Genomic DNA, 144179 nt, shown 5'->3' with positions numbered 1-144179 from the left:
CAGGTATTTGCCTGGAGGAGAAGTGAGAAACCACGGAGAAACATTTCTAGAATGGCTGAGGAGGAAATCGAACACCTCTCTACTCCGTTGACCCCCAGAGGCTTAGCGGACCCGATTCCAGCCCTCGTACCACTTTTTAAATTTCATGGCAGAGCCGAGAATCGAACCTGGGCCTCCGGGGGTAGCAACTTATCACACTAACCACACTAACCACACTAACCATTTATTTATTTATTTATTTATTTATTTATTTATTTATTTATTACCGAGCTCGATAATAATAGTATCCAATAGTATCCAATATTCGGGAGATAGTGGGTTCGAACCCCACTGTCGGCAGCCCTTAAGATGGTTTTCCGTTATTTCCCCTTTTTAAACCAGGAAAATGCAGGGGCCGTACCTTAACTAAGGACACGACCACTTCTTTCCCATTCCACTCCGAGCCCTTTCCTGCCCCATCGTCGCCATAAGACCCATCTGTGTCAGTGCGACGTAAAGCAAATTGTAAAAAAAAAAATATATTATTTAATGTATTTGAAATGAAAATTCACAGCCTGGTTCCTGTCATTCGACCGGGTCAGGATTATTTATTTATTTATTTATTTATTTATTTATTTATTTATTTATTTATTTATTTATTTATTTATTTATTTATTTATTTCCTAAAGTATTTGCTGTTCAGTTTACCCGCACTGTGCTTTTCCTTCCCAGATTCATGTTTTGAGAAGATATATATTCTGACTTATAAACTCTCAAGTTTCCCACATACCGTTAAGGCGTTAAGTCTATATAGTGTTTGAAAGTGCTCAAATACGTCAGCCTCGTGTCAGTAGATTTCTGGCACGTAAAAGAACTCCTGCGGGACTAAATTCCGGGATCTCGGCGTCTTCGAAAACTGTAAAAGTAGTTAGTGGGACGTAAAGCAAATAACATTATTATTAGTCTATATAGTGTGACACTGTAGTTAATCGGTTAAACATTTTTACAATCAGAATGCTTACCAGCAGGGTAGGCCTACTGTTGCTATACATTTTCCAATCACCACATTGCGTGCCAAAATTATGGGTCTGATGGTGATTCGTCCGTCAGACAAAAACGTTAAGCCTTGAGCATACCCCTTGGTTATATTCGACCTCATTACCATCATCATCTCACACACCCAGACTCGGCGGTCACCTATAGGCGTCAAATAGAAATACCTCCACCAGGAGAGTGTAACATGTCCTCGGACACTCCCGACACTAAAAGCCATACGCTAAATAAATCTTCCCCACAACGAAGCACTCTTCTTCCTTTTGCCCGAGTCACACGACTTTCGTTTAAAACTCTTCCAATATAGATAATACAAAAAAGTCCTCCATGCACAACGCTGGCTTCCAATTTCGTCCAAGTAACTCGCGTATGGCCAAGCGAATCCGTATATATTACCTTCCTGGAACGACGGCTTAAGTAAGTAAATTTTAACTTCATAAAATCATTCATGAATAAAAAATGAACACTGGGTAACTTAATAGCATTATGATATAGAGCGCCTGATAAGGGAATAAAATCCCGCTATGAGATACTAATGCAGCTGGCCATGCTTGAGAAGTGGCACCGTTCATATATCTGAGCTTCTATTACCAGAGCTGACTGCGCCTTCTCTAACTGTGGCCTCTCCACCGTCCAGCGCAAAGAGTGTGATAAACTTTAAGCCCTTCAAATTGCATTGATGCAGGCTTCACTTCCATAAAACGAAATCAAATTGAAAACAGCGATACATTTTCTTCTTACAAAAAGCCGCTCATCTCAACTGCAGGTCAGTGGATCAGTCGGCTTTCGGATTCCAAAACTGGGGATTCAAACCCGGTAGAGATAGCCGGATTTTTAAAAAGGTCGGAAAAAGTACTTTCGACACTCCATGTCGTACGATGAAATGAAATGGCGTATGGATTTTAGTTCTGGGAGTGTCCGAGGACATGTTCGGCTCGCCAGGTGCAGGTTTTTGATCTGACTCCCGTAGGCGACCTGCGCGTCGTGATGAAGATGTAATGATGAAGAAGAGGACACACACCCAGCCCCCGTGCCAGCGAAATTAACCAATGTTGGTTAAAACTCATGACCGTGGCGGGAATCAAACCCAGGATCCCTGTAACCAAAGGCCAGCACGCTAACCATTTAGCCATGGAGCCGGACATGTCGTACGATAACATCATGTGAAAGATCTCTGGTTATATATTTGGTGTTTACCAACCAAACCAAACCCCATGGCACTACAGCCCTTGAAGGGCCTTCACCTACCAAACGGCCGCTGCTCAGCCCGAAGGCCTGCAGATTACGAGGTGTCGTGTGGCCAGCACGACGAATCCCCTCGGCCGTTATTCTTGGCTTTCTAGACCGGGGCCGCTATCTCACCGTCAGATAGCTCCTCAGTTCTAATCACATAGGCTCAGTGAACCTCGAACCAGCCCTCAGGTCCAGGTAAAAATCCCGAACATGGCCGGAAATCGAACCCGGGGCCTCCGGGTAAGAGGCAGGCACGCTACCCCAACACCACGGGGCCGGCTATATTTGGTGTTTACTCGACAAAATTAATTAAAACACAAGCATGCAGTAGATCTGGTTCACTCTGACATTTGGAAGAATAAAACGGAACACCGAAATTCCTATTGAAGCAGCCTCGATGTCTTCAAATTGAAATGCTTGCACACGATAGCTGAACCCATAATATTAAAATTCACTCATCCCAAGGAAAAAACAGATGTCATGTTTCTATTCTTTTAACTTTCGCAGTAACCTACTTAGGTTTTCAATCATTTGACACAAACAAAATCAGTAATTTTGTCATAATATTGAAGAAATAGCCAAATTTTGCTTCCAGATTATTGAAGAATAAAAGTCACTCTCCGGTAAGAAGCAGATATATTGTGTTATCTTGTTAATATTCCGAATATTGTTGTTAAAAGTGGCTTCAAACAGATAAGTCAGTTTGTCTTATGTGTAATACACTGACTGAGCAAATGTCATGGGATAGCGGAGCACTGATGCGCAGGTGTGTTGTCTGCGCACCACACGCCCTTGTGCCAGCGGCAGTTGTATAGGAGACCTTGTGAGCAGTGACTGTGCATGTGACAGGCGTAACATGGAACGTCGTCGTGAGCTGACACCGTTCGAACGGGGTATGGTGGTTCGGTACCCGACGGATGGAAAGTCCGTTTTCGGAAGTGGTGCGGGAATTCGGATTCACACGATCAACCGTGTTCAGGGTGTATCGTGAATGGTTGAATGCGGGTGCCACCGTCCACAACAGACGAACGACCGGCCGTCCAGCCACCCTCGATGAACGTGACCGGCGACATCTGAGATGGATTGTCAATAGTGACAGACGGGCAACCGTGCAACAAATCACGGCGCAATTCAACACAGGCCGTGCTAGATACGTCTCCCAGTGGACAATCCGTAGGAACGTGGGTTCTATGGGGTATGGGAGCCGGCGCCGCACACGGGTGCCACTGTTAACCCAACGTCATCGGGCACAACGACGCGTATTTGTCGCCAGTCACCAGGGATGGACACTGAAACAATGGCGTTACCTGATATGGTCGGACAAATCACGATTTCAACTGCGCCATGCCGACGGGAGGCACCGTGTATAGCGCAGACCACATGAAGCGATGGATCCCGCCTGCCTCGAAGGTGTGGTCCAGGGCGCTGGTGTGTCTGTTATGGTCTGGGGTGCATTTTGCTGGTATGGAATGAGCCCCCTAGTTGTTCTGGAAGAGACTTTGAATGGTACGCGGTATGTCGAGCTGCTCGGAGATCATCTCCACCCATTTTTGGCCTTCCAGCGCCCAGACGGTTCTGCGGTGTTTCAAGATGATAACGCGCCATCACATCGCCCAGGAATGGTTCCAGGAACATGCAGCGGAGGTCCAACGACTGCCATGGCCACCCAGGAGCTCCGATATGAACCCTATCGAGCATATCTGGGATGTCCTGGAACGCAGACTCCGTGCCATTGATCCTGCACCCACGAAGAGACCAGCATTGGCGGCCGCTCTGCAAACGATTTGGTGTCAGCTGCGTCCAGAGGACTAACAGGGACTTGTCGACTCTCTTCCACGGCGTCTCACTGCAGTTCGCAAGGCCAGAGGAGGCCCCACACGCTATTAGGTGACTATCCCATGACATTTGCTAAGTCAGTGTATATTTTCTGTGGTTATTGTGGACGTGAACATTATTATCTTGTAAATGAATTATTGACAGTGAATTTACATAGCTGCTTCTGTTAAAGAGAACGATTAAATCTTATTAGATAACAATACACAAATCTGAAATACACGCTTTCGTTTTAGTGGTCCGCATTAGAAAATTATGCATGGTCAATGTAGGACAAGTCAGTTTCATTCACGATCCAAAGCAGATACTTTGTTCATGTTGGAATTAAACAAAATCCAATCGAAACCATTATTTAAAAAGCTGTTTCATGTAACGAAGAATAGTTTGACAACATTCAGTGAATCAATGATTTCGTAATGTTTGAAAAAAAATGCTTCCCCTGAGAACTTTAATTCTTCGACTTATCTTGTTATACACTGGGACAGAGCCTCTCAAACTTCAAAAATCTCACGCGTGCAAAACGAGGCGCAGAGGTTATGTGCACCGAGCATCGGTCCTACTCGGCTCGGTTCGGACCAGCGTTCTGTCTCGGGGCGACTCGGCTAAGCACGGCTCAACTCGGCTCGGATGGCGGAGCGCTGCAGAGCAAGTGACGAAGGGGGAAGTAGGTGGAGCGAGCGAGACGCGTACGGAAAGGGAGAGACAGCGCTATTGCTCAAATACGAGGAGTGAGGGTTCTGCACTCTGGTCAACCTAGCCAAGTTGTCTTCTGCACCTTGCGCCGTGCAATCCACCGGCACATGCACCTTGAGAGGCCCTGCTCTGGGATGAGTGAATTATAATAATAATAATAATAATAATAATAATAATAATAATAATAATAATAATAATAATAATAATAATTGTACCGGGCGGTACACCTCCACGCCGCTTATTTAAAATTTGCGCCAGTTGAAACTCCTCTGCTGGAGGAAGTCTGAACCTTATCTACGGTATTAATTTTCTACTTTCTCAGAAGATGTCACTACCTGGAAATTTTGGAGTTTTTGAACTGTGTCATTTTCGACGTATTTTTGTTTTGCTTGTAGTAAGAAGTGTGAACTTTCTCTTCTAGAGGACACTACTGAAGATCAACAATAGTGCACCCTAGTGCGGAGTGAAAGAACTGGTTCTTTTTTTGGAGAAAATTTAACTTCAAAAGTTTGTTCTTTGCTAAATTTCTTTCAGTCATTGTTTAAGTTGGCAATATTAACCCTTTCTTTCCCCTTGTTTTGTATTTAGCCAATCCCGAATTTCTTGAATTAATTTTCCACTAATTATGTGTTTCTTCATATTGTGTAGGGGTTTTCTTGGTTAGCCAATAAAGTTTTTGTGGGAGGGTGTTCTCATTCCCCTAACGCCTCGAACTTTCCGCGAGAGTATATAAACTGCTGATTTTAGGGTCTCCGGGCCACTTCTGTTCCATCTTTTCGTGTGTAAAGTACATAGCAGGGGGCGGGAAGCGCCTCTTTCTTCGGCGGCAGTCAACAACCAGGTAATGGCCGATTAATTACTTCTTTTCTTGCTTGCTCAGCAGTTTAACTCTCGGGGCGGGTCCGAAGTTTTTCCATTATGTAACCTTCCTTAAAATGTAAAGAAACTTGTATCTATTCTATCTTTTAAACTACATATTGGGATAGAGAGTGCTTAACCCTCTCGAGCTCCCACTCATATTGTTTTGAGGTGAACTTATTTTCTCAACCTATTCTTCCTTAACATTATGTAAATTTGTTTCTTTTCTAAAGTCACCTCCGTAGTATGGGATTAGCCCTTGCATCAGTGGCCTAGAGCCAAATCAGGTTTTGAAACAAATACATTAGGAGTGCAGATCGCCTCCTCTCAAATTGTTATTTTAGAGGTCATGTAATTACCCTTTTTTTTCATTTAATAGACCTCAGTAGGTTGGGTATGTTACCCCTGTGTCTATGTCCTGAGAGGACAACTTGAAGGTGGAGTTTGGTGTGGCCTTTGAGAGGCTTAAAGTTTGAGAGCGTGTGGCTCTTTCTTGAAAATTAAGTGTTGTATGCCTCGAGGAGGCTTTTCTGTGTAATTTGGAGCAAGTGCTCTTGAACATGAATGGGGTTTTCTGCTCCTCTGGTAAAACTTATTTTGGAGTAAAGTTGGGCTAATTGCCCTAGAAGTGTGAATTCGGGGCTCGAAGCCCAAATACTGTAAATACTGTAATTGCACCTTTTGTTGCCTTGCTACTCTGTACCTGCCGTAATTGTTATTTCTTAATTTTGAAAAGAAAATATAACCTTGTTAAATTTTAAATTAATTTTACTTTCGTAGCTTGAGACCTGTTCACCACCCCGCACCTTCTTTCACGCATAACTACCACAAAACACGGTAACAATAATAATAATAATAATAATAACGATTATAATTATATTATAATAATTATAATAATAATAATAATAATAATAATAACGATTATAATTATATTATAATAATTATAATCGTTATTATTATTATTATTATTATTAGTAGTAGTAGTAGTAGTAGTAGTAGTAGTAGTAGTAGTAGTAGTATCATCATCATCCTCATCATCATCATCATCATCATCTCACATGTGAACTCTGCATTGGCATTGCTGCACCTTGATTCGATTTCACTTACCATCCTGGGAAATACGTACAACCGACTGATAAGAAGGAGAAAAATGCAAATCCACTACCTGCTTCCAGTCATTCAAACGGGTCAGGAATTGAATGAATGAAGCCCCGTCTGGGTGCAAGGATAGGAATTGTGCCGGCTGTCAAAGCCTGTCGCCTGATTAATAAATGACACATGAAATTAAATTATTTTGGAGAGTGTTGCTGGAATGAAATATGACAGGGAAAATCCGAGTACTCAGAGAAAAACCTGCCCGCCTCCGCTTTGTCCAGTACAAATATCACATGGAGTGACCGGAATTGGAATCACGGAACGCAGCGGTGAGAGGCCGGCACGCTGCCGCCTGAGCCACGGAGGCTCTACGATAAGAAGAAGAAAATAGTTTTATGCTTTACGCCCCTTTAACTCTAATTGGTCATACAATAACGCCGGAATACTACTATGTTTTTGCTGTAAAAGTGTCATTTACCGTGCTAATAGATCTACAAATCATCCATTCTATTTCCCGTAACGGCGTTGGGATCCGATCCTGTAAATTTGAGCACAAGAGACGAGTGCCTCTTCATATAGCTATACAATCGGACCTACGTAAAACTGTACATCGGATCGCTTGTGGCACAAGATTAATAGTCCCGCTACCTACAATGTGGGATCTTAGCATTTGCGTGCAATGAGCGTGAAAGACATCTACAACCAAACGAAACCAAACTCTACGGCGCAACAGCCAAGAAGGGCCTTCGCCTACCAAGCGGCCGCTGCTCAGCCCGAAGGTGTGCAGATTACGAGGCACGACGAATCCTTTCTTGGCTTTCTAGAACGGTACCGCTCTCTCACCGTCAGATAGCTCCTCAATTATAATTCCACAGGCTGAGTGCGCCTCGAATCCGCTCTGAGATCGAGGTAAATAAATCCCTGACCTATCCGGGAATCGAGCCTGAAACCTCCAGATAAGGGGGGCCGCCTAAATCCGGTATTTGTAACTAGCTCTGTAGCCTTGCAGAGTTCTATATCCCTTATCCTTAAATCATTAGAAACTTAGTCTAACCACCGTCGTCTAGATCTCCCTCTACTTTTCTTACCCTCCACGACCGAGTTCATTAATGTCCTAGGTAACCTATCCTCCTCCATTCGCTTCACATGACCCCAACTACCAAAGTCGGTTTAGGCGTATAATTTCGTCAGTCGATTTCATTCATAACTTGGCCTTATCTCCTTATTCCGGGTGCTCTCCTGCCATCCCATTGGTCCCATTTGTTTTTAACAGCTATCATTATCGCTACTCTGAATAAATATCTCAATAATTATAACAATAATAATAGGACCTGTTGGTTTAATGTTCAGCGTACTGGCCTTCGATTCAGAAGGCCCTGGGTTAGATTCCCGGTTAGACCGTGGATTTTAACTGTGTATCGTTAATTTATTTGCTTCAGGGACTGAGTATTTGTGTTCGCCTTAATACACTTCTCTTCATCAACACACAACACTATCATCTTTAGCACTGCCAACAATGCAGTTCGAATCCGTAACCCGTATTGACATATTTCTGTATGGTTTGTGTGATACGCCGAAATCGAATTCCTTCATTCAACTGTCTGAAGAGAAACGCAGCGTTCAGAGGAAACTTGTGCCATCATTCTTATCCCCTGCTCCGTTTTATGGATCCTGTGCAGCTAACAGGCCCTATGCGGAGACGACTGGATATCCACTGGAAGGTCGATACTGGGTTAAATACCTTACCGCCACAGAATATCGACCTTGATCTTTACAGTCGAGAAGCAAATGCCTCACACACCAGAATTCCGGGGCAAAGAGATAAATTAGTAAGCTACTTGTTGGCCTTTCTTTCTAGCGGCAGATTTTTTTTTCTTTTTTTTTTCTTTTTTTTTTTTTTTTGCTATTTGCTATTTGCTTTACGTCGCACCGACACAGATATGTCTTATGGCGACGATGGGATAGGAAAGGCCCAGGAAGTGGAAGGAAGCGGCCGTGGCCTTAATTAAAGTACAGCCTCGGCATTTGCCTGGTGTGAAAATGGGAAACCACGGAAAACCATCTTCAGGGCTGCCGACAGTGGGGCTCGAACCCACTATCTCCCGATTACTGGATACTGGCCACACTTAAGCGATTGCAGCTATCAAGCTCGGTCGGAAGATTTTTTAAATTCTTTATTTTTCTTAAGTTGACAATAACACTCGAGGAGAATAGGGAGGACTGTCTCACCGTAGAAGATTTCCCTTGGTAAACGGACTTGAAATTAGTATTCACGACCCGTTGGGAAGATTATTAAACTAAATAATTACATAATGATCTATCAAGTATTTGTTTGATGACAAGGTATACGAACTCCCCATTTTCAGGGCTGACTACTTGCCATCAGACTGGAAAGGTTGCACGTCTGGATAACAGAAAATAAAGCATAAGGTAAACACATCAGATGGGCTTTCTTAACGACATCATGTTGGTGAAGGAAAGTCTACATGAGACCACAGTAGTGCAGCGTTTGAACACCTGCTGTGAAGGTACCCCATTTGAACAAACCGCCAACCCTTCGCCATTCGTTGTAGCGTTCGCGGGTAGTCGTAATGTTAAACTGTGTGTAATATTCTTGTCACCTTATTTTAATTCAAAGTTTGTTTTCGTCCTTCTCTCTTAGCATCTAGGATACGTCTGCTCAATAACGCACGAGATTCATTTGATAGTTCAGTAGATTCACATCAAGGTTGCCGAAATTCGAAACCCAAGCAATACATGTAACATACTCGAGATGGAAAGTAATTTTCATTCAATTTTGATTCCACGTTATACTGTAGGTCCCCTGGCTTATGACCACAATTATGTAAAACCACAGGTTTATTTGCTTGCTTGCAGGTTCTTGACGTTCTTAAATTGGAACTTTTAATATCCTTTCTTGTAAGATCAGTGATTATATGTGTAATGTGCGACACAGTTCGCACCCGCGACCCCACAGGTGTGGGAAAAGCGGTATAAAAAGAAGAGAAGAGTGATTATATGTGTAAATGCAAATGTGTGGATCTAGGATTACGTATTCATTATTCAACACACAATTTTAAAATGGCCACGTCACTAGAAAAAATAAATACAATTTAAAGAAAACAGATTCCGATATCATCATACCTATATCACACCACTACAAAAAGTGTTTAAAAATCTTCTTCTTCTTCTTCTTCTTCTTCTTCTTCTTCTTCTTCTTCTTCTTCTTCTTCTTCTTCTTAAGATGTCCTTTCCAAACGGAGGTAGACGATCCACACGGCCAGCTCTGATCTTGACATTGCAGCCATACCATGCGAATTTATTAGAATACCCCTCAGGATCTTTAATGCAGTGGTTTCCCGTTGCCTTCTGCATCCTAATGCCGTTGACCAAACTGGTTCCTCCGCCTTTGGGAACAATTTCTTGTCCCCAGGACAATAGAGTGCCCTTACCCATACCCGTTCATCCACTCTCAAAGAGACTGTTGGCACTTGGTATATGGGATCTCCTTATACCGGGAGATAATCGGTCCCTTCATTCGTTAGCCGCCTGCATATAAAATATTATTTTTATATGCAGTCGTTGCCCCTTCTCTACCGCGAGGAGGTGAATGTCAGGATTTCACCGTCAATGAAACAAGGGCCAAATGGCATGTCCTTGTTTCTCTGGTTCTTTAGAGAGGTCATAAAATGGACGAAAACTGAGCTATATCTCGATCACCTTGGAAAACACGTAACAATCAAAACTTTTACACCATTAGAGTGACACTTAGCAGTTTTAACCAATCTACACCTTGGTATAATTAATTGACATTATGCTTTGAAATATAACCACGTAGCCCAATGCATTGGGCACAAAGCCCATTATTCACCATATAGCCTATATATTAGGCACTGTATATTAAATTCCATCCGCCTCTGTAGTGTAGTGGTTAGTGTGATTAGCTGCCACCCCTGGTAGCCCGGAATCGATTCCCGACTCTGCCACGAAATTTGAAAAGTGGTACGAGGACTGGAACGGGGTCCACTCAGCCTCGGGAGGTCACCTTAGTAGAGGAGAGTTCGAAGTGGTTTTCCATGGTTTCCCACTTCTTCTCCAAGCAACCGCCGGGATGGTAGTTAATTTAAGACCACTGTCGCTTCCTTCCCTCTTCCTTGCCTATCTCTTCCAATTCCCCATGCCCAACAAGGCACCTGTTCAGCATAGCAGCTGAGGCCACCTGGGCGAAGTGCTGGTCCTCCTTCCCAGTTGTATCCCCGACCAAATGTTTCACGCTCCAGGACACTGCCCTTGAGATGGTAGATGTGGGAGACCTCATTGAGTCCGGGGGTAAAATCAACCCTGAGGGTAAATGGATTAAAGAAATAAATAAAAACATTAAATTCTTTTATTACATCAAGTTACTCAAAAACGGCTTAAAATATCAAAATATTTTTACAATAGGCCAAGTCATTACAATCTTATTACGTAGAAGAAGCACATTCTGAGAATGAAGTGAGTGACTCCACAGTCGATTTCCGTTACTGCTATATGAGTGAGAAAGAATAACATAGACCTGTGCCATTCCAGCAGATTCAACAGGTAAGAGTCCGGCTCCATGTCCAGATAGCCTACTGATCTTTGGTTCAGATGGTCCCGGGTTCGATTCCGGAATGGGACGGGGATTTTAACCTTCATTGGTTAATATCGATGGCTCGAGGGCTAGGTGTGTGTGCCGTCTTCATCATTAGAATTCATCATTGGTAAATCCATTCTCATAGACGCGCAGGTCGCCTATATGGTGTCAACTCGAAAGATCTGCACTAGATCTCTTCGGCGGCCGCACGCCATATATTATTATTATTATTATTATTATTATTATTATTATTATTATTATTATTATTATTATTATTATTATTATTATAACAAGTCAGTCTTCTCAGAAGATGCATTGTATTACAACATTTAGTGCAAATAAATAAATTTCAGGGGGGCCCCTTTTCTCGAAATGGGAAAGATCGTGGCGTTAGCAGGAATGAATATCGAACTGTCCATTCGCATTAGCCACTCTTAGGGTCGTTACACACGGCATGGTCCTGATATTCAAAAAGTTGTACTGCTAGCGTAATGGGGACGTACTGGCAACCTGGAAACTTCGGCCGCGTGACTAAGGCAAGCTGCCACTTCTTGAATATCACGGCCTAGATGCCACTGGCCGTGCCGTGTGAAACGATCCTTTTGATGTCGGGGTTCTACACTCGGAACTCTGACTGGTGCAGCTTGACGAGTAACCTTGTAGGGTGTATAAACACTTCCAGGTACATAGGTGAGTCCAGGTATAAACGAGGCCGATCATCAACATCTTCTTCCGCCTCTGAGGGAGAAGTAAATTTATGTTTATAGGACATTATTAGAATATAAATGAGAAAAGAGAATCTGATACTTCAGAATAAACACTCTTCTCCTTCCCTCGGTTTTGCATACTATTCAGGAGCACCTGATCAGATTGCAGTGGTAAAAGGTAGCCTGAGGAACGGACAGACATTCTTCACTTAAATGCATAGAAATGGCCATAAATCAGTGATAATAATAATAATAATAATAATAATAATAATAATAATAATAATAATAATAATAATAATAATAATATATATATATAATATATATTATTATTATTATTATTATTATTATTATTATTATTATTATTATTATTATTATTATTATTATTATTATTATTATAGTTATTTTCTTTACGTCCCACTAACTACTTTTACGGTTTTCGGAGACGTTGAGGCGCCGGAATTTTGTCCCACAGGAGTTCTTTAACGTGTCATTACATCCACCAAAACGAGGCTGGCGTATCTGAGCTCCTTCAAATCGGTACCACCGGAGTGAGGAGCCAGGGAACCTGGAACCTGCCAAGGGGTCCAAGGGGTCAGAAGGCCAGAGCCGGCGTTCCTTTCTTTTTTTTTTTTTTTGTTGTTAAAATTTTGTTCTCTATAGAGATTATGGATTCCTTTGTATTTACTTTGTTTTATATTTGTGCAATTTTATTATCACTGAAAAGTCAAACCTCATGGCACAATAGCCCCGAAGGGCCATGGCCTACCAAGCGACCGCTGCTCAGCCCGAAGGCCTGCAGATTATGAAGTGTCGTGTGGTCAGCACGACGAATCCTCTCGGCCGTTATTCTTGGCTTCCTAGACCGGGGCCGCCATCTCACCGTCAGATAGCTCCTCAATTGTAATCACGTAGGCTGAGTGGACCTCGAACCAGCCCTGAGACCCAGGTAAAAATCTCAGATCTGGCCGGGAATGCAACCCGGGTCCTCGGGGTAAGAAGCATGCACGCTACCTGTTATTATCAGCGCTTACTTATTTTTTTAGTTATTCGTTAAATAGTCAAAATAATTACAACTCGAACTCCAGATAAGTTCTGGAGCTCTCGTTATATTGCTACAGGAAAGGTTGCACCTTCCTTTCTGACGTGCTTGTTTTCGCAGACAAATTTTCAGCCGACTTGTTTCAGAAAGTGCATGGAAGGGGCGATAAATAATATCACAGAATATCATAAACAGTAATCAGAAGTTTTAACCAAGATACCCTATTTTAAGGGCTTCGTATTGAACACTCCTTGCGATATAACACTTTTAGGACATCCATATCGAAGCGATTCGATTAAGGGACAGTGGTTTAGCCACCTAACTCCCAATTCGAGTATCTCGAATGCGAATCCCGGTAATTTCGGGTGGGATTTTCCACAGATCCAGATCGTGGTTAAGGAAAGACCAACCGGTCTTAAGGCCTAAACTGAGTCTGGGTGGAATATCCACTACTTTTTTAGCTTTCACGACCACATCGTTCTTGAAATAGACGGTCAGGTTATTAGGCCGTATCGATTATATATAGTTAAGTACCTGCTAAAGAGTGTTAAGTACAGAAAACAAATGGTCAACCAACTTCCATGGAAACTCAACCCACAACCATAAGCTGAAAGTCTATTTCAAGTATAATAAAAAATGTTTATAGAAACTTATTTTAACTTATTCTTTCTTTCTTTCTTTCTTTCTTTCTCTTTTCTCATTTGCCCTCCAGGGTTGGTATTTCCCTCGAACTCAGCGAGGGAGCCCAACTCTACCACCTCTCGGTCAGTGTCCTGCAGCGTGAGATTTTGTGTCAGAGGGATACAGCTAGGCAGGAGAACCAGTACCTCGCCCAGGCGGTCCCACCTGCTATGCTGAACTGGAGCCTTGTCGGAGGAGGGAAGATTGGGAGGGATAGACAAGGAAGCGGCCGTGGCCGTAATTTAGGTACCATCCTGGTATTTGCCTGGAGGAGAAGTGAGAAACCACGGAAAACAACTTGGAGGATGGCTGAGATGAGAATCAAACCCTCTTCTATTCAGTTAACCTCCCGAGGCAAAGTGGACCCCGTTTCAGCCCCCGCAGAGCCGGGAATCGAACCCGGGCCTCCAGGGGTGGCAACTAATCACACTAACCACTACACTACAGAGGCGGGCATTTTACTTATTGTTGTTGGTTTTCTTACAATTTGGTTTACGTCATACTGACACAGATTGGTCTTATGGCGATGATGGGATAGGAAAGAGCTAGGAGTGGGAAGGAAGCGGCCGTGGCCTTAATTAAGGTACAGCCACAGTATTTGCATGATGGGAAAATGGGATACCACGGAAAACCATCTTCAGGGATGCCAACAGTGGGATTCGAACCCACTATCTCCCGAATGCAAGCTTCACAGCTGCACGCCTCTAATCGTACGGCCGTCTCGCTCGGTGGGAAGGAAGTGACCGTGGCCTTACAAAAGGTAGCTACAGACCCAGCATTTTCCTTGTGTGAAAATGCTTCCGAATGCAAGCTCGCAGCTACGAGTGCTGAATAACGCGGCCAATAAGGTCGACCCAAACACTATTCACCTAGGCCTTCTGATGATACCGAAAATAATTTTATAATGATTAAATATGATTACCTTTCCGTTTTACTAAGGGTAACTTACCTTCATGTAAAGGACTTAAAGATATGAGTTATTTGACTTCCAGTACAGCCTGTATTACAAATAAATGGGGAACTTTTTCTAATTTACGCATTGGCATGTTTTAACAAGTATTTTCTTGGGAACGGTACAAAATTAAATCCCTCAAGTACGGTATGTCACATCAGCTGCATCACACTTGGCGATAATATTATATAATATTACTATGGTTTGTAGTCTCCGAAATAAAATAAAGAAATACAGAGTTGGCCGACGTAAACCAGCATCACACTTTGATACCTAAGGGTAAAATGCAGTAGACGCATCAACTTGTTATCTACCAGCAGAAAAATACACCGACATAGCGCACGTTCGGTAGTTGACAAGTTTTTTATTAAAATAGAAGTGTAGAATATTAACTAGGCCCATGGGTTTAAGATTTCGAGGTTGATGTCCGATAAATACACCACTGTCTCAATGTTACACTCAATACTTTCAGTAAAAAAATTACTCGATATGGCAATATCGTTGAAGAAATGACTCAATTGCTACCTGCCTTCATTTAAATAATTACAAATATGCATAAATCTTGAATAACCTATAGTTAGCATAAAATAGGGTGGCATGGAGAGCTGCATCAAACTAGTATATGGTCTGATGAACCAAACAACAACATAAGTACTTAATCTTATTCTAAATGAAAGATAGTATGTAGATGCGTGTTCTCGTCCCGAGGGGTGCACAACTATTCAGGCACACCCCGAATGGAGAGGAGCTCCATATACCATTTTAACCACATACCAGCCTTCCTGTCATTCTTAAATCTCTGGCAGTAGTGGGAATCGAACCCAAGCCTCTGAGGACGGTAATTAATAACGATAAACGTTATGCTACGGTGGCAGATTAAATGAACGATGAAATTCGATTACAATAAACAGCACTCAGTTGTGATTATGTTCATGTAACTGATGGGCAAATTATTGAACAAACTGAATGGCAGCAAAAAATTATGACAATAAAATAAAATTTCGCATCTACCTTCCACGTTGACGGCTGATAAATATTCATCACTGCCTTAAAACTATACTCAATGAATGTCAGAACCCAATTTACTAATACAATAGTACTCCCGATATAGTAATACTGTTAAACAAACTACTCACATGATACCAGCCTTCATTTAAATAACTGTTGATAAATCTTGAATAGGCCTACCCCATCGAAAATGTTTAATCGTTATTTTCTAATTAGATGACGAAATTTTATAACATTAAACAGCACTCAACTTTGATTTTGTTTATGTAGCTGATGAGCAAATTATGGAACTACTGGGGCATAGAAAAATAACTAAATATAAGAATAAAAGATTTGCACCAACCTGGAATACATTGTTTATATTTCCATGCTAAATCGAATCAAGAAAATGATAGCATTCGTTAACGCACACAACTACAACCACACTTGCCACATTACGTTAACCACTTGACTAGATGAAACACGTGGCGCGAGTTTCGTTGAATTGAACCACGTGCGTCGAGGGTAAAGCGCGCGCACGACTAACGACTAACCTCTCGCCGAGAAAGCTCAGAGGCTACTGCAGGCGGCAGGCAAGGCCATCTGGATACATCCCCAAAGAGCAAGCGGGCCGACCCGCCCTACAATACGCGCGCACTCGGCCGCGTCCGGACCTGATCGGAAATACTACCAGTTCCTTTCATGTTCTTAACACTTGTGTTTTCTTTCAAACTATGAGTTAAAGTTCATTTGATAAGATTTTACTTATATGACACCCTCTCACTCTCTGTTTAGCTCAACGACTGATATCGTAGACGAGTCAATGTGATTACAGCAGCAGATGACAAACAGATCATATCATGGGTAGAAGGGAATATAAATCTATCTTGGCTCTGTCCTCCAAGTGCAGGGTAAAGATAATTCTCCACTCTCTACAGAGTTTAAGAGAGGAAATAAGCAATAAGAAAACTGAATATTGATAGAGAATATGTTCAATTAAATTGACGGAGTAATCTGCTGATAACGGAGGAACTTTTCCTGCTTTGCCCAGCTCAAATTTCGTGTACTCTGGTTTAAAATTGAACAATGAACGTAGCGATCATACACAGACATCAAATATCCAGACTTATACTTGGAAATATGATCTCCGACCATAGCCACGCACTCTGTTAACTGTTCGAAGTCAGTATATCCTATCTATGGGTCTCCTGTATGAGTAGATCCGTTGGATGCTTCCAGAATTAAAGCAAAATATACAGAAATCATTGTGTGAGGTATTGATCAGTATTGGTATTGATATTATTATATTTATATCACAATATTTTGTATGATCACCGCGTTAACGAACTGGATGCGTTGAGAGGGCAAGCCAAGAAACATTTTATGAATTGCTACTCAATAAAAACCATCGCTGTATTATTAGTTATACAAAATTGTGCAAGACAACACTGTTTCTAACACACGCTGAAAATACGATGTCGATTCATTAAATTGTGCTGGGATGAATAGCTCAGGCAGTAGAGCGCTGCGCGCTGGCCTTTTGAGCTCAAGTTGCCGGATTCGATCCCGGCTCAGTCCGGTAGTATTTAAAGGTGCTCAAGTACGCCAGCCTTGAATCACTAGATTTACTGGCACGTAAGGAAACTCCTGCGAGAGGGTTGTCTTATGTGTTTCGAGTGAATATTTGCCTACTTAAGATACCGAGTTAACTATGTCCGGCTACTTGGCTGAATGGTCAGCGTACTGATCTTCTCTTCAGAAAGTGTCATGATCGATGACTAATTCGTTTGGCTCGGGGACTGAGTGTTTGTATTCGTCTTAATACTATTTTCTTCATCTACAAGACACCACAGCGCACTACTGACTGCCATACAGTATGAGCATACGTAGGACTGGCGTTACGAACGGCATTCGGCTGAAAATTAGGCCAAATTCATACCAATTGCTGACTCCAGTAAACTGGGAAAAGGCCAGAAAGAAGTAGAAGAAGATTATTCTGTTTTTTTCTCTTTTTTGTTTAATCCCTTTACCGTCCAGGGTTGGTTTTACTTCAGAATCAGCGACGGATCCCACCTCTACCGTCTCAAGTGCAGTGTCCTGGAATGTGAGACATTTGGTCGACTGTAAAACTGAGGAGTAGGATCAGTACCTCACCCAGCCTGAACAGGAGCCTTGTGGAGGATGGGCAGATTGGAAGGATAGGTAAGAAAGAGGGAAAGAAGCAGCCGTGGCTTTACGTTAGGTACCATCTCGGCATTTGCCTGGAGAAGAAGTGGGGAAACCACAGCGAACCACTTCGAGGACGGCTGAGGTAAGAATCGAACCGTCTCTACTCAGCTGGCCTCCCCAGGTTGAGTGAACCGCGTCCCACTTTTCAAGATTCATGGCAGAGCCCGAATCGAACCCGGGCCTCCGGGAGTGGCAGCTAATTACACTAACCACTACACCACAGAGGCTGATGATACTGAATTATTCTTTTTTAAAGAAATTCAGTATTTCTTTTTGCAGTTCTGTTGCACCAGCAAGGTTGAAAAGTGAGGATAGATATTTTCTGGGAAATATATTCCTTCAGTGGCTTAGATGTCTATAGGTAGGGAAGACACTCAGAGACTCAGTCCTGTGTATGCTAATGGGTATAAATTGATCTCGTAAACAAGGCATGGGTGGACTCTAGGAGAGGTGAAGTTGATAACATTTACTTACTAAACTTGTTTCGGACGTTGCTACGGTTGTTTACACCGAGAGAATGACGTCATGCTCTGCCTTCTACTATGTCGAGGGGTGTGCAAAACTAATTTGTCCATTATAACTAAGCATTCAGGAATCAGCAACACCGGGCGAGTTGGCCGTGCGGTTAGGAGCGCGCAGCTGTGAGCTCGCATCCGGGAGATAGTGGGTTCAAAACCCCTCGGCAGCTCTGAAGATGGTTTTCCAAGGCTTCCCATTTTCACACCAGGCAAATGCTGGGGCTGTACCTTAATTAAGGCCACGGCCGCTTCTTTCCCATTCCCAGGCCTTTCCTATCCCATCGTCACCATAAGACCTGTGTCGGTGCGACGTAAAGCAAATAGCAAAAAAAAAAAAAAAAAAAAAGAATCAGCATCAAAAATGAATATTTTATCATTTTTATACTTACTAATAATACAGTAACAGAGTGCTGCATTTGCGACAATGCCACCTCTTATGACAGACAGAGTATTCCGTGGACGTATTCAACCGCCCCCCACTCACAGGGAATTGTTCCCTATCGGTTTTACGTCATATAATAATAGATGTATTATTCTGCACACAAATTAGCTCTGACTATAAACTGAAGATCTATTCAAAAGCGCTGACTGTTAGACGATCAGTGAACAACTGTGCAACAACTGGGATTTTTGAAAAGATTCTCAACAACATATGCACAGCATTCATCATTATCATAACAAACATAAGTACATGTCTTCTAACGAATATTTTTTCTACTTGTTCGCACTAACACATCGGAGGTTTTCAGCGACCGATAAATGTGAAACGGCTAGGATTGGGAAGGTATTGCCGTGGCCTTAATTAAGGTACAATCTCAGCATTTGCCTGGTGTGAAATGGGGATATTACGGAGGACCATCTTCAGAGCTGCTGACGATTGGATTCGAACAAACTATCTCCCGAATGCAAGCTCACAGCTGGGCGCTCTTAACCGCACGGTCAATTCGCTCGATTAATTACTGCCTCCTGGCCATGGGTGCGTACTGCAAGGCGCAAGTTATTCGTAAATCTACTGTATAATAACGTTTACCTTAACCCCAATTGTATCATAAATTATGGATATGTAGCTGAAAATTACATCGCATCTTCAATTTAGATAATAATGTTATTTGCTTTACGTCCCACTAATTACTTTTACAGTCTTCGGATACGCCGAGGTGCCGGAATTTAGTCCCGTAGGAGTTCTTCTACGTGCCAGTAAATCTACCGACACGGGGCTGTCGTATTTGAGCACCTTCAAATACCACCGGACTGAGCCAGGATCGAACCTGCCAAGTTGGGGTTAGAAGGCCAGCGCCTTAACCGTCTGAGCCACTCAGCCCGGCTTTCAATTTAGATAATACTCGTATTTGTCAAATTTGTGCGCACGATGTCAACACTCTTCTGCACCTGCACATGTCACAAAATACTTGGGGTAGGGAAGTGTGTGTGTGGGGGGGGGAATGTAAACAGGCCCTCCTTCTTCTTCTTCTTCTTCTTCTTCTTCTTCTGTTTACCCTCCAGGGTCGGCTTTACCCTCGGACTCAGCGAACGATCCCACCTCTACCACCCCAAGGGCAGTGCCCTGGAGCTTCAGACTCTGGGTCGGGGGATACAACTGGGGAGGACGACCAGTACCTCGCCCAGGCGGCCTCGCCTGCTATTTTAGGAAATTTAGCGCCATATAGAATGACATCCAATGTCTGGCTATATAAATACGGCCCAAGGTGGGACACATTCTACGGTTTAATAGGCGTATTTTGATGTTTAATAGGCGCATAATTATCCCACCTATTGCATACCATTAATGCAAAGATAGGGGCGTGTTGTGTTGTGTATTAGGCAAGGCATACTTGTGCGGCTTCCAGGAGTGGGCACGATTATTTTGGTAACCCATGTCTGCTTCTGACATTTCCACGCGAGGCCCAGTTCATTATAGTTGAATAAGTGATACCTTGATGTCAATATTAAATCGTTTTATGAATGAGAACACAGTCATGGTCCAATGATATGGGCAGAGCCATGACATTCGCGTAAGCAGGGGCGTATCCAAAATTCAAGGGGATTAGTTCGAATCCCGGGAAACTATAAAATGAATTTCCCATAAGTGAGGTTTGAAGTGAATAGTGGCTTTTTCTTAGTGCATATCTATTCACGGATATCAGCCAGTGGTGCGTGTTTCTTCACCAAACAACCTGCTATTAGGAAATATATTTTACGTTAGTATAACCGTGGATGAGAAGAGGTAACCTCACGCCTACTTTTCTTTTTCGAGTGGCAGTAGGTTGATTTCATGGGTTCAGTTTGAGATTCTGATGACTTTGTGTGTTTGGAGGACCTCAATGCTGAGGGCATGGGTTGATTTACTGGCACTATACCACATGTGTTGGTATTTAAAATCGAGCCCGATTTTAGAATTACAGGTCAACCGGCAACTGTATTAACTGAATTTGAGGGCTAATATTATAATCATTTTCGGAAATTTCCCGTTGCCTTCTTATATAAATTTCATGAACCTTAATGATGTTAGGCGGTTAGGCAGCTTCAATGATAGCCGTTTTTGAGGCTTAATTTGCAATGATGATTAAAGTAAAGATTATTTGAAGCTGGAAAAACGTAAAGTTTGGATAGAGGAATCCTTTCTTTCAAAATAAATAATAATTATATATTGTTGTGGTTTGTTGATGCCGACGTTAGCGAGGGGGGTCCTATCATCTCAAAGGATAGCGACATGGATAGTGAAGCCATGCGGGCTTTGATGGAGGAGATTAGGGAGATGAAGAATAGCGTGAAGGACGATTTAAAGGCGAATCGGGAGGAAATGAAGGACGATATTAAGACACTTGAAAATAGGATGGAAGAGAACATGGCGCAGATTAGGGACAGCGTGAAGGACGATATTAAGACGCTTGAAAATAAGATGGAGGAGAATAGTGCGCAGATCAGGGACAGCGTGAAGGACGATATTAAGACGCTTGAGAATGAATGCAAGCAGGGGCGTGCGGAGGTCAGAGACCAATTGGAGAACTTTGACGGTAAATTAACACATTTTGAGGTTAAATTGGAAGAAAACCGAACCGAGACTAGTAAGATGATTGAGGAGAAATGCAGTAGTCTAATGAACAAAATTCAGGAGGTTCAACAACAATGCGAAAAGGGGGCTAAGGAACTAAGCGATAAAATAGACGCGGTTTCTCAGCTCAATGCCGTTGTTGAAATAAAGGTCGAGGGAATAGTTGAGCGGCTTGATCAGGTTGAGACCAGTATCGAGAGAGACATAACTCGCGTGAATGGCGAAATCGTGGATGTTAAAGAGGAAATCGATCGGCTGAATGGTGAGATGGAACAGGTCAGGTCCAAAGCGAATGACCGCGACATGAAGATCGAAGAGATAGTGGAGCAGGTCAAGGACAACCAGATAAATATCAGGATCGTTGAAGAAAGGACGGAGAAAGCCTTGGCGGTAATTGAGGCCCTAGACGAAAAGATTACGTCAGTATCGCAAGCAGCGCAGTCCGATACGAAACTAACTTTTGCCAGGTTACGGAAGGAAGTGTCAGGACAAATAGTAGGAGAGACTGCTAAACAGATCCACGAATGGAGCGAAGAGAAAGGCTCGAAAATGATGGTGAAATTGGAGATCCACGAAGAACAAATTAACGCGCTTCGCGAAGAAATAGAGGGAATGAAGAAATTAGACATTCAGGATGAACCACATTTCAAAATGGAGAATATGGAAGACGAAATGAAACTTGAGGACGGAGCAGAAAGGAAGAGATCGTCAAGCCGATACAAGAGACGACAACGCAACAAGCAGCGTCGAGTTAAGTATGGATGGCTTCCCAGTCAAACAGGGACATGTTTAAGAAGAAGACGTCGGGATACCAGAGGTTCGAAGCTACAGCATGTGAACTGGAGAGACGAGATGAGAGATGGACGAGTTCTGAAACCCAAACGCTACGTAGAGCAATTGAAACGTAAGCGAGGAAGCAAGAAGGGCCAGCCCTTGGCAATATTACAAGTAACAAGAAGAAGTGGAAGTCTTGAGTTCGTAGCACATGGGGACTCAAGCCGGAAGAACCTGAAGGTAATCGACGAGATCACACAGGATCCAGGAGGACGTTCTGTGGCTTAACGAAGGCAGACATAACCTATCGGCGGTCATCTTATGTATGTAAATATTTGTAAATATTATCATCCAGGCGCAGCAGATGAATTACATTAATTACCCGAACGTGACAAGATCCAAGAAGAAGTGAACAACGCAGAAGAACTTGGGGCAACGGACGAAGAAGAGGCTGAGGATGACGGAGAAGAAGATCGACGTGACGTGTCAGATGAAGAGTCGGGACCAAATGAGGAAGCCGAAGAAGTCAATTATTTGGAGAATTTGTTTTCACAGAGAGATCTTGGGGATGAAGAATGTCCAGAATGTCAGTACCTGGAGAACTACAGAGAAGCATTGCGTCAGATAGCATATTATTTGGAAAGAGAGAACCAGGAACTTCGCCAGAAAGCAAAGGTTTGGAAACAGTTGTGAATCGATATTGCCAATTGAATATTTAGCGACGAAATGTGTCCAGTGCCTGTACCCATTTCTTCTCGGGGAGAGGGGAATATGAACCCGACAGGGGAATGATCCAAGGACCTTAGGTTGATATCGATATCCGTAATTACGCACGCAATGCTATTAAAGGGAAAGAACGCTGAAAATGATTAATATTCATATCATTAATAGAGGTCATACCGGAACTAATTAATATTCATACCATTGAGATAGATAAATTGTGTATTTTAAAATTATTTTGCGAGATTTCTTTGTCTGCGACTTATTGCGCAGTATTATCCTTTGTGTAGCGGGGGCCCCGCAGATGAAGCCAAGCCAACTTAGACCCGGGAGGGGTTACGAATGGGGATTCCCTGTGACATCACTCGAGAGAAGACATCCCTCCTCAAGGCTCACAGAATGAGGGGAAACTAACTTTTTCGAAACGGAATGTAGGAGCCATCTTGGAATCGGACTGGCCAACTTAATTACCTACGAGGTAGAAAATTAATAAAACTCGAATTAGGGGATCATCTCCCGATTTAAAAGGGATAAATGTTACTGGGACATTTATTTAGAGTGTTTAATGTCCTCTTCCGTGATAACTTTCAGCAGAAGAAAGAATACTGTGTTGTTTCTGCGTGGAAAAGTACTGGGGCCATCTGGTTAGTCTCATGACACGTCCTCGACGGAGGGAATTCACCCCGTGTGGTAGGGGAAGCAGAACATATTTTAATTAATTTAAAGAGATTCACCGAAGGATAATTGAGTGGTTATGTCTCAATCGCACCAACTAGATACTGGTCACCGACCATCCGCACTATTTTACCTCGAGTACGCCGGGAATAGGCGCTACACAAATTAGTGGAAGGGGTATCGCTCCCTAGTAAAAACTACTGCAGAAAGGGAGAAGAGTCAGTCGGGATTTGTGGCTTACGGACGGCGAAGCTTCGTGCCGTCGAGCTTCCAGCGATCTTTTGTTTGAGTGAATTTCAATTTAATTTACAAGTGAAATCGCGTACTGTGCGTAAATATTGCAGAGATTGGATAGACGTGATGCTAGTGTCTAAACTTTAAAGATCAGGGACGTGTCGCGAACATTAAATATAATTTGTAATAATATTATTATTATTATTACTACGGCGCTACTGTGTCGAGTAGTAACAAAGGTACGCGGAATCCGATACTGAATCGTGGATTGCGGAGTGAGGTCCGATATCGTGGCTGGACGTTCACACTGAATGTAACTACACAAATCTTGGAATAAATAGTGACGTGTTGTGTGCCTCAGGAATACTGCCAGCGGTTTCGTCAACTTAGAACAATGGACTCCCGGTTGGAAAGAAGAATGGTGCCTCCAGTAACTGCTTTGGTGCCTATGGATCAGCACTAAACCAGCCATGGACTCCCTGAGCTGACAACGGGTCATCGAGATGGAGATGAGTATAAATCATAATTAATATGACGAAATCAGATTGGGCGGGGAACAGTTATCATTACCTGACGCTATAATGTTAAAGATTGTAACTTCAGTAATGTAGATGTGCTACCATGATACACGTAGCTTCTATTTACTTTATTTAGTTAGTAACACGTCTGAGCAATCAATTGTAAATAAAGGGGTAATACGATGAGTTTGCATGCAGTAGTAGATTGACTTAATCATTTTATTTGGGGAAACTTGTAATTATTGATGCGTCAGGAGACTAATTGTTAGTAATTCAGAGTAATTCAAGTTAGGTTGTAGTTAGTCCAGTGATGATAATGCATGGCTGGTAAATAGTGTAATTTTATTCCGTGAGCACCCAGAACTACGAGATGTGACTTCGGAACTGACACCCAGGCCTCCACTGACATATATTTAGATAGGAAGTGTACGATTTTAATTGGCAGGCTTATCACAATTTAAGTGCAAATTGAGGAATATTTAATTCATAATTGTATTACCGCGTGATGATTTATCAGAAACCACGATTTAGATATGGATTAATTACACCGTTATTACGAGGAAGTTAATTATGATCATGCAGTATGGTCTAATTTCCAGGTAAGTCGTGTAGGGAGATGGTGTAATGATGAACCCAATAATAATAATAATAATAATAATAATAATAATAATAATAATAATAATAATAATAATAATAATAATAATAATAATAATAAATTGTAGTTATGGTAATCATGCAAGTATTGGTATCATAGAAACCGGTGTCGCGTCGCGGGATCATGATATTGTAAACGAATGTGTGTGTTGAATTGAAGTGAAGTATTGAGAGCCGATGTAATTTTGTTTAATGAACAATGAAGTTCAGTTTATTAGTGAACGATCCCCGAGATGGGGTGTTTTGTTAAGAAAGGGCGTTATGCCTGTGAAGGCCGAGGCCACTGACCACCCGCCGTGCAAAGGGGCTGGGGCAGTTGACCTAGTGAGGAGAAGTGTTGTTTTTTTTGTATGCTCTTTCGCTCGTGTAAGGGGGAGCCTTGAGTTGAAGAGAATGAGGGCGGAAGAATCGCCCAATAATGAAATATTCGACACGCCAGAATGATGTAGTCGCTAATGAATGACACGGCGATTGTTACCAGCACTTGTCAGCTTACTGTCATTACACACTTGAGTATAATCTAGCTTAGGGTTTTCAGAGTCCCACTTCCATCCCAAGGGGTGTTAGTTCAGTTCCCGACAGCGGCATTGGTACCCCAATGCTCAACCGAAGGCTGGATGTCTCACGTGTTTACTGTATATAATTTGTGTTCTTTAAGGGTTTATGTATCTTGTTGTGATTATAATTGAGTTGCCGATGGTGTTGACCATCGGGGTGGTGAATTGTATACAAGTGAGGGTCGGTTCAAACCCGGGCGTTTGTTCCACATTTTTATGAGTTCGTTCTTGGCATTTCGTTGGGGAATAGTTGTGTGTTTAGTATAGGGATTGCTCAGATTCGTTGCATGCATGTTAATCCTATTGATCAATGATGTCACATAGCCTCAGTGTCTATGATAAGTGTTTTCCCGTTCGAATCTCGTCATAATGGATCGCTCTGCGATAGATAATACTCGGATCCATCACATACGACTAAAAGTCGATAACAAACAACAACAATTGATAATAATCCATGTAATTCATTTGTATATAAATGCGTCATTACCATCATCATCATTAAGGCCTAATAAACCACTTGTATTAACCTAAACTTTAACCCGAATGTGTTCTCATTGTAATTAGGTATGATCCGTCTCCTACCCTGTATGCCTTTAAGCTTAGTCTTGTTAAGCGCCTATTTGTTTTATTCCAACCCGTTAACGCCCTGTAGATATCATGCCGGAGCAATTAGGCGTAGGGACGGGTGCAATAATGTTATTTGCTTTACGTCCCACTAATTACTTTTACAGTCTTCGGATACGCCGAGGTGCCGGAATTTAGTCCCGTAGGAGTTCTTCTACGTGCCAGTAAATCTACCGACACGGGGCTGTCGTATTTGAGCACCTTCAAATACCACCGGACTGAGCCAGGATCGAACCTGCCAAGTTGGGGTTAGAAGGCCAGCGCCTTAACCGTCTGAGCCACTCAGCCCGGCTTTCAATTTAGATAATACTCGTATTTGTCAAATTTGTGCGCACGATGTCAACACTCTTCTGCACCTGCACATGTCACAAAATACTTGGGGTAGGGAAGTGTGTGTGTGGGGGGGGGAATGTAAACAGGCCCTCCTTCTTCTTCTTCTTCTTCTTCTTCTTCTTCTGTTTACCCTCCAGGGTCGGCTTTACCCTCGGACTCAGCGAACGATCCACCTCTATCACCCCAAGGGCAGTGCCCTGGAGCTTCAGACTCTGGGTCGGGGGATACAACTGGGGAGGACGACCAGTACCTCGCCCAGGCGGCCTCGCCTGCTATGCTGAACAGGGGCCTTGTGGTGGGGATGGGAAGATTGGAAGGGATAGACAAGGAAGAGGGAAGGAAGCTGCCGTGACCTTAAGTGAGGTACTATCCCGGCATTTGCCTGGAGGAGAAGTGGGAAACCACGGAAAACCACTTCCAGGATGGCTGAGGTGGGAATCGAACCCACCTCTACTCAGTTGACCTCCCGAGACTGAGTGGATCCCGTTCCAGCCTTCGTACCACTTTTCAAATTTCGTGGCAGAGCCGGGAATCGAACCCGGTCCTCCGGGGCTGGCAGCTAATCACACTAGCCACTACATCACAGAGGTGGTCAAACAGGCCACACAAGGGAATATGTTATTGCCCATGCATGTCCTGAACCATTCTCATGAGACTGAAGTAGACTAAAATTAAGTGCTGATGTGAAGAACTTCATTGCATTTCATCGTGTTCCAGAATCACGTATGTTTAAATACCATCACTCATAAAGTTTTCAAGAGAGGAAGTTCACATTTTGTCTCATTTAATATTTATTGCATTGCGTGTACGGTGATTTTAACAATATTGGTTTTATATCTTCAAACTGCTGACCTACTGCAGCAGCGATGAGACTGCCACTAGCAAATGTAGTATTATCCAAGTTGGAGAAAATAGTAATCGTGCGCCCTTGGCTACCGACTGCAGGTATTTTGATTTGACGCTATTTAGCTTTTTATATATAAATTTCGTTATTCTACCAAATGACTAAAAAACCAGAACATTGCTGAGCACCTTAAGTCTGAGTTTTGATTAATTCTGTCGAGTAAACATCAAATAAGTCACCAGAGATCATTTACATAAAGGCATCGTACGACATAGAGGGCTGAACTGATTGCTTCCCGTCCTTCAAATATCCCTCACCATCGAACCACATATGAAATATGTAAGACAACGAGATCGATAGCTGCAGTCGCTTAAGTGCGGTCAGTTACCTGTAATCGGGAGATAGTGGGTTCGAATCCCACTGTCGGCAGCCCTGAAGATGTTTTTCCGTGATTTCCCATTTTCACACCAGGCAAATGCTGGGGTTGTACCTTACTTAAGGCCACGGTCGCTTCCATCCCACTCCCAGACCTTTCCTGTTCCATCGTCGCCGTAAGACCTGTCTGTGTACCGTGAATAATAAATGAATCATCAAACGTTAGCGTTTTAAAAATTATGGCAATAAAAGAGATTGTTTTTATCACATTTAAAGTTAGAAATATAAGATATTCCAGTCCATCTCTAGTGGTTCCAGTAATCACCATCAGAGTTGATTCAGATTTTCTCAGTATTACATGGAATGTTGTAAACCTGTCGAGGGGTCAACCTTCGAGGCAGTAAAAACGTACTCGGTTCACCTGGAATAATGTGGGTTCGATTCCCCGTCACGAAGTAAATTTAGAAACGAAAATAATTTATATTTCTGGAAAGTCACATCATCCTGACGTTCACTCGGCCTACACCAGACATGAATACCAGGTTAGTTCCTGCGGGCAGGGTTGTCCAAGCATAAAGCTATTCCGAGGTATTTCTTTAAAAGATGGCTGCTACCTGCTCCGAAATGATCTCGATTATACTTCAGTTTGGAGCCAGAATAATCAACTAAAATTCAATATATCGAAATGCGTGTAGATGTAACTAGAAAGTAGACCAGAATTACCTTTTTATACATGGTTGCATGGCTGAATGGTTAGCGTGCTGGCCTTTGGTCACAGGGGTCCCGGGTTCGATTCCCGGCAGAGTCGGGAATTTTAAGCATCATTGGTTAATTTCCCTGGCACGGGAGCTGGGTGTATGTGTTGTCTTCAACATCATTTCATCCTCATTTCGACGCGCAGGTCGCCTACGGGAATCAAATCAAAAGACCTACACTTGGCAAGCCGAACCCGTCCTGGGATCTCCCGGCATTAAAAGCCATCTCCTTTTTTATGGGATTTGAACACGTTGCAGGAAGCTAATAAAGTTAACAATCACGGGTGCTATTTGACACGAGTCTTAATTTCACTGTTTATATCTACAGCGTAACAAACGAGACTTACTGGTTGCTAGAATTCGTTATGTGGAGTTTAAAATGCTGTAATAAAACCAAGGGAGTAATGATACTTTAGAGTTTACACTACATGGAAGAGAAAAAATGGATTGTGGAGATGTACTGTACTATGGAACTCCAAGCGTAAAAAGGTACAACATATTAACTGAAAAAGTTCAGAAACATTTTGTCAGATTATTATGTTACAAATTTACTGACGGTTACACTAAATGATGCCGGAAGAAAAGTAATCGTATGGCCTCGGCTACCGTGTGCAGGCATTTTAATCTAATGCCATCTGGTCGTCAACTTCGACGTTCCCCTTTACTCTAGGCCTGATAGATGGCAGAGTAAACAAATTCTCTCTTGGGGACTATGGCTGAGTTTTAATACCAAATGTGACACCAGCGATTGTTTACATGGCGACATTTTAAGACATGGAGTGTCCAATAAACTTCTTTCCATCTTTCAAAAGCTCGACTATCTCTGCAGGGCTTCAACCCGCTATCTTGGGATCCGGTGGCCAACACTCTGCCACTGATCCATGGAGGGAGCATATGGACTCGTATTTACAATTATTAGAAAATTTACAGTAAATATTGATCGTTTGGAAAATCGTTGAGAAAATACTAAATTTATCTACAAAATCATTAACCGTAGTTGTATTCAAACTTTACGGTTGGCGAGCCCCCAAAACCTTCGTACCCACGAAATATGAGTATATTGCCATTATACCAGAAATAACAAATGATTGTTGCTGGATATCAAATAATATTAACTACTAGCAAATGTACCCGTGCTTCGCTACGGTATTCTACATTGTATTCGAATATCGAAGTAAATACTGTACATACAGTAAATAAGATTGTTTTAAAATGGCATGTCTCTTAGCGTTATCCGAGAAACAACGTAGGGAGGTTCCCAATACGGTGTTTCCAATGTAAAGTGCTTGTTACGGATTTGTGATGATAACGGCAGGTTCACTTGTCTACTGCCATTCACAATCGAGTTGGAAAGTTTTCATTATAATTGCAGATGGTTGTTGTTATTATTACCCCTTAAACGCGTAGCTGTGCGAACACTTCGCCAAAATAGTCAATGTACAGGCACACAGTCGCTAGGATTTTACTTATATAGATAGATAAGGAATCTGCTCCACGTACAACACCTTTTGGTATATGTCTGCTGGACTTACCCCGCAAAACCGACCATTCATGATATCTCCCTTATTAATCTTTCTGTTGAAAAAATACACATGAAAAAGAGTTTTAGAAATGGATTTCCAACAAATTTGGTCGATTTCCAGTCAGGTTGGTCATATACTGTATATATTGTGGAAGAGTAAATTCACCATTTCTGTTCCCTACAAACCGCCAGTCCATTCCAGGAACAGGAAATGTTATTGACCTTTAAAATCTACCTTTGGAAAGGTGGATGCTAAATATAAAGTTTGGTTCAAATATCTTCAATAGTTTTCAAGTTGTAAGAAATACGCTCAACACGCGCCCGTTCTTAAGTTAAGTCCGGTTAATGACATCTCCCTTATAAATCCTCTTACCGAAATGATGCACATGAGAAAAAAAGTTTAAAAATTAACTTCCATTAAGGCAGGTAGATTTCTATTAAGTTTGGTTGTGTATATTTTGTGGGAGTGCAAAATCACGGTTTCGGTTTCGTATAAACCCCCAGTCATTTCATGGATTTAGAAACAATATTTGCCCTGAAACCTATTCAAGGACAGGTGGATTCTAAATATGAATTTTGGTGGAAATATATCCAGTCGTTTCCAAGTTATAGACAAACAGACAAACAGAAAAACAGACACCAAAGTTAAAATTATGCAGATGGTCAGTATTACACCTGAAACGGATAACTGTACATAAATGTCGCCAAAATAAATGTACAGACACACTCTAGAAGTGCAGACCTTTATTTCGAGAATTACTGCTTTGAAACTCTGCGACATATCTGCAAACGGACCTCACCATCAGACGCCTCTTTAAGTGTTCTACATGGTTGGTCCCATGACATTTTCTCGTATCTCCTATATTTATGGGTTAGATTGAGTTAGAATCTTTGGGTGTGAAATTTTGTACAGTTTTCGCATACTACTTTATATTTGTGATACTCATGTGACAGATAGAATCATAAAATTTGGCTATCACATTGCCACTGGTCATGCCAATGTGCGTGCCGAATGTCATGATTCTATCTTTCCTATAAGTGTGCCAAATTGATGTTAACATGTACTTGTGAAAGTACAAAATTAACTTGAAATCGAGAAATACAGCTCTATTTAACGTATAAGGAATAGAAATACGATAAAAAATCATAGGACCAAAGTTATAGATCTCTCCAAAATGAAACGCGATTGTGCTTTCTGATTTTTATAAGACTTACAGATTAGCCACCAATTATCCCGAAACGAAGGTGTGCACCGTCGTTAAAATTGGATCCATATTTCGATATTTTCCGGGGCCGAAAGTTATACATTTGCATAGCTCAGAATATTTCCTCAAAGGAAAGAGTGTCAATCTTTCGGGATTAGCACTCGCATACATACGGTGTAATTAAGGAAGAAAATAATTCAGTAAAGAAAGTTGAAATTAATAGAAAATTGATTAAAACTGAGGACAGCCGGATGACGACAAATATGTAAATACCAAGTGAATGTATTGGAAAATCAAATGCCCATCAATAAATTACGCTGGTATGAGTTATGGATATAAGAAAGAGGTAACAGAGGAAAAATTTAGGCGCAGGCATTCTTAGGTACGCAGATAAGAAGATGACTAATGGTGTTATTACTTAAGCTATTCGAGGACGGTTATAAACTCCAACGATATTCCGCCAATATCCCGCAGAATGGCCGATTGACGCCCTCCTTCTACCCAAGAAACAACCATGAATTTAAAGGTATGATGAGGAAAATGGTAATGCGTTACTTCCCTGCTGGCAAGCAGTCAGAGACGTTGCCATGGTAACCTGTACGTTCGTTGTCGGTCTGTCGGTCACACACGCAGACGATGATACCTGCAGAAAACAGTAAATTTCTCCGTCATTTGAATAGTAAGGTAAATTATGAAGATAACGAAATTTGTTTATAATGAAGAGACGTTTCACATACGGTCCACGGAGTTTACAGGAAATCAATAGTATAAGAGAAAATGGAAGAAAACCGTTCTGGTTTTCCTATAAACCCCCGTCTAATGAAAGATTTTAAAATAAAATGCATATAGAAGCCTTCCTCGGGGTGTGTATACTCCAAATATGAAGTTTTGTTGAAATCTATCCAGCCGTTTTGCCGTGATGGTGGAACAAACAAACAAACAAACAAACAAACACGAAAAGTAAAAACCACCGATTCGGTCTTGAGTTGACCTAAAACGGATAAATATCTGAAAAATTGGCAAAACAAACGAAATTACAGACAGCAGACTCCCTACAACTTTATTTATAAGATAACCATCATCATCTGCAGCTTATCCGGCTTGCTGAGGGTCCCTGCACGCACTCAGGCGTGAAAAAGTTGTGGCCGGGGACTTACGGCCACATGCCTTTCCTGGCACCATGGCGTTTTCAACTGAAAAGGAAAATTCCACTCCAGCAACAGCAGGAATCAAACCACGGTCGCTGGGATGACAGGCAAGCAGCTAAAGCACTACACCACTCTTTTCTCCAATAACAATGTATTTAATATATACAACCTGTGACAATAAAGTTCAGTGAATAGTCATGTATTATCAACATAGATGAACCATGCACGACAGTGACCTCACTGCCCTTCGAAATAGTCCGCTCCCATAACTATGCACTGTCCTGGACGCTTTGCAAGAAGGCTTCCTTTGGGATGGTGTTCAAAGCCTCGTCACGTTTCATTGGATGTCAGGAATATCGTCAAATCTCTTTCCTTTCAAAGAGAGATTGAGTCGTTGGAATAGGAAGAAGTCTGGAGGTTTGAGATCTGGCGAGTATTGGGGATGTTTAAGTTGCAGCACCCCCTGTTTTGCCATGAACTGTTTGCCGATATTGGTTGTGTGTGGGCGAGCGTAGTCATGGACAAAAACCATGAACCTTGTTGTGCGCACTGAGATCGTACCCTGCGTAGACGTTTCATGGAACGATTCAAAATTTAAAATTTTACATTGATCTTTTGGTCGTTCATGTTCCTGTTCGCAGTTCAGAACCAACGCACTAAACACCCACTGTGTCAAACAGGTCTTACACACGGCACACACACGATGCTCAACTGAACAACGTTGGAAGCAGGTGGTCAAAACGCAGGTGCAGCGTTGCGTGTCGCCAGTGTTGCCGGATCGACCATTCTGACTTCATTCACCGAACTTTATTGTCACAGGTTGTACTTCGTCGCTGGGCAACGGAAACCTCGTAACTCCTTCGGAGTAAAGTTTACAGAAGAAGCCCAAAACTGAGCGAGCAGCAAAGGGTGGAGAACTATTTCTGGCATTTTCATTGCTTAATGATAGCCCAATTATTCGACCATTGGAGCCTTCTATTCCCTTTTCAGGCAACTCGACAAGCCTTCACAAGACAGATGGAGAAACATGGATTCCTCGTGAGTGGAGTTACGAGGTTTTCAATGTCTGACAACGATATATAGGCTATACAAGTACCTATTATTAATGTAACAATTACTATTGTGCTATATACATTGATACTAAAAATGAAGTGTATGAGTGGATTTTGAAACAGAAATTTAAAACGAGCAATGCAGCATAAGTAAGCATTTTTAAGTACCCAGTCAATGGGAGGTACAAAGTGACACAGATTTTCGAACGAATAGCTCGGAAAGGGGACAGCGTGCAAAATTGAAAATGAGCGGCCACAACTTATTTATGAACTAAACCAAACCAAACCCCATGGCACTACAGCCCTTGAAGGGCCTTGGCCTACCGAGCTACCGCTGCTCAGCCCGAAGACATGCAGTTTACGAGGTGTCGTGTGGTCAGCACGACGAATCCTCTCGGCCGTTATTCTTGGCTTTCTAGACCGGGGCCGCTATCTCACCGTCAGATAGCTCCTCAATTCTAATCACGTAGGCTGAGTGGACCTCGAACCAGCCCTCAGGTCCAGGTAAAAATCCCTGACCTGGCCGGGAATCGAACCCGGGGCCTCCGGGTAAGAGGCAGGCACGCTACCCCTACACCACGGGGCTGGCTATTTATGAACTACTCACTGGAAACAGTTAGAAGATACGACAAATGTGCGTATTCCTAGAGACGACTCCGCATACCGCTCGTGGTTCGCGTATCATACTTTAAAAACCACTGGCCTAGATAATCCGTACTTTTTGTCTTTACTAAACTTCTGTGTACCTCGCCTAAATTTATGAACATGGACTGTATTCAGAACTGAAATGGCACTAACTATCTCCCATAAACATCCACCGCTACATACTGTGTAACAATACCAATAAAGCTGCTCTACAACATAGAAATCTAAACTTCACATTATCAATTATTTATCGTATAGGTAATTTTGCTGACACACTGAATATGTAACAATACTGTGACAAACCAAACCAAACCCCACGACGCTTAACGCCCTTGAAAGGGCCTTGGCCTGTCCAGCGACCACTGCTCAGTCCGAAGTCCTGCAGATTACGAGGGGCCGTGTGGTCAACACGACGCATCCTCTCGCCCATTATTCTGGGCTTTCGAGACTGGGGCCGCCATCTCACCGTCAGATAGCTCCTCAGTTCTAATCACGTAGGCTCAGTGGACCTCGAACCAGCCCTCAGTCGAGAGAAAAATCCCTGACCTGGTCGGGAATCGAACCTGGGGCCTCCGAGAATACTGCAACAAAAAGTAAAAACATAATAAATAATAATTTTGTTGATTTAAGTCCCACTAATTACTTTTACGGTTTTCAGCAAATTCAAAGCACACTACTATTATCGAAATGAATAGTTTAATGTGTAATTGTTACAAAATAGCTTAGACTAGCGTAAGTTGTTTCTATGCTATAGTATGCTGCAGCCAGAAGAGAGAACTGTACAAGTCCCAGATAACATTTCGACCGTTCAAAATGTTCTTCTTGCATCTGATGCTCCACCTCCCCACGTCTGGAAGAGATAACTCCAATAACTCCAATGAATTTGCGAGACGTAGTTTTACATTTTAAAACAATCACTCCATACGGCCAATCGTAATTCAATGAATGAAAATATATTTACTTACTCCTCTCTTAAACACACCTTCACACTGATCCAACTAACCTCAATATTCATTGCAATTCAACTCGTGGTGGAACCATGATACCGCATCTGACCACTACCTTGAAATACAGATTTTTAATATTATTTTTTTAGACTAACCTCAATGTTTATTACAAATTGAATCTCGTGTGAGGAAATATAGGAAATATAGGAAAGAATAGTGTTAGTGTAGCGTCCAGATCCTTGGCTCAATGGTCACCATACTGGCCTTCCGTTCAGAGGGCTTCGGGTTCGATTCCCGGACCAGAGATTTCAACAGTACTCGGTTAATTTCTACGGTTCGGGAACTAGGTACTTGTGTTTTTCCAAACACATCTCTCTTCGCATTCATGTATCACATTACCAACCACTACAGATAAATACAATTGTGAATTAATCCTTCCAGATAGGGTTGATACCAGGAAGGGCATCTGGCCGTAAAACAGGGCCAGATCAACAAGGGTGACACAGTTCGCAACCACGACGCCACCAGTATGAAAAGTGGTCGAAGAATTTTAGTTCAGCTTATTAATACGATTTTAAAAACAAATCATACGAAGCGGTTTTTTTTTTTCACTCATTTAAATATTTCTTAGCACATATTTCTTTTACAATTTAATACCCTTTATTGAACAATATGTATGAACGAATCGAACCATTACAACAACTCATTGTGCGATCATAACAGCCATGTTTTTTCAACATCGTGCTGGCTGTCATTTCGTAATTATTATTTGGAAAAGAATACCTACTTGAAACCAGAATCGTCGGAACTGTTCCAGTTAAAGAACTTTTCCCATCTGTAATGAGCAAACAAGCCGTGGACGAGATTTCTTTTGGTACTTGCTTTACGGCGCACCGACACAGGTAGGTCTTATGGCGACGATGGGATAGGAAAGGTCTAGGACTGGGAAGGAAGCGGCCGGGGCCTTATTTAAGGTACAGTCCCAGCATTTTCCTGGTGTGAAAATGGGAAATCACGGAAAACCATCTACAGGACTGCCGACAGTGGGGTTTGAACCCACTATCTCCCGGATGCAAGCTCATAGCTGCGCGCCCCTAACCGCACGGCCAACTCGCCTGGTGGACGAGATGTAAGGAAAGCGTGTAGATCCGCTCTTTCATCGGGAGGTGGCATTATGGTTTCACTTTTAAAATAGTACTATTGATTTTGAGGTGGCGATTCTTGTCTGCAGGGACGGAAAGAGAATATTTATCCCTTTAGTACGATGTGAAAGCTACAGTAGAACAAATAACGGCACATGAGTTACACTTATTGTGCTCGGGAATGTGTCTATATGGTGCATCTTAATTTGGACGCGCAGGTCGCCTACGGGAGTGAAATAGAAAGACCTGCACCTGGCGAGCCGAACCCGTCCTGGGATATCCCGGCACTGAAAGCCATACGACATTTCATCTTAATTTGGTAAATTTGAAGTCCAATGGTGGTTTTTCTCTTCTACCTAACTACTGCATTTTACATCGGCTCTAATCTGCTTGTCATATTCATACCTTGGTCTACCCCTACCGTTCCAACCCCCTACACTTCCCTCAAAAACCAACTGATCAAGTCCTGCGTGTCTTAAGATGTGTCCTACCATTCTATCTCTTCTACTGGTCAAATTTAGCCAAATATATCTCCTCTCACCAATTATATTCTGTATCTCTTCATTCGTGATTCGATGTATCCATCTCACCTTCAGCATTCTTCTGTAAGTCCGGCTCCATGGTTAGCGTGCTGGCCTTTGGTCACAGGAGTCCCGGGTTCGATTCCCGGCAGAGTCGGGAATTTTGACCATTATTGGTTAATTTCTCTGACACGGGGACTGGGTGTATGTGCCGTCTTCATCATAATTTCATCCTCATCACGACACGCAGGTCGCCTACGGGAGTCAAATCGAAAGACCGTCACCAGGCTCTTCCGGAGGCCACCCGCCATTATTATTATTACTATTATTATTATTATTATTATTATTATTATTATTATTATTATTATTATTATTCTGTAACACCACATTTCAAAAGCTTCTAATCTATTTCTTTCTAAGCTAGTAATCGTCCATGTTTCATATCCATGCAATGCCACGCTCAAAACAAAAGTCCTCAAAAACATCTTTCTAATTCCTATATCGATGTTTGAAGTGGGCAAATTTCCCTTCTTAAGAAAAGCCTTCTTTGTTTGTACTGGACTGCATTTTATGTCCTGCTTACTTCTGCCATCGTTACTTATTTTACTACCCAAATAACAATACTCATCTACTTTCTTTAAGACTTCATTTCCTAATCTAAATTTTCCTGCATCACCTGACTTCATTTGACTGCACTCCATTACTTTTGTTTCGGAGTTATTTATTTGCATCTTGTACTCCTTATCCAATACTCCGTCCATACCACTCAGCAATTTCTCTAGATCTTCTGCAGTCACAGATAAAATAACAATATCATCGGCAAAACTGAGGGTTTTTATTTCCTCTCCTTGGATTGTGATTTCCTTTCCAAATTCCTCTTTGATTTCCTGTACTGCCTGTTCTATACAAACACTGAAAAGAGGGGGGACAAACTGTAGGCTTGATTCACTCCTTTCTGGATTGCTGCTCCTTTTTTTCAAAGAACACGATTCTTATCACTGCAGACTGATTATTATACAATCGTAGACAATTCTTCGTTCTCGGTATCTGATCCCGATCATCTTCAGAATCTCAAAAGCTTGGTCCAATCAATCTTATCGATTTTTTTCTAAATCTGCAAACGCCATGTACGTGGGCTTGTCCTTCTTAATTCGATACTCTAAGATCAGACGTAAAGTCAGGATTGCTTCGTGTGTTCCTACATTTCTTCTGAAGCCAAATTGATCTTCTCCCAATTCAGTTTCAACTTGTATTTCCATGATAAGGTATTTGTTTACAAACTCTTCAAATTGTTTCCTTGGGTAATAATACTCTCAGTTCTTTGTACTGAAAATTTGAAGGGATTTTCAGGTTCAGTTTCATTGTTTATAAAGACAAACTGTGAATCTCGTACTCTGCAGCTGTTTCAAACGACAACGATGTTTATTTCACTCGTCTAAAGAGAGAAATAATGAGGCAAAATTAAATGAAAGCTAACAAGGAGCCAATTACGCTCTCTGAGAATATAAACATTTTCACAGTTTGATGACACCGCTCTCTTGTGAATTTTACGGCCTGTGTACTGAAACATTTCTAGAGGACGTTGAGCCTATTTCGTTTTCCAAGAATGTCATTGGGAGCTTCAAACGCTACTGTAGGCGATATTCAACACTCCTGTAAATACGCTATAGCAAATTATTTCCCTTTCAGAAGACGTGTATACTGTGTAGGTTGAAGCATGAATATCCCTTGGCAGATTTGCAGTTTCATTGCTATGAAGCTTCGTATATTTGATCATAATACAAAATGTGTTACAACTCCCAACAGCCATGGGATAATTACCAGGTTTTGAGTCACATTATGAGAATGAAAACTAAAACATGAAGGGAAATTAAGTTAGTTATTTGAAAATAATAGATATAATAATAACAATTGTCGCCGAGAGTAGGAAATGGAACGAAACGGCAGGGCCTAGGATCACGGAAAAATAGTTACTACAAGAGAAAATGTAAATGTTGAATGTATTTTCTAAAGATCTTATTTTACTCTTCGTTTCCTTCTTTTTAAACAATAAAAATAACAGTAGGAATAAAATCAGTAGCCTGTGAGTAATAAAGAGGTAATAACGATAAATAATGATATTACAGAGTCAGCTCTCAGCTTCATTAACAACTGGGGAGAACTAGCCCCAAACTCCCAGGCTCAGTAGCCTATGCAAAGCAAATACATATCTTTGGTATCATTAGGCACAATTTCACGACCTGGGAGAGCTCCAGATTTAATAAACATTGTTTAATTTACAATCCACAGGGAGAACGAACCCGCCATCTTCAAGACCCCAAGTGTCTAGTACCATAACAGAGACACCTTCATAACTCTTTCCCAGAGAGGAAAAGAAACCTTAAAAGCTTACAAGCTTTTACATAGTGACACGTGCTGCTCCTATCCCACGGGCAAGCAACTCGGATCAGATGGATCCAGAAAAAAAACAGGAGCAGGAGTTCATACTACTAGCCCTCTAGAAAATTAAATATACAGTTCAATGCAAAATAGACCAATGACAACTAGAAGGCTATGCTGAACCCACTCAAGGAATCTAATGACATGATCAAAATAAAATCTAATAGGGCAAAAGACCCAGTGACACAGGGAATAAGCCATAGTACTATGTGACTAAGAGAGGGAAGGAAAATGATCGAAAAGCAAGAAGAAAAATTTTAAATTTAGAAATCATCTTAGTCACACTAAACCAAAATTAACAAGGGAAATGAGGGTTCACTCTCGTGCTTTCTTATGGTATTTCATCCACTCGGGCGTTACATCTCCTTGAAAACTCAGAAAATATTTATTTTAAAAAATTATGTTAAGTTAAAAAATCCTAGATTTATAGTGAATAAACGCAGAACAACCCTAACCGTTACATGCTATAGGGCAAATACTGGTATCTTCCCGTCGCCACTCGCAAGTAATTTCACATGTTAGGATAAGTAAGGCGTCTGCCTTAAATGTTGCACAAGCTTGCCTGTTGACTTACGGAGGGAGACCCTCATACGTTGATGCACCAAGCAATATAGATGCCGAGCGCCCAAGATCGGCCCTATTTACAATGGCAAGCTGGGCAGTGACTGGTTAATTCAAATGTGTGAGTTCAGTAGGGGCAACTCCAGAACTGTAAACAAGGTGTACCAACTCCTAAACATCACGGTGCAATTCTCCTACAAAGAGAGTTCATTCCAATCCCCTATGTGCCACACCAAACCAAAAATGTAACATCTGTCAACAGGGTTCAAAATTACGCGGTGTTCTTAAAGTTCAGCTTGTCTCCACAAGATTTCACCATACTTAGATGTTCAAGGTGTGCCTAACATCAGGGAAAGGCCTTACAGCTGTCACAATAATTAATAAAAAGAAAAAGAAAAAGAAAAGTCGTACGGTCTCTGTTACTGTATGCAGATATTTTTAATTTTTAATTTGATTCCGTTTAGGCCGGCTACTTATCAATTTCGACGTTCTGTTTAACTCTAACACATGGCATAGAAACCAGAATACTACTGGCCAATCTACCGAGCTGCAGTCGCTTAAGTGGCCAGCATCCAGTGTTAGGGAGAGAGTGGGTTCGAACCACACTGCTGGTAGCCCTGAAGATGGTTTTCTGTGGTTTCCCATTTTTACACCAGGAAAATACCTTAAATAAGGCCACAGGCACTTCCTTCCCACTTCTAGCCCTTTCCTGTCCCATCGTCGCCGTAAGACCTATCTGTGTCGGTGTGACGTAAAGCAAGTAGTTAAAAAATGGCCAACCTTCGGCTGTGTTTCAATTCGTTTTGTCAGATAAACATCTGATATGTCACCAGAGATCTTTTATATGCAGAAAACCGGAGACTAACTGATCCACTGAAGGAGCAATAATAAGAAGAAGAGGAATAAGAAGAATACCGATCATAGTGGCTCAAGTGAAAGAAGCTCTGGCCTTCTGACCCCAGCGGTATTTGAAAATGCTGAAAATAATACGCCCGCTTCTTTTCGATAGATTTACCGGCACGTAAAAGAAATCCTGTAGGACGAAATTCCGGCACCTTGGCATCTCCTGCAACCATAAAAGTAGTTAGTGGAACTTAAAGCGATATCTTGTTATTATTTATTAACATAATGTTATGTGTTTGATGTCTGTTTAGTTGCTGTAGAACGTACGGGACACTTACAGAACAGAATTTTGTCCTGAAACTTCAAACCTTATCATCATGGGGTCTTTTCTTTCTTTTCCCTTTACTATCCACTTTTTCACTTCAATCTTATGTTCGTTGGAAAACTGATGCGCATTCGTTACGATAACAATACCAATTACTGCTATAGCAAGCAATGTGAATGGGCATTTCAGCTGCAAAGATATTATTATGTCCAAATTTTCCGCGGTAGACAGCTTAATTGAATAAGTAGACACTTTATTGTATAGTACTTCAGTTTTGTTTCTGTGTTACGAGTACATAGGATAGAAGCTTGAATTAAATTCTGTTCCAGCATAATTAAATTTTAGAGAGTCGTTTTCAACTTAAGGTCAAACAGGAATTAATGAAGATACAAGCGTGAGTTTACTGCCGGCCATTCCCCTTGAATATCTAAGCAACATTATTATCTGAAAATATATTGTAATTGTGTTGAAAAATTAAATACGTATATCGCGCGGATTTTATCACATTTCGATGATTAACTGTCGTTAATTTGATATGAATGCCTTTTGATTTGAGAATCAGCTCATTCCGTTTAATTCGACTTAGAGTGAGTGAAAGACATTGATCTTTGAGGACTATCTGGCGGTAGTTTAACAGCTCCGGTAAACCAATCAAATTGAGGATTAGAAAGATAAATGACGATGACACTGGACAGCGCCATTTTGAGTCATAATGAAAGAGTACGTTCTTTCGATGTGACATTCATGTTTTTTTTTAATGACTTCCACTAGGATTTTAACTGAGGTGTTTAGCGGGAAAATTAAATCTTACCACTTTCCTTTGGTGGGTATGTGACAATTCCGGCGGAAATATTATACCAGGTGGCCCTCCAGCCCCGTACTTTCTACGTATACGTGTCCGTATACAGTAACGATTAGGGCTCGGATGTTTAGGAAAAGTCATATTTTTTCTTTGTCTCCATTTTCTTTCCTGATTGGATTTTGGTGCAAATCAGGGAATTATTGTCACAATTAAGTGACTTTCATTTGTCATATAAATGCATATTTTGGCAATTTTTTGTCATAAGGTCATATTTTGAGTTATTTTCGTAGAAACGTCATATTTAGGTCATATATCGGCGGTTTGGCGACAGCTGTAGCTGTGCAAAATTATCGTCAACTTTCCGAATGAGAACTAGTATTCACAAAACTGCTTTTCCGTATCAAATCTGTAGTTAATACAAGTGGAATACTCTGCCTGTTCTATCTGGATTGCACAGGAATTGTTTTCAAACAGTCTGTCAAACTCTGGCATACTGTATATCAAGTCGAACTTTGGAATTATATCGATTACAATTACTTGTTTAGAAGCTGCTAGCTTAGATATAAATTCATGCAAGTATTGAAATGTTGAGAAGTGTTGAACTTTCAGCACAACAATCACATGGAATAGTTGGCGTCAGTGTAAAACGGACTTCAAAACGTGCTTAATCGAAGTGACAGTTTTCACTGTGTGTGCAAGATAAATGATGTTCTTAGATGAGAAGATTCCAGTTCATTTCAAGATGAGTGCATACTCGATAGCAGTGATGTAATATTATTTAAATATGCATCAATAACGTCTTGTGATGTAGAAAGGAGCTTATCTTCTTACAAGAATGTGTTAAGTGATAATCAGAGATCTTTCGCGCCTGACCGGGCGAATTGGCCGTGCGCGTAGAGGCGCGCGGCTGTGAGCTTGCATCCGGGAGATAGTAGGTTCGAATCCCACTATCGGCAGCCCTGAAGATGGTTTTCCGTGGTTTCCCATTTTCACACCAGGCAAATGCTGGGGCTGTACCTTAATTAAGGCCACGGCCGCTTCCTTCCAACTCCTAGGCCTTTCCTATCCCATCGTTGCCATAAGACCTATCTGTGTCGGTGCGACGTAAAGCCCCCCTTTCATGCCTGATGCTTTGAAGATGAATCTTGCCTTACATACACTCAATACCACCCGCGGGGAAGAATGAAAAACTTATGTGAGTTTGCATTATTTGCCCTGCCGCCCTATCATAATGTATCGAAAAACATCTACTTAATTCGTTTCGTGGTGTTCAATTTAAACTTTAACACATTTGAGTATTATTAATGTAATCTGGGCTTAAACGTTCCAAAATATTTTTTTTAAAAAATAGATTGATTTCTAGTGTTCTCATATTTCAAACCACCAATGAAGGATGCAAACATGTTTTGACCTTTAAAATGGAATGTGATCTGATATCTTAGCGAACTTAGTACTTTATAGGTATGTATTCACAAATGTTTGATAAGTGAATCGGGCACAATAGACAGTGAATAACTGCTAAACATGTATATTCAGATTTTCGTTCGTTCGTAATCTGTTTACCCTCCAGGGTCGGTTTTTCCCTCGGACTCAGCGAGGGATCCCACCTCTACCGCCTCAAGGGCAGTGTCCTGGAGATTCAGACTTTGGATCGGGGATACAACTGGGGAGAATGACCAGTAACTCGCCCAGGCGGCCCCACCTGCTATGCTGAACAGGGGCCTAGTGGAGGGATGGGAAGATTGGATGGGACAGGCAAGGAAGAGGGAAGGAAGCGGCCGTGGCCTTCAGTTAGGTACCATCCCGGCATTTGCCTGGAGGAGAAGTGGGAAACCACGGAAAACCACTTCCAGGATGGCTGAGGTGGGAATCGAACCCACCTCTACTCAGTTGACCTCCCGAGGCTGAGTGGACCCCGTTCCAGTCCTCGTACCACTTTTCAAATTTCGTGGCAGAGCCGGGAATCGAACCCGGACCTCGTGGGGTGGCAGCTAATCACGCTAACCACTACACCACAGAGGCGGACCTCAGATTTTTTTTTTATTTTTTATTTTTTTCTATTTACGTCGCACTGACACAGACAGGTCTTATGGCGACGATGGGATAGGAAAGGCCTAGGAATGGGAAGGAAGCGGCCGTGGCCTTAATTAAGGTACAGCCCCAGCATTTGTCTGGTGTGAAAATGGGAAACCATGGAAAACCATTTTCAGGGCTGCCGACAGTGGGGTTCAAACCTACTATCTCCCGATTATTCAGAAAATTAAAATGAAAGTAAGAATAAAGAATTTATTTAATAAATATGTATCAAAAGAATTGCCATTTCGATTTATAACTTATTTTAAAATGGCCATATTTAGATTAATCCTTTTTCGGGTCATATTTTGTCATTTTTCAGTCATATTTTGTCACTTTTGAGGTCATATTTGCTTGCTTATTTAGGCTATTTTTAGGTCTTAAACATGCGAGCTCTAGTAATGATGAATGGGTTACCTAATCACTGATTTACAAAGGAGCGCAACAACATCCTATATTTCGGATGTGAAACAAATAGCAGTCATTTCACTACACACGTTCTGTAACAGGGTGCATTTTTAAATACACCGAAGATGCAGAAAATAAAGTTAAATCATTAATTTATATACGTACAGACATTCCACTCTACCAAAGAATTGTTTGTATGTGGTATGTGCCTTGATCGACCCATTAGCTCTTAATACGCGTATAGAAAGCGGGCGGCTATTTGGAAACTCCTACTCATAACATCTGCCAACGGCCGTAGCCGTGTTGAAACACCGGATCCCGTGAGATCTTCGAAGTTAAGCAACATTGGGCGTGGTCAGGAGTTGGATGGGTTGCCACGCGCTGGTAGTTGGGGATAAGGGAATGGAGGAGCGGAAAGGAACTGGCCACCCTTGCCTTAGGGCAGAATAACCCTTACCTTACTCATAAATTCTGCGAGCTTCGGCTGCATTCCGATAACATTCTGTCTGTGTATTTGCTGTTGCTGAACACACCAGCCATTGTCAATATCTAGCCGTATATTTCCGTTATAAAATATGTAACTCAATATACATGCATTAGTATTTTGTGTTGATAACGGAATTTTGAAGTCGGAAATTGAAAATGAAATGGCGTATGGCTTTTATTAGTGCCGGGAGTGTCCGAGGACATGTTCGGCTTGCCAGGTGCAGGTCTTTTGATTTGGGTCCCGTAGGCGACCTGCGCATCGTGATGAGGATGAAATGATGATGAACACAACACACACATCCACCCCCCGTGCCAGCGAAATTAACGATGATGGTTAAAATTCCCGATCCTGCCGTGAATCGAACCCGGGACCCCTGTGACCAAAGGCCAGCACGCTAACCATTTAGCAATGGAGCCGGACAGTTGGAAATTAAATTAATAATAATATAAAAGACGTGCCTTTTAGGCTGAATTCATTTCTCATTCCATTTACCATCTTCCATCAAGATATTGATATTCCATGAATATCTTGCTCCTGTGCCAAATACCAGCCTGTTACTCCGCGTTCGAAAACGCAAGGGGGTGCGTTAGACGGGTAGCGCTGAAGACTAATGCAGTGCGCGGCCGTCCGATTGTTCTCTCTTCATATTCTGACGTAAATAACCTGCAAGCAGCAATACCCCAGCGAAAAACAGTTATTAGGTATCCCATTCATTAGTGCGTGTGGGACACTTATAAGTAGAAAGTACGGCCTTGGCGGACTACCTGTACAATTGACTCAAGAAACCTCGGTGTCCAAGTTACAAATACAGTTGTGAGTTGACCATTTAGGTCGATCCAAAACCCCTAGATAACGAATCTTTATGTATGTACCTAACGATCTTAATTTCTATATCAATCTTAAATTAAGTAGCTTATATCACAACACAGCCCATATTAAAATCTAATTCCAACTCCTGCAGTTCGGTGAGGGAGCTTATAAATTGCCGTCTTACGAACTCACTTAAAAGTTTCTCATCTAATCATGTATTTTCGTTATAAAATATGTAACTTAATATGCATGCATTAGTATTTTGTGTTTATAACGGAATTTTGAAGCTGGAAATTAAATTAATAATAATATAAAAGACGTGCCTTTAAGGCTGAATTACTTCATTCCTTATTCCATTAACATTGATGAGAAATGGTATCTTTGGCTTTCATTGCTGTTGCTGGTAGGTTCAACAGAATTCAATACGCATAATAATAATAATAATAATAATAATAATAATAATAATAATAATAATAATAATAATAATAATAATAATAATATGCTGTAATCCGACTGGTTAGCCCAGTGTGGGGCGAAAAGCTGGTAATTCTGACTGAGAAAATCCAGAGAGCTTGAGCAGGGCTCCATATGTAATATTAGCAACTGATGAAATTAAATTATGGTTCAATTTTGCGATTACTTGTATATAAAATCCAAAGCAGGTAGTTACAGTAAGTAGAAGTATGTATTCCCTAGCCCACTGTCACTTCATGTACTTCAAATGAGACTTCCAGTGTACAAGCCGCAAGCGTTTGAGGAGGTGTGGCAATCCAACTGATTAGTCCAATGCGGCAAAACGCCGGTAATTGAGTAATTGTAAAAACCTAAGGAACGTGAGTATTTAAATAATAATAATAATAATAATAATAATAATAATAATAATAATAATAATAATAACAACATCACAGCAAAAGGAATTTTAGGTCATGTATAAGTGGAGCGGGGGACTGTGCAGATGCACTACCACTACTAGGGAGCGTCGTGGAAAGGCGTGCCAGTCCAACTGACGAGCCCAATTGTAGGCTGTGGACGAAACTGTGCACATGAATACGGTGTTATAACCAAAAACTGGTCCTATTGCTGTGATTTATTGTTTATCTCTGGCCAAGAAAACCTTAATGGTGATTACTGTTTTAAGAGGAAGTACAACTGGACGACCACTCTCTATTAACACAAATCAGATGGGAACAAAGACAAGAGGTGCGAAACTTCGAAAAATGAAGGTACCAGCAAAAGAGAGGAAAAGACCATGAAGGGCATGAAAATGAAAGTCTCCTTAGGCCCCGGAAACTTAATACTGTCGGGGTCATAAAAGAACAAGTGTGGCCAATGGAGCTCGAATAGGATAAATGAAGGTGAGGAGCATGGCACAAGTAAGTTATGTGGAAGGAATGCCAGACCCAGCTAAGGGAACCATGGTCGTCAATCCACGATCCAAAGCTCCCGCCTCTTTTGACGGGCAGGGCATACCGTGGGTGTATTCTGCAGTCCCCACTCGCAAGGAGTTGAGAAAACTTTAATTTGCACACTAAGTCCATGCGAAGGACAATGTTTTGATAATGGAGAATAATTTATTTACCGGGCGTGTTGGCCGTGTCGTTTGGGGCGAGCAGCTGTGAGCTTGCATCCGAGAGATAGTGGATTCGAACACTACTGTTGGCGGCCCTACAGCGAACTTTCCGCGGTTTCCCATTTTCACACCAGAAAAATGCTGGAGCAGTACCTTAATTAAGACCACGGGCGCTTCCTTCCCACTGCTATCCCACCGTCGCCGTAAGACCCAGATGTGTCGAAGCGACGCAAAAGAAATTCTAACGGGCTAACAATCCTTATTTTCTACCTAGGTGGGACGGTGCAAAATCCTGCCACTGTTAGGCAGTGTCTTAGAAAGACGTGCCTGTGCAACTGAACAGCCCAATGAAACGCTGTATTAACAGACGGCCTAATAACCCAAAACTGGTTCTACTGTTGTGAATTTTTGATCTGTGTACGTGAATAACGTTACTAATTTAACACCCGTTCAATATCTATACATTTTAACAGACGGCAGGATGTCGGAATTTTGTCATACTGGAAGCCAATGACTGGAGTTGTGGCAATTAAACATTCTCAAGTGCTTCAGCCTGGATCAAACCTTCTACCTTGTTAGCAAAAGGTCAAGGATTAACCAACTATGTCACTATGTTAAGTTGACAATTTCAGGCTCCAATCATCGTGCATCAGCTATCATAAACCTTTAAGTATCAATTTCTTTTTACTTTTTTTTGTTAGTGGTTTTACGTCGCACCGACACAGAGAGGTTTTATGGCGACGATAAGTATCAAATTATGAACCAATATGATATTCATTCTCACTTAATCTGAACTAAGATCCTCAAGGGTACATCTAGTTTCTAGAGTGCACTGTCAACATAATTGCGGACACATCTACTTCTTTATCATTTATTTCCCTGTTTCACCTAAGCTTTCCAGGAATATTTATATTTTGATATTCACTAAAAATGAAATAAAGAGTATTGAAAAACAGATGACTTTAAGGAACAACAAAAACTGCTACAGCATAGAGCTTCACAATACTGAAGTTAAATCAACTCATCACTGTATTTTATAAAATATTTCCTCATTGTAAGGATGAGAAAGAGAAATACTGTATATCCAAGGAATCCATCACAAAATAATTGGTCGGAACGTACTTCCTTGCTCAAGTTCATGGTATTGGGTATTATGTTCTTATGCAGCATACTCACAAGTTAATGGAGTCATTATGAAGTAATATACTGATCCTTAAAACATAAATTTCATAAGCTATACTATGAAAAATGACAAATTATATGATACCTTTTACTTCAAATAATGCATTATACATCACTTCAAGTTACTATTTTGAGGTGTCAGGCTCCATGGATGAGTCGTCAGTGTCTTGGGCTTACTGGGGATCTTAATCCTGAACTGTTAATTCCATTGGCTCGTGATGCTCCCAACATTCCTGCAAATTCAGACACTATCCTCCACAACACAAACAAGCTATTTACCATAAACGGCAGACACCACCTTCATAAGCATGTGAAACTTACAAGGGCAGCAGTAGGCTAGCAATAGACATAAGAAATTAATCTATTACTGAGGTACCTACTGAAAAATGTTTGCTTGAGTACTTTGTCTTACTTTAAAGTAAGCGCTTAAATACGTTCAAAACAGTAAGTGCATTTCTTTTGAATAAAGATAAAAATGGCAGTCAATTGTAAATAAAATGTTAACGTGGATTGTTTGAAATACGTATTTTCAATGTTCCCTGCCTATTTATTTTATCACTTGTTCAAGGATCAGGACTCCTAAATCTGAGTTTAAAGTGCTGACGGATTGAAAAGTACTAGTTCCTTTGAATGTCGAGTATTCTCCCTGGGATAAAAAAATAAGTGACATCTGTTCTCACTGTAATTAATAATAATAATAATAATAATAATAATAATAATAATAATAATAATAATAATAATAATAATAATAATAATGCCGGGCTGAGTGGCTCAGACGGTTAAGGCGCTGGCCTTCTGATCCCAACTTGGCAGGTTCGATCCTGGCTCAGTCCGGTGGTATTTGGAGGTGCTCAAATACGTCAGCCTCGTGTCGGTAGATTTGCTGGCACGTAAAAGAACTCCTGCTGGACTAAATTCCGGCACCTCGGCGTCTCCAAAAACCGTAAAAGAGTAGTTAGTGGGACGTAAAACAAATAACATTATAACATTATTTATTAATAATAATACCGAGCTTGATAGCTGCAGCCGCTTAAGTGCGGCCAGTGTGCAGTATTCGGGAGATAGCGGGTTCGAACTCCACTCTCGGCAGCCCTGAAGATGGTTTTCTGTGGTTTCCCATTTTCACACCAGGCAAATGCTGGGGCTGTAGCTTAATTAAGGCCATGGGCACTTCCTTCCCACTCCTAGCCCCTTCCTGTCCCATCGTTGCCATAAGACCTATCTGTGTCAGTGCGACGTAAAGCAACTTGCAAAATAATAATAATAATAATAATAATAATAATAATAATAATAATAATAATAATAACAGTACATGTACTGATAGTCCCCCTATGGTCTGAAAGTTGTTTTTATCCAAATTACTCTAAACTATTAATCGCACTCTCCCCTCCAAAATGCCAGTGGACATCTTGCCTAATATACTGATCAATGAAATGCCTCGATAGTTGTTGCAGTCCTTCCTGTTCCCTTGTTCATAGATAGGTGCATACTGGTTTCATCCATTCAGAACGTACCTTACTGATATTCCATGCTAATTATTCAGCCACTTCATCCCTCTCTTTTCACTATATTTCGTCATGGCAGGTCTAATTTTAACTCTCCCGGCTCGTTTATGAAAATGGAGTTTATTAACCATCTTTTCAACTACCTTACTGGCATCATTGTCCTCCTCCCCATGAGTTCGGTTGTTCGCGGCGTCAACAGAAATATTTCCTTTTCAGGTCGAGAAGATTTACAAAATATTCCTTCCAGTGATTTCTTGGGATCTATTATGGGTTCGCCTGGTTTACCGAAAGCACTATTCATTTCCTCCCTCCCTCCCTTTCTATGATTCTTTGTTACTGTTCAGATAGGTTTCCCTGTCTCTTGACCAATACTTTCCTAATTATTACCGAAACAGTGTTTAGTTTCGCTTTGCTTTTTCATCTATGTACAATTCGCGGTCTGTATATGTCCTTGTTTGGAGCCATTTATGATATGCCTTATTTTCACATTTAGAAGCTGGCCGCTCTTCATCATTCTATCAAGATTTTCGTTTATCCCTACCTTTGCACACAGTGGTTCCTTGGCATTTCCTTGCTATTTGAACTAGAGCGCGTTCGCAGACTAATTTCAATTTCTCTATCCTAGGCCTAGATATACTTTGTTCATTAGTGAAATGCTGGAATATCCACACATTACTAACAAATTTCAGTCGGTTGTGATATAGTCTATTATGGATCTGCCCCCTACCCTCCCATGTGCTGTGGTAAATAGCTTGATGAATATATCCGTAACTGCTAACCCCATTCAAGCATAGAAGTAGACTACAGTAAACGCTTCCCATTCATATTAGATCCGAATCTTCCCCATATTTACCAATCACTTTTTCATATCCTTCAGTTTTGTTTCCAACTCTTGCATTGATATCGCCTATTTGCACTATCCTATCCTTCCCGTTCACTGTTACTGCGATGCTGCTCAGTGTTTCACAAAACTTGTCAACTTCATCCTCATTTACACCCTACATGTTTAATACACTGATACAATTCTCGTTCTAATTCCTCCATCTGCTAAATCTACCCACATCATTCGCTCATTTACGTTCCCTACAGAAACTATGTTGCGTGCAATAGTATTCCTGATGAACAATCCTAACCCATACTCTCCTCTTCCCTTGTTAACATCTATTAAGAACACCTTATAATCTCCTACCTTTTCCTCGTTATCTTCCGTTATGCGAATATACACACATCCAGACGTATCCTCTCTACTGACTCAGCCAGCTCTCTTTTCTTTTCTCCATAAGCTCCATTAATATTGATAGCTTTCCATCGAATTCCATTTCGTTAACTAAGTTGTTTTCAAAAAGTCCTTCGCCTGTCAAATGGATGTGGGTCTCAGTTACTCCCATAGGCCCCAGACATGCTTTAAAATATCCTGACCTCGGGAAATTCTGTGAACCAGGATAACCAGGATGTTAACCTACTTACACATAGTTCCAGTGAAATTCTCTCCTCTAACGGATTAGGAACCACCGGTGGGCTGAATAGCCCTAGCCACCTGGGGATAAATATGTCCGAGGTGCCCCCTCCTACTCCATAACAACTGGTATCTCGCCTCTCAGAACCACCTGTTTTTTATAACCCATAACAAATTCGCCTCCTGTGTATTGTTGCTGTAATCGTAGGCGGTCTGTATTGTTTAAAATCCGTTTAATTTATAATAGACCGGTTGAGTTGACCGTGGGGTTTGGGGTGTGCAGCTCTGGGAGATAGTGGGTTTGAGCCGCACTGTTGGCAACTCTGAAAATAGTTTCCCGTATTTTTCCATTTTACGCCGGGTCTGGAGCTGTATCTTAATTAAGGCCACGACCGCTTCCTTCATACTCCTAGGCCTTTCCTATCCCATCGTCTCCATGAGACTTATCTGTGTCCATGCGACGTAAAGTAAATTGTAAAAAATAAAAACATAAACCACCTAACAGTACTAATAGATGCCGAGGTATCGGCTTTTTTCTCTCTCACGGGAGTGTTGAGCGTGCCATAAGCTATCAACACGGAGTTTCCACATTCAAACACCCTCAGATACTATTGATCTCTTGAAAACGGTACAGTGACAAATCCACAATGCCACCGAGATTGGAACCGCCAATGATTTATGTCTTTAATTCACATTGCAAAGCCATTTACGTTCCCACCAAGGCCGCCCTTGCTTCAGATGTTAAGCAATTTATTTATTTATTTATTTATTTATTTATTTATTTATTTATTTATTTATTTATTATTTATTTATTTATTTATTTATTTATTTATTTATTTATTTATTTATTTATTTATTTACTTATTTATTTATTTTAGCTGAGTGAACCTTAGGGCTATGTGAATCTCTACAAGTGGAAATCTCGTTTTTAAATGTCTCAGTGCCTACTGTTATTTCTTGTTGGTTGCAGTACTTTTGCATCTGTCTCTTAGCAGAGGCCAGAACAAACTGTAGCTTCCACCGAAGTCCCAGTCTCATCCATGGCTGTGACAATATGGAAGCTGCTGGGGTATGGGTGGTGCTGAGTAATGACATTCGGAGCACGACTAGTGCTTCTTCTTGTTATAAAAGGTGTTGCTCATAGGGTTAGTCGTGCTGCAATAGCACTTTTTGTCGCAGTGAGGAAAGCAATGGCAAACTACTTCGCTCCTCATCTTGCCAAGTTCGCCTCATTTTGGCGCCACTCTTTGTTACTCTTTGCCCGTAACCGCACAACCTTTAGTGATGCTATTTGAGGATCCATCCAACCTCTAGGATGATGACCTAACATAACAGACAAATTCCCTGACTGGGAATGAACACAAGGCCATCCGAGTGACCCGAGCATTCCTTCATCGCCTCGACTAGGCAGCCCCTTATGCCTTCTACTACAATAGGAAAAGGAAAAGTACTTACATGGAAAGAAATGGCGTATGGCTTTTAGTACTGGGAGATCCCAGGACAGGTTTGGCTCGCCAGGTGCAGGTCTTTTGATTTGACTCCCTTAGGCGACCTGCGCGTCGTGATGGGGATGCAATGATGATGAAGACAACACATACACCCAGCCCCCGTACCAGGGAAATTAACCAATGATGGTTAAAATTCCCGACCCTGCCGGGAACCGAACCCGGGACCCCTGTGACCAAAGGCCAGCACGCTAACCATTTAGCCGTGGATCCGAACAGTAGATAGTATGGTAGTGAACTGCATATTCGAAGAGGTATTAAAAATATGATTCATGTTGAAAACATTTCTTAGCAGACAAAGTAGTGGTCCCCATACTACGAAAAACGTAAAATTAATCAATTTCCTCAATTGTGCCGAAAGTTGAAGGGCTAAAGAGCCCGGAAAGGTTTTAAATTATGAGTCTTCGATATCTCTAGCAAACTAAAAAACAAATTTCGAAAATCACTTCCGGCCTAAATGCAGTTTCATAAACTAAAATCGCTTGTTTCCTTACTAGTTTTCTTTTTTATTCAAATTCTAGCCAAATCAACTTATTTACATAATTATTTCTGTAATGTGTTCCTTGGTTTAATACCCTCAGGCTTTTATGATTTTCTGGAAAAGTCCACACCGAATGTAGTTATAAGGGCGTAAGTGAAACTCTGCGTTGACTCACATTAGCGCTCATAGTGGTGTGTAAGCGAAACTCTGTATTGACTCACATTAGCGCTCATAGTGGTTCTTAAGTGAAACAATTCATTGACTCACATTAGCGCTCGTAGTGCTACAAAAAGGCAAACTGCTAATCTTATCGACCGGATAACGATGATTAAGAAAAGGATTGTAATTTGTAGAAATAAATAAATATATTTTCATACTTTATTAAATTTTACCCTGCATTCATCTAAAATTCGTAGCTCATATCCCTAGAATGAATTCAATATTGAGTTGCTTGCCTGAATGGTCAGCGTAATGGCTTTCGGTTTAGGAGGCCTCGGGTTCGATTCCAAACCGGACCAGGGATTTTACCACGTAAAGTTAATTCCTCTAGCTCAGGGGCTGGGTGATCATCTTAAAACACATCTGCATACAATAAATCACACTATCAGCAACCACAGAAATGCACAGTAGTGACTAGATCTTTTCATGTAGGGTTGGCGTCAGGATGGGCATCCGGCCGTAAAACTGAACTTAATCCACAATAGTGATAACCCCAGATAATTGCAAGAATGGTTAGTAAAGAATAAGAATGATGATTATTATAATGATCGTGATGATGATGCTTGTTGTTTAAAGGGACCTGACATATATCTAGGTAGGTAATCAGTCCCTTTATAAGAAGTCCCTTCAATGACTGTAGACGCGAGGATGTAGTTATTTTGTCCACGAGGAAAAATATTATGAACAAGTAACAGCTCGGGGTTTTCTTACTTTAACACCTGAAATGTGGCCTACCGGGCGAGTTGGCCGTGCGGTTAGAGGCGCGTGGTTGTGAGCTTGCACCCGGGAGATAGTGGGTTCGAATCCCACTGTCGGCAGTCCTGAAGATGGTTTTCCGTGGTTTCCCTTTTTCACACCAGGCAAATGCTGGGGCTGTACCTTAATTAAGGCCACGGCCGCTTCCTTCCAACTCCTAGGCATTTCCTATCCCATCGTCGCCATAAGACCTATCTGTGTCGGTGCGACGTAAAACCACTATTTAAAAAAAAAGAAACGTGGCCTATCTCAATCAGGATCCAAACCGGTATGTTGGGAACAACAGGACAACGACTATTTAGCTGTGCCATTCTGGTCGTAGGTTGGAAACAAAGAAAGATAATGGATCAATGTTATTTATTTAACTCCTCTGCATTTGCTATAGACTTAGGAGACGTCACATTACCGCGATCTGCCATGGTAAAGTGTGTTTTAACGTATCAGTAAGTCTATAAACTGGTGCCTGTTACGTTTAGAAACTACACTACACTACACTACACTAAACTACCGTACGCAGCCAGTTTGAAGGATAAACGAGGAAATACATTATTAAGACGTAAGCTGGACCTAATTCACGCATCAGTTTTCCTAAATACCTTCCATCACGCCCTCTAGTGACGGAGAATAATGATGTATCGATAACCATGCATGCTACTATGTACACCATTAGAGTTAATTAGGAAACCAATACCGTGCTATTCGATCTTGGCGTGAGCCACGACGGCCATAAACGAATGTCCTTGTGTATCGCATCATCAACGATTTCCCCGTCCGGCTCCATGGCTAAATGGTTAGAGTGCTGGCCTTTGGCCACAGGGGTCTCGGGTTCGATTCCCGGCAGGGTCGGGGATTTTAACCATAATTGGTTAATTCCGCTGGCACTGGGGCTGGGTGTATGTGTTGTCTTCATCATCATTTCATCCTCATTACGACGCGCGGGTCTCCTACGGGCTTCAAATCAAAAGACTTGCACCTGGCGAGCCGAACTTGCCCTTGGTCACTCCCGGCACTAAAAGCCATACGCCATTTCATTTCAACGATTTCCCCTTCTCTCCGTGGCTCAGACGGATGCACGCCACCCTCTCGCGGCTGGGTTCCGTGGTTCAAATCCCGGTCACTCCACGTGAGATTTGCGCTGGATAAAGCGGAGGCTGGACATGAATCTCTTCGGGTACTCCGGATTTCCATGTCATCTTTCATTCCAGCGATACTCTCCAATATCATTCCATTCCATCTGTCAGGCATTAATCATTGCCCTAGAGGAGTGCTATAGGCTTCGGCAGCAGGCACAATTCCTATCCTCGCCGCTAGATGGGGCTTCATTCGCACCATTGCTGACCCGATCAAACGACTGGAAAAAGGCTGTGAATTTTCATTTTCAGTCAATAAATGCAGCGAAATTACCCTAGAAAAATTCCGAGGGAAACTCTTTTAATAATATCTCCTTCAAATACAGATTATAAGTTTTGTTTCGCTGAGGGCGTTATAGCGAATTGAGATGACCATTGACTTCTCTAAAATACAACTGTTGTTCGAATACATATGGGATACATGAAATGAAAGGTCATATCCCTATGGTTTGGATACAGTTTACCAACTCTCCCATATTACAAGGGAACTCCCATGTTCCTTTAATACAGTAGCTTTTATTTCTCTTATTTCAGATTAGGTGCTAATAATATTGGCGCGTGGCCTCCGAAGAGGCCTCGCACAGTTTTTCGAGGTGACGCGTCGGTGAGGCTGGGGCCCTATCTATAATGAATTCTAATGATGAAAACCGCACGCACACCCAGCCCCCGAACAATTGGAATTTACCAATGAAGGTTAAAATCCCGGCCCGACCGGGAATCGAACCCGAGATCTCCTTCGACATTTATGATCTAGTGAACTCCACTAAGAAAAAGTTTCCGAAGGCAGATGTTGTAATTAGTATTATACTAAGGATACCAGATGTATCATGGAAGAAGATTGGCCAATTGATCGAAGAGCTTCAGTGGGTGGCTGAAAGTAGTTTGTAGACGGCAACAGTTGGATCTACGACAGGGACTTCAACAGGGATGAACTTCACCTGAACCCGCGAGGAGTGGCGAGACTAGGTGAACTCTTTTTGAGGGTTACCGAGTCCTTTTCCACCCAAACGGATGACGGCGTAGAACGGGCAGCCGAATGATGATCCACGACAGGAGCAGATTCGATAAGTTTCTTAGATTGTTGCAGGTAAAGTATTGGTAATAAAATCACAAAATTCGAAAACAGTTGATACGAGTGACCCTGATAGAACTGTGGGAACGGAAAGTAGATTATCGGATAATATACCGAATATAATTCAGAATTATTCAGATCAAAATTTCTAACGTTTAGACGGGATAGAGGGTCGAAAGGAGGAGGAATTTTCATTTGCGTTAGGCCAGAGCTAAGCAGTACGTTAAGATGTGTTCTCTATGACTGCGAAATAATTCAGGTGAAGGTAAATAATGCACCCAATAAACCTAATATAGTTAGGTTCAAGCACGATCACTCGTCTTTCAGAATTGACATGTGCAAATATAAGCTACGGGAAAAGAATTACAATTGCAGATCTAAATCTACCGTCAATAAACTGGGCTGGGTCAGCTAGTGGGGGAGGGGGTTATTGCAGGAGGCAGTTAACTTATTAGTGAGGAATAATGGCTTTTCCCAAGTCGTTACAAGGAACACACGTAAACGAGCACCCTTAGATATATTTCTAGTCAGACCGGAGGACATAGTTATATCTTGTGACGTAATTCAGGAGATTAGTGACCACAGCGCAGTGGTACTCGATCTCTCTTCGGAAACTTATAATACGAGGCATGTGGGAATTTCGAAGACTATTTGGTGTTATACGAGAGGAGACTCCGTAGATTTTCAAAATTTTTTGAGGTTGTGCGATACTAACCGGTAGAAGGAGGGCAACGGGGTGGACAACATTTTGGAGCACTTCACAACCATTTTACATACTGGACAGAATACATTCCCAAAACGATAATTAGAGTAATTCAGATCTACCGTACTACACCGCGACTATTACGAAGCTTAAACGTAAGACTAGGAGAGTGTTCAACAGAAGAAATAATAACGATGCGTGCAAAGCGGAGTATAGAAGTTTGGTGAAGCTATTGCTAATAGAAAAGAAAGTGACTGAAGGGAGATATCTTGACAATATCCTAAACGAAAATATAAATTCCTGGATCCCTTTTTTAATATCTATGTACGAAGATTGAATGGAGAGAACAAGTCAGTTCCTTCTCTTTGTACAGGAGGGGATTTACTGGTGACAACAGATATAGATAAAGCGGAAGCATTAAGTAAGCACTACGGCGACGCAATTATTCAGGAACAATTTTCCGAAAAATAATATCGATTTACATATTAAAGCTTCATTATTTCGTAAAAGTCTTTCTAAACTCAGAAGGAGTAAATCTTGTGGGCCAGATTCTATTTCCGGAGAGACACTTAAACTCGGGGGTGAAGCGATCCTACCATATTTAATAAGAATCTTTAATATATCTCTGAACAATACAAAGGTTCCAGAAGATTTGAAATCGGCCATTGTAGTTGCTATTCACAAAGGGGGTGTCAAGGGCGACTTGAATAACCACAGATCGGTTTGACGTCAATCGTATGCAAACAAATGGAGCAATTAATAGTAGATTATTTGATGTTAAAATGGGACTCTTCTCGAAGGGTATTTAAGAGATATCGGATAAACTCGACAGTGGATCAAGGACTGATGCAATAGAAAGTGATTTTGCTAAGGCACATGACATACACAATTTCATACACATGACATCCTCCTTAACAAGTTAGCGCGTACGGGCATTGACATCAGAATTGTGAAATGGATACGAGAACTCAATGGAAGAACTCAGAGGGTGCACGTGGGAGAAACGCTATCTTCTCCAATCAGCGTTACGTCTGGTGTGGCTCAGAGTAGCGTTAATGGGACAATTCTTTCCACACTTTTCATAAACGATATGCCTGATTCGATAAAATCTGAAGTGCGCCTTTTTGCCGATGATTACGTCATATACCGGGAGATAAAGACAGAGGAGGACGAACTACTGCTTCAGCAGGATTTAGATACGACCGAAAAGTGGGTGCATGAAAATTGAATGAAAATGCGCCGCGGAGAAAGCAAGAAATTGTGTTTCAGGAAAAAGAAAATGACAGGAAAGAGGAATTACGAAATTGGAGGGGAAAGTGTTGTTGAAGTTGATAGTTTAATAGTACATATATCACACCCTCGCTCTATATTTAAAAGTGAGAAATATTGTCAGTATTCGATTTATTATTATTATCTCATTTGTACATTTATTCTTAATATCTTATGCTAGAAGGTATCCATATGTGGTATGAGTAATTTGTTTAGTACAACGGTTGAGAAAACGTTGCTATTCCTAACTTGGAAAATTTGAATGAGTCGTGTGTATAGCCCAGAATCTGACAAGGTGGACTTGTTGTTGTAGTCGGAAGTTCCGATGACTCATGTGAAACACCCCAGAGTCTGTTGATCTTGTGAATGTCTTGTGACAAGGGAGATATTCAGGGCGTGGTCTTGACAAGAGGATCTACTCGTGATTGGCTGGCCAGGATCAATCTCGACGTATCTTGTGAGAGGAAGGTGAAGGCTAACGTCTATATAGGTATGTGTTCAAACTTCGGTGGAACAGACGATACTGGAACACGGGAATGAACTTTTAAACACACTGGAATGGACTGGACTGGACTGGACTGGACTTCAAACGTTTCGGGAACGTCGCTGTTATTATGTTTGTGGAACGTGGTTGACCTACAAACTGTGGAGTGCTTAGACACTGGGTATTGTATCACTTGTGGCGGCTTCGTATTGATATGTTGGTGAAATCAGTGAGGTGCTATATCTCAGACGTTCCAGAATTTACGTTTTAGAATGACAAGCGTGTGTTGCTCAAGTGAATGTACCTTTAAACCAAGTACTAGATGTACTAGTCAGTGTACACAGTATTATAAAGGTACAGTATCTGTGTGATATAATAAGTGCCAATTATGAGAATCTACAAGTCATGTTGATATAAATAAAGTGAAGGGTACTTATCTCCATATATGTGCATTGTTCAACAGACCAAATGCAATTGCTGGCTTGGTTCTCGCTTTCTTCTTCCTACTGTTTTCATTATTGTTGTTGTTGTAAATGTGGAGTCTTCCAGCAATATTTTGTGTGTGTATTATATTTACATTTTGGTGTGTTGATGAGGTGCTCATGCAAGGAATTTATTGAGAATATAGTTCGTTATTTTAGAATCATTGGAGTTATTGATGAACCTAGGCTCAGTTCCTACCTATTTAGCCGTTTTCAGAAGGTTACCTAGGGCCTGAAGCAGATGTACTAGTACCCAGCTTTACGTACACGCCTGGGAGAGAAAGATTTACCATACTGTACCAAAATTCGAGGGATCCATTCTGGTGAACTCTGCGCCCATACTACTGATATTTCGATTAATTATTTTTATTAATTTAATTTATTCAGTTATTTATTCATATTTGATTATTTTAAGCATTCGTTGCTATGGTTAATTATTATTATTTACATAAATTACAATAGTTGTAAGTACTTAAGTGTTTCTATTAGAAAAGAATTAGACTGGTCAGAGCAAGTAGAAAATGTAGTTAAGAAATCTTGGAGATCGTTACACTTTATTACGCTGAATCTCATGAAAGCTAATTCTGGTGCCAAAAGTAAAGCTTTTAAATGCTTGGGAAGACCGATTCTCCAAAATGGATCTGCGTGCAGGGGTCCGTACAGGGTGGGTTTAATAAATTCCGTAGAAAAAAATTCAAAGAAAAACTATGCGTTTCGTAACCGGGAATGGGAGGAATGCCGTTAATTGGGAAAGTCTTGAATCTAGAAGAACTAGAGCTCACCTATGTGGTCTTTATAAGAGCTATACTGGAAGGGCTGCCTGGAGTAGTATTTGGAATAGGTTGGAACCTCCCTCAAACTTATTCAGAAATGTTCAAAAGCATAAAATTAGGGCCAGAAACCAGCATACGGACGTGGGCAAGTTTTCCTTCGTAAACAGGACCATAAGAGATTGGAATAAATTACCTGCAGCAGTCTTTGATAGATTCCCCTCCGGTATCAAGTCATTTAAGAAGACCATTAGAGCTAGTGTAAAGTGAAAAGTAAATGTAAATTACGGACACTTAATTTGTGATTTTCTTCTCGGTTTAGATTGTGAACCTAATAGTTTTCCTTGTGGCATTCTCTTTCCAGGGAATTGCTTGTTGTACTCGTGTAGTAGTAGTAGTAGTAGTTGTTGTTGTTGTTGTTGTTACCCATGTTTCAACTTTATTATCACTTGTAATGTTAAGCTTGTAGTAAGTTCAACCTATAGTACTGTAAGCTGTTGTGTTAAGCACCGGGAAATACTTAAGTTGTGTTTGAATTTGTATATGTTGATAATGGATTTAGAATTTTAAAATTAAACTAGTAATATTTCTTCTAATATTATCTTTCCAGGGATTTACTCTTTGTACTCTTGTTGTTGTTGTTGTTCTTGAAGGGTAATTATATTTTTAACTTTACTTTATTATCATTGTAATGTTAAGCTAGTAGTAAGCTCAACCTATAGTATTGTAAGCCATAGTGTTAAGTACTGGAAATAATTAAGTTGTGTATGAAATTGTATATGATAATGCTGGATTTAGAATGTTAAACTAGTAGTATTTCTTGTAATATTTTCTTTACATGGAATTGCTTGTTGTACTTTTTTTGTTGTTGTTGGTAATTATGTTACTTTATTATTACACGACTGTAAGTGACCATTGCCACCGGGATATTTTCCATTTGCGATGTATTTGTTAATAATAATAATAATAATAATAATAATAATAATAATAATAATAAAGGCCAGCACGCTAACCATTTAGCCATGGAGCCAGACAGATTAGGTGCTGAATCCGTCGTTAACGGAACTACGACTTATAATGGGCATGATTACATTTCTGTCGACGCCTCATATTGCTGTTGAGATTCCGCGACACGTAGGTGGACAGCCTCTCCCAGTCAGTGGCTTGTCGTGACGTACCCGTTTCCTGGCTCGCTCTGGCCCTGAGCAGTGTCATTTTTTGTTTGTTTTACGTATGATCTCTTCCTTCTGGTAAAAGTATCAAGTATTAGGTTAACTTTATACAAGCACAGAGATGTACAAAACATTTGAAACGTTGACGGTATGATTGCCATAGCAACTCTCCATGCATTTAGGTGTCGGCTCTTCGACTTCAACTTTCACGTGATTGCTACTATATTTCCCTTATTTTTCACTGTATCAACATAGTATAGAACAGAAAGAAGTTTATGAATCTATATATATATAAAATAAGAGTTTTGTCTGTACATTGCTCAGAATTTGAAAAGAATGGTATTTCTGTATCGATCATGTCCACAGCAACAAGAAAATGCAGTTTGTACTTTTCCGTAATGTCTGTCTGTCTATCTGTCTGTCTGTCTGTCTGTCTGTCTGTCTGTCTGTACACGCATCACGAGAAAACGGCTGAAGATATTTTAATAAAAATCGGTATGTAAAGTCGGGGCGTGAGCCGCTACAATCTAGGCTATAAATCATTTTATTCACGCTGAGTGAAATGGTAGTTTAGGGGAAGGACTAAAATTATTTCTCAAATATTTATATTATTAGTGGTCATATCGATAAATACTACATAACTAAAGTTATATAGAATTTAATTTCCGATCATTTACGTCTTATGCCTTTTTACCGTACTGGCTATGATGACACAGATATTCATGAATTTGGATTTTTGTTCCTAAGTCCAGATCAACGTCGAGCCCCGAGAAAATGGGTGAACAGAATTTAATGAAAATCAGTATATTGAGTCGGGGAGTAAGAAGCTCCAGTTTAAGCTATAAACAATGGTATTCACCCTGAGTGAAATTGTATCTTAGGGGAAGGCACCTAAAATTTCATTTTTAAATACCTATGTTCCTAGTCCTATAGAAAAGTTCTACATAACAGAAGTTAAAGCAAATGCAATTTCTGATCATTTATGTTTTATTCAGTTTTACCGTACCGACTATGATAAGAGTGGTATTTCAGAACCGGAAGACAATTAATGTGAAGGCCTACAATATCGAAAGCGAGTAACATTGATCAACAGTAAAAAAATGAAATGAAATGGCGTATGGCTTTTAGTGCCGGGAGTGTCCGAAGACAAGTTCGGCTCGCCAAGTGCAGGTCTTTCTATTCGACACCCGTAGGTGACCTGCGCGTCGTGATGAGGATGAAATGATGATGAAGACAGCACATACACCCAGCCCCCGTGCCATTGGAATTAACCAATTAAGGTTAAAATCCTCGACCCGGCCGGGAATCGAACCCGGGACCCTCTGAACCGAAGGCCAGTACGCTGACCGTTCAGCCAACGAGTCGGACGATCAACAGTAACATTACACTGACCGTTGTTTGTTGTAATATTCTTTGTCCACCGCCGTCTCGATCCTTTTATACTGCCTGCTCTATACAATTAGTTTAACACAGGAAGGCGCGACTACCAACAGTTCTCCAAATCGCCGTAAGAGTGCAGCAGTAGACGCACAATCTTCGATGTCAGTGTGGGTGTAGCACTGTATTATTGGTGCATGAATGTGTGTGAAAACCTGAGTTATTTTGTATAATGAGTAAACGTGTCTGGTCACTTTCGTTCGTACAAGATATATTTTGAATAGAACTGTGAAATGAATTAATCACGTTATGCTTACAGATGTTTCAAAAGTGATTTTAAGGTGTTGGTACTTGTTTCTTTCCGTTCGTGCAAGGTATATTTTTCGTAGAACTGAAACTTCAGATTCTTTCCCCGAAATATTCAACTGTTGTATACCATGTTGCCAATCTCAGCAAGGTTGTTCGCAGCCAGAAAATATACGACTCCATGAAATACAGTCTAGAATAGAATTGAGAGAAAAGCGGCTGTCGGCTTTATCTAGGCAAGGACCTAATGAAGGAAGTAATTGGATATCCTCAGATTACTCTCGCATCTGTGCCTTTACACCTTATTTCAGAATTTGATGGAGCCTCCGCGGCTCAGGCGGTAGACGCCGGCCTCTCACCGCTGCGTTCTGTGGTTCAAATACCGGTCATTCCATGTGAGATTTGTGCTGGACAAAGCGGAGGCGGGACAGGTTTTTCTCCGGATACTCCGATTTTCCCTGTGATATTTAATTCCAGAAACACTCTTGAATATAATTTCCTTTCATCTGTCATTCATTAATCATTGCCCCGGGGGGGGGGGGTGCGACAGGCTTCGCCAACCGGCACAATTCCTATCCTCCCTGCTAGATGGGGGCTTCATTCATTCCTTCCTGGCCCGGTCGAATGACTGGAAAGAGGCTGCGGATTTTTTTTCCAGAAGGTGATTAAAGCCGTGGAGGACAGTGGATTCCTTGCGATAAAAATTGTGACGGACGATCACTAAACGCCTTCATGTTTAGAAATTTTGGACAACCTCAGATATCCAGACGATAATATTCCAATCAAACTAGAAACAGGAAATCAAATCCTAGCTTGCGGGTACTAGGTTCGTGTTGTTGAAGAGAGGATGGTGTGTGGCATTTGTGTCAGCAACATCTCACTGCCTAGAGCTTCGACACCTCTAAATGGAACTGATTATACATCAGGACAGAGGAGGAGTTCGATACCCAAAACCTAGTTTTGTTGCTCTTGTGAAGCATCTCCAGGAGTTCGTTTAAACTGATGTGTCCTATTGTCGAAGTCCTTCAAGCGCATGAGCGTAATACGAGGACTTGCGACGTCTTCCCTTTCAGAATACCGGGCGAGTTGGCCGTGCGGTTAGGAGCGCGCAGCTATGAGCTTGCATCCGGGAGATAGTGGGTTCGAACCCCACGGTTTGCAGCCCTGAAGTTGGTTTTCCGTGGTTTCCCATTTTCACACCAGGCAAATTCTGGGCTGTACCTTAATTAAGACCACGGCCGCTTCCTTCCCATTCCTAGGCATTTACTATCCCATCATTGCCATAAGACCCATCTGTATCGGTGCGACGTAAAACAAATATTAAAAATCTTTCAGAATGTGTTTTGTTACAGTGTGAGGTCAAAGAACATCAGCAAAATGTTAGTGATATTATCCTAACCAAGTTCGTAAGACCTCTATTATTTGATATTGCGTTGGCAAGAACACAAAAAGTACGGTACCACTCCAAGCCTTCGTCCAGGAAAATCTTTAAATTGTGCAGGTAATATTGCCGATATTTAATATTACTGATGTATTTTACGAGCTTCAGTGAACATATGACCATACTGCATAGTGTTTTGTAGGCTGTCGTCATTAGAATAAGTTTAGACCATTGTGCGTCTATGTCTGCCATCTAGCGGAGAAATTTTAGCAGGCAGTATAGGAGGATCGAGACGGCGGTGTCTTTGTCTCTTATGCTGACATTCAACTCCGATAGATGGAATTACTGCTGCGTACCGAGTATAACAGCCCAACTGAATATTGGCGGGAAATAACTGAGGAGTTAGATAACTTTCTTCTTTAGCATGCCATTCCTCTGGTTCATACATTTTCTGATACTGCTGGTACGTAACACACTGGTTCATTATGGTATTCCAGCTATCCGATACCTACTTCGACGCGCTGTTTTGAATGACCAGTGTGCGCACTTAAGTCAGAGGCTCAGTTAGTAGTAGTAATATGAACTGGTCTAGAATTACAATTTAGGCCTATTCCAAATTATAGTACCACAATTCACTAAATAACTCAAAATTCAACCCTGAAAAGAGCCGTTTCTTAAGAAAAGCTTCTTCCTCTTCACTTTTATTAAATCTACATTCATTTTATTTCAAATTAGCAACGAAGATGTGGTTTCTTCTCTGGCTTGGAGGAAAAATTGCCTCCACGTCAGATAGTTCTTTCCCCCGCCAGTGTGGTGAATTGAGATTTTCCGACTCATCGGGTACTCCCAGGAAACAGATAAGTAAACGGGCATAGTTTTTGCCCTGGGACTATCTACTATTCGAACCCCTCCCCCCCCCCCCCTTCCTCGCCAAAAAAAAGACGAAGATTGTTCACGGATGTCTGCGTCTTGGTCATTCCAGCTCTGTGGCTTTGGGCTGTTAGTTCTGTAGCGTAGTACTGTTCGTTAAAAGTGAGAAAATGTGTGGGTTTTTATTTGATCGAGTATTTCATATGAAAGCATTGCTTTTAATCGCGCCATTCCTACTGACGTCATTTTAATGACCCATGTTCATTTCATTTGGGAAAACCACTAAGAGAGTCTTTCTGAGAATCTATAAAGGCAGGCGGAGAGTGAGTGTCTGCCATTATAATGAAAACTCCCCAACCTGATTGTGACTGATGGTAGGCAAGCTGGCCTACCATTACAATGAAAATTCCCTAACCCAGTCTTCATATGAGAAAGGACGTTGGTGACTTCCCCGTCGTGTTTCTAGGGCAACGTTAAGAGCTATGCAACTTAATACAATCTTGCTCACACCATTTACACTACCTAATCTAGAATTCTGTATAGCCTACAGTTTTGAATTCCGTAGCAAGCACGGGTACATCAGCTAGTATTATTATAAATAATGTTTGCCTCTGTGGTGTAGTGGTTAGTGTGGTTAGCTGCCACCCCCGGAGGCCCGGGTTCGATTTCTGGCTCTGCCACGAAATATGAAAAGTGGTGCGAAGGCAGGAACGGGTTCCACTCAGCCTCGGGAGGTCAACTGATTAGAGGTTAGTTCGATTCCCTCCTCAGCCATCCTCGAAGTGGTTTTCCGTGGTTTCCCATTTCTTCTCCAGGCAAATGCCGGGATGGTCCATAACTTAAGGCCACGGCCGCCTCCTTCCCTCTTCCTTGTCTATCCCTTCCAATCCTCCCATCCCCCTACAAGGCCCCTGTTCAGCGTAGCATGTGAGCCACCTGGTCCTCATTCCCAGTTATATCCCCCGACCCAAAATCTCATGCTCTACGACACTCCCCTTGAGGGGGTAAGGTGGAATTCCGAGGGAAAAACCAACCCTGGAGGGTAAACGGTTTAAGAATGAACTTATAAATAAATATCGTCATGAGCAATTTTCATGCGAGTGCTGGTGGTGGTGGTTATTGTTTTAAGGGGAACTACAATTTTCAATCAAAACCGACCTTAAGAGACATAGACCAAGTTTTATTAAGAGAAAGCATATACTACTGCTTTGTTCGGGTGAAAAATAATTCGGCTTCCTCAAATCACTATTGACATATGCCGGTCTCTCCTACGTCGTTATCTTTTATATTAACCTATAAATTCCATAATTACGCTAGTGTTGATATGTTATCTGTCTAATGTTAAACTCTCTTGTAACGTCGTGAGAATGTTGTCCATGAAATAGATATTCCAACGGAGGAAGCGATCGCTTCATGATAAATCACTCCACCGTTCTCTCAGAGGATAATACCTGTCTTGTAGTACAGATTTATACTCGTATTGTAACAACGGAGAGAAGGAACATGATGATAAATATGACATCATGAGCTTTAATAGCGTGTAACACTTTCTAAAATGTGAACAATACATACTTATCTCTCTTAATAAAGTAATGAGAGAGAATGCCTGTCGAAGGGCATGAAACGTGCCGCTATCACTCCGGGCACCTTGATCTGCTGAGGGAGATGGTTTATAGCTTTATAGGGAGATAAACTTCAAAGAATCTCGGTGTAGAATGCTATGGTTTACACTTTAAAGCTGAAGAGGTCAAATTCGGGACGACAGTGAGCTAATTTGAAACTCACTGGAATAAGCCAGGTTGAACTTCCTTTCGTTTCCGAGTTTGTTATAAAAATTTATTCATAATTTGAGATGTGGTGGCGATTGTTGTTTAAAGAGGATCTTGGCAACCATCCTCTATAAAACACTAATCTGAGAAAAAATTGGAAGGGATTTGACACTTCGAAAGATAAAGGTATCGGCCAAAGAAAGACAAGGACCACGAAGGGCGTGAAAATGGAAGAATCCCTAGGCTTCAGAAGAGGACAAGAGTTAACCAGTAGAGGTCGAATAGGATAGATGAAAGTGAGGAGCTTGGCACAAGTAATTGGAAGCAATTCCAGGACTCAGATGAGGGCCCCGTGGTCGCCAACCCAAGCTCCCAAGTTAAGAACCCCTTGGGAACCTTTTAGTCGCCTCTTACGAAAGGCAGGGGATACCAAGTATGTTATTCTATCATCCCCACCCAAAGCGGGATCATCATTTGAGACCCTTACATAGCTAATAAAGGAATTCTCCACATCAGGGTGTTATAACCCTCCTGATATACTAACGGTTGCGTTCAATGTTCATTGTCGATCATCATCATCGTCATCATCATCATCATCATAAGGATCTTAAAACACGCGCAAGAACGAAGTTCCTTTTGTTATTGTACCGGGCGGTACACCTCCACGCCGCTAATTTAAAATGTGCGCCAGTTGAAACTCCTCTGCTGGAGGAAGTCTGAACTTTATTGACGGTATTAATTTTCAAGTTTCTCAGAAGATGTCACTACGTGGAAAGTTTGGAGTTTTTGAACTGTGCCACTTTTGATGTATTTTTGTTTTACCGGTAGTAAGAAGTGTGAACTTTCTCTTCTAGAGGACACTACTGAAAAACTACAATGGTGCACCCTGGTGCGATGTGAAAGAACTATTTTTGGAGAAATTTTTATTTCAAAAGTTTGTTTCTTGTTAATTTTTTTTTCTGTTATTGTTTAAGTTGGCTGTATACCCCTCTCTTTCCCCTTGTTTTGTATTTAGCCAATCCCGAATTTCGTTAATTAATTTCTGACCAATCTGATGTATCTTCCCCCAACTTGAATATGCTGCTTATCCCTAACCAATAAAGTGATTGCGGGCGGGTGTTTTCTTCCCTGAAACGCCTCGAACTTTCCGCGAGAGTATATAAACTGCTGATTTTTGGGTCTCTGGGCCACTTCTGTACCATCTTTCAGTGTGTAAAGTACATAGCAGGGGGCGGGAAAGCGCCTCTTTCTTCGGCAGCGGTCAACAACAAGGTAATGGCCGATTAATAACTTCCTTCTTTGCTAGCTCAGCAGTTTAACTCTCGGGGCGGGTCCGAAGTTTTTGCATAATGTAACTTTCCTTAAAATGTAAAGACCCTTGGTATCTATTCTATCTTTAAACTGCATATCGGGATAGAGAGTGCTTAACCCTCTCGAACTCCCACTCATATTGTTTTGAGGTGAACTTATTTTTTCTCAACCTATTCTTCTTTAACGTAATGTAAATTGTTTCTTTCTTAAGTCACCTCTTTAGTATGGGATTAGCCCTTGTATTAACGGCCTAGTGCCAAGTAGGTTTTAAACAAAGTGTATTAGGAGCGCAAGTTCGCCTCCTCTCAAATTGTTATTTTAGAGGTCATGTAATTAATCTTTTTCTCACTTAATAGACCTCAGTAGGTCGGGTATTTTACCCCTGTGTCTATGTCCTGAGAGGACAACTTGAAGGTGGAGTTTGGTGTGGCCTTTGAGAGGCTTAAAGTTTGAGAGCGAGTGGCTCTTTCTTGAAAATTGAGTGTTGTATGCCTCGAAGAGGCTTTTCTGTGTAATTTGGAGCAAGTGCTCCTGAGCATGAATGGGGTTTTCTGCCCCTCTGTTAAAACTTATTTTGGAGTAAGGTTGGGCTGATTGCCCAAGAATTGTGAAGCCGGGGCGCGAAGCCCAAATCCGGTAAATATTGTAACTACATTTTGTTGACTTGCTACTCTGTACCTGCCATGCTTGTTATTTCTTTATTTTGAAAAGAAAATACAACCTTGTTAATTTTACATGAACTCTAATTTCGTAGCTTGAGACCCGTTCACACCCGCACCTTCTTTCACCTCTAACTACCGCAAAAACACGGTAGCAGTTATTTTAAGGGATAACGCAATACGTTCATCAACACGCAGAAGAGTTCAGACCATTTGAAAGGTGGAGGTATCAGCTAATGCTACAGATACGAGCAGTGAAAGGCATACAAATGAAGTTCAAAGATCTACTACTATAGAGGTTGAATGAAAACAAAAGTTGGTGAAGAAAGGTGGAATAAAAAATATGAAAGAACGAGCTTGGCCCGAGAAAAGGGAAGTATTTCCAGGTACAATGAAGTCCTGAGGTTTACACTCCACGTACGCAAGGAATAACCGTGAGAGAAGCACATAATTTTCTAATTTATTGTGCGACACAGTGACTCAGAGAGCTGTTATGGTCACGATGGTACAGGACAGGGCTAGGAGTGGGAAGGAAGCAACCGTGACTTTAATTAAGACACGGCTCAAATGAGGAAATGCGGAAAATCATCTTTAGGGCTGTCGACAGTGGGGTTCGAACCTGTCTCCCGAATGCAAGCTAACAGCTATATGGCCCGATCATTTATTATTATAATCACTTAACATCACCAAGAAACACTTGTATTCTCGGGATCTTAACTCTTCATGGAAACGAAAATATTCTCAAAGAATAGTTTTGGTTCCTCCTAAAAAATGTTCACATACAAAAGCTCTTCTCAACATGTAAATGAATAAGTATTAACATTTCATTATTTCGTTTATATACGTATAATAAACGTTGCTTCTCTCTCTAATTTTAACAAATCTTTTGATTACACGGCATCACATATCTTTAACGTCTTTAATCATCACTGTTTCACGAATGTCACTAACTGTACTCAACTAAAGTAGACCTTAACATTTTTCTTCCTGGAGGAGTACACAAGTGACAGAGAAAACACAATCAGAAAGATATTTTATGTACATATATCTACTTTTTATAGAATCCAGCAACCTAATTCGAACTCAAAACATAATTTCATTACTTGTTATATTTTAGATGCTGGATAGCTGTGTAGCTTCGGGGTGTAAAATCAGTTACGACAGCACAAAAAATGAAGGATATGGGCAATGTTTTACATACATACATTATCATTATAGACCGTTATGCCTTTCAGCGTTAAGTCTGCAAGCTTCTGTAAATTTACTAAATGTCGCTACTATCCTCTATTTGCAACTAATGTTGTGGCCTCATTTATTTATAAGTCTCTTATCTTTAAATCGTTAGAAACTGAGTCTAACCAACGTTGTCTTGGTCTCCCTCTACTTCTCTTACCCTCCATAACTGAGTCCACTATTCTTCTAAGTAACCTATCCTCCTCCATTCGCCTCACATGACCCCACCACCGAAGCCGGTTTATGCGTACAGCTTCACCGAATTCATTCGTAAATTAATCTTTATCTCCTCATTCCGAGTTCCCTCTTGCCATCGTTCAAACCTGTTTATACCAGCAATCATTCTCGCTACCTTCATATCTATTACTTCTAATTTATGAATAAGATATCCTGAGTCCACCCAGCTTTTGCTCACGTAAAGCAAAGTTGATTTGAAAACAGACCGATGTAAAGATAATTTGGTCCGGGAGCTGACTTCCTTCTTACAGAATAATCTTGATCGCATCTGTAAGCTCACTGCATTAGCGTTATTGCATCTTTGAATCTCACTTACTATATTACCATCCTGGGAGAACACACATCCTAAATACTTTAAATTACGTACCTGCTGCAGCTTTGTATTACCAATCTCGCATTCAGTTCTCTCAGATTTCCTACCTACTGCCATCAATTTAGTCTTCGAAAGGCTAATTTTCATACCATACACATTGCACCTATTTTCAAGTTGCAAGATATTAGACTGCAGGCTTTCGGAACAATCTGCCATTAAGACCAAGTCGTCAGCATAGGCCAGACTGCTTACTACATTTCCACCTAATTGAATCCCTCCATGCCAATTTATACCTTTTCAACAGATGATCCATGTAAACTACGAACAACAAAGGCGATATACTACAGCCTTGTCTAACGCCTGTAAGTACCCTGAACCTTGAACTCATTTTACCATCAATTCTCACTGCATCCCAATTGTCAACATAAATGCCTTTGATTGATTTTAATAATCTACCCTTAATCCCATAGTCCCCCAGTATGGTGAACATCTTTTCCCTCCGTACCCTGTCGTATGCTTTCTCTAGATCTACGAAACAAACGCAACTGCCTATTCCTCTCGTAGCATTTTTCAGTTACCTGGTGCTTACTGAAAATATGATACTGACAGCTTCTCTGTGGTCTGAAGCCACATTGGTTTTCATCCAACTTCCTCTCAACCACTGATCACACCCTCCCTTCAAAGATGCCAGTGAGTACTTTGCCCGGTACACTAATCAATGAGATACCTCGATAGTTGTTGCAATCCTTCCTGTTCCCTTGCTTGTGGATAGGTGTAATTACTGCTTTTGTCCAATCTAAAGGTACCTTACCAACACTCCACGCTAATTTTACTACTCTATGAAGCCATGTTATCCCTGCCTTCCCACTATACTTCACCATTTCAGGACTAATTTCATCTATTCCTGTTGTTTCATGACAATGGAGTTTATTTACCATCCTTTCCACTTCCTCAAGCGTAATTTCACCAACATCAGTTTACTCCTCCCCATGAGCTCCGTTGTTCGCGACACCACCATGAAGATTTCCTTTTACGTTGAGAAGATTTTAAAAATATTCCCTCCACCTCTCCAGCGATTCCCTGGGATCTATTATGAGTTCACCTGAATGACCCGAAACACTGTTCATTTCCTTTCCCCTCCCTTCTTAAGATTCTTCATTACTGTCTACAAAGGTTTTCCTGTTGCTTGGCATAGCCTTTCCAGGTTATTACCAAAATCTTCCCACGACTTCTTTTTGGATTCAGCAACTATTTGTTTCGCTCTGTTTCTTTCATCAATGTACAATTCCCTGTCTGCATCAGCCCTTGTTTGGAGCTATTTCTGATAAGCCTTCTTTTTACATTTACAAGCTGCTCTCACTTCATCATTCCACCAAGATGTTCGCTTTTTCCTATCTTTATACACAGTTGTTCCTAGGCATTCCCTTGCTGCTGCTGCTGCCGCTACTACAGCATCCCGGTATGACACCCATCCTCTTTCTATATCCTGAACCTGCTTACTGTCCACTACTAATTATATCCATGTACTTCTGCCTAATTTCCTCGTCCTGGAGATTTTCTATCCTTATTCGTTTACAGACAGATTTCACTTTATCTTATGCATAGAGACTCTTAGTTCACTACAGATCAGATAGTAGTCGGTTTCATTGAAAAATCCCCGAAAACCCGTGTATTCCTAACAGATTTCCTGAATTCGAAGTCGGTTAATATATAGTCTATTATGGATGTACCCCTAGCCTCCCATGTGTAGTGGTGATTAGCCTTATGCTTGAAGAATGTATTCGTAACTGCTAAACCCATAATAGCACAAAAGTCCAGCAAACGCTTCCCATTCCCATTAGCTTCCACATCTTCCCCACATTTACAAATCACCCTTTCGTATCCTTCAGTTCTATATCCAACTCTCGCATTGAAATCGCCCATTAGCATTATCCTATCCTTGCTGTTGACCCTGACCACGATGTCACTCAATGCTTCATAAAACTTGACAATTTCATCTTCATCTGAACCCTCACATGGTGAATACACTGAGACAATTCTCGTCTTAATTCCTCCAACTGCCAAACCTACCCACATCATTCGCTCGTTTATGTGCCTAACACAAACTATGTTGCGTGCAATAGTATTCCTGATGAACAGCCCTATCCCAGACTCTCCCTATCCCTTTTCAACACCCGTTAAGTACACTTTATAAACTCCTAGCTCTTTCCCTTTATCTCCCCTTACCCGAATATCACTTACTCCTAGCACATCCAGATGCATCCTCTTTGCTGACTCAGCCAGTTCTACTTTCTTCCGTAAGCCCCATTAATATTGATAACTCCCCCAACGAATTTCATTTCGTTCGCCAAACATATTCCAAAAAACGAGGGAATTGATAACTCCCCATCGAATTTCATTTCGTTCGCCAAACTTATATTCCAAAAAACGAGGGAATTGATAACTCCCCATCGAATTTCATTTCGTTCGCCAAACTTATATTCCAAAAAACGAGGAAATTGAGACTTCGAAAAATTCCAAGAGAAAAATGAACACCGGGCGAGTTGGTCGTGCGCGTAGAGGCGCGCGGCTGTGAGCTTGCATCCGGGAGATAGTAGGTTCGAATCCCACTATCGGCAGCCCTGAAAATGGTTTTCCGTGGTTTCCCATTTTCACACCAGGCAAATGCTGGGGCTGTGCCTTAATTAAGGCCACGGCCGCTTCCTTCCAACTCCTAGGCCTTTCCTATCCCATCGTCGCCATAAGACCTATCTGTGTCGGTGCGACGTAAAGCCCCTAGCAAAAAAAAAAAAGAAAAATGAACACTATTTGAAAGTTCATTTTTCTATATTAAGCACTTTCATCAACACGATTTAGAGCTCATGGAGTTGTTTCGAGAATTATGCATGAAGTGAAATAAAATGAGGATCAAATAACAGACATTTGTAACATGTTAACAGATAATTTTAGCCTAAGGTAAAACTGTAAGTTGATTGGTTAATTCATGTACCTGAGGGTTCTATTTAGTTTTAAATGTGCTAGATATTTCTAATTTACCAACAGTCCAATGCACAGTAATTTGTAGACTGATATAAGTCTATCGTTAAAATGTGTATCCAAATCATAGTTGTACGATTCCCTAATAATAAATCCTTCCTTTACAACAACAAAGTAGTGCGCTGGGGCCAGGTAAAGAGGCTTATTATTGAAAAGATTCCTGGGGAAAGTATGTGTAAATTTCATTTCTTAGTTAATCAATTTCAGCTACTTTTTGTTAGAAAACAAAATATCTTATGTCTACAATTCTGAATGCATTCCTGATTTACAGAGTTGGTCAAGTTCTACAGTGGCCTTCGAGTATAAATTATACTCACTCTATCATAGATATGGTATCTACAGAAATATTATCATCATCAGGCACTAAACCAGACGACGACTCTCATTCTGAACATTTTAAGGTATATTTTTAAAGATGTGTATGATATGGTGAGACAAGTTAATCTCCAAATTCATATCAAGTATGTTTTTGAAAAATCCGTAATAATTGGCTAAATGTCAGAATGATGGAAATAATTTCTAACTCTACCACTTAAGACTCCGATGCAGAACTAGAAGCAAGGTTTTCTGAAGTAATACATTTGTACAAGAAAGAATGCAGCATGTTCATTAAATCTGTCCCGAAATCATCTAATAAAACCGTACCCTTCAACTTTAACGTTTTGTAGTACTAAACATCTTCAGTGATACAACTGCTATGTTAAGCTTCCTAGGTACTGAATCAGGTACTGCCTACTTCATAAACCGCATATTGAAATGGTGGATAATTGTGAATATGAAGAGACCCTTGACTTGAGGGACAGTTTTTCAGCACATTTTAAAAGCATTGCAGATGAGAGGCATATATTTTTAGGAAAGTGTCTTGTTTGTCTGAAAAACTGTAATAAATGAAAATCTTCTGGTAAAGAGTCCGGCTCCATGGCTAAATAGTTAGCATTCTGGCCTTTGGTCACAGGGGTCCCGGGTTCGATTCCCGGCAGGGTCGGGAATTTTAACCATCATTGGTTAATTTCTCTGGCACGGGGACTGTGTGTATGTGTCGTACTCATCATTACTTCATCCTCATCATGACGCGCAGGTCGCCTACGGCGTCAAATCGAAAGACCTGCACCTGGTGAGCCGAACATGTCTTCGGACACTCCCGACACTAAAAGCCATACGCCAATTCATTTTTTTCTGGTAAAGAGTACTTCGACTAAGGACACCTCATATGTCTTACGATACTGTACAAAGGTTATTGTGGAAGTAACAAATATTCATTGAATTATTTGAATGTGCAACATAAGTTTATTCTCCCTGGAAAGTTATTCTTCTTCTTTATCTCTTTACCCTCCAGGGTAGGTTTTTCCCTCGGACTCAGCGAGGGATCCTACCTCTACAGCCTCAAGGGCAGTGTCCTTCAGACTCTGGTTCGGCGGATACAACTGGGGAGGAGGACCAATACCTCGCCCAGGCTGCCTCACCTTCTAAGCTGAACAGGGGGCTTACGGGGGGTGGGAAGATTGGATGGGGTAGACAAGGAAGAGGGAAGGAAGCGGCCGTGGCTTTAAGTTAGGTAGCATCCCGGCATTTGCCTGGAGAGGAAGTGGGGAAACTACGGAAAACCACTTCCAGGATGGCTGAGGTGGGAATCGAAACCACCTCTACTCAGTTGACCTCCCGAGGCTGAGTGGACCCCGTTCCAGCCCTCGTACCACTTTTCAAATTTCGTTGCAGAGCTAGGAATCGAACCCGGGCCCCCGGGGGTGGCAGCTAATCACACTAACCACTACACCACAGAGACAGACCCCAGGAAAGTTCCAAGCCGATAATTAGAATCACGCATTGGCTATTGCTGGCAATTGGCAGATGGAAACTACAATATGTGTCAGACAGGCACTTGAAGCTGAACAAAATACGACGAAAAAGTATTTTACAGTCGCATTCAGCTAGATATCGCAATATCATGTGTACCAATGTTCATATTCTGAAATATGTTGCAGAAGATAGTGAGAATTCTACTGAATAACATGTTTTTAATCAATTCTCTAATATTGGAACAGGGGATTCCTTAGAATTCACTGTAATTGATAAATCAAGACTATACAGCGTGATTCAGCAATCCCTTCCAAAATCGTTTGCTGCACTTCACCGGGCGAGTTGGTCGTGCGGTCAGGAGCGCGCGGCTGTGAGCTTGCGTCCGGGAGATAGTAGGTTCGAATCCCACTGTCGGCGGCCCTGAAGGTGGTTTTCTGTGGTTTCTCATTTTCAAACCAGGCAAATACTGGGGCTGTACCTTAATTAAAGCCACGGCCGCGTCCTTCCAACTCCTAGGCCTTTCCTCTCCCATCGTCGCCATAAGACTTATGTGTGTCAGTGCGACGTAAAGCCAATAGCAAAAAATTAAACACAAAATAAACTAACGTGCACATGGTTGTAGGGCTGCAATTCCGCTGTATGGTACTAATGTTCAGTGAGCACATTTTGCACACGATTCTGAGACCCAGAGAAATAGTCGGTGTAACGTAAAGCCAATACGGTAGCAAAAAATATATATATATATATTTCGTGGACGTTTGTAATTCCTTCTTGTTTAATTTTATGATAAATACTAGCTGTAGTACCCGGCGTTGCCAGGATAGTTTCTGAATATTTACCTTTAAGATTTGCATTACCAGTTAGTTATGTGTGATGTAATTTTTTATAGAATTCCTTTTTGACTTGCAGATTGATATGTTATGATCTATTATGTAGTTTTAAAATTATTTAGATGTGTTTGATTTCGAGTTTTAGATTATTTAATTTTCGAGTAAAACTTCGTCCTTATGGAAGCTTGAATCGACTGGGAAGTATTTGATCCTGTCAAAAATTAATAAGTGATAACTATATGTATTTAGCCGTCGCACTATAGATACGATGTACAGAATTTCAACTGTCAATGAGACTGTCCCCCTCCCGCCCTCCACCACTAACAGATATAAAATCTGGATTGTCGCCATTCATCTCAGTGACCCAGAAAACTGTAGATTCGACACTGTTTTCGATTATTTTTATATCTCACTCCCCCTCACCCACACCCCAAAGGGGGCTGAACATGAATTTAAAAAAATTCGGAGTGTCACTAATTATTTCAGCTACCACGAAAACTATGGATTCGATAATATTCTAGATTATTTTTATACCACCCTCCTCACCCCCTGCCCATAAGGGTGCTAGGGGTGTCTTACCCTCACGCGGTTTGTCTCCTGATACTAATTGATAAGTGTACCAAGTTTGGTGAAATTGCTCCAGTGGTTTAGGAGGAGATGTGTCATTTACACACCCACACACCCACACACCCACGCACACACATACATCAATGTTTATATATAGTAAGAAGAAGAAGATAATATTTTTATATGTAGTTTTTCGATTAATTTTATATCTCACCCCCTTCGCTCCCCACTTGGACTTGCAAAAAATCTGGAGTAATACTATTCATCTCAGAGACCCTGAAATCTATGGATTCGAAACTGTTTTTAATTATTTCTATATCTCACCCCTCCCCCTTTGCTCCCCACCTAAAAGGCGGCTGGACTTTAAAACATTCTAGAGTATTACTTTTCAACTCAGCGACCCTTAAAACTATGAATTCGACACTATTCTCGATTATTATTGTAACTACACCCCCCTTGACCCACTCCCTTAAGGGCGCTAGGGATGGCTTACCCCCCACAGTGATCGTCTCCCGATAGTAAGTAATACGTGTACCAAGTTTGGTTGAAATTGCTCCAGTGGTTTAGGAGGAGATGTGTCATTTACACACACACTTCCATTTCTATATATAGTAAGATTTTTATACTCGTACTTCACCCCCTTTCCATCCCCACCCAAAGGAGTCCTATGAGTGCCTTACACAACAGTATATTTTTTCCAGATATTAAGTCTTATTTGTACCAATTTTGGTTGGCAGCTATGCCCAAACGTACATACATAATCTCACTGCTCTAGAATCCTGGAGCTGACGTTGCCATGGTTACGGCAGTTCATTTCTTTATCCGATTCCTAGAGCAGGGGTAGTGTGGTGCCAATATCTCCGTAACGGTTGGTTTTAGGGCCTTAAAACATGGTTTTCGGGCCGCTAGGGCTTACCGAGTTTTGTTCTTTGCGTCAAGAATATTAAATTGAGCTTTGTCTCGTCCTTATACGACAAATTCGATATTTTGCCTATAATAGTATAAAACCGTTGTGGTTTTCCTGTAAAACCCCCGTCTTTTCAAAGATTTTAAAATGATATGCATATCGAAACCTTCCCCGGGGTGAGTATACTCTAAATATGAAGTTTGGTTGAGATCTATCCAGCCGTTTCGACGTGATGGTGGAACAAACAAACAAACAAACAAACAGACAAACAGACACGAACAACTTTATTTATAAGAAGATTATCTGTTGTCAACAACATACACATTAAACAGTCCATGGCCGGTGAGTGGCTGCGCGACCTGGCTGCCCTGTGTAATAAGGCCCTTAGATCCTCGCGTGACAGCTCCATGTTGCCCAACGACAGATGCTTCCGCTAGCAGAGCACTATAACCACCATCAGCTAGAATCGCGCGGGTTCACCTCGCTGTTTGCAACTGGCGCGGTTTACGCGACAAATAGTCCAGTCAAGTTAAACCTGAAAAGGGGGTCGTGCTTGCAAAAGGTCCGATCGTTCTGAATTTTGTATATGTTGTTAGGACCTAAACCAATATTTAAAAACCAGATATGCAATTTCCAAAGTGGTGTGCGGGCGGTGGTGTACTCAAAAAACCATGAAATTTTCGGACTTTTTTCAGGTTTTGCTCAATATCTCAGTGAAGGAAGGATTGTATCCTACCATCGGTTGTCACAGATAGACCGTACGTGACTGAAGAGGCCTTCTAGAGAAACGTGGCTGTAGTAGATTCCCGTTGCTCTGTTCGCCGAGCCAGAAGATGCTATTACTTATCACTTATCAGTCTACCGAGCTCACTGGAACGCACCAACCGATCCTATGAGCGGCTTTTTCACACTGTCTATAACATGGACTGGCTGCTTAAGGAATAGTGTTACTAGCATTGCTGATACCTCAGTCGCTTTCATACTGTCAAAACCAGGGAGGTGAGAAGAGTTTTCATAGTTGTCGCCATCTTTTTCATCCTAGCATTCCTTCTTCGTGAATTTTTAATGATCATTCTCGTATTCTTCTCACCTCCCTGGTCAAAACTAATGATGAGACTGCGACAAGTTACAGTGACAGTAAGTGATACTGGTGAGAACCATTTACTTTGGAACAGAATGTACCAATATTTAATTAGGTAGAATTAAGTATTCTACTGACAATGGCGTACACTCTTATATTGCTTTTACATGTCGTAAGTTTAAAATATGTATGTGTGTGTGACGTAGTCTATGAATCATACAGATGAAATACGAGGCAGAAGATAATATTAAAGAGTTTATTGTGGTAAGTTGAATACATTGTATAATAAGTACACAGTAATGTGAGTGAGAAACTCATAATTTCAGAGAACACGATCACGTGATGAATAAAATACTGTCTCCCCGTCGTTCGTCAAATCAGGAAACGGCTCGCCGCGGCTTTTGTCCACTCATGGTTTATGAGACGTGCCTTCAACAACAGCAGGAACGATGCGATAGCCGCATTCATCTCCGAGGTCGTGTCAGTGTTACATCAGATGAGATCTATTAACTTCGTAGAGCGCTGGTCAAACAAGCGATGTCGGTACGCATTCCTGTCGGTATCTCTTGCATCATGTGCAAGGATGTTCTTCGCTCCAACGCGTAGAGACTAGCCGAAGCAGCAGGGGCTGTCAGGAGATTGATGAACGACAAGTGTGGACTCTTGTAAGAAACCATGTCTTTCTGCCTACTGGATTCATATACTACAAATTACTGTAATGAAGGACTGAAAACATTTACATAACATACTGTTGAATTGTAAATAGAGTTCCTTATAATGCAGGACGACTATTGCCGGCATATAGAAAAGTTAACTGTGATTTCCACCTGTCAACCGCATAGTGCAGAGTTAGGCTGTCTACTTTTCACCCGGAGGTCCTGAGTTAGATTACCGACTAGTCCATGGGCTTTAATTCTGCTATGAGGACTAAAAGTTTCACTCATCCTCATGAGTTCAACAGACGACCTGTCCGAAATGTGAGACAGTGAACCGTGGCAAGAAAGTCGAAGTAATTTGCCATGGGTTACTTCAACATCTGAAGATCATTAGGCCGGGCAGCAGCATCTTGTCAGGCTAAGATTCTTAGTGGACAATCTGGACTCGAGGCTTTTACTCCGTTTTAATTAAAACATTCTGCTGTGAGCTTGCATTCAGGAACCCCACTGTCGGCAGCAATGAAGATGTTTTACCGAGATTTCCCACATTCACACCAGGCAAATGCCGGGGTTGTACCTTAATTAAGGCCACGGCCGCTTCCTTTCCACTACTAGCGCTTTCCTCTTCCATTGTCGCCATAAGAGCTTTCTGCGTCAGTGTAACGTAAAGTCTATTGTAAATAAAAAAGAAGTTATTAAAATATTCCAGATCTAGTTAAGCAATGAATTATCGTGACGAAGTTTAAGAACGAGCTAAGGTCTCAATAGAGAAGTACGAAACTGAATTTGAATTTAGATGTATTCAAACGTATACAGATATGCAAAGGTATAAAAGCATACACAAGTACACAGACATCACATACTGGCTTAGTAGAGAAGTTGGTTAGGTGTTATACTTCTGCATTCAATGCTCTGGAATCGAATCCCGGCGTAATTTATTGGCATTTAAGAAGGCTTAAATATCTGGTCTGTGTCAGTTAATCAGAAGTACCAGTTTATGGGACAAATTCCGGCAATTCAGAGTTTAGTAAGACTGTGGATATTGTCGAGAATTTTATTGAACAAATTATTATTATTATTATTATTATTATTATTATTATTATTATTATTATTATTATTATTATTATTATTATTATTATTATTATTATTATTATTATTATTATTCCATTTCACCGGGCGAGTTGGTCATGTAGTTAGGGGCGCGCGGCTGTGAGCTTGCATCCGGGAGATAGTGGGTTCAAACCCCACACCAGCCAAATGTTGGGTCTTTACCTTAATTAAGGCCACGGACGCTTCCTTCCCACTCCTAGGCCTTTCCTATCCCTTCTTCGCCATAAGACCTATCTGTGTCGGTGAGACGTAAAACAAATAGCAAAAGAAAATCCCATTTCAGCAAACAATTAATAGCCTTTTCTTTCTTTTATAAACAGATCACACACTTAAAAATGGAGATTTCGACATGGTCCAACTCAGTAACAGGACTGGAGCAACATCATCTGTTGATCCGAGGAACGAATCCTTGCACTCTCTGTGGATATCCTGAATGTGGTTAGTTTTACTCGGCTCCTCTTATACTTAGTCGAAGCAAATAGAGGAGGGCTAGGTTACATCATCTTATGACACGAAACGTCACCTCTATTTCGAGATTTTAGTTATATTGGCCCCAGGCGTTCTCAACTTGGGAGCGTGGGTTGGCAACCATCTATTCTATCCGACCTCGCTTGGTCAACTTTTGTTCTTTTCCGACACCGACGGTATTAGATCATTCGAGGCCTAGGGCTTCTCTCATGTTCACGCTCTTCATGGCTCTTGTGTCTTCTTTGGCCGATACCCTAATTTCCTGAAGTTCCATTTATTCCTCTGATTAGTTTTAATAGAAGATGCTGCCCAGTTGTAGGCCTACTTCCTCTTGAAAGAATAATCACCACACCACTCTTAGCAATATTATACGTAGTTACAAACACAACCGACAGATACGGATAAACACGCAGTTCATCGGACATTATCCACACACTCACATACACACAAGTAGTACACAAGTTTAATGACCCTATGTTTGGAGGGGCCGATGACCTTCGATGTTAGGCCCCTTAAAACAACAAGCATCATCATCATCATCATCATCATCATCATCATCATCATCATCATCATCACCTATGTTTGGTCGACACAGGTAGACGAGTAGTTTTAGTATGGTATCTTGTGCTCAAAAGCGTGGATATAATTCGCAAACTTGATTGGTGGACTTTTATAGACGGAAAACTGAATAGGATGTCATGTCCATAATGTCGGGGTAGCAAGGAAGCCTGGTGAATACATTAAGCTATGTGATCTTTCGGAAAACCTTTCCTCGACAATCTGATATCTATCCGTAGGCTACTGTTCTCGTTTCCTCCAATAGGAGCGCTCGCTTCAGGTAGGTACGATTGCACGATCTGCTAGCGTGAATGAAGTGTGTAAATTTACGTGTAAGTCACCCGGGTGTTTTAACTAAAATAGTGCATTTCAGTAGCCAATGCATTATGATACAATTGGTTATGATCGCAAGAAAGTGGGTTCGATCATGACTGAGGCTGATGCCATTTGAGGGTGTGGTTGGCATCTAGCACTTAAATGAACTCTGTGAGACCAGTTTCCGACAACTTATTGTCTATTAAGACCGTTAAAACTTTGAACGGACTTTAAAGAAATTACATTACTTTATTTATTTATTTGACTTCCCAGAGGGGAGCTATTTATTAATTTCACGAATTGTGACTGTCAAAGTGCTCTCTCTCTTTAGGTCTTTCCAAACGAGAAATTCCCAGCGTTTCGCCTCAGTGTTCTAACCGCCTCGTCAGCTGCGCCTTTGAGGCGCCTATCCCATCCTATTTGAAGCTTTTATTCTCCTCCCCGAGGGGCGGAGTGGACCACCTAAAAGCGACACACTCTGTATCCTTGAGACACTACTGCAAGCCTCCCTTTTAGAACAGGACAGTAAAAATGGAGGGATGAAATTTACTTCAGCTTATATAAAAGCCTGCCTTCGGATTTTATATCAGAAACGAAGTTCTCAGAAGGGTGCTATTCACCGATTGTGAATATTACAATACTCTATCTATTTAGGCCTTTCCCTCGTTAAATTAGCACCGTTTCCCCTGTATATGCGAGTTCGTGAGTTGATAGTCACACCTTTCCAACCGAGCTCGATAGCTGCAGTCGCTTAAGTGCGGCCAGTATCCAGTATTCGGGAGATAGTAGGTTCGAACCCCACTGTCGGCAGCCCTGAAAATGGTTTTCCGTGGTTTCCCATTTTCACACCAGGCAAATGCTGGGGCTGTACCTTAACTAAGGCCACGGCCGCTTCCTTCCCACTCCTATCCCTTTCCTGTCCCATCGTCTCCATAAGACCTATCTTTGTCGGTGCGACGTAAAGCAAGTAGCAAAAAAAAAAAAAAAATAACACCTTTCCAAGATGCTGCACCGTTAAGACATCATTGCAAATCTATTTTATCAGATTCAGCGTTCTCAAATCAGCTTCTTTAGAGCTCTAGCTCCTTCCAGTGATCACTTAACACTGGCTTATACATCATTTAGCAGTCACGGGAAGTCTGGCTATTTTAATTGACATTTTAGCCTCCTTTTCGGGTTAAAAATTAAATTATACTATTCCTGCTTAAAACAACCCAACTGCAAGAGGAAAATCACAAGAATGTTAACGAAAAATGAAGTAGGCCCTAATTAGTTTTTCAACATTATTCAAGTCTACTAATAACAAATATTACTGTGCATCTTTCATTCATTTCATTTACTGAGTTCACAATATTTAAAAGGAAATATGTGTACAATAAGCAAGTAATTCCTCCTTTTGCTATTTCTTCATGGATGTCGCATCCACTTGGCACAGGATACAGTAAAATGAACCTTCCACTTGTTCCAGTTGCTTAGGTAGTCGATGAGTGATGCTCAGTAAGGGAATTTAGAGCAGTCTGAGTGACATGAATTACTATGGTAATGTCTAGCTCAGTGAGGAAAACAATGGCGAACTAAATCACTCCTCATCACGCCTTGTACGCCTCATTATAGTGCAACCATCAATTCTTGTGACTTCCCTCTAACCGAATAAAATTTGGTGGTTTTATTTGTGGATCCAACCAGCCTCCGGGCTGAAGACTTACCAGATAGAAGCCAATAATGCAAATTTGAAGTGCTGCTAAGTTCAAAGAACCAATGTAAGGTATACATCGACGAGAAACGTTTATGAAAACTTTCTCACTTTCGCCAACGGCCGTAACCGTGTTGAAACACCGGATCCCGTGAGATCTCCGAAGTTAAGCAACATTGGGCGTGGTCAGGAGATGGATGGGTTGCCACGCGCTGTTGGTGGGGGGTAAGGGAATGGAGGAGCGGATAGGAACTGGCCACCCTATCGCACGTAAACTCCGGGTCAGGAACACCTCTGCGGAGGTTCGGACGTGCCTTGGGGCAGAATAACCCTTACCTTCTCACTTTTGATTTTAATTGTTATAAACATACTTTAAATGAACGAATATTATATGATTCATGATACAGTACATCTAACTTCCTTTTAAACTCTCACATTTGGAGGAATGAAATAAAGCTACTCTCAGCACAGTAACTTATTCCGTAGCTCAACTACTTTACAATGGCATAAATTTCTCTTCTATTGATAGTCCTTACTCCGACACGTTCCTTCTGTTACACTCATTACTTTACTCTGCAACAGGGATTGTACTTCATCTTTACGATGCTTCGGCTTTTGTTCACGATTTTATCTAACTACCGGTCTAACTCATGCGCGTAACAATAAATCGGGAGGTAGCTGTAGTGTTTACCGCCATTAGCCGACCAAATTGATATCACGGTGGGTGGCTTACTATCCTATATCGCCCCAGCATCAATGGATTCTATTATAAATGGAGCTTAAGCAAGGCATATATATCACATATTTTTGTATATAAATGTATTTAAAGTTATAAATGGTGTGCGGTATAAATACTACAGAGGTGAGGTTAGTGGCTGTTATGATCAGTCTTAGATCCCGTACCAGATTAAAGAGCACATCGCATTCTTTGAAGAGAGAAAAATATGCTTCAGACGTTAACTGGACACGGTAGAAGGAGCGATCTTGATAAGGATAAGGTCATAAAAATGTCGAAGGTCAACGTACAGTTGCAAGCGCATCCTGCTCGCTCTGAAGTGAGTTGGCTAAGAAGTACAGGTAGTGCATCTAAAAGCTTGCATTCGGGAAATGGTGGGTTTGAACATCGCCGTCAGCACCCTTGAAGATGGTTTCCAATATTTCTCATTTTCATATCCGATCACTGATGTGGCTGAATCTTAAGTGAAAACCACAGCCGCTTCCTTTCCAGTCCTAGGCATTTCCCATCCCATCGACGCAGGAAACATGCCTAGATCGTATGGTACCTCCCAAGCATGCCACGCCCGGTTACCTTCCCGTCGCAGTCTCAGATTAGACAAGAGACAAATACACATAACAGTTGACTCTGGTTCGATTGCAAGTTTTTCTTTCGCAACGAACAGTCCATTAGTCTGGTCTGAGTAACCGAAAACGTGACTTCCCCGTAATTTGTCTCTTTCACACGGTATAACCAAAAAATAATAACATGTCGAACCTATTATTACCATTAATATTATTATTGTTATTTAACAATGAGACGTTAAAATGCTAGCAAAAAACGTAAAACTTTCTGAATCTCCCTTCGTAGCATTTGCTTGCAAACGCTCGTAATTTATTCAAATTTAAGCCACTATATACATTTATAATTTTGCAATTTTGCTTTACGTCGCAGTGACATGGATTGGTCTTATGGCAACGATGGGATAGGAAAGGGCTAGGAGTGGGAGGAAGCGATCGTGGCCTTAACCAAGGTAGAGTCCCAGCATTTGCTTGATGTGAAAATAGGAAACCACGGCAAATCATCTTCACGGCTGTTGTCGATATTTCTGTTAGGTCCACATACGAAATGACTTCTTGTTGTTTTTATCGCCGAATCAGAAGGTAAAACTACTTATCAGTGGTCTAAGCCCTCTGAGATACATAGAGAAACCTGGCCATAAGAGACACCATCATACTCTTCATGACATGCGTATGAATGCGTGCTGTACATAATGAAGCACTGGTCAATCTAGATCGAACCATAGGCCTCTGTGCTTGAAAGGAACTGTTCTGCCCTGTAAAATAGACATGAATCTAACTTACTCTGTTGGTGAAAAATGGTGGACATTTATTCATTGCATACTTCACAATACACCAACTGAAAACCCAATAATCGGAAGCAGGTTTGTTCTAACAGTTGCTTAATTTTGAAAGTAGGATCATTTGCGGCTATCATTCTAGTTAAACCCACTGGCTCATAAGCAATTTGAAGTAATCTGGTTACTTAATTAGGGTACGTACTTTTATGTAACCCTGATTAGCATTAAGAAAGTTGTCCCGGGGCGCGCAATGAACTTGCCTCTCAGTATCTGTCTTTAATGACTATTTGACAAAGCTTGGAAAGAATCCTACCGAGAAGGACCGTAAAACAGTTTGCTCTGGTCAACAATGTAACACTTATTTTCCTTATGTTAGTCAACTTGTGATAGTACTATATAACTCTCTCGCACTGTATTCAGAAGTAGGAGATGTTATTTCATTTGTACATTTATTCTTAATATTTTAAGCAGGACGGTCTCCATATGTGATATGAGTAATTTCTTTTCGTACAAGCTGGATGGGAAAACAGGGCTATTTACAACTCGGAAACTTTGTATGAGTCATTCGGGCAGCCCAGATTTCGATGACGCGGCCTGGTTGTTATTGTATTGGGGCCCGAAAGAGGTTCGGGGCTTGGTCTCGGTATGGCAAGAGGATCTTCCCCTCATGATTGGATGGCCAGGATCAATATCGACGTATCAGGAGAGAATAGGGGGAAGCTGAGGTCTGTTTAGGCATGTAAGAAAACGGCTGAGGGGACTTGACTTAAAACAGTGGAAGAACTTTTGTGGAAAGTTGTCTTATTATATTTGTGGAATGTGATGTGTGGTAGCTACGAACTGTAGAGTGCTTAGGCACTGGTATTTTATCACTTGTGGTGGCTTGGTGACTTATATGTTGGTAACATCTATGGGGTACTGTGTCTCAGGCTTTCCATAATTTATGTTCTGGAACAGCAAGCGTGTGTTGCTTGAGTGAATGAGTCTTTAAACCAAGTGTTAGAATCAGTGAACACAGAATTATCTGTTTGATATAGTAAGTGCCAGTTATGAGAATATGCAAGTTATGTTGATACACACAGTGATGGGTATTTATCCACACATTATATATGCTTTGTAATGATTTCAGCGGGCTCAATGAAAATGGTAGCTTGGTCCTCGCATTTGGTTTCCCACTGTTTTTGTTGTTGTTGTTGTTGTTCTTGTTGTAAATATGGAGTCTTCCAGCAGTATTTTGTGAGTATATGTTATGTATATCTTGATGTGTTTATCAGGTGTTCATGCACGGCTGTTATTTAGAATATAGTAAGTTATTTTAGAATCAGTGAAATTATTGATGAACCTATTTAGTCTTTTTCAGAAGGTTAGGTAAGGCCTGAAGCAGATGTACCAGTACGCAGCTTTATGTACACGCGCTGGGAGAGAGAGAATTATCATGCTTTATCAAAATTCCAGGGATCCTTTCGGGTGAACTCTGGCGCTCATACTACGGACACTTCGATTAATGATTTTTATTAATTGAATTTATTTTAGTAATTTGTTCAGTTATTTATTCATTTATTTTGAATGAGATTACAATTGACGCGCAAGCGTTAGGCGACTATTTTATTTTATTCATATTGTATTATTTTAATCATATTACAATGGTTATTAATTATTATTATTGTGATTTAGACAAGTTTTCAAACTTACCGCATCGCTCATTGTTAATAATAATAATAATAATAATAATAATAATAATAATAATAATAATAATAATAATAATAATAATAATAATAATAATAATAATAATAATAATAATGTTAATAATAATACCCAGAGGCCCCGATTCCCGGCCAGGTCAGGGATTTTTACCTTGATCTGAGGGCTGTTTCGAGGTCCACCCAGCCTACGTGATTACAATTGAGGAGCTATCTGATGGTGAGATAGCGGCCCCTGTCTAGAAAGCCAAGAATAACGGCCGAGAGGTTTCGTCGTGCTGACCACACGACATCTCGTAATCTGCAGTCCTTCGGGCTGTGCAGCGGTCGCTTGGTAGGCCAAGGCCCTTCAGGGCTGTAGTGCCATGTTTTTTTAATATCGTGTGGAAGAGACAAAATACAGGGAAGGCTCGTTTTCGGATTCTCAGATTGGTCTAATATTCGTCGCTCGATAGTTGCCGTCGCTTAAGTGCGGCCAGTATCCAGTATTCGGGAGATAGTAGATTCGAACCCCACTGTCGGCAGCCCTGAAAATGGTTTTCCGTTGTTTCCTATTTTCACACCAGGCAAATGCTGGCGCTGTACCTTAATTAAGGCCACGGCCGCTTCCTTTCCACTCCGAGTCCTTTCCTGTCCCATCGTCGCCGTAAGACCTATCTGTGTCGGTGCGACGTGAAACAACTAGCAAAGAAAAAAAGAAATAACCTGCAATCGAACCCTGCGTGTATTTGTCATTTGTCGAATCTGAGACTGAGATTGGAACGTAATCGACAGTGGCTTACCTGGGAGATACCATCCCGGCATTCTTTTGGAACTGAGGTGCAGAAAACTTAAAAAAAAAAAAAAGAAAACCTCGTGCTAGCCAGCTGAAGTGACTTTATTCTCCACCTGAAAGGCTGCTATCTGTTGAGGTGTGCACACTGTCTGGCTCGAGCATTTACTCCATTTCATACTTTCAAACTTGTGAGCAGTGTGTGTTAGAGCCAGGAGTCGATTGGTGCCTTACAGGTTGAGAAGAAACAACAATAACTACTAAATCACAGCGCTGGAGACTTAAACGTGTAAACGAATTCAAAACAGCGATTAACTGTGCAACGAACATGTTGCATCTATGATTAATACAGAAGCCTATTATTTTCTGAAGGTATCAGAGGAACACGTGAGAGTTTAGAGAAATTAAATAATTTGTTGTTTAGAAAAGTTGCCGTGCTCTCTGATCACTCGTTCTCTACGTCTGTCCTTAAAACATTTCCTCGTCTGGGCTCTCCGGCAACTCTCGAAACCGTGAGATATGAGGTTAATTTTCACTACAGGTCGAGTTCGTTAAGGTTATACCAACCATCAGCGGACGGTCAATTAACTGTCAGTCATTCAACCACCTGCCAGCCACCTTCTGGCTGATGATAGCCTACAGCAGATGCGTCAGAATGGGTCAGTTGATGTGGGTTATCCCACGGAGTGCTTAGAATATATAATGCGTAATCTCTACTAATATTATAAAGAGAAAAAAATGGCTGTATATGGAAGGTTATCTCCGGAAATACTCACCTAACTTCAGTAGTTCTTTTACCATCAGAGAGCTTATTGTGCAATGGGAACCTTAAAAAGTGGATAATGATGCCCGAAGAGTTAAGGAATACAGCCGACCAAGTGCATTTTTCAGTTACTACGGTATTTTATGGAGGTTATATTTTTTTGCTAGGGGCTTTACCTCCCACCGACACAGATAGGTCTTATGGCGACGATGCGATAGGAAAGGCCTAGGAGTTGGAAGGAAGCGGCCGTGGCCCTAATTAAGGTACAGCCCCAGCATTTGCCTGGTGTGAAAATGGGAAACCACGGAAAACCATCTTCAGGGCTGCCGACAGTGGGATTCGAACCCACGATATCCCGGATGCAAGCTCACAGCCGCACGCCTCTACGCGCACGGCCAACTCGCCCGGTATTTTATGGAGGGAATCAAAGACAATTATGTTGACAATCAAGCCGTAGGGAGAATTCATGGAAGAATGAGTTCTTGGTTCAAAATAGTTACACGGGTTACACCAGGCTGTAATCTTTCACTTTTGTTTTTCATAATTTATATGGATAATTTACTGAACACACTAAAATGGCAAGGAGGGATCCTGTTTGGTGGCCATGTAGTAAGCAATTTGACCTATAACCACGCACAACTTGGTCTTAATGGTGGACCTTGTTGAAAGACTGCAATCTAATATATTGGAGCTTGAAAATAGGTGCAGTATGATATGAAAATGAACATTTCCAAGATTGAAGTGATGTCAGTAAGAAAGGAACCTAAAAGGATTGAACATCTGGTAGGATATACGAAGCTGGAACAAGCCTATCATTTCAAGTACTTAGGATGTGTATTCTTCCAAGATGGTAGCATACTAAGTGACACTGAATCGAGGTGCAGTAAAGCTAAAAGTGTGAGCTCGCAGTTACGATCAATGGCATTCTGTAATGTACCAGGAATTTTTTTTTCAAGAGCATGAGGTCTTTCTAAGAGGTGCCTAGTCCTTAGGAGAAGGTACAGAGAGAGAGGATTGCAAGGCGAAATAATAGATATTATATCCTTCTTTCCTTTACTCAATCTCGGGAAGGTCACCCTATTATATCGCCGATTCATAGATATTTACTAGAAAATAAATCCCAATTTCAACAACAGAATATCGAAAAATCGAGTTGATCAAGTAAAATTCAACTGAATAATGTCTTTCTCAATCAGTCATGTCCATCATAACTTTCATGGCATAAATTAATAATAACGCATGTTGTTAGTAAATAAGAAACCCTAAAGTCTTTTCTATTGGCACTTGCGACATCAGATTACGCTTTCTACATAAATTAAATAAAGTAAAATCTGTAATTCCTTCTTGTAAACACATAAAACTAAAATATGAAACACTTGAAATTAAATCTGATCTTCTGGTATAAAGTTCTGAGTGTTGTCCTATTTTTTAACTTATTATGCACTTGACGTAAATATCGTAAATTACGAGTTTATGATACACTTTCACTATGAATGAAACACTCAGTTGAAATCCTAAAGTTCCAATAAGTGAAAAAATACGACATTACGAGAGCACACTGTTACTTGAAAGTCTGTCTTTACGTTTGAATGTCATAAAGCGTTAATTTTCCAAGTTTATGAAATATTTAGTGAGTGAGCTTTTGATGTTCTTTGTCAGTAATGAAAATGTTTATAAAAGTTCTGTTCAAAGTTAGATTTATGTTTTGAATGGAAAAAACACTGATATCACCTGACATACGCCTTCTTGTTGAGCTCGAACAGTTGAATACTGCTCTACAAGCAGTAATCTGGAACTCAGATAACAGCCAACACCACGGTGTTCCATAGTACCACGTTCCTGGAACTGTCCCTCGTAGTACCAAGTCCACGTTGATCTGCATCAAATCTCCGTCGATCTACGTCGTTCTCCGTCGATCTCCGTCGTTCTCCGTCGATCTCCGTCGTCTCGAGTGAGGATTTCTCATGTTAATAAAAGAGTGGCTTTAACACGAGAAAGTCCAACTCACCAGGTTGAAATGTGCACCATTTTATTTGCACTGTTAGAACTGATTATGATTGTCTCATAAATAATCACCATTCACTGGATGAGAAATGTTTCGAAGCACTGTCTATTATCATAAATTACGTGGCTGAAAAATAAGAAAACACACTTCCACGCGTAGTTTATCTTAACACTTACTGTACACTGTTCGTATTGTCAAGAATAACTTTCATTTGAAACACAGTTTATCAACGCTCACTTTCACAACAAAGACATAAATAAGTAGCTCCCTCTCGTAATGTCTCATAATGTTCCATCTCACTATCACAGTTCTACAAGTGTTCGTGAATGAATTTTATACTTCATAATATCACTGAATTTCGAAGTTCATTATACAGTCTATCCACACGGGTTGTTTCAAATGGTACGGTCTGTTACGATGTTACGCGAACAGTCTTTCGGCACGAATTAATGTGTTCTATGCTCTGATAATACTCAAAATAGTCTGTGTGTTGCGACCTATACTCGCGATATTCTGAGTTGAAACAGTTCAAGATCATTACAATTTAAAGTAGCCGTGCTATTTTCAAGTTTGTTCAAGTCATTCACACGAAAATTGAGTTATTTGTCAAGTCCAAATATTGGCGAAATACACTGACTGACAGAGCAAATGCAACACCAACGAGGAGTGGTTCGAAAGGGATGAAAGTTGGGGAAAAAACAGAGACGGCACGGACGAATAATTGATGTTTATTTCAAACCGATATGCAGGTTACACAATGCGCACGGCATCGACTCAGTAGGATGTAGGACCACCGCGAGCGGCGATGCACGCAGAAACACGTCGATGTACAGAGTCAATAAGAGTGCGGATGGTGTCCTGAGGGATGGTTCTCCATTCTCTGTCAACCATTTGTCACAGTTGGTCGTCCGTACGAGGCTGGGGCAGAGTTTGCAAACGGCGTCCAATGAGATCCCACACGTGTTCGATTGGTGAGAGATCCGGAGAGTACGCTGGCCACGGAAGCATCTGTACACCTCGTAGAGCCTGTTGGGAGATGCGAGCAGTGTGTGGGCGGGTATTATCCTGCTGAAACAGAGCATTGGGCAGCCCCTGAAGGTACGGGAGTGCCACCGGCCGCAGCACATGCTGCACGTAACGGTGGGCATTTAACGTGCCTTGAATACGCACTAGAGGTGACGTGGAATCATACGCAATAGCGCCCCAAACCATGATGCCGCGTTGTCTAGCGGTAGGGCGCTCCACAGTTACGGCCGGATTTGACCTTTCTCCACGCCGACGCCACACGCGTCTGCGGTGACTATCACTGACAGAACAGAAGCGTGACTCATCGGAGAACACGACGTTCCGCCATTCCCTCATCCAAGTCGCTCTAGCCCGGCACCATGCCAGGCGTGCACGTCTATGCTGTGGAGTCAATGGTAGTCTTCTGAGCGGACGCCGGGAGTGCAGGCCTCCTTCAACCAATCGACGGGAAATTGTTCTGGTCGATATTGGAACAGCCAGTGTGTCTTGCACATGCTGAAGAATGGCGGTTGACGTGGCGTGCGGGGCTGCCACCGCTTGGCGGCGGATGCGCCGATCCTCGCGTGCTGACGTCACTCGGGCTGCGCCTGGACCCCTCGCACGTGCCACATGTCCCTGCGCCAACCATCTTCGCCACAGGTGCTGCACCGTGGACACATCCCTATGGGTATCGGCTGCGATTTGACGAAGCGACCAACCTGCCCTTCTCAGCCCGATCACCATACCCCTCGTAAAGTCGTCTGTCTGCTGGAAATGCCTCCGTTGACGGCGGCCTGGCATTCTTAGCTATACACGTGTCCTGTGGCACACGACAACACGTTCTACAATGACTGTCGGCTGAGAAATCACGGTACGAAGTGGGCCATTCGCCAACGCCGTGTCCCATTTATCGTTCGCTACTTGCGCAGCACAGCGGCGCATTTCACATCATGAGCATACCTCAGTGACGTCAGTCTACCCTGCAATTGGCATAAAGTTCTGACCACTCCTTCTTGGTGTTGCATTTGCTCTGTCAGTCAGTGTATTACACGTCCTATGACTTTCCTAAGTTTGAACGTCTGGTGAATTGCAAGTCCAACAGTTTATAAGTTACTCACAGGTATTCACAGAAACTAAGTGTCAACTTGCAGTCGAAATTGTATAAGTATGACGATGTTCCGGCCGGATGAATACTGAGTTCGACTCGTCGCGTGCAACATGACATGCGAGTCAGCTGTGAAGAATGCTAACTGATTTGCTACTTTTTCTTCTTTTTCGGGGGGGGGCGAAGGGTTCTGGAGAGGTCCAGGTAATTGTGTTAGTTGGGAATAGGTATCATGCACTTGTCATAAGCCTATTCCTCATTCCAGTTATTCAGGGGATCAGTCCTTTGCTGTGACTAGCGCGGGCCGTGCCTGTTGCCGAGCCATGCGGCAATAGCCACTAGTGCCTTCCGCAGCGCCCGACCCCCTTGAGGTCCCTCGTACGCAGTCTCCAATCCCGGAGAATGAGGCCAAGCCCGCTGAGGCGGGGACCTGCTGGATGGTTGTGGGACATGGCGCCGGGCCTCCTTCCTCTCTGCCCGCGCCATGGCCCGGTATACAGGGCAACTGCGATGGGAGACCGGGTGGGCCCTCGCGCAATTGGCGCACACTAGCGCCTCCCTAAGTATAGCGCAGGCCGTGTAGTGGTGATCACCACCACAACGGTTGCACCTTACTTGGAGCCCACAGCTGACCTGATGGTGGCCACATCTCAAACAGCGGAAACACTGCAAGAGCTGTTGAGGGAGACGTTCTGTTCTCACCTGACTGCCGCTACCTGCTGAGGTTCTCTCCTGATTGGTTCCTCGGTCGACTGCTGTCCTGGGAACAGTCCTGGGTTGCAGCTGGGTGGCCCTCTCCTGATGGGCCGGCGTCGTCTTCTGCTTCCTGGTCCGGCGTCGTCTTCTTCTCGGCAGGGGAAGAGGCCTCGTCCTGGTGGCCCTCCTCCCGGCCTGGTGACCCCGGGGTAGATGGTGGCTCCGCTGCGTCGCCGTCTTCTTCCTTCTCCTGGCTGGCGGCGGCGGCGTCGGTCGGTGCTAGCACTCGACTGCGTTTTCTGTCCTGTGGGGCGCACATCGAGGTCTGCAGCTCGACAGACATGCAGGCAGGCTGGGCCTGGGCAGCAGCCTCAGAACGCCAGGGGGCGTCCTTCTCCACTGCTGTGCTGCTCTCCACCATCACGGGCGCTTTCCTGGTTTGCGCCCGGGTAACAGGCTCTTCCTGGTAGGCCTGCGTCTGCGTCCACTTCATCCTGGTAGGTGGTCGACGATCCTGGTTGGCGGCCTTGTTGGTCTGCGTGTACTTCGTAAAGTACAGCTTTCCAACTGGGGTCGCGCCGACGCAGCGTTCGGGAGCGCCTCCGTCGTCCTCGTTCCTCGGCTCCGTCTGTGTGGCTGTCTCCTGGCTGCCGATGCCAGTACGGTAGTTCCTCTTGCCTGGTATTCGGGTGACCTGAAAGTAAGCAGAGAAGCTCCTCTCGTAGGAGCTGATCTGGCCTGGGTCCGTGGGGCGTATAATTATCGCCCAGTTCTCGATGTTCTCGACGGCGTCGGGGGAGAGCTCCTTCCCTGTGCCCCCTCAAGCCTCGTGAGGAGCTCGATGATGAGGTAGTCCTCACTGTAGGTGTCCTGCCCAGGTCGGTACTGCACCAGCAGAGCAGGGACGGCGTGGTTCAGTGGGACGGTCCTGTGGTCGACCCAGAGAACAATCTCCCCTACTGCTTCCTTGAAGTTTTCTGGTTGGTCATCTCGCAGTTCCATCACCCTGTTGCTTCCTGAAATAAAACCTGAAAGAGAATAGCACTAAAAAGTGCTTCTTGACAATGCTCGTACTGCGTACTTAAAAGTACAAACAGTAGACAATGTTCTTTCGCAGATGTACTAACAGGTACAGCTGCCTGACTAGTACTGCTGATTTGCTACGGTCTGGTCTGCTGCTTATATTCAGTACGACCCAAGGTTGCTTGCCACGTCAATGGGGGGAAGTGTGATTCCTTTCTCGCTTATATCTCTTGATTGCCGAGATGGATTATATTGAAATTAACATATGTTTACGTTCAGAATATGAGCTACATGATGATGTATATCTCATTTCCGTATCTTTATCGGCTGAAAAGTTAGAAATTTTCCTTCCAGTACATTCGAGAGAGAGGCGTGCAACATGTGGCAGTGACGTCACCCGCAGGTTTATTGCTCGTGACGTGACCAGCTCGCCACGAGGAACTTCGTATTGCGCTCTCCGAAGATATCGGGCATAATAACATATGTTATCGCCGTCCCTTTTCCAAATATTCCGGCAGTTATAAATAATGTACCGGGCTGGAACAGTTCCTGGTACAATAAGGAAGAACGAGTTCTCGGGCGAAACTAGATTTACATCGGTCTGCTTTCAGAGCGAATTCGCTGTACGGAGGTGAAATCTGGTTGATCTCAGGATATCTTATTCATAAGTTGGAAGTAACTGACAAGAAAGTAGCGAGAATAGAGTTGCTGGCACAAACAGGTAGGAACAATTATAGGAGGATACACGGAATGAGAAGATAAAGGCTAAATTAAGAGTCAATTCGATGGATGAAGCCGTACGCATAAACTGGCTTCGGTGGTTGGTTCATGAGAGGCAAATGGAGGAGGATAGCTTACCTTGGAAAATAATGGACTCGGGCATGGTGGGTAAGAGAAGTAGAGGGTGGTTAAGTCGACGATGGTAAGACTCAATTTTCGTTTATTTAGAGATATGGAAGTAAACGAAGCATAAGCCACTCAATTCTACCTGTCCTCACTATCTGACCTTATTCATTGGTTACGTAAGACGATTTCCGTAAGACGTAAGACGATCCACGAACCCATTCCGGAGTTTGTTAATGAGAGGTGGTATCGCTACCAATATATCACCGAGATAGCGTCTGATATCAAGAAAAATGAAAACAAAAGCAAAAGCAACAACTACATTGACAACGTGTGGAATATTCAACTTAAAAACGTTAAATTCCCTCTTAACATTTTTGTTACCTATCCCAATCTTCACTAATAACTGAATGTTTTGACTATGGTGAGGGAGGTCGTATGATATCGGAATGAAATGTATTGCTAAAGAGAAAGCCACCCCGATTAGAGGTCGGGAGAACACAAGGCTGAAAACGCTACTCAACTGTTGTTTGAGTCATCAGTCCATAGACTGGTTTGATGCAGCTCTCCATGCCACCCTATCCTGTGCTAAACTTTTCATTTCTACGTAGCTATTGCATCCTACATCTGCTCTAATCTGTTTGTCATATTCATACCTTGGTCTACCCCTACCGTTCTTGCCACCTACACTTCCTTCAAAAACCAACTGAACAAGTCCTGGGTGTCTTAAGATGTGTCCTATCATTCTATCTCTTCTTCTCGTCAAATTTATCCAAATCGATCTCCTCTCACCAATTCGATTCAGTATCTCTTCATTCGTGATTCGATCTATCCATCTCACCTTCAGCATTCTTCTGTAACACCACATTTCAAAAGCTTCTATTCTCTTTCTTTCTGAGCTAGTTATCGTCCATGTTTCACTTCCATAAAATGCCACGCTCCACACAAAAGTCTTCAAAAACATTTTTCTAATTCCGATATCAATGTTTGAAGTGAGCAAATTTCTTTTCTTAAGAAAGCTCTTCCTTGCTTGTGCTAGTCTGCATTTTATGTCCTCCTTACTTCTGCCATCGTTGGTTATTTTACTACCCAAATAACAATATTCATCTACTTCCTTTAAGACTTCGTTTCCTAATCTAATATTCCCTACATCACCTGCCTTCGTTCGACTGCACTCCATCACTTTTGTTTTGGACTTATTTATTTTCATCTTGTACTCCTTACCTAAGACTTCATCCATACCATTCAGCAACTTCTCGAGATCTTCTGCAGTCTCAGATAAAATAACAATATCATCGGCAAATCTCAAGGTTTTGATTTCCTCTCCTTGGACTGTGATTCCCTTTCCAAATTTCTCTTTGATTTCCTTTACTGCCTGTTCTATGTAAACATTGAAAAGGAGAGGGGACAAACTGCAGCCTTGCCTCACTCCTTTCTGGATTGCTGCTTCTTTTTCAAAGCCCTCGATACTTATCACTGCAGACTGATTTTTATACAGGTTGTAGATAATTCTTCGTTCTCGGTATCTGATCCCTATCATCTTCAGAATCATATATAGCTTGGTCCAATCAACATTATCGAATGCCTTTTCTAGATCTACGAATGCCATGTACGTGGGCTTGTCCTTCTTGATTCGATCCTCTAAGATCAGACGCAAAGTCAGGATTGCTTCACGTGTTCCTACATTTCTTCTGAAGCCAAATTGATCTTCCCCCAACTCAGCTTCAACTTGTTCTTCCATTCTTCTGTAAATAATACGTGTTAAAATTTTGCAGGCATGAGATACTAAACTAATAGTGCGGTAGTTTTCACACCTGTCAGCACCGGCTTTCTTGGGAATAGGTATAACAACATTCTGCTGAAAATCGGATGGGACTTCTCCTGTCTCATACATCTTGCACACTAAATGAAATAACCTTACCATGCTGGTTTCTCCTAAGGCAGTCAGTAATTCAGCGGGAATATCATCAATTCCAGGTGCCTTGTTCCTATTTAGGTCACTCACAGCTCTGTCAAACTCTGACCTCAAAATTGGGTCTCCCATTTCATCAGCATCAACAGCCTCTTCATGTTCCAAAACGAAATTATCTACATCGTTACCTTGATACAACTGTTGGATATGCTCCTGCCATCTTTCTGCTTTGTCTTCTTTCCCTAGAAGTGGCTTTCCATCTGAGCTCTTAATATTCATGCACCTAGATTTCCTTTCTCCAAAGGTTTCCTTGATTTTCCTGTATGCAGCATCTACCTTTCCCAGGACCATACAGCCTTCGACATCCTTGCACTTCTCCTTCAGCCATTCTTCCTTAGCTACCTTGCACTTTCTATCCACTTCATTCTTTAATCGCCTGTATTCTTTTCTGCCCTCTTCATTTCTAGCATTCTTGTATTTTCGTCGTTCATCAATCAGGTCTAGTATCTCCTGAGTTATCCACTGATTCTTAGTTGATCTTTTCTTCCTTCCTAACATTTCTTCAGCAGCCCTACTGACTTCATTTTTCATGACTCTCCACTCTTCCTCTACTGTGTTTCCTTTGGCCTTTTCATTTAGTCCTTGTGCAACATGTTCCTTGAAACAATCCATCACACTCTTTTCTTTCAACTTGTCTAGATCCCATCTTTTTGCATTCTTTCCTTTCTTCAATTTCTTCAATTTCAGATGGCATTTCATGACCAACAAGTTGTGGTCAGAGTCCACGTCTGCTCCTGGGAAAGTTTTGCAATCCAACACCTGGTTTCTGAATCTCTGCCTAATCATAATGAAGTCTATTTGATACCTTCCAGTGTCTCCAGGTCTCGTCCACGTATACAGCCGTCGTTTGTGGTGTTTGAACCAAGTATTGGCGAGGACTAAATTATGGTCAGTGCAGAATTCAACCAGCCGACTTCCTCTTTCGTTCCTTTGTCCCAATCCAAATTCTCCTACTGTGCTACCTTCTCTTCCTTGGCCTACCACTGCGTTCCAGTCTCCCATCACAATTAGATTCTCGTCACCTTTGACATATTGTATTAAATCTTCTATCTCCTCATATAATCTTTCAATTTCTTCATCATCCGCTGAACTAGTAGGCATATAGACCTGCACTACTGTGGTGGACATTGGTTTGGTGTCTATCTTGGCGACAATAATTCTTTCACTATGCTGGTCGTAGTAGCTTATCCGCTGCCCTATTTTCTTATTCATTATTAAACCAACTCCTGCATTACCCCTGTTTGATTTCGTGTTGATAATTCGGTAATCGCCTGACCAAAAATCCTGTTCTTCCTGCCAACGTACTTCACTTATACCAACTACATCTAACTTTAGCCTATCCATCTCCCTTTTCAGATTCTCTAACCTACCACAACGATTCAAACTTCTAACATTCCACGCTCCGACTCGCAGAATGTCAGTATCCATCTTCCTGATGATCGCCCCCTCTCGTGTAGTCCCCACCCGGAGATCCGAATGGGGGACTAGTTTACCTCCGGAATATTTTACCCGGGAGGAAGCCATCATCAGTACATCATTCATACAGAGAGAGCTGCATGTCCTCGGGAGGTGGTTACGGCTGTAGTTTCCCGTTGCTTTCAGCCGTGTAGCAGTATCAACACAGCTAAGCCATGTTGAGTATTATTACAAGGCCGTATCAGTCAATTATCTAGACTGCCGCCCTTGCAACTACCGAAAGGCTGCTACCCCCCTTTCGATGAACCATTCGTTAGTCTGGTCTCTCAACAGATACCCATCCGGTATGGTTGCACCTGCGGCTCGGCTATCTGCATCATTGGGACACGCAAGCCTCCCCACCGCGGCAAGGTCACATGGTTCGCAGCCAACTACAGTTCGCATATTCAACATTAGTTGCTAATGGATAACGATGGAAAATTTACCATTGGACGGTCCGAAAGCTTCAGCCTCTAAATAGGATGAGGATGCACAATATATAAGAGTTACATTATTTCACAAAGTGGCCATTGAGAGAGTTCATGAAATGATCAGTGCAGACTTTTAACATGCTCTATGAGCAACGAAAGAACGAGTCACAGAATTTATTTAAAATGTGTTCACTTCACCTGGCCTTAAAGCGAACTCCTTCAATATGTTAAGCAGGACGATAAGGTATGTAGCCACTATTGAAGGCTGCACATTGAATCACCATGTTTTACAAACGTGTTTTAAATGCACACATTATACCTTAAATTTGATGTTCTATTTCTTGCAAGATCGGTTATTATTTATTAGATGTTTTGTCTCATTTGGAGTGAAGAGGCGATATGTATGATTTTGTGAAGATTCTTGTAAAACGTACGTTCTTTTTTAATGAGTCAGATAGGTAGTGCGTTGTCCGGCTCCATGGATAAATGGTTAGCGTACTGGCCTTTGGTCACAGGGGTCCCGGGTTCGATTCCAGCCAGGATAGGGAATTTAAATCATAATTGGTTAAATCCTCTGGCACGGGGGCTGAGTGTATGTGTCGTCTTCATTATCATTTCATCCTCATTACGACGCGTAGGTCGCCTACGGGTATTAAATCAAAAGACCTGCAGCTGGCGAGCCGAACTTGTCCTCGGACATTCCCGTCACTAAAAGCCATACGCTATTTCCATTTACTAGTCCGCACTGGTGTGCACATGAGTAATAATAATTATTACCATTAATGTTAATATTTACATTTTTTAACTAGTACAGAATTTAATAGATACTGAAGTGTTCTGGAGAGCAAGAGGCCTATATGTGTAATTAACGGTAGTGAGTTAACCTTCCCAAGTTTCTTACCAAAGACTTTCTTGTAGCGCAAATATGTAGAAAACTCACTCTTGGAGCGATCGCAGAATGTCATCGTTACCTGCGTCCGATGCCCTCAATTTTTCCCTCTTATATTGTGTCTGGAACCGTTCGACTCTTATTAAGAAGATGTGTGGTAGAGATCTATTTGAGGTTCTTTGGTAAACCAAGATCGTAGAGGCGAAGACATCCTTAGCCTTCGCGAATCAAAGGATATTTCCGGTCTGGACAATTCGATCCTTTTTTATGAATAATAGCTTCCTCTGTAGTCTATGAAACAGCTCCACATAGTTTTCCACATCAAATTCAGGCAAATGTTTATATGGATATCTCCATCCCAAATCTAGTTTCGTATCACCAATTCGTCCACAAGAATCAACATTACAAGTAACACGGTTTGTAGGATAAAATTCAACAGCAAATTCACGAATCTGTTGACCGTGATGACCGAAAGACCTGGCTAGGGTCGGCGAGGACGTCTTCTATGTTTCTACAGCTGCTTATTCGTCAAATATTCTCGTTCATCTCGCATGGAAAGCTTTCCTTAAGAAAATAAATTGGCTCACTTCAAGCATTGATATCCGTATTAGAAAGATGTTTCTGAAGATTGTTGCGTGCAGTGTGGCATTGTATGAAATATGGAAGACAAGTAGCTCGTACAGGAAGAAAATGTAAGCTTTTCAAATGTGGTGTTGAAGAATGCTGAGACTGAGATGGTAGATGGGATCGCCAAAGAAGAGATACTGAATTTAATTCGTGAGAGGAGGAAATCTGGTGAAATTCAGTCAAAGGAAGAGATGTATATAAATTCGTGTCCTCTTCCTGAAGTGCCCGCGATGGCGGTGAGATACATGTACCTTTTCAATCACACACCATCTCTCCTGTCAAACTTAAGCTTCTACCTGTACCGAAAATCGAAATCGGGCCTCCGAAGACGGCGACTGATAGTGCTAGCCATTACACTACGGAGGTCGAAATAAGAAGAAAGAGATTGTTACGACACAACCTGAAACAGCCATGAAACGTTCACTTTGTTTTTGAGAGAAGTTTTAGGAGATATGAACAGTAGAATTAGACCAATATACGAATATAACGAACAGATCACGCTACACGTTGGATGAGACCGAACAAGTTGACTGCGCGTTATGGCCCGAATGCAACCTCCATGCCACCCTATCCTGCACTAAACTTTTCACTTCTACGTAACTATATCCAATATATAGGTTATAGTTTTAACATGATACTTGCATTCGGGAGATGGCGAGTTCGAATCCCACCATCAACAGCCCTGAAAATGATTTCTCGTCGTTTCCCATTTTCACACGAGGCAAATACTGGAGCAGTACCTCAGTCAAGGCCACGACCGCTTACTGTACCATCCCTTTCCTATGCCATCGTCGCCGATAACATATCAGAGTTACTATAGTATCATGTTAAAGCTATAACCTTTATATTGGATATAGTTACGTAGAAATGAAAAGTTTAGTACATGATAGGGTGGCATGGAGGCTACATCAAACCAGTCTATGGAATGATAAACAAACAACATTCTCATTCAAGGTGGAGAATTTAAGCACAGTTAAAATCACCTGCTAATGAAAGCCATATTACAGAGCCTAAGAGTTGTGGTGCCAGACTTAAAAAACCTGTTGGTGAGATGATAGTGATAGTATTCAGAAAAGGATTTAAGTAAGGCTGGGGAAGAATGACGATGGTGATAAAACGAAGAGCAAGTGTAGCCATTTGTTATGGAGATAATCGGAGACATATATCGCCCACCTGTTCAACAGATAACTTCAGTGTGGTCCAGGAAGAAACAAGCTTAATCTATTGTACGGCTCGTTTACTCTTGGGAACAATCCTGTAGCTTCATGTTGGCTCGAATGTAATAGAAAAATAGTTACCAGTAAAACAATTTCTGGAAAAATGTTGATCTCATTAACCCCTTAACTAATGCTTCGTATACCGAGCTCGATAGCTGCAGTCGCTTAAGTGCGGCCAGTATCCAGTATTCGGGAGATAATGGGTTCGAACCCCACTGTCGGCAGCCCTGAAGATGGTTTTCCGTGGTTTCCCAATTTCACATCAAGCAAATGCTGGAGCTGTACTTTAATTAAGGCCACAGACGCTTCCTTCCCACTCCTAGCCCATCGTCGCTATAAGACCTATCTGTGTCGTTGCGACTTGAAACAACTTACAAAAAAAATACTTCGTATAATCCTCATTTGCGGTTTTCTTTGCTGCACAAATATTGTTCCAATTCTTAGGGTAAAAGTACCGATTTGTAGTTTCTCTTCTTGTCCAGTACTTTTTCAAGTCTGAACATGAAGTGATGATTTAATTACGTAAAATATATCAGTTAAGGAGTGTTTCTTGGAGGAAGAACACAGATTTATTGAGGATGCTTCGTCTCCGTGGTTTAGAAGGTTGGAAGTCATGTTGTTATAAAGACAATCTGAAATCAAAAATATTATTTTGAGTTTATAGTCTATAGATGATATCTAATAGAATTTTATTTTCGCAACTTATCTCCATTTGCGACTCATGATAAAAGATATTTATTAAAATTGTGTAATTGTTTTTTTTCTTTTTGTTACTAGATTATTTAAGCCTAGGAAACACTTTGAATTACAGAGAAAGAATGATAGACCTACTTAACAGGTTAAGTAATTACTTTCAGGCGGGCTGACTGGCTCAGAGGGTTGAGGCACTGGCTTTCTGAATCCAACTTGGCAGGTTCGATCATGGCTCAGGCCGGTGGTATTTGAAGGCTCTCCAATGCGTCAGCCTCGTATCGGCAGATTTACTGGCACGTAAAAGAACTCATGCGGGACTAAATTTCAGCACCTCGGCGTTTCCTAAAACCGTTAAAAGTAGTTAGTGTAACCTAAAAACAATAACATTATTAATAATTACTTTCTAAATTACAATGACATGTACGTATGTACACATTCATCTAAAGAGTACGTCTACGTTGGAGTGCCCTTCAGTACAATCTAAGTAGGTCAGATATAGACTTCAGGATATTAATTACCCACTCACTAGTAACTGCATCAGAAAAATAAATATTAGTATAACTTATTGTTTCAACTATTGTGTGTTGATATACTCGAAGCCGTTTTGGTTGCCTGCGAGTCAATTTTGATATTCCTTGTTACTTTACCTGATGGCAGAGAAACTGAAACTCTATTGAACAACCCGTCGCTAATTTTAAACATTTTTTTTCGGTTACCTACTGAGATCGTACCATATGAAGTTCCAAATGGAGCAAAACTAAGAAGGGATATCAGTACCCTGGTCGTTATATGGCATGAAGACAATGTGAAAACTTTCGTAACCGAACTCGATAGCTGCAGTCGCTTAAGTGCGGCCAGTATCCAGTAATCGGGAGATACTGGGTTCGAACCCCACTGTCGGCAGACCTGAAAATGGTTTTCCGTGGTTTCCCATTTTCACACCAGACAAATGCTGGGGCTGTACCTTAATTAAGGCCACGGCCGATTCCTTCCCATTCCTAGGCCTTTCCTACTCTATCGTCGCCATAAGACCTATCTGTGTCGGTGCGACGTAAAGCAAATAGCAAAACTTTCGTAAAGAACTAGAGTAATAACATTTCTAACCCTCCCACGACACAAAACCATTGGTAAAAATCGAGCTCAATAGCTGCAGTCCCTTAAGTGCGGCCAGTATCCAGTACTCGGGAGATAGTAGGTTCGAACCCCACTGTTGGCAGCCCTGAAGATGGTTCGCCGTGGTTTCCCATTTTCACACCAGGCAAATGTTGGGGCTGTACCTTAATTAAGGCCACAGCCACTTCCTTCCCACTCCTAGCTCAATCCTGTCCCATCGTCGCCTAAGACCTATATGTGTCGATGCGACATAAAGCAACTTGTAAAAAATATATATATATTGGTTAACTTGTTTTAACATATTATTACCAAAAAAACCCCACTAGGCATGCAGCTTATATAAATACACTGACCGACAGAGCAAATGCAACACCAAGAAGGAGTGGTCAGAACTTTATGCCAATTGCAGGGTAGACTGACGTCACTGAGGTATGCTCATGATGTGAAATGCGCCGCTGTGCTGCGCACGTAGCGAACGATAAATGGGACACGGCGTTGGCGAATGGCCCCGAGGACGAGTTCGACAGCCGTAGTGGAAGGACGTGTTCCTCCCGCTCGCTCTCTCTCTCCTTGCCAGGCGCTCTGTACTTTCCCAGTACTAGTCAGGCAGCTGTACTTGTTAGTACATTTTCGAAGGAGCATTGTCTGAGCTGTAGCACTTCTTAGTGCTCGCTCTTTCTTCTGTTTCAGGTTATTTTACAGGAGGACCAAGATGGAGAAGCCGACCCTACCAGTGAGACTGGTCGACTACGACTACCAGGGAGCCGTCGAGAAGCTGCTGGACGCGCTCGACACGGCGGATGTCCCCAGCTATGAACGCCCGGGACTGGTGGTGTTCAACCGGCCGGGGGAAAGCGACTACCAAGGGACACTGAGCGTCTTCGACCACCTGAATGCGACTGCGGAGTTCATCGGAGAGCCACTCCTGCCGATCATCGGCATTATGGTTGCTTCCTGGGCGATCATCATCCGCCCTAACGACGCAGCCAGCTTCAGGGTCTACGAGGAGCGCGCGTCCCAGCAGTTCCAGGTTGCCCGGCTACCAGGACTCAGGGAGCACCTGGACGTCTCGGGCTACCAGGAGGCAGCCTCGCAGACGGAGCCAACGACCGAGGACGACGGCGGCGCTCCCGAGCGCCGCGACGGCGCGACTCCAGTTGGAAAGCTGTACTCCACGAAGTACACGCAGACCAACAAGGCGACAACCAGGGCGAAGTGGTCGCAGACGCAGGCCTACCAGGAAGGGCCTGTTACCCGGGCGCAAACCAGGAACGCGCCCGTGTTGGTGGAGAGCAGCACAGCGGTGGAGAAGGACGCCCCCTGGCGTACTGATACTGCTGCCCAGGTCCAGCCTGCCTGCACGTCTGTCGAGTTGCAGACCTCGATGTGCGCCCCCCAGGACAGGGAACGCAGTCGAGTGTTAGCACCGACCGACGCCACCGCCGCCGCCAGCCAGGAGAAAGAAGAAGATGGCGACGCAGAGGGGCCGGCAGCTACCCCGGGGTTACCAGGCCGGGAGGAGGGCCACCAGGGCGAGGCCTCTTCCCCCGCCGAGAAGCAAACCTCGGGAACGACCGACGCCGCCGGCAGCCAGGGGAAAGAAGAAGATGGCGACGCAGCGGAGCCACCAACTACCCCGGGGTCACCAGGCCGGGAAGAGGGCCACCAGGACGAGGCCTCTTCCCCCGCCGAGAAGCAACCCCCGGGAAGAAGAAGAAGACGACGCCGCACCAGGAAGCAGAAGGCGACGCTGGCTCACCAGGAGAGGACCGCCAAGCAGCAACCCAGGACTGCTCCCAGGACAGCAGTCAACCGAGGAGCCAATCAGGAGAGGACCTCAGCGGGTAGCGGCAGTCAGGTGAGAGTGAAACGTCCCCCTCAGCAGCTCTTGCAGTGTTTCCGCTGTCTGAGGTGGGGCCACCGTCAGGTTAGCTGTGGGCTCGAGGTGAGGTGCAACCGCTGTGGTGGTGATCACTACTACACGGCCTGCGCAACACTTAGAGACGCGCCGGTGTGCGCCAACTGCTCGGGGGGCCACCCGGCCTCCCATCGCAGTTGCCCTGTCTACCGGGCCATGGCGCGGGCAGAGAGGAAGGAGGCCCGGCGCCATGACCCACCCCCTTCCAGGAGGCCCCCGCCTCGGCGGGCTTGGCCTCATTCTCCGGGATCGGAGACTGGGTACGAGGTACCCCAAGGAGGTGGAGTCGTGCGACAGGCCCTAGTGGTACTTGACGCATGGCTCCGCAGCCGGCAAGGACCGCGCTAGTCACAGCAGTGCCCAGATGGACTGATCCCCAGGTGATGGAAAGGCAAGGAATTGGTTTATGTATTGTGCATGTTACCTGTTCCTAACTAACACAACCTCTGGTCTTTTTCCAGCCCACATCCTTGCATGTGCTATCACAAGATGTCAGGTTTTACATGTAGGCTCTTTCTTCTTTCTGCCTATGTGGTTTTTCCCTGACCCTTCAATACCATACTTCAACACCATATACCTAATACAATCTCGCCTGGTAGCGTGTCTGACATGGAAACAGGCAGATACTCCTTGTATCACTTCCCACTCTTCCCTGCTATCTCTTTCTTCTTCTTAGAAATAATAGCATGTCGGAGGCCATGTAGATTGAGTCGTTGGTCACGCGGGGGGAGCGGGCTTCGGGGGCCCCCCCGAAAAAAAAAAAAAAAAAAAAAAAAAAAAAGCGAATGGCCCACTTCGTACCGTGATTTCTCAGCCGACAGTCATTGTAGAACGTGTTGTCGTGTGCCACAGGACACGTGTATAGCTAAGAATGCCAGGCCGCCGTCAACGGAGGCATTTCCAGCAGACAGACGACTTTACGAGGGGTATGGTGATCGGGCTGAGAAGGGCAGGTTGGTCGCTTCGTCAAATCGCAGCCGATACCCATAGGGATGTGTCCACGGTGCAGCGCCTGTGGCGAAGATGGTTGGCGCAGGGACATGTGGCACGTGCGAGAGGTCCAGCACGCGAGGATCAGCGCATCCGCCGCCAAGCGGTGGCAGCCCCGCACGCCACGTCAACCGCCATTCTTCAGCATGTGCAAGACACCCTGGCTGTTCCAATATCGACCAGAACAATTTCCCGTCGATTGGTTGAAGGAGGCCTGCACTCCCGGCGTCCGCTCAGAAGACTACCATTGACTCCACAGCATAGACGTGCACGCCTGGCATGGTGCCGGGCTAGAGCGACTTGGATGAGGAAATGGCGGAACGTCGTGTTCTCCGATGAGTCACGCTTCTGTTCTGTCAGTGATAGTCACCGCAGACGAGTGTGGCGTCGGCGTGGAGAAAGGTCAAATCCGGCAGTAACTGTGGAGCGCCCTACCGCTAGACAACGCGGCATCATGGTTTGGGGCGCTATTGCGTATGATTCCACGTCACCTCTAGTGCGTATTCAAGGCACGTTAAATGCCCACCGCTACGTGCAGCATGTGCTGCGGCCGGTGGCACTCCCGTACCTTCAGGGGCTGCCCAATGCTCTGTTTCAGCAGGATAATGCCCGCCCACACACTGCTCGCATCTCCCAACAGGCTCTACGAGGTGTACAGATGCTTCCGTGGCCAGCGTACTCTCCGGATCTCTCACCAATCGAACACGTGTGGGATCTCATTGGACGCCGTTTGCAAACTCTGCCCCAGCCTCGTACGGACGACCAAGTGTGGCAAATGGTTGACAGAGAATGGAGAACCATCCCTCAGGACACCATTCGCACTCTTATTGACTCTGTACCTCGACGTGTTTCTGCGTGCATCGCCGCTCGCGGTGGTCCTACATCCTACTGAGTCGATGCCGTGCGCATTGTGTAACCTGCATATCGGTTTGAAATAAACATCAATTATTCGTCCGTGCCGTCTCTGTTTTTTCCCCAACTTTCATCCCTTTCGAACCACTCCTTCTTGGTGTTGCATTTGCTCTGTCAGTCAGTGTATTTTCACTGTGATTCTCTCATTGTTTGTTTTTCACAGAAAAGAACATCCACCCTTCCGCACGTTAATGTGTTAGGATTATACTCTGTGCACATAACATAAGATGCGAACTACTTACAAACAGAATATGGTCAGTCAACCTTCACTACGTTATACCGTATGGCCCTTTCATCTCATTTCATGCAAGACTATGAAATTCGCCTCAATGGCATTTACATCCTTTCTCGTTATTATTCTCCAGTTAATCATCAAAACAACAATTGAACAAATCAAGTTCAGTATCTCACAGAATGCGGTATTAAGTTACTGTCTACCCCATAACTTGGCTGGCTGCTAACCAACAGTTATGGTTCCACGTACGAAATAAAGAGGTGTGCTGAAGTACAGTCAACAAAAAGTCACTTAAAATCTGGAATGACGGCGATGTAATATAAATATAGCTGTGTCCAGCTTCCTCAAACCTCTTTTAATGTAGGGAGACTGGCACGGTTTGAAATTAACAGGGCAAGGCCTTCATTTATTTGCCCACAGCAGTAGGTCTAATAAACCTCGTTCATCCTTACGTTTCCCAATCCTCTCTGCTCGTCATAGCTTTGCGCCAGCGAGTAAGCCATTACTCTGATTTTCCTGTATGAGTGTTAGGATTGGGTAAACTCTGAATTTTTTATTCATAATCTGGAAATAAGAAGTTAGAATGCTCGCCGGTAAGAACAGAGAGGAATTATGGTAGAAGGGTGTTCATAAGTTTGAAAGCTATTTTTAAGAATAAATACATTTTATTCACTTGTACGTATGGATTATCTTTGGTTTTGGGGTCACAAGAGAAGAATTAGATGACAGTAAATTCCTTACAAAGTATTAGAAGATTATCGAAAGCAGAATAAGTTGAAGTACAAATGCAAGAACTACGTTCGAAGAGGTTTGGAGACCGAACGCTTAAAGACATATACGAGTAAAATAGTGCTATTAAAAGATTAGTTCTTCCCAGAGAATGTCCACGTTTTCTCCAGGAGAGGACTCATACTTTGGGAGCATGTAGTGGTGATCGTGGAGTTGAGTCTGGTACGGCTTCCACTTTTCTATTTGCTTGTATCACGGTCATCACTTTCAGTTTTCTTACCCGACGTCCCTTGATGAAATAATATCTTCCAGCATCAACAGTATTGCGATTGCGTGTTCTACGGAGTCCTTCATTTTCACGCCTTTCCCTTTCTTATGACGATGCTTTTCATTCTTCAAAGGATCAGATATTTTCCCTCGAATTACAGTTAAGAATGAATGGTAATCCTGTTGCCCCTCAACTTAATAAGTACGGGTGGGTACAGGTGAAGGGCTGTCCCGTTGGATTTTTGTGACGTCGTCAAGCGACGCAAGTCCAGTTTTGGTTGAAATAAAAAATGTGTTAGATAATGTCAACTCAATACAATTATATTTATAAATCTCCGATGACAACTACAATAAGAAGTGAATGGCATCGTATCTGGCAAGACGTTCCTTGCGAATGTAAAGTCGATTGTAATGTTGCCAAGTTTCGTTGGAGAGGATATATCACGATTTAGACCGAGCGCATATTTATTGAGAATCAACTTATTTGACTGGTTACGTAGTGGCACGGATGGTTAATTATATAGCCTGAGCATACACATATTATACCACTCCGTATCATTCCGTAACAGTCAAAACTTGTGTTTAAGTAAGTCGTATGATTCCGTGCGGTTATAATTTGTGAAATTGAAGCCTGAGAAGTGTTACGATGGCTCAGTTCAGTCCCATTCGAATTCCTCTTGCCAATGATACCAAATGATGCGGTAAGTTTCAAAATATTGTACAGTATGTAGCTTCTGACCTAATTGTCCTAAGTACCATTACTTAGGGTTTAGCACTCTCCATTCAGTGATGCACACTTCATGGTTCTGAATGTTCATTCAGTAGTCGATATAAAGCAAATTAAGAAACTCTCACATTTTCGACAACATACACTCTGCATGACTCTGTCCCTTAGGTTCGCAGAGCAACCGATGTGGTGACGTCATCTTACGCTCAGAGAGTGCTTTCTAACTGTACCCCATACGAGGACTTGAAATTGGTATTGAGACTTTAAAGCGCCGATTTTTTTTAATGAAATGCCACCTTCAAATTTGCCTTCCTTTGATATTCTCTTGGGATTATAACCATTTTATTATGGGAATATAAGGTGTTAAATGATCGATCTATCAGTTTCGGAGTTTAATCGCAAATCAAATCATTTACCTTGAATTCGTCACTGTTTTAAGCACCTCCAGCCCTGCACATTTAACGGAGGCCAACGAAGAGTCGTGTTCTCTCTTGTGTTCCACATTTCCAATCGAGCGGTACATCAATCATTTTAACAGGATTTTGATTTCAGGAGCTATAATCCCGAATGTGAGCACATTATTTCGTTACACTAAGGTTCTAATGTACTATATTTAGCCTGATGTTATAGACGTTGTCCCCTTAAAACAATAACCATTACCATTCTCTCCAGATAAATGTCGGGATAGCCCTAATAAATTATTTCATGTTCTGGGTCGCCAATTTTATGATTTTTGGAGGCAACAATGTGCCGAAAATTTGTTCCGTAGAAATTATTTTACGTTCTAGTAAATCTATTTACACTAGGGTGCCGTGTTCGAGCGCTTTCAAATACTACGGGACTGACCCGGGATTGAATTCTCCAACTTGAGCTCAGCACTCTACCGTCTGAGCTACATAGCCACGTCCATATTATTGATTCTGAGTTCACTCGTTGAACAGTATGCTAATCATTACTAGGACTTCAAATGAATCAGCAACGACCGTAACAACAGTTCAACTTCCGGCTAGAATGACCAACTGAACCGGTTATCCCTTTTCTCGGACGCTGAAAGTCCCAATTTTAGATTTCAGTTTTCGGCACATGGAGTAAACTATGTTGCTATACTGAGGTTCCTACATGATGAAATTCATAAACCTGATCCTGACGATCTTTCAGTCATTGTTGCCTCACACTTAGTGTTTATAATAATGTTATTGGTTTTATGTCCCACTAACTAATTCTTCAGTTTTTAGGAGAGACCAAGGTACCAGAATTTTGCCCCGCAGAAATTGTTTTACGTGTCAATAAATCTATCTACACGAGGCTTACGGTATTTGGGCGCCTTCAAATACAACTGAACTGACCCGGTATCAAACTTTCAACTTGAGCTCAAAAGACCAGCGCTCTTAGTGTTCGTTAGTGTTTATTATTTGCATTAGTCTTGCGCGTGTTCCAATAGACATATCTTAATATGTATGTGCACTTTGCTTCCTGATTAAAATCCAGAAAAAGCGTAATTGACTGCTAAAATATATGAACCAATACCATTTAAAAATAGCTAATAAATGTTTTGCAATAATAATAATAATAATAATAATAATAATAATAATAATAATAATAATAATAATAATAATAATAATAATAATAATAATAATAATAATAACATGGGTCGACAATTTATGGGTATCTGATCCCGTTTTACGGACGGATGCCCTTCTTCACGCCAAACTCATATGGAGGGATGTTTAGTCCGTTCACCATTTCGTGTTCTTCTTCCCTGAGCTAATGTCCTCATCCTCGCCAGGGGTCGAACCCTGAGTCCTCTGAACCGAAAATCAGTACGCTGACCATTCAGCCAAAGAGTCTGAAATAACAGTAATAATAATAATAATAATAATAATAATAATAATAGTAATATAATTAGTATAATATTATTATAGGGGCCGATGACCTTCAATGTTAGGCCCCTTTAAACAACAAGCATCACCATCATCATCATCATCATCATCATCATCATCATATTATTATTATTATTATTATTATTATTATTATTATTATTATTATTATATATTCGTTTACGGCCATTAGAGACCACGTTAGATAACAATTACATGTTTCTGGAAGCCTTCCTCACAGCCCAGAACTTCAGCATCCTCTCTCTGGCAGCCTGTCTTCTTTCTTACGTCCACCCACGGTCAAGTTTTGGTTCGTCATGGAATCCCTGAAATCTGTCGATCACTGACCTAAACTTTGTTCGGTTTGAGATGTCTTCTGAATTTAGTCCCACCTGTCTGAGATCCCACGACACTACAGCCCTTGAAGGACCTTGGCCTACCAAGCGACCGCTGCTCAGCTCGAAGGCTTGCAGATTACGAAGTGTCGTTTGGTCAGCACGAAGAATCCTCTTGGACGGGCTTTGTAGACCGGGGCCGCTATCTCACCACCAAGCCGGGCTGAGTGGCTCAGACGGTTGAGGCGCTGGCCTTCTGACCCCAACTTGGCAGGTTCGATCCTGGCTCAGTCCGGTTGTATTTGAAGGTGCTCAAATACGTCAGCCTCCTGTCGGTAGATTTACTGGCACGTAAAAGAACTCCTGCGGGACTAAATTCCGGCACCTCGGCGTCTCCGAAAACCGTAAAAGAGTAGTTAGTGGGACGTAAAGCAAATAACATTATTATCATGCTATCTCACCGCCAGACAGCTCCCCAATTCTAATCACGTAGGCTGAGTGGACCTCGAACCAGCCCTCAGGTCCAGGTAAAAATCTCTGACCTGGCCGAGAATCGAACCCGGGGCCTCCGGATAAGAGGCAGGCACGGTACTCTTACGCCACGGGACCGGCATTATCATATAATTTATTATTATTATTATTATTATTATTATTATTATTATTATTATTATTATTATTATTATTATTATTATTATTATTATCAACTTATTTTCTGAAAAAGGCGGTGACCTTACTTCCACCTGTAGGGAATTCTAGAAACATCCTCTTTAAAATGTTTCGTAGTTTCCGCTTTGGTTGAGTACAGTATCGATTTAGTGAGCAAGTACCACTGACCTACAGCAGAAGTCTGACACAAAATTAGCCCATATTTCACTGCATAAAGAGATCTAATCGAGAGCAGCACATAACTCAATACAGTAGAGTGGTACGCAGAATCTTCAATAAAGTGAATCAATAAATTCCAAACAATCTTAAACTAGCAGTTTTTTCAACAATTCAGAGTCTTTCATTTGAACAACCGCAGCAAACAGTAGAGCAAAAATTGAAGACTTCCAGAATAAGGATGTCACCAACATATCAGTAACTTTTCAGGTGAGAAAAAATATTTTCAGGGTATATTTTGCGGTATACGTTACTTGAACTAAATGCATTATGCAAGTGCACAAATGAGTTAATCTATTAAAAACAATATCTAATTGTTATATCTTCTTCTCCTTCTTCATCTGTTTACCCTCCAGGGTTGGTTTTTCCCTCGGACTCAGCGAGGGATACCACCTCTACCCTCAAGGGCATTGTCCTGGAGCTTCAGACTCTGGGTCGGGGGATACAACTGGGGAGGATGACCAGTAACTCTCACAGGCGGCCTCACCTGCTATGCTGAACAGGCGCCTTGTGGGAGGATGGGAAGTTTGGAACGGATAGACAATGAAGAGGGAAGGAAGCGGCCGGGATGGCTGAGGAGGAAATCGAACCCCCTCAACTCAGTTGACCTCCCGAGGCTGAGTGGACCCCGTTCGAGCCCTCTTAACACTTTTCAAATTTCGTTGCTGAGCCGAGAATATTTCAAAATTTAGATGTGACTTCGTCTATGGCCTTCCAATGTTGAAAATATTTCTTAGCAGATAAGGTACGGGTCCCCATACCACAAAAAACGTAAAATTAAACATTTCCTCAATTGTGCCGAATTTGAAGGGATGAATGGCCCGGAAAGGTTTCAAATTGTAAGTCTTGGATAGCTCTTTCAAACTAAAAAAAATTTCGAAAATCACTTTTGGCCTAAATGCAGTTCCGGAAAATGCAGCCTAAAATCGCTTGTTTTCGTACTCGTTTTTCTTTTGATTGAAACGCTAGCTAAATTAACACATCCCTAGAATGTTTTAAACCTTGAGTTGCTTGCCTGAAGGGCTAGAACTGTGGATTCTCAAGTGATCTATTACAAGTGGTGAATGACCAACATAAGCACTTCCCACCATCTTGACTGATGTTCCATCCTTCCAGCCCAGAGGACAAATTTCTGCTGGCTTTAGACAGTTGGAAGTTCCAATGTATGACACAAGATGACTCCACAGCATAGAAGTGTTAAGATACATCACTGAAATCTAACTTTTCAAATATTTGTTCCTTATTTCCTTAATTCCTTATTTCGCGGAGGTCTTCAATTACAAACAAATCAAATGTTAAAAATTAATTATGAGAGAACTTCATCCTCCATAACTGAAGAATAACTTCCTATAATAATATTGAATAATACAATTTTACAAATCTGTATTAGAGGCAGAGAAACATTATATATCCCATCACTGATGGTATTATGATGTTAAAATACAGGATAATGTGGAGGGTGTAAGTTGGCAGCCACTAAAATAAGACGGCACATGATTAAGGACATGGCAGTTGTAAACAACAATTCAGTTCCTTGCAACACAGTAAATTATTTATATGAAGGAAAACATCGAACGCTAAATGTACAGAGGTGAAGGGGCGTGGCAAACAAAAAGCTGAGGAGCAGTGAGGAGGGATATAAAACACAACAGATTCTAATAATACCAGGTGAGAAGCCTCCAAACGAGTTAAGTGTACACATACTGTATGTCATTTTATATTCATTGGGAAAGAAGACGATATAATTTTTATATGCTATATTTAAAAGTAAAATATTTATAATTTTTTATATTAGTTAATATAGAGCTCCGTGGTTCATATCCCGGTCACTCCATGAAAGTTTTGTACTGGACAAAGCGGAGGCGGAGCACGTTTTCTCCCAGATCCTCTGGTTTACCTTTTCATCTTTCATTCTAGCAACACTCTCCAATATCATTTCATTCCATCTGTCAGTCATTAACCATTGCTCCAGAGGAGTGTGATAGACTTCAACAGTCGGCACATTTCCTATCCTCGCCGCTACACAGGCTTCATTCATTCCACTCCTGATCCGGTCGAATTACTGGAAACAGGCTATGGATTTATCATTTATTATCTTTTAAATATATAATATTGATATACTCATAATTATACAGTGTCAGAGTACTGATATTCTAGTACACTTGAAACATTGAAGTAGGATATCGTCGTTGCCGGGACAAAACCTCCTGTGTGAAATATTATAGCTTAGAACTTTGGCCGGTAAGGTTCTGTCATCTAAGGCGCAATATTGTGTGAACGTTGTCAAGGCATTCTCACTCTTCATAATGTATGTGCTGCGGGTCAGTATATCTCCAAAAGTATTATCGCACAGGAGGTCTTGTCCCGGCAACGACGATATGCAACATTCTTATATCTGGAACTTTACTAAAATTTGCTATAACTACAATTAATAGTTTATAAAATGACATGTTGTCTTACTGCATTGCTAAAAATAGTCAAAAATTCGTGTTACCGTCCCGAGGTATTCCAGCTCTTCAGGAACACACCAAGCCTACTGCCAGGTTTAACCCTTTGCGGTCATCTGGATCTGAGAAATGTCTGCAGGCAGGGTATACATGTTTTGAGGTAAACAAGCAAGTTCATAAAATGCTAAGATTTTACGTATTATTATTTCTTTCTAATACAAAATTGATATGCCGTAAAACACTTATTTCTAAAATAGTATACCGCTTTCTATTCAGCCTTGATGGGGCCAGCTGCAACCTGGCTGACGCCATGATGTCAAGCACTAAACATGTAGTTTATTCTCTATGCAACTTTCCTAGTAGTCGCAAATATTGCGTGCAGGTGGCGTTTATAGCAGAACTGGGGATCGAGCCAGGGCTTCCGAAGACTACAGCTAACAGCGCTAACTATTACGCTGCGGAGGTGGGTATAACAGTAGTAATTTAAAAACCTGAAATTATTTTTATGTTTATTTGTGGATAAATTCTAAAGTATATTATTTATACTGTCTGCTGCTAAGTAGATCAAAAGGATTATGCAACGTTCTTCAGGGGAGGTATTCACTTCAATAATGGAAGCGTACCCGACTGAGACGATAAAGGCGTGCTTCATTCACCCGGAAGATACAGTTTCGATTCCCAGTCGAGGAAAATAGAAACCAGACTTACACTTCAGGAGTGGAACAAAATTGAAGAATTTACTCAGCCTATAGTAGAAGTAGTGGTGTAGTAGGTAAGTGGTCGCCCTTCTGTTCCCGGGCTTGACCCCGGATGACTTCGGTGTGCATTGAGGATATCTGAATGCAACATCTCCATGCCGTCGGGTTGAAGTACGTTAAAATATTATTATTATTATTATTATTATTATTATTATTATTATTATTATTATTATTATTATTATTCCTGACGCCAACTCCATGTGTAGGGATGTATTTACTATTGCGTGTTTTGTGGTGGTTTCTTGTGCGATGTGTTGTATGTAGATAAATGAACACCCTCTGCCCATTCAACCAAGGAGTTGAACTTTTCATTATTATTATTATTATTATTATTATTATTATTATTATTATTATTATTATTATTATTATTATTATGCTAGCGGTTTAACGTCGTATGAATTCACATAGGTTTTCGTTGACCAGGGGCTATGAAAGGGTTAGGGCTAGGAAAGAAGCGGCCATGCCCTTAACGAAGGAACAGCCCCAATATTTGCATGGTGTGAAAATGGGAAACCGCAGAAAATCATATTCAGGACTTCAAATTGTGGTATTCGAATGTACCATCACCTGAATGCAAGCTTACAGCTACGCGGGCCGTATCACTATTATTATTATTATTATTATTATTATTATTATTATTATTATTATTATTATTATTATTATTAAATACAAATTAGTATCAAGTTAATTTTTGGAGGTCATAGGGCTAAGCACCCTTTCCCACCCACTGCCGAGGTTACGAATAGTGGAAATCTTTATCCTCCACTCCTCCTCCAATGGCCTCTACGGCTCGTATAGAGAATGTAAAGATGAGTAGACTCCAGGACTAAAGAATTAGCGTTATTCTTTGCAAACGTCGTTCTGTGCTGTGGGATTTCGTAATATACTCGGATTTATTATTGAACTCTATTTGGTATATGCTTTGCAAATAAACTTGCATAGTCCTGTTGTATAAGGACAGTGCCAAGCAGAGTTTAAGGCAATTTCTAGCGAATGTTATCAGTAAAGTTTAGACGTTTATGACCTAAAGAAATAACAAATATGCAAGCAAAATTGCTCTAAAATCTAACTATTACCTTAAGAAAAGGTAAAATATGACTTAAGCATTTTAGGGATAGGTAACAAGTATTAGAGCTTTACTAACATTAAACGTGCCAAGAAGTGATTAGCGATAATACAGCAGACACATTTAGTCATAACAACGGACAGAGGTACAGTAGGTACGTTAAAACTTTATACATTCGTTCATTCATTCAGTATCATAGTCTTCAGGCGTAGTCCTCACTTGTTTTCCTATTTTAAAAAAAGCGCAGTAGTAGCATGTTTTTGGAATCTGTCAGCGTACGTTCGTGCACTTCTAACCGTGTTATCTTGTACGGGAAAAGAAAGATTTTTTAAATTGATTTGCACTTCCTGCAATGATAGGCTGCCTAAATCTGACAAAGAATAGCATAACACTTGAATATTGAATATATGCGTAAGCATGAAGAGTTTTTTTGGAGTTAATCCTTCTTGTATGCAGTACTATATAGGTGATTTCTAACAATTTGCGCGGAGACTTTAATGGCCAAGACGGTTAAATGACAGTACAGATTCTTGGGAATGCCAACACTTTTTAAAACCCCAACTAAGAATTTTGATATGGTTCTTCTTGCTCCGATGAAAAGTCCTACAACCCTTATGCAGGAGATGTATGATTCTTTGAAGTAGCTGATGGTTAGTTATAGACGGTTTGCTTCTCCGCGTCTACCTCTGCTGGCCGATATGAGTCGACCACACATCTAATGGTGGGATCCAGAATATATACAAAGTCTTTTTTCTCGGTCGGTTGCGATTATGTCTACCCTCCGGTTGCTTCCACCGTCACCGTCACCGTCAACTACATTATTTTGAAATCCTGTGTTTGAAACTCGAAGCAGATAACTATTGCCTTTTTGAAAACAACGCCTCAATTTAAACAAAAATACTCAAAATATAACCAAATATGATCTTATATCATTAAAATGACCTTATATCACTAATATGAGCAAAATATGACCAAGGTAATAAACACGGCCGAAATATGCATTTATATGCAACATAAAATTGCTTTAAACGCGATCAGGGGCTCGTCATTCACATATATTTTCCAGCTTTCGGGCAAAATGACCTCTGGAAAGCAATATGACTTTTCCTTAACATCCGAACATTAATTATCGGACTCGTTCTAAAACATGTATAAATGCACCCTTTTATTGACGAAGTGAAAATAAATCTGTCCATATAATTGCCCAAGAAATATGAAGAATAATATGCTCCTTTAGATCTATCGCCCTTCTACTCAGAGGCTTAAATTTTCAGCCGATTACTTTTCGACTCAAAAAGTGTACATAATTTGAGCATGTGATGAGGATGTAAAGTAGAGGATGAGTGTAGGCTACCTGAAGTGGATGCGATGAAAAGATGCCACTGCAGCTTATAGGAAGGCTCTACATGACGGTGGTGAATCCTGCACAGATTTATACTTCGAAAGAGGACGTTCTATGCACACCACTAGCGTCGTCTAAATGCCACGGGGATGAAGATGCTTAGAATATCAACAGGAGTTTCGAAGAAGGATTATATCACATCCGTAATGAGCGCATCAGAAGCACGTTACAGGTGGAGGAGACAGACTTGGAGAAGGTTCAGCTCAAGTGGATAACATGGTTCGTGAGCTATAAAGTCAAACTAATCCTTAACCTTCAGCTAACCGGCGTACGAAGAAGAGGAAGGCCCAAGAACAACTAAGCCCAACAGATGAGGGACAAGAAACAGGGGCGCAGTGGAAGAGCTACCCATCCCAACTGGAGCACGCTTCGAGATTAATTTCTATTAAACTGAGTACAGCATGAAAATTAAATATATTTTCGATATTAATTGGGATTCTAGTATTAGGAGTCTGCCTGAAAATGATGAGTCATGTAACTATAGGGCCTAACAATAACTAGAGGACCCGTGTTACTCCGCAGCATTCTTTATAAACACGTCAGATAATTCCTCTTTCGTAGTCATATTGTTTTACCTGCACATTTGAAGCACGTTATGGTAGGCCGCACTTCGTAGTCACAATTCACCCATTCTGAAGTCAGCATGCCGTCTGTTTGGTAAAAATCTATCCATATATTCGCTTTTTTTAAATCCTGCAGTTCTTGATGTAAAGCTAGGTGTTGTGTCGTAGAAGGCAATGGTATTTTTAATTGCACTTCTATATAAGACGACTGTCTTGCGAGCTCATAGGTTAGTCTCGAAGGAGAGTTATTTGCCAAGCAGGGAATTTTTTTAAAGATACATGGCCTTCACTATTTTTAGTGTAGCTAGGTTAACTTTCGAGAGGTGTTCCCAGATAATATCTAAGGCGTATGTCATGATGGCGTCTATTTATACGTAGAATGTTCTCTCTTAGCAGGATGTAAGTTATTAGGAACGTTCTGTCATCTGTTGAATATATTTGGAAGCTAGGAAAGGTTAGAGAATCAAAGAGTTTCTAGCAAGGAATAATATTCTTCCATGATCAGAGGAAGTGTACACTCTCTGGCTTGGCAGGTAGTAATCAAACATGGCTGCATGCAATGACATTGCTAAAGGTGAAAATCACATAAATCAGTAATGAAAATTATAGTCGCTTAGCAACCTAGTAAGTACAGAATATATTGCGTGTATGGTAAACCTTCCCCTGCAATTATTGGATTGATCATTAATGCTTTAATTTTCACCATGAAAGGCCATACACTTGAAAGTAAATATCGCCATCTTTCCTCTTTTTTCATGGCTATCACTGCTGTCAACTTGACTACTATACGCGCACTTTTTCTTGAGCCCGATTTTTACGGGATGAGTAGCAAGGAGGGAGTGCTGCCAGTTCCGGTTATACTGCCAACTGGATGGAAATGAAATCTGAATTGAATCGATAATATGATCGATCGATATGAATTTTCTAAACATTTATTATCTTACGTCAACAATTGTGTCACACAAACATTATTTAACATTATATAACATTTCTCAATGCGAATCTTGTTACTAGCATGAATTATATAGTTTGGCTTTGCTGTGTCAACAACAGTACTAGTTTGCAAAGTGTACGCAAGATGTCGCACAGCGATGAATAGGCGATTCATAGTTTGTGTTTCAAAGATTGCCGATATGGATGTCGAAGATAACCGAGGTCTACCGATTCAGCACTAGAGAGCTCCGGGCTCAAGAAAAAGTGCGCGTATAGTAGTTACATATTAAAATCACGATACATAACCATAACAAACTAACCTCAATGTAAGCAGTGCTAATGAACGTTCTCTTACCCAAGTAAATGAAACAAGTTAAGATGAAATAATTCGAGATATTCATAATTAAGTTGGTTTCCACACTCAGTAAGGAATTAAGGAAATAAACACACTTTCTCACCCTCACTCAAATTAATGTTATATATTTCTTCCTTTATTTTGATATACGCATTACTGTAACCGTATTCTTGAAAAGAGCGATGTCCTAAACGACGCAGTTTATTTAGTAAGTTTTTGCAGCGTGAGTTTCGAAAATTCCAGAAATTAGTCTTTCTTTTGCTCGAATGTTTTCTTCTCTCTTCAATAACCAGTAAAGGAGAGATATTATAGGGCATATTTTCAGCTTGTAGGCTGGTTGTATCTTCAAGCTTATCCAGGAAACATATAGCAGCACTAACGTACCAAGCTACGTGAACGGAAATTAGGTCAGCCTTCAAGCTCACGGCGGAATTGAGAATAATAATGGTATTGTTTAAATGTTCTACTAACTACTTGTATGGTTTTCATAGACGCCAAGGTGCCAGAATTTCGTCCTGTAAGAATTCTTTTAGGTACCGGTAGATCTACAGACACGGGAATGGCGTATTTGAGTACCTTCAAATAACGCCGGGCTCGAACCCACCAACCTGACTCTACCTTCTGAACTAGACATACATTCTTTCCTTCACTCGTTTAAATTAATTTTAAACATTTCCTGCCTTTATTTTGATGTACACATTACTATAAACGTATTCTTAAAAAAAGAGCGAGATATATTGTATAATTTTTTGCAATTTCCGAAAGTTCAAGGACTTATCTCATAGGACCCATCTGTCCTCCCTTTTGCTTGGATGTTGTTTCCTTCTTCTTTCTTCAATAAGCAGTAGGGGACGGGATTTTTAAACATATTTTCAGCTTGCAAGTTGGTGTATCTCAAGTTTACTACATTAGGGAAACCAAGGAAATGTACAGGGGCACTAATGAGTCAAATAACATTACCCGATTTTAAATATATATATATTAGCTTAAATCACACTGATTGAAGACAGGTTGTAAGGAAAGAATGGAATAGGAAAGAAGGCTAGGACTGTAATGAAAGGAAACGATCGTTGCCTTAATATAGATACAGCCACGGCATTAGCCTGAAGTGAAAATTAGCGAACACGAGAGAGAAAAGAAAAGAAAACACTTCAGATCTGCCGACCGTGGGGTTCAAATCCACCATCTCCCGAAACAAACTCACAGCAATGTGATCGAACTGCACAGCCAATTCACTCAGTTTCTTGTGATTCGTAATACCACATGGGCTTACTCACCCAAATTACACAGTTTGGACTTCTACCTGTATTTGGATCTTCAGTTCTTTAATTACACACACAGTGTATGTAAGAACATTATGTACCTTAATAAAAGATACTTCCCTAGTCCGTGTCCGATTGGTGCAGGTATAACAAATCTATTTGGGAAGAAATATTTTTATATTTACATCATACAGAGGGCATGTTGTCATAGCAATAACTATATTTAATGAAACAAATGAATACAAAGAGATAAGCATAATTTATTATATTAAATTAATATTAGTTTATTTACATGTTATGTAAAATTTAATAATAATAATAATAATAATAATAATAATAATAATAATAATAATAATAATAATAATAATAATAATAATTGTACTGGAAGTACACCTCCTTCGTACATTTGAACTGAGCGCCTTTTAGAAGGCCGTCTGTGATGTAAACCCTGAACTGTGTATTGGAAGAAATTTGGAACTGTAATCTTCACAGGTCTCTACTGTCGTCTTATGTGCCCCTTCTGGTGGGATGACGGACAATTAATTTTGAAAGGAAGACTGTATTTTCTAATTTGGTAATACTGAAGTGTTTGTAGATTTTTTTGTGTGCTAAGATTACTAGCACTTCTATAATTTCCTTCTTCCTGAAATTTTTAGCCAATCAGAAATTTTGGTATATATTTTGGTAACCAATCAAAATTGGGAACTGGAACTTTCCCCTCTGCTATAAAAGCTGGGAGCTTTTGGGCCGTGTTGTCTTCTTCTTCACTCCAGTCTAGAGTGCATACGTTAGTGGAGGCTGGCGAGAGCCTTGCCCGTCATCGGAAGGCCCACCAGCTAAAGGTAATGGCAGACACCTTTTAAACATATGATAGCTCCAGAAAGCTGTCTTAAAGGGAAGGTTTCAAAATTCACTCATAATGTCAATTTATAAGTTTAACATCACCGTTTAAATGTAAATTTCAAGCAAGCCTAAGGACTCTATTTAAATCCCTGCTGGGAAAGATGTAACTTAGGGATTAAGGAGTGTGCACCCTCTTTTAATTCCCATTCAACTTAGTATGGGGGTGACTATGATTTTCTAAAACTCTAAAATTTCATCGAAACATTTTTGGGAACTAATATTTTTGCCGTCTAGTCATCCTATGTAGTATAGGCTTAACTTGTGTAACTTAGGGCCAGAAGCCCATACAGAATATTAAGTGTTTTCAAGTGCATTTCAAAAGCAGTGCAGGTGTTTCGCCCCCTAGCATTTTGTTTACGGCCGATTTCTTATACTCTTTTCTTTTGACAACTTTGGTCATTTATGATGAGCACTTATTGCCTCTGAGTGTCATTAAATATGGATGAGTGTGTAATAGACTGTCGAGTTGAAATGACAGTGAACTCTTTTTTCAAGGTTTATTATTATTTGGATAATAAAATTGTGCCTTGGAGAGCCTAGATCAGGGCCTCTCAAACGCCCGAAATCTCACGCGTGCAGAGCGAGGCGCAAGAGCTCCGTGCACTGTGCATTGGTGCCGCTCGGTGCCGCTCGGTATGGCTCGGATCAACGCTTCGTCTCTGGGCTACTCGGCTAAGGTCGGCTCTACTCGGCTGTAGTTGGCTCAACTCAGCCCGGATTTGGAGCGCTACGACGCAAGTGGGGCAGAGGGAGACAGGCGGAGCGAGCGAGAGAGGCGTGAGGAAACAGAGAGTAAGCGCTATTGCTCCAAATCGAGGAGTGGGGGGTCTGCACTCTGGTCAACCAAGCCAAGTCGTCTTTTGCACCGTGCACAGTGCATGCACCACGCGCATGCACCCTGAGAGGCCCTGGCCTAGATTGTAGTTTTTGGAGCTCAGTCTCCTAGAGTTTAAACTGAGTGGAGCAAAGGTGCTCTTTGAGAATAGTGTAACTTTGGAGCTACAAGCTCATTTTTTAAATTATTGTAACTAAGTTTTGACTTTGAGTCAATGTTGTGATCAGAGCTGACAAGCTCACCATTTGTCTTTCAACTGTTATTTGTTGTTATTCATCAAAGAGTCAGAAAAAAAAAGGAAGGAAAGAAATAAAATTTCAAATTTTAATGTTTTAAATTACGCTCTCATCTTCTCTGTCCATCAATTCAAGGCCGTACCATCTTACACCTCTGCAACGTACCAAACTAGATAAACCTTGAAAACAGAGTTCACTGTCATTTCAGCTCTATACAGTCTATTACACACTCATCCATATTTAATGGCACTTTAAACAGAGGCAATAAGTGTCCATTCTAAATGGCCTTAGTGGTCAAAAGAAAAGGTTTAAGATATCGGCCTAAACATAATGCTAGGAGGCGAAACACTTGCGCTGAAATACGCTTGAAATCATAATATTAATAATAACAACAACAACAAAAATATGCAATAGAGAAATAAATAAAATTTACAACATAAAGAGCCATTCCATGGTCACTGAATTACAAAGCAGGGGGTATGAATAAACAAACATATTAAATATGAGTACTAGTATTTAGAACGCAAAATCAAAGTCATCTCCGTACAAACCATGAAGGCCTTGGTGGGGTAGAGTGGTTAGCTCTACGCACGACTGCCTCTGCCCCCAGAAGTCAACCTGGTACTTATTTTTGGTGTATGCTGAGTGAACCTCAGGGCCATGCGCACCACCGGAAGTGGAAATCTCGTTCCTTAAATTTTTCGACTTCCTGACGGGGAATCGAACCCACCTCCTTCAGGTCGGACGATCCAAGCACGCCTTTACCGCCTCTGCCACGCAGTCTCTAACTTGAGTTTTTATTATCATTAATTACCATACTAAACATTTTGAGCAAATACTCCGCTTCATAAGAATCAAGTTCCAGAGATTGTACCCATTAACTGAGAATGTATGCTGTGGAGGTGGTGTAGCATGAACTGACATTTCGAACAGTGTCATAGCAGATTCTCAACTGAGGTGGTATGACTAAACGAGAGTATCCTCTCCGGTTAATACGGATACTGATAAAGAATTGAATCAGTGATACCTGGCTGGTAGCATGTAGACTAAATTTCGCCCTGATGATTGCGACGACACAGAGTGACAAGGGTTCAAAAAGACACTGGAAACGTTGGGAAGCCAACCTGATCCACAACCACTGCACAGCCTCGCATAATGCACAGAGGTCTGGTGGAACAATAAACAAGGTGCACATCCCTCTCGAGACTATCCCAGATGTGCTCCATGGGATTGAGGTCGGATGTCCTTGGGTGGTAGGCAATGGTGTTGTTAACTTACAAATGTCCACCGAATGATACATCATACGCAAAATATTATTTTCAAATTATGTTAAACCCCTGTCACTAATGTTAATACTACTAAGGTGGTGAACACATAAATAAGTATGCCAATGAAAGTATTTTCCTTCTAGACATTCATGGTCACCCGGAATGCCGGACAGATGTTTTGTTTGAAAACAAGTTTATTCACTATAACATGACTTATCTATAGAGCGAGACCGCTACGCAGTGTGCGTCCCATAGCTACCGAGATGGAATTGGTAGACAGGGGTTCGATCCGCACTGTCGGCATTCCTGAAGATGGTTTTCTGCACTTTCCCATTTTCACCCATTGATTCAAGCCTTGTCCGTAACAGTGCGACAAAAAACAAATAGCAATATACATATAACTGAACTCTTTCATTTCGCTATCGATGGCTTGCAAATTGTTTAAACTGACCCAAGCCTACGATTGTTTCTCCCGAGACTTTTAAACCGGGCAGTCCGCATACCATCACAATGAAGAAAGACTGTGAACGTATTAACATAAATACCTTGTTATAGGAAAGTAAGGATCATGATGAATATGGAACTGCGAAATTTTAAAGCTGTGAACACAGATCAAGCGTAGCAAATAAAGGGGCGACTAGATTGGGTAAAACTTTAATAACTGGTTTGTGAAAGGAGCATGATGTAAGAAGACCATAACCATGGCTAGTGACAAGAACATGACAGAATATGAGATACGTCCAACTAGTGGCCAAACCATAGATCTGGATTAGCTAGGTCCGCCTAGTAAGAAGATCAATGGGTTTCTTTACGTTTGGCAATTGGGCTGGTTTGGGTAGGTCCGGCTGGTGACAAGACCATTGGGATAGAGGCAACCAAAGGGAATCTGGGGGCGTAAGCCCCCACATTAGGGCCACGTTGCGGCCAGCAGGCCTCTAGCATCCCCTGGACAGTATTGGCTTGTGACAAGACTATTGTAATCTACCGAAAACCACTGATAGTGACAGGTTAGGTTGTGATCCACCGAAAACCACTGATTGTCACAGGGTTAGGTTAGGTTCGACAGGATTTGCAATTGACGGAGTGTTGTAATTGAAACCACTTTCATGACGATTGAATGCAATGAACATGAAAACCAATTAGTCTATAACGTTTTCATCCGGTAGATACGCTAGGAATTGGCGAACCAACACTATACACACAAAGTTTACAAGAATCAACAAAACAGGATATTAATTCACGGTACTCACTGTGCTTTAAAGAGAAGAAATATCCAGTCAATAATATCTGCGGTTAACTTGGTTTTTAGCTATTATTGTCCGGTTCCATGGCTAAATGGTTAGCATACTGGCCTTTGGTCACAGGGGTCCGGCTTCGATTCTCGACAGGGTCGGGAATTTTAACCACCATTGGTTAATTTCCCTGTCACGGGGGCTGGGTGTATGTATTGTCTTCATCATAATTTTCATCCTCGTCATGACGCGCGGGTAGCCTTCGGGCGTCAGATCGAAAGACCTGCACCTGGCAAGACGAGCATGTCCTCGGACACTCCCGGCACTAAAACCCTTACGCCATTTCCTTTCGCTATTATTGTGTAAAATAGTAAGTTACTAGTTTTGACAAGCACAGTATCCCATCATACACATACACACAGACAGCATGTTCAACAGCGACTCATGAACGATGACGGGCAGGATGTCCAACCTCACTAATCTATGTTCAGGACTATTTCTACTTAAAAAATTGTACTTGACCTCTACTGTGAATTTGAAATGTTTGCTAAATATTTATGTGGCTGAAATGAAGGTAGAGAAGCTACATGGTCCCCTTTATATAGGAGGAATGTGTCGTGGAAATGAAACTCATAATTTGGGTTTCATGTACGTCACAGTTTTTCTAAGGTATGTTGATAGAAATTCAGCCATGTACGACGACGTCTTTCATGGTAAAGACGAATTACTTCCCAATGCTATCTGTCTTAATGGTAATGTACTATGTATTTGTACAGCCCATAAATATATAAGAATTTTTACAATTACCTGTCAAGTTACATTTTAGCTGAGTGATAACGCTAAAAGACTATGGACTTCGAGATTGGTGGTTGAAGTCGACCCGTCGCCAAGAATTTAAAACCGATAAGTTAAACTCACGTAAGATGCAAATATATACGGTGTAAATAAACGTAAGACAAAATAAGAGAAGATAGGTGAATTGAAGGCTACGCAGGAGAATGAGAAAGAGGAGATAAAAGAAAAGTAAATCGTTTATTCACTAATTATAGTTCCTCCCCATTTAAAACCCCTACTACCCAGGCAGGTCCTTCATGTATGACATCATAGAAGTGCCGGCACATTCTGGCTTCTTCCCTCATTGTTCCTCTGTTGTTGTTCTCACGAAGGCTCTGTCCACAAATCCAGGCCAGAATTGCCAACCTGCCTGGGAACTGAACCCTATAATAACAATGGCGTGTGGCCTCCGGAAAGGCCTGGTGCAGGTCTTTCAGTTTGACGCCGTGTAGGCGACCTGCGCGTCTGTGAGGATGGGGCCCTACTTATGATGAATTCTAATGATGAAGATAACACACACACACACCCACACACAGCCCCCGAGGCATTGGAATTAACCAATTAAGGTTAAAATCCCCGACCCGGCCGGGAATCGAACCCGGGACTCTCTGGGCCAAAGGTCAGCGCGCTAAGCATTTAACCATGGAGCCGGACAACTGAACCCTGATCCTCCCGGTATGAGCGAGACTTTACAAGAAACGAACATTATTTTTAGCCCGTATTGGTGACCTTAACAAGTGTTATGGTACTTTTAAGAGAATTCCAGTTTTACAATACAAATTAAATTTATTCCTTTCAGAATAACATTAAATCATGCTACACGCACGTGGTACATGTTTCGTTCAACATTCAGTTCAACTCAAGGTGGCACACAGGCTGTCCAGGCTGATGCGAGACCAGCGAGGATACCCTTCCTCATTTTTAACGCCTTTATGAAGCTTGTAAAACTTTTAAGAGAAGTTCCCAATCGAATATAATCAATTCCAATCGAAAGTGTTGAACATATTTTTTTAAGACTAGTTTTCAGATAATTGTATAAAAACACCTTAAGATTTTAACAAACACTAACCTATATTTTATGTGTTAATATATACAACATTAAGATTTTTCAACTATAGTCCATTAATGACAGATCTCAATTTAACATCACAATGTATTTTCATACAAGAAAATGTTTGTTATGGTCGTTGCATATTTTTATAATGGTGTTTTTAAAACTAGATTCTACTCTTTTAATTTCTAGATGCACCGAGCTCGATAGCTGCAGTCGCTAAAGTGCAGCCAGTATCCAGTATTTGGGAGATAGTGAGTTCGAACTCCACTGTCGGCAGCCCTGAACGTTGCTTTTCGTGGTTTCCCATGTTCATACCAGCCTTAATTAAGTTACAGCCCCAGCATTCGTGAGCTTGTATCCGGGAGACAGTGGGTTCGAATCCCACTGTCGGCAGCCCTGAAGATGGTTTTCCAAGTTTTCCCATTTCCACACCAGGCAAATGCTGGGGCTGTACCTTAATGAAGGCCACGGCCGCTTCCTTCCAACTCGTAGGCCTTTCCTATCCCATCATCGGCATAAGACCTATCTGTGTCGGTGCGACGTAAAACAACTAGCAAAAAATAAAAAGCATTATGGTGTTCTCTTGCAAGTAAAGCGGAATTCTACTGGGCGGATCCTATGACTGAGTTAATTTAATTCGCCTGGTCTGAAAATAGGAAAGCATAGAAAACCATATTCTAGGCTACCGACAGTGGGGTTCGACGTTACTATCTCCCGAGATGCAAGCTGATAGCTTCGTGGCCCAAACCACGCAGTCCCATGCTCGGTGCATTCCTTGTACTACTGCAACTTTAAAATATCGCTCTCTTGACATTGCAACATTTAACTGGCCATGGCTAAAAACTGGCTGAGGTAAACAGAGACCTTCCCCGCCCCTTGAGGTTTATAGATCGCGATACAAAATGACAAGATAATTGGAAATTGATGCCTCTTGAAAGAAAATGGAAGTGTTTTACCGGATATTGTTAAGTCGATTCCAGGGATCAGAGCTCTCTGTCCAGCTTTTAACTTCACTTATTATTTCCAAATGTAAACAATTTTCGTACATGCTTCTTATAATTAGGCCCTACTCTGGTTCTCGTTTGGGGCCGTTGGAAAACGTTCAGATTTCTAAGTAACATAACTATGGCTCCAACTTTTAGAATATGAATATGTGGAGGCAAACCATTAATTCTAAGGAATTCAAGATTTATGTAGGAAATTGAAGTAGTTAGGTTTCATCTTCAGTATTAATCTGTTGACGGTAGTGCATGGTTTTGAATTACCGGGCATAAACCCAATGCAACTTTCGAGAAAATTATGTCTTTGGCAGAAGTGAACGTTTTGCTATAAATTCAAATTACGAAATCATCATGTGCTAAAATTCTAGCTGGTAGTTCAATAACATTTGATCCATCACCATCTACAGAAGGGCAGTCACTGTCACCGATTTCTTGCAAAACAAACCAGAACATTACATTTCTTTTGTGGTTTTGCCCGCCTACCTTTCTGTAAATTAGGGGGCGTATTTTGAAAAAATGTTCAAGAAGGAGATTATTTAATATAATTATAAATACGGTCCAGAAAATTAAGAATAACGACCGAGAGGATTCGTCGTGCTGACCATATGACACCTCGTAACTTTCAGGCCTTCGGGCTGAACAGCGGTCGCTTGCCAGTCCATGGCCCTTCGGGACTGTTACACCATGGGCTTTGGTTTTAAAAATAAATAATTATTTGGCGATAATCATGTGGCAAAACAGACAAAACCTTTTGTGAGATATCTCACAAGAACAGTAATTTTCCCACCAGAAGGAATGCAATGTCGTTACGTATGATATATTTTAAAAGACAATTCACACACATTAATTAATGACTTTTTGCCATTGGGGCTTTATCCCATTTGAGCCGTGCTAATCGAATATCGCCAGCTGCTTTGAAATTTAATATTAAACCAGAAACCGAATTTAAATTTAAATTTAGAGAAATGTTGAATGTAATGTTCAACAACTGAGCAGCGAAGCAGCTGTTTCTCCTGCCCAGAAAGTACCAGCTGACTAGTAAGACACTGACTGTGCATGCGTAACTACTCCCCTTCCACCTCCCTTATCGTGCCTTTTGTTCAGCGCTCTCACGGTTCAGGCGGGCTTAAGCTCACCAGTAGGCGAGCGCATTAGCCAATCAGAATGCTACCTTTTTCTTTAATAATTTAAAAATATACGGCAAGAAATGTTTATACTTTTAAAGACACTCTGTGAATGTTCAAAACTTTCGTCAGAATGCCTTACGATGTCCATTCTCTCAAAATCGATATAACAAAAATAGCCTAATGTTTTAAATATATAGATAATAATAATAATAATAATAATAATAATAATAATAATAATAATAATAATAATAATAATAATAATAATAATAATAATAATAAATCTTCTCTGTATTTTATTTTTTTCTATTTCTGCACATTTCATTTTTCTATTTATGGACTTTGGAACATCAAACATCAGTACAAGATCCACCCGCGTTTTTCATTACGGTGCTACTAGCTTCAAATACACGTACTTTATTGCATAATAAAGTATTCGCTAGTCTACTGCTCCACTGCGTCACTTGAGCAAGCGGGCAATGGACACTCACGTGACTGCGCACAACAACACTGAAACGTTCTTTAATTACACATACAGTATTTGTAAGAACATTATGTACCTTAATAAAAGATACTTCCCTAGTCCGTTGTCTGATTGGTACAGGTATAACAAATCTATTTGGGAAGAAATATTTTTATATTTACATCATACAGACGGCATGTTGTCATAGCAATAACTATATTTAATGAAACAAATGAATACAAAGAGATAAGCATAATTTATTATATTAAATTAATATTACTTTATTTACATGTTAAGTAAAATTTAATAATAATAATAATAATAATAATAATAATAATAATAATAATAATAATAATTGTACTGGAAGTACACATTATTCGTAAATTTGAACTGAGCGCCTTTTAGAAGGCCGTCTGTGATGTAAACCCTGAACTGTGTATTGGAAGAAATTTGGAACTGTAATCTTCACAGGTCTCTACTGTCGTCTTGTGTGCCCCCTCTGGTGGGATGACGGACAATTAATTTTGAAAGGTAAGGTTTATTCTGCCCGAAGGCAGGTCCGAACCTCCGCAGATGTGTTCTTGAGCCGGAGTTTACGTGCGGTAGGGTGGCCACTTCCTTTCCGCTCCTCCATTCCCTTACCCCCCCATCAACAGCGAGTGGCAACCCATCCAACTCCTGACCACGCCCAATGTTGCTTAACTTTGAAAGGAAGACGGTTTGTAGATATTTTTTGTGTGTTAAGGTTACTAACACTTCTATAATTTCCTTCTTCCTGAAATTTTTAGCCAATCAGAAATTTTGGTATATATTTTGGTAACCAATCAAAATTGGGAACTGGAACTTTCCCCTCTGCTATAAAAGCTGGGAGCTTTTGGGCCGTGTTGTCTTTTTCTTCACTTCAGTCTAGAGTGCATACGTTAGTGGAGGCAGGCGAGAGCCTTGCCCGCCGTCGGAAGGCCCACCAGCTCAAGGTAATGGCAGACATCTTTTAAAGATGTGATAGCTCCAGAAAGCTGACTTGAGTGGAAGGTTTCAAAATTTATTCATAATGTCAAATTATAAAGTTTAACATCACCGTTTAAATGTTAATTTCAAGCAAGTCTAAGGACTCTATTTAAATCCCTGCTGGGAAAGATGTAACTTAGGGAATAAGGAGTGTGCACCCTCTTTTAATTTCCATTCAACTTAGTATGGGGGTGACTATGATTTTCTAAAACTCTAAAATTTCATCGAAACATTTTTGGGAACTAATATTTTTGCCGTCTAGTCATCCTATGTAGTATAGGCTGCTCCACTGCGTCACTTGAGCAAGCGGGCAATGGACAGTCACGTTACTGCGCACAACAACACTGAAACGTTTTCTATCAGAGAAATCGTCGGTCACCCCCGAACGAGGTGTGTGTGGTTTCTTTTTTTTTTTTTTGTTTTGTTTTTTACAAGTTGCTTAACGTCGCACCGACACAGATAGGTCTTATGGTGGCGATGGGATAGTAGTGGGAAGAAAGCGGCCCTGGCCTTAATTAAGGAACAGCCCCAGCCCCCTAACGTGTAAAAATAGGAGTAAAAGCTAGAAGATGGTACTAGGAAACGTATCCCGCATAGAACTAAAAACCGACTGTAGAATGGGATAGGTAGTTCCTCCATTGAACCACTCAAATTTTGGCGCCACTGATGTTGAAACACGAGCAGCTGCTAACAACAATATAATGCAGTTGTATTCCACTAACCCTGGAGGAAACCCAGCAGCAGCTCCGCAGGCAGGACGACATCAATGTAAAAACTAAGAAAAAGAAAAGTGTACGTAATTTGTTGAAACCAACATTATAGACTGAACAGACAGTACAACAAGCTGTGACCGCCAAGAGACCCATTTGAAACTGACAATGCTTCCAGTAACTTGCACCAAGCTGTTCATTTTCATCTTTCCTATCCGTCCGGCTCCTTGGCTGGATGGACCTAACAGCATCAGCCTTCGATTCAGAGGGGCCCGTGTCGGGGATTTTAATCTTAAATGGTTAATTCCCTTGGCTCGAGGACTGGAGGCTTTTGCTGTCTCCAATATTCCTGAAACTCATACACTACATATCACACTATCCTTCACCACACTAAAGAGCAGTTTCCCCATACACGGCAGGTGCCGCCTACCCTCATCTGAAGGTCTGCCTTACAAGGGCAGCACCAGACTATAAATAGCCACACGATAGTTAAAAACAACGAAAACATTTCCTATCCGATCTACTTTCGTCAACTACAGTACGTATAGTCCGGCTCCATGATTAAATGGTTAGCGTGATGGCCTTTGGTCACAGGGGTCCCGGCTTAGATTCCCGGCAGGGTCGGGAATTTTAACCATCACTGGTTAATTTCGCTGGCACGAGGACTGGGAATATGTGCCGTCTTCATCATCATCATCATCATCATCATCATGACGCGCAGGTCGCCTATGGGAGTCAAATCGAAAGACCTGCACCTGGCGAGCCGAACATGTCCTCAGACACTCACGGCACTATAAGCCATAGGCCTACGCCATTTCATTTCAGTACGTATAGTTCTTTTCCGAACCTAATAGCATCAGACTTGTGAGGCTTAAGGAGTTTTTCAAATTCTCGCTATTCACGGTTTACCCTTTCTTCAACGACTTTTCCACTCTGTGATTTTTGTAATAATAATAATAATAATAATAATAATAATAATAATAATAATAATAATAATAATAATAATGGCTTTATCGAGCTCAGTTCAGACGGTACAGCGCTGGCCTTCTGACCCCACTTGGCAGGTTCGATCATGGCTCAGTCCGATGGTATTTGAAGGTACTCAAATACGCTATTGTTGTGCCGGAAGATTTACTGGCACATAAAAGAACTCCTGCGGAACAAAATTCCGGCACCTCAGTGTCTCTGAAAATCGTGTGACGTAACACCAATATTATTATTTAAAATAGTTTTAAGGCCCACTAACCACTTTTACGGCTCCTGGTGATGTCGAAAAGCTGATGTTTTGTCCCACAGCAGTTCTTTCACATACCGGTAAATTCACCGACACAAGGCTGGGTGAGGATTGAACCCACCAGTTTGGGCTCACACGGTCATCGCCTCTACCATCTGAGTCACTCAGACCAGGAGATAAGTTGTGGTAAAAGGGCTCATAATACTATTGCTTTGACTCTCACAGCAAACCCCAGCACCACCACCGAAGAATACATCGCCTTTGAGAGGATAAAGCAGTACTTAACATGGAATTCATTTGAATAGAAGTTGTTTAACGGTGACTGAGATTAGCGACCTTGTTTCCAGACCGCTGGGTTCCGTGCTCCTTCCGCATCCGAGTTATGCGATTTTAACTGCGTTATAGTTAATTCTCGTGGTTCGAGGGCTGTGCGTTTGTTCTGTGCTGAATATGCCTGTTAACTCCCATCCTGCATTTACTTCCCCTATACCGACATGCAGCTTCTTTCCCTTGGCATACGCACCCAACCTCTTCGGAGTATCTGCCTTACAAAGGCTTTACGGCTGTAATAGCCAAGTGGAATTATCACTATTAGGATATAGAGTTTCCTAACTGGGAAGGCAAACTTTCTGTAACTCTTCAGTTGACTGCTGATTGACCCAGAAAACTGTCCAAAGTAGGAAGGAGGGGCTCTGTTGGAAGGCTTCTTACAGCGGTCGAGATGCAATGCCGATCAATCTGACCTCATTTCCTGCGTCGGAGATCAGATCACATTCGACCAATATTGTAATATATTTTGAGAAAATATCTTTGAAGCTCTACACAAATCCAATCTCTACTGTAATGGGATATGAAAAGTTATTCTGTTTATAACCAGCAAAAATAATCCTCCCTTTAGGACAAAACGAACATGCAATACTTCATCATATTGATCCATAAAGTCTCAGCAAAATACTGGGTGCTCGTAATCGAGTGAACAAACTCATCATGAAATAAATGTGTGAGTATTAAAAGTATGTGAATTTATAGTCTATCTCAAGATATTTTCACTTCGGTCAAGCGGGGCATTGAAATAAGTATCGAATATAAACTCCTCGTAACATATAACATACGGTTTTAATAGATTCGTTGCCTTCCCCGCTGAATCTATAATGTCGATTTAATTAGTAATTGTAGCTATTTCAGGTGGACAACGGGACCTTTTGATAAACACTAAATATGCTAAAATGGCTAAAGCTCTTATATTATTAATATATTCTTGATATAGTAATTTACATTCTGGAGAGTTTGCTCGGTCGATTATTACCACCATGTAAATTTGTCATTAAAATAATATTATTTAAAACACAAACAAAACAAAGCCATGGTGCATGTTGGCCATTAAAGTCTGCCAAAGTCGCTGTTTCCCAGCTAGACGGCCTCCAAATACGTTTTGGAGTGTTATGTGGTCAGAATCCTCAGTCACATCGCTTGGCTTCCGTGACTGGGCTCGCTACCTCTTATACCAGGAGAGTGAATGAATTTCGTTGCAGCCCATAGTCGACAATTTAAAACCTGTCCAGGAATCAAAGGCGGGACTTCCGGGTAAGAAGCAGACACGCTACCCTTACACCACGGGGCTAACTTATTTAAAACGTACTTAATATAAACATATTCATTCATCTCTTAATGATACAAAATAAATATTCATTAATTATCCAAATTTGAAGATAGAAAGTACCTTCAAATGTCAAATAATAGATATGACACCTTTACAATCCAAACGACCGAAACAACATTGTAGTTATTTTATTTAATGATCTAAGCCCATCTTGGTCAACAATCTCGTGAACCTTCGTACATGCCATCCAAATATGAAGTCGAGAAAGTACAATGTGATTGGATTAACCGAAACTGCCATATTACGTCTAGTTCGCATGGATGGTGCAAATCACCTGCATCTGAGTAGGAAGATGATCCGTAGGAGATCTTCCCATTCCTAGGCCTTTTTTTTTATCCCATCGTCGCCATGAGACCTTTCTGTGTCGGTGCGACGTAAAGCAACTAGCAAAAAAAGATGAGTGATATTTAAAAAGTAGGCCATAGTTTGAGTTTATACAATGAACCAACCAAACTTTTAACATACATTATGAGCGTGAATGAACAACGAGTACTTCACTGATCTCAAAATCAAACATCGGGTTTCTCATCTCCCTATTTCATTATGTCTTCGAACAGTATAGGCACTAAAAGCCACACGCTAAGTAAATTAATTTATTAATTAATTCGTAAAATCAAAAGTGAGCAATCCGTTTGGTAAACCGATAATAATAATAATAATAATAATATGGAATAATAATAAAAAACCCATAGCACTACAGCCTACAAGGGCCTTGGCCTACCAAACAACCGCTGCTCAGGCCGAAGGCCTGCAGATTACGAAGTGTCGAGTGCTCAGCACGACGAATCCTCTCGGCCGTTATTCTTGGCTTTCTAGACTGGGGCCGCTATCTCACCGTCAGTTAGCTCCTCAATTGTAATAACGTAGGCTGAGTGGACCTAGAACCAGCCCTCAGATAAAAATCCCTGACCTGGCCAGAAATAGAACCCGGGGTCTCCGTATAAGAGGCAGGCAAGCTACCCCTACACCACGGGGCCGATAATAATAATAATAATAATAATAATAATAATAATAATAATAATAATAATAATAATAATAAAATGCCCACGAGAGAACCACATTAATAAATAAGATACAGACATTTGAGGTGTTGTAGGAACCCGAAACAGTGACCAAGAAGAAACAACATTGGACGGATGAAAAGAAAGAAGCTTCAAGCAAGAGAATGAAGGAATAATGGTGCCAAAGAAAATGTAAATTATAAGGAGTTATGTAGGCCTACGTGGTCTGTAGTTGGCCAAAATTGATTCTAATCATAATAATGATAATAATATGGATTTTCCGTCCTACTAACTTCTTCTTCTTCTTCTTTATCTGTTTACCCTCCAGTGAAAGTTTTTCCCTTGGACTCAGCGAGGGTTCCCACTTCTACATCCTCAAGGGCAGTGTTCTGGAGCTTCAGAATCTGGGTTGGGGGATACAACTGGGGAGGATGATCAGTACCTCGCCCAGGCGGCCTCACCTGCTATGCTGAACAGGGGCCTAGCGGGGGGATGGCAAGATTGGAAGGGATAGACAAAGAAGAGGGAAGGAAGCGGCTGTGGCCTTAAGTTAGGTACCATCCCGGCATTTTCCTGGAGGTGATGTGGGAAACCACGGAAAACCACTTCCAGGATGGCTGAGGTAGGGCCTACCTATGATGAATTCTAATGATGAATATGGCACACATACCCAGCCCACGAGCTATCAGAATAAACCAATGAAGGTTAAAATCGCTGACCCGCCCGGGAATCGAACCCTGGACTCTCTGGACCAAAGGACAGCACGCTAACCATTTAACCATGGAGCCTGCCTCACTGACAGACCTTGACTCACGATTTACTGGTCTCCGCTCCACAACCAGCAAGCTCACAGTAAGGGCTATACAATCCAACTTGGAGCTACTAATATCAATATCCTATTGCTTATATGCGTAATTTAGATGTTTATTTCAGGACCTTGTAGTGGAAGCGGTTGGCTAATCTTTTGTGCATAATATTCTCATAGTACCTCTGTTATATTACCAAATATTCAAGGTAGGTTTTGGAGTGAAGACTGCAACATTTCTCTTGTTAACCTGAGACTAAGGAGGGGGAGGTAGGTTAGAAGTTTATTTCCAGCTACCTATGAGAATGTTCTCCGTGGTTTCCCTCTCGACTCCCGACAGATGTTGTTGGCTAATGAAGTTCGAAACTAATCTTTGTGAATTGTGATATTCACTCTGTTGGATAATGCTTTTTGTAGGTAATCTGAGCTGTCTAAATAAACGTGTTAACTAACTGAAAATTCCCCATTCGTGAAAACTAGGCAACGTTGTATCTATGAAACTGCCCCAGTGGTTCACTAGTAGGATGTCGAAATCATGATCACAAGATCTTAGGTTCGACCCAGCTTGCTTGAGATAGCCTACTTTTAAAGGGCGGTCAAAAACTAAGCATTTTGTGTCATTTTTGTTGTCATATTGAAAACCTCTGGTGGCGCACTCAATGGCACCTGAAAAAATTAAATTAACTCAGTCATAGGATCCGCCCAGTAGAATTCCGCTTTACTTGCAAGAGAACACCATAATGCTTTTTATTTTTTGCTAGTTGTTTTACGTCGCACCGACACAGATAGGTCTTATGCCGATGATGGGATAGGAAAGGCCTACGAGTTGGAAGGAAGCGGCCGTGGCCTTCATTAAGGTACAGCCCCAGCATTTGCCTGGTGTGGAATGGGAAAACTTGGAAAACCATCTTCAGGGCTGCCGACAGTGGGATTCGAACCCACTGTCTCCCGGATACAAGCTCACAGCCGCGTGCCCCTGACCGCATGGCCAGCTCGCCCGGTAACACCATAATCGGAATGTCTAAATTGGTAAGCAGGCCACCTAGATAGCACCAGGTCAGAACGTCTGCAACTCGGTAGTTACGGCCGTACGATAATAATAGTCTAATAATAATATGTATATAATATAATTATACAATATCTAATATAATTATTATTACTTGGTATTCTATGATATGCTGGCCCCGTTGTGTAGGGGTAGCGAGCCTGCCTCTCACCCGGAGGCCCGGGTTTGATTCCTGGCCAGGACAGGGATTTTTCTCTCGACCTGAGGGCTGGTTCGAGGTTCACTCAGCCTACGTGATTAGAATTGAGGAGCTATCTGAAGGTGAGATGGCGGCCCCTGTCTCGAAAGCCCAGAATAACGGCCGAGAGGAGGAGTCGTGCTGACCACACGGCCCCTCGTAATCTGCAGGCCTTCGGGTTGAGCAGCGGTTGCTGGGCAAGCCAAGGCCCTTTCAAGGGCGTTTAGTGCCGTGGGGTTTGGTTTGGTTTGGTATCCTATGATATGCTTATTTCTATAAAAGGATTTTAGGGTCCTATGCATGGAAGTAATATCAGCCCAGATTTCTGGATATTGCAAGTATTTGAACAGTATAAATCTCGATGTAGTTTTGATTCCTATTAATTAGAAAAGGTAGGCTACAGACATCTTTTCTTTCCTTCTTCCTTGATTCCTAAGAGGAAGGCGCGAATATGGGTGACCATTAATACTCAAAAACTCATTTATTAAATTATATTTAATTGCATGTGAATAATAATTTGATAGATATTAAAAAACCATGTCGGATGAAAGCCATAATTATCCTAGTATGATTGATGTTCCCTGGGAGTCATTATAAATTGTTACCGCGGAACAATAATATGCGTGTTATGTACGAAGCTGCCTGCCTGCATGGCAAACCGAAGGCACGAGGGCTATTAGTTACTTCCCTTGTAGCAACTACTTCGGGTGACAACCTGCTGGTAAATCTCGGTATGATAGATGGCTTATTAGTTCATGTTTATTCTGATTTATATTCGTATTTTCAGTGTCTAATTTATAATTTCTTATATCAAGTAATTAGTATGTCTCCTTGGCTAAATGGTCTGCGTAGTTGCCTTCGGTTTATAGGACCCTGGGTTCGATTCCCTACCGGGCCGGGGATTTTAGCCACATCTGCTTAATTCCTGTAGCTCGGAGGCTGGGTGTTTGTGTTCGTTTTAATATATATATATATATATATATATTGTGCCCTGTCAGCAGTCCCTGTGACCATTTTGTAAATTTTAATTCCGTATCTCAGTGTTGGGTTAAGCCGCGGCGAAGCAATGCAGTCGGAGATCCATGAAGGCTCCACTCAAGGGACGTGCAAGTCCGACGAGTTGGGACACAGGTTAAATAAGTGGACTGTTATCGTCGTGGCTTTTAACGTGGAATATAATCATCATTTCTGCCTAAATTACGTGAATATTCCTCAATAGAGTATTAAGAGACCGAGGATATTGGCATATTCGACGAGATACATCGACCAACATTTAATCTTATCCTAAATTAAATAACTAACCTAGTGTTCCTACGCTACTTTAAATGAAAACTCCGTAAAATGTTTTTATTTTATGGAAGGATCTCCCGTTTAATGACTTTAAAATAATTTTAAATGCATCAACTACATTAAAAACAAATTATTGGCAACACAACGGATATAAAAGGAAAATGTTATGTTAAATTGAAAATAAATACCTAACTTCAAGCTCTTGTTACAAATAAATACAACATCATCAATCGAAACAAAAGAGACAAAGTGTCCCTCTGCTGAAGGCTTACATGGAAAGATCAGTTATCAATCTCGCATTTTTCAAAAATAAATCACTGGGAATTATAGAATCGTCCACTTCAGAATGTTATTTCCTACCCAAATATCTCATAATATTCCGTCATTTCTCCTTTAAAAATCATCGCACTATATGTCAGTATCTGTCTATCTAGCAACTTGAAAATTACCGTTATTCTAACTTCATAAAATCACTATAAATGCAATAGAAATGTTTGAAAAACACAGGATCGTAACATAATATGACATCCATCAAAATCATGCTTTACAAGACAGACTCGATCCTCCCGTACATTCATCGGTGACTGCACCTAGATAAAAAAAAACATCAAGAGACATTGCAACGTCTACGATAACCTTGACTAACTACGTTGATTCTGCGCCTCCGGATACCACTGCGACGTTTGACCTGGAATACTACATTAGCACTAGGCGTCAACTCAAATGATCTACAAGATCCAACTAGCAAAGAAATGATTTACTTACCATAGAAGATCATATTTCCTTTACGACATGACCTCAATATCTTTACGTTTCCGTTTATCTTGCAAAGATCCTAAACATCCCTTTAATATCGTGCGCTCTGGTCAATCTTGTATTTAAATAGGATAAAATGTGATGACCATCTACTAGTGTTCGTGAGTGCAACATCCTATAACATTATTCTAAAATACGGCCTCGTACCTAAATAAATTATTCATCACGACAATATCAAAATTCACGCATGACCAACATAATTCCTACCGTCAATACCATCATCAGGACCTTCACATAACATCATCATAAAATTCGCAATCCTAATGACACGTCTACAATCATCACATCTCTCTATCCACGAAAATACTTTCAAAGATCCTACCATAATTATCACCTTACAACATCGCACAACTCGTCATGCACAGCGAATTCACAATACTAAAGAACAATCTATTCAGGCAATTACGTAAATTTCTAAATACGTTGCCGCATTAACATCATGTCACCACAATATTATCACACTTCTATTATCAAAACACTGTATTTCCACACAAGCACATAACATTTTGAAGACCACAGAATCGCACATCGCAAAATACCGAGCTCCTCCGAGGTATTTTGAGCTTCAAGTTAAATTAGCGTTCAATACCATAACATCATTACGGTATCAATAACCTCCATGTCGAAAAATCATTCCGTAAGACCTTGCTAGCAAATATTAAAGAAATCTTACGCAACCATCGCATATTATCACAATGTAGTCTGGCTCACCGCACTAGACGTAACGAACATAAATATTACAACGCAATGTCCAACAAATAACGGTCGCTTTCAAGTTAAATTTGTTCATGTCAAATCGACATTAAAATGAATACTACTCTACAACTACAATAAGCAATTACGTGGCGGAATATGTATAAGACATTCAAGTACTCATCCTGTGTTGTTGCTCCACGACGGTGTCACCTTCCGAGTTCAGTTCTCACTCAATAACATTGTCAAGTATTGTCCATCACATTTCTGATCAGATCCTTTGAGGTCCCTCTATTTTAGTTGTTCATGTTGATACATGCACTCATTACGTCTGAATGATTAACTGCTGACGGTTCCATTTTACCTGAAACTCAGAGATATCAATTAGAACAAGGTTATACACCTTAATACAATTTTTACGGTTTAAATGATACACTTGCCTTTTTCATTCAATAACAAGATATCTTGTTTTACAATATTATATGTTTATAATATGCCAATATCTCTCTTATATTTCCTTCAATACAATCTTTTCCCTATGAATTCTTGCTTCCGATCTTATTGAGATGCAGTTTGAGAATGATAACTTCTTCAGAGACAAAACAGATTCTACTACAACATAATAATTGCAGACGGTTTGCTTTTCGGAATTCTTCTCAGCTCCTAGCTCCCATATGCTCTTGACAATATGAAACATTTGACACATAATGTAAGACGATCTCGTACAAATCAGCTGTACTAGCAAAGGAACTTATTTAATAATTGCCGCCTCGTATTTAGGTTAGTAATCGACAGTTTCTTTATTTCATCTCGATCGTTGGATCGTGCGAGACTAGATGTACAAGGTATGGCCCTCTCATATAAACTTATTATTTACGTATTTCATGGCCCTCAGTAACATTCCGTCACAGATATACTGCCGTTCATGCATTTCTAAAAACTTTACTTGGAGAATGTGTATTATTCGCTTAATCCTGCCCTATGTTTTACAATGTTTAACTGTCTACAACATTCCAAGATACCACGGGGTTTAGAGCTTGTTATCAATCCGCTGATTTCTTCAATTCAGCGATGCCGTTCACGTAATTAGACAAATCAACTGCTTTCTAATTCATCTGGAGGTGTGATAACTGGACATAAGATTTCATTGACATCATTTCTCGACATAAGCTTCCAATGTGTCCACCAATCTCATCCTGACATACATTGGAAGGTTATATTCCTCCTCTACTCAAAAATGAAATTTCGTATGAAAGGAGAAATTTCATATTCATGCCAGATCTTATCATAATTATCTTCTTCAATGAAATCTTCTTTATCACGTCTGAAATGAACGAAAATAACTCTGGTCTTGGGATACCGTTATACCATATCCTGTCTTCCAATCCTGTCTGGACTTCATCATTCGTCATCTGATCCGTCGGTCAGCGAATAAACATCCCAAGCATCTCCGTTTCTTTCGTCTTCCACGATGACATTAACCTCCTCCTCTTCAACGATCGGAAAACTGTACTGCTTAAGACTTGAAGCATTGAAAATAGCAATGTTGTTGGACTCCAAACTCTGTATTTTATAGGCGTTATTGCCCAGTACTTCAATAACCTTGAACGGCCCGATATACAAGTGTGCAAACTTGGAATAGAATTTTTCCGTAGGACAAGATACAGCTGGCTTTCTTACAAGAACATAGGTTCCAACGTCCAAAGGTTCTCTAAATTTCTTATGCCTTAACTTCTTGAGACGTTTTTCGGCCTGCCTTTTCATACACGCCTGAGCTTGCTTTATGTTCTCTTCGACGCTAGGACTTTCTTCGGCTGGCCTAGCAATGATCTCGTTCCAGGGACGTCTTGGTTGCTCATTCATATGAAGAACGCTTGGAATATTGCCGATAGACTCGTGCCAAGTAAAATTTATACAATCGGCTATTGTCGGTAAACAAGAAGTCCATGTCCAATGACGTTCATGGCAGAAAATCCTACAATACTTCGCAATTTCCTTCATGACCCTCTCAGCTGCATTGGATTCAGGGTGCCTTATTGAACTAAATCGGTGTTGAATGTTCATTTTCCTTAAAGCTTCCGCAAATTCGTTTGACGTAAACTGTGTTCCATGGTCCGTTAGTATGCATTTTGGTTTACCCATCTTTGGTATCGTTACTCTTTCTAAACTCCTAATTATGGATTTAGAGTTGGCCTTCCTAATGGGCTGAAGTGATACAAATTTTGACATCACATCGAGGACTACCAATACAAAACGGTTTCCACGTTTACCTACGGGTAAACTCCCATACAAATCCATGGCATATACTTCCCTAGGTCGGTCTGGTATTACAGCTATCGGTGGTTGATACAATAATACGGAGTTATATTTCACCCTCTGGCATATATCACAGGTTTTTACTATTCTCCCTATGGTTCTCCGGAATCCAGTCCATGTGAAAGCCTCTCCTATTGTAGCCGCTAATTTATCTAGACCACCATGACCAATCATTCTATGGATGTACCATATGAGTTTACATCTTAATTTGCGTGGCACCACCACTCTTAATTTCTTCCGATCTTTGTCTATGTACTTATACAAGATGTTATTCGTCAGCACATAATCATTTATTTGCTCTTCGGGTCCATCATCAGCTGACCTTCTTAGACAATATTCAATAATCTCTTTCAGAGATGAATCCTCAAGTTGCAACTCCGGCAATCGTTTTAAGCTTTCCAAGCATTCTTCATCCTCTTGAGTTATTTCAATAACATTGACCTCCAGAGGCTCTTCTGTTGGATTTCGGCTTAGACTGTCTGCCAGCACATTACTTTTACCTGGACAGAACTCAATTCTTAAATTAAATTGTTGCGCATAAAGTGCCCATCGTGATACTCTCTCGCTGGATAATGTGGTTTTTAACACAAACGTTAGTGCTTTATGGTCCGTCCTAACAACTACCGGATACCCATACACTATTTTCCTCCACTGTTGTAATGC

The sequence above is a fragment of the Anabrus simplex genome, chromosome 1, assembly GCF_040414725.1.
Source record: "Anabrus simplex isolate iqAnaSimp1 chromosome 1, ASM4041472v1, whole genome shotgun sequence".
Lineage (NCBI taxonomy): Eukaryota > Metazoa > Arthropoda > Insecta > Orthoptera > Tettigoniidae > Anabrus > Anabrus simplex.
This window is presented reverse-complemented; position numbering follows the sequence as displayed.